The sequence below is a fragment of the Thunnus albacares genome, chromosome 5 (assembly GCF_914725855.1).
Source record: "Thunnus albacares chromosome 5, fThuAlb1.1, whole genome shotgun sequence".
Taxonomy (NCBI): Eukaryota; Metazoa; Chordata; class Actinopteri; order Scombriformes; family Scombridae; genus Thunnus; species Thunnus albacares.
The window spans coordinates 21,654,157-21,797,946 of record NC_058110.1 but is presented as its reverse complement, the minus strand read 5'-3'; the positions used below and the strand labels follow the sequence as shown (position 1 = coordinate 21,797,946).

Below are 143,790 nucleotides of genomic sequence, written 5' to 3'. Positions count from 1 at the left end.
CCTCTTGGGTTATATGACAACGAGTTTGCTTGGATGCTTTAACAGAGATGTGGCCTTTGAGACAAGCAAAAAGTAAGAGAAAAGAAAGCCAAAACATTATTAAGCCACATCCGCTGGTGTTTTTCTCTCTTACAGATGTGACAAGTTTGATTGGGAGTTTGCCTGGTAGCGATAATGATCAGAGGTATTATATGTGGTGGTAATGGGCCCAAAGGTGCTGACCTCCTACCCACACAGCCCCGGAGTCTTCCAGAGGCCCTATTAGTGGGTGACTGGGACTTTGTTTTGATGGCTAACCTCATGGTCCACTGGACTTACATGATAAGTGGGTGCAGCTGTGTTAGTTAGCCAGGAGGACTTTAGCCACAAATTTAATTGTGATAGTAAATGCCTCTCGCCTTGTGTCTGTTAATTAGCCGGCCTTCTGAGCAGCAGTAGACCTCTGTGAATTATTTTATCACAATGATTTTCATGGTATCATTGTGACAGTGGAGATTTCATCTACAGTCTTTGTGAATGACTCATAACAATCCCTCTTCATCTGTGTGTGTGTGTGTTTGTGTGTGGGTGTGGTCGCTGGTGTATGTGCATGTACATTAAGTGACAAGAGAGACAGATACAGATGACCAGATTGTCTTTGATGACTATTTCTCGACCAAAAAAAGGAAACAAATAAAAAATAGTGTATTTACTCTGATAAATAAATATTTCGAATGCAAATCATTCATAAAGAAATAATTACTGTACTTCTGAGGTGATTTCAAGATACCATGTTGAAGGATTGGTGCAACATTTTGGGAAGTACGCATATTCGCTTTCTTGATGATATTTTGGTGAGAAGAGAAATGCCACTCTCATGTTTGCTAAATATTAAGCTTGGGCCATCAGCTGGTTAGCTTAGCTTAGCACAAACACTGGAAACAAGGGGAAACAGTTAGCCTGGTTTTGCCCAAAGACTAAAAAAATCTGTCTACCAGCACCTTTAAAGTGCACAAATTAAAATGTTCTAACTTGTGTCTTCAAAGTTTCATAGAGGGTTGTATGCCGGAGAATATTTTGCAGTTATTTCCTGAAGTCTTTTCATCACCGTGAGGTTGCCAGGCAACCAGCAAAGCCTCCAGTACGCTCACTGAGAGTAGTATGAATATTTTCATCTAGGACACGGTGTAACTCTCAGCAAGAAAGCTGAGTGACAACTAATAACTACTCATTATTGTAATTACTTTAGGTAAGAGTTCCTATTTTTTTGCATCCTCAAGTAAAGTGGTGAACTATATTGTGTAGTTACACGTTTCTCTACGTCATGATAACATTGCCATTACTTAAGTGTTCCCTCAAGTAAAGTGAAGCATCATCCTACCAAACTAACAAGTATCTGAGTTGTTCCTTCACAACAAACCAGAGACCGAATTCTCCAAAAGATAAAAACCTCCACTGTGATAAACATCAGGACATTTCCTTCGTACAATGTGTGCAGCTGAACTGTTTTGATCTATGGTTGCCATTTATATTCAACAATGTTCTTATGTTGAATTGATTTATGTTCCCATGGTAAGTATTGCCCAGCAATATAAGCATTTTGTAAAGTACAGACTGTGGTTCTAAATATATTGTAGCTCTGCACCCTTGTTGCCACACGAAAGAGAGCTGCATTTCCAACCACAAACAACTACAAACCTTTTCTCTCCTCTTCTGTCAGCGGAGACTTTTCTGAACAAGTGCCAAATGTCAGTGTGTTTAAATGGAGCAATTCGGACAGATTAAAACAATCTTCATATTAATGAAGACGTTAACACTGAGACACTGCACTTACTGCAGATGGACATCATAACCACATCATCCCTCTCACTTTGGCAGGCAAGCCTCCTAGTTTGTTATTCACTTCAATTTATGTTCTGGCAGCTGGTCACGTACCACCACAGTGAGTGAGTGTGTGAAGTATTTGCATTTCACAAGCCTTATTTCAAACTATTTTATTTTTCCAATGTGCTCATTGTATTATTGCAACACAAATGAGCTCATTCCCATTTTTTCAGATGAACTTTACACTTAGAGAAATGTTGTTGTCGTTGAAACCGCATGAGTGGATTATGCTCATGCTTTTTGAATTAACTGCAGTGCTTTATGTGTTGCAAATAACATATTTTCTTCATCTTACACAGCTCATTACCATATGGAGCTGCTAGCGAGGACTGCGGTGGAGGGCAGGCCTACTTATTTCAGATAAGTGCCCCTGCAGTCTTTACCAGAGTTTGAAAAGCACACACCAAAGGTACACACATACACATACACATGCAAACACACACATTTTGAGCAAGAATTTGCTTAGCTTGACTGCTTTCCGCTGCGCAATTCATCATGCACATCAATCTCTCTCACTCATTAGGTGGAAATTAACTCTGTTACAAATTACTGCACATAGCTATCGCATAAGGTGGAACAATAAATCACTACCTTTATGTATAAAAGCCATCCACTTGAAGTGACATTTATGGTCTCATACACTACATCACCTCCTTTAGCTTGAGGCTGTACACAATTAAGAGACCCAAGTTAAATCACTTCCCATTTTGACCGTGTGTGTGCAGTCTAACAGTAATCTCCTGGGTTTATCTGTTCAGTGAGCTCAGTGCTTCAGCCGTCCCAGTATCCCTCCTGTCTCTCAGCCTCAGTCTGTCTGTCTGGACTCCCAGTGGGTCCAGTGGTCCCACAGGAGCACTGTGGGAACTATGGGTCACAAAAGCTGCCTTTTCCCCAGGGCAGCTCCACTGTCGGCACATCGGGTGCCTTTTGGAGCCATCCCAGCTGATCTCTTGCATATAGAAGGAGAGTCAGTGTGAGTAAAATGCATTTATTCATACAAAGCTATCTACTGTGTTTCATGGCTTGTTTTGGATGCACTATGAAGACGAGGGGAGTCACAGTCAAGTCAGGTTGCCTGTCCCCATGTGACATCTCCTGCCGAAGAATCGTGGCTCAAAGTGAAAGAGAGTAACAGGGTGCACACTGTGTTTACAGAGTTTGGAGGGAGGAATGATTGTGTATTGTAGAATTTAATGGGTGCCCGACAGTGTCAAGCGAAAGTGAGTCCTGTCGACACAGGGCACAGCACAATACAGTCAGAGCAGACTGAGACTTCTTATGGTTGCTCAGGGATTGAATAAAGCCCAGTTCATTTGCTACATATCACGTTTTGTTACATGGTTTTCGACAATTCCTCATATTTCATCCGCTGAGCTGGCAATGGACGTTTTATATCCTTCCTATTTCCTCCACCTTTCAGCTCGCTTTAAGCCCCTCCATGTCACGATGGTGTTTTTCCCCTTTTGGAATTTCTCCCTTCTTGGTTTCAAGCTGAAAATCAAATCTATAAATCAAAGGCAATGGGAGAAAGACACGGGGACTGAAGGGCATTTAAATCCTTTCAGAGTTCCCAAAGCTTCAGAGAGCGAAATAAACAGGAAATTAAAATGGAACTGGAAATGGTAGCAATCCTTCTTTTCAGGGGATTGAAACCAGGTGCATTTCTAAATGCTTCCTCCTGCTTTATATTCTATTCTGTTGGGAATTGATCCTCTTCTCCCTTATTAATTTCCTTGAAAAAGGAAAGGAATTATAGTCTTTGAGAAATACTAGAAATGCCAAAAATTCATAACCGATTCTTCTTGTCAAATTGTTTTTGTGATATTTTGTATCCTGAGACACCAATAGAAGTTGAAATACTTAATATGCATAAAACCCTCCAGTGCCAGGGTACACTGTATTCCTGTAAGTGTCTCAGTCTCTGTCGACAGGTTGAACAACTGTGTATGTTTACCTGCCTGTGTGTTTTCCTAAAATATTGCCGTTGAACAAAGTTGTTGGCTGACCTTCAGGCTGAACTTGATTTGCATGAAAGCATATGATTAGACAAGGTGCCGCCACCACTAAGAAAACAAATTTGCACACACTTAAGAAGCACTGACCACATCCATAAGTGAGTGAGAGACCACAATTTATCACTGACAGCCCAAGCCTGCGGTAACAAGAGTCTACACATCAACACTAGCAGCCCTTTGGAGGATTGTTTTGAGTTAAATTATGGCTGCAATTAACAGGTATTTTCATTAGTGATTAATCTGTTGATTATTTGCTTGATTAATCTATTAGTTGTTTGGTCTACAATATGTCAGAAAATGGTGAGAAATGTCAATGACCATTTCCCAAAGCCCAAAATGCAACCTCAAATGTCTTGTTTTGTCCTGACCAACAGTCCACAACCGAAATATATTCAATTGAGTTACTATCACAGAGGACTAAAGAAGAGAAGCTGGTACCATAGAATTAGGGTATTTTTCTTAAAAATGACAAAAAAGACAAACAATTAGTTGATTGCTAAATGCTAACATCAGTGTACTAACAATCTTAAAGTTCAGCATGTTTGCATGCTAACTCATACAAAGTACAGCTGGGGATGAAGGGAATGTCATTCGTTTTGCAGGTATTTGATAAACCAAAGTATTGGAAATAATGAAAAGTCAGGGGATCACCAGAGTCATTTGGATACTTCCTCTGGGCACAGTGGAGATCTGGACTAACATTTCATTGCAATCCATCCAATAGTTGTTGAGACATCTTGCTAAAAAACCTAAATGTCAACCTCATGGTGCCACTAGAGGAAAAGTCAAGGGGTCACCAAAATAAGTAGTCTTCCACCTCTGGGGTAGGTGGCTGTCTGTATGAAATTTAATGGCAATCCATCCAATAGTTGTTGAGATATATTACAGTGTAGACCAAAGCGGTGGACTGACTGACCGACCAACACTGCCATCCATACAGCCACTAAAAGAGGAACATCCCTTCAAGCACATAAACAGTGAAGAAATATGGAGCCCAATCAAAGAGAAGAAAACCGTGAGAGTAGTTGCCTTTAAACTTTGTACTTCTATCCTAGGATCTGGATCCTATAAGTCTTCGTAGACACCTCAGAAAAAAAGGCAAATTACATTTTTCCTCTCAGAATGGCCTTAAAACAGAAAACACAGAGACATTTAGTAGAAAGCTGCCAAGAGAAGCAGGGGCTATCACAGGCAAACATTATGAGTCATGCAGCCTCTTTGCAGAATTTTAATTAAAGCTAAGCCTAATGCCCACACATGCATCACACCCTCTATGATCACCAAAGTAATACTATTGATTAACATCCTATAGATCTTTTCACATAATGTCAAAACTGGTGTTGATATTGAACATTAATTTCAGGCAACATTTCTTAATCAAAGCGGGGCCAAGGGCTCAGTGCTGTACAAACACAAATAGATTTACTGTGAGTGGTGCATAGATCAATATTTTTTTCTTTCATTGTCTTGAGATGATGTGTGAATGAGAAATCTGAAACCCAAACATAATCACATCAAAATGACTTTTGTATGAAAAATGATATGTCTGCTTCTTTTCTTCAAAGGAGTCCTACACAATAAATTGTGCACCATCAAACTGAAGTTATAAATCATAGCACTCTAAAGCAAAGGCAGGAATGAGAGGCATGCTTTCCTTTTAAGTGGAGGCTTACAATTGAACCTCAGGCACTAGAGTCCATAAATCGCAGCATCAATTATTAACCCAAATCTTTTTTAATGTGCCAAAAGAAACCCCAACGGACAAGCTAATGCAACTAGCAGGAAACGAGGAGAACAGATAAAATGACCAGTGTGGCCAGAGTCGGCCCCTTTTTATGTCAGTGCTCTAGAGTACAGGAAAGCATCAAACAGGAGCCCATCCTGTCAGACTTTAGGGACCATCTGGAGCCATATTAGCAGCTAAATAATAGAGAATTCCATTCATTTGAGAGTGGAAATATGCTAGTAGATTGAGCCTTGAGGACATAATTGATGAATGCCTTAGAGACATGGCAGTGCACAAGGGAGAGACTGGGTCCAGTAAAGCAACAACATCTCCTGTTCACTGCCAGGATGCTTTTAGAAAGCATGTGTGTCAAAGTTCACAAGGTGATATAAGTGATTTAAAAGTGCACTGAAAGCAAACAGCAAACCATTAGGAGACGGCCTCAGCAATCACGCCGTACGTAGAAGTAGCTGCAGGGATGTGGGTATATCATGATCACAGGCTGAGACCAAAAGCAAACAGAAATTCATTCCCTTCAGGGTCAGTAATTTTCTGCACAGTTCATTTGGCAGTAAATGTTTTTCAGCATTTTTTTAACCAGTTTGAGAAGTACACATACGTATTAGAGTGAATGCAAACATCTTAAGGACACTCTTGGCATGAAGGCAGTTGGTGAGGAGAATCCAGGTAAACACCATTATCTCTTATCGATTTCTCCTATAAAATCCAATCACAAACAGGGGAGACATAGATAAAAAGAAACAGGTTAGTGAGGGATGTTTAAGCTCTGAAAAGAACTAATTGTACAAGCTCAACACTGTAAGATATTTTTCTCCCTTTTAACTTCAGGGAAAATATATAAATCAAGTTGAGGCACTGATGACATTTTCCTTGCTTCCATGATTTATTATTTAATTATGCATCATGTTTTCTGTGGAAAAAAAAAAGCATGCTGATACAGGAGCAAGTCCTAATTTTGAAAAGCGGGTGCTTGCCAGCATACAGCAGTAACCCAATTGCCTCTACTCTCTGTACATGATGCAAAACCTGTAACTGTTTTTGATTTTCACACATTAAAACACTGCTTGGAGCAAAATACACCGTTGCAACATATATCATTAGTCAGTCGGTCATGGTTGTTCTTACTTATTTAAGCAATCGGCTTTATTTCCACCCAGTGATCACTGGGGAGGCTCTTCCCAGTGCTCAGATCTCTTCCTTCATCTGACAGAGGAGAGGAGGGTAGTGTGAGAGATGAACACTGAAGCTGTCTTATTAGTGCTTAACTCTCCTGCTTAGGCTTCCAGATTGACAGAAAAAAAAGAAAAAGTGCTCATGCAGGCTGCGCCATAAACAGTGGCAGTGATAAATATCTCCTGTCACTTTCAACATGACTCACTTGTCTGAGTCTCAGCTTTACTGCACACAAAGGAGGCTGGAGCAGAGCAACCATACACTGCTGCAAAATCTTTATCAGATTACAGATAATAGATGCACTCTATAAAATAGCTTATATTACCAGAGAGTGAGTTGAAGCGGAACACGGTTCAGGATCAAATAGTGAATAATGAGCATAATTTTATAAAAGCATACACAAGCACTGAAACAGGTAAAAGGCCATACAAGCCCTCATTACTCATAGAATGGATGGCCCATTCATGTTGTTTTATGTAGGCTTCAGTTGCTTACCCCTGTCCTTGTCTTGAAAGTGGTCACCACGGATCTAAGTGTGAGTCAGATTTTAAAAAGTTTGTCTTGACCTTGGTTTTCAGAGGAGGAGGTGGAGGGTGATTAGTAGAGGATAAAAGTATTAGAGTATGGGGCCTGAAATTAATCGACAGAAACCCATATTCACACAGACATTGTATTTTCTGTGAGGCAACTGCCACAGCTTTCAAAACCACTGAGCCAAGATAAGATCAATTGAAATTTTGCAGGCTATTAGGTTAATAGTCTAAAAGGATCATTTTTGTTTGATAAGCATTCATAGCAGTCAACATAATTGGTTTATAATTTCAAAAAGGTGCTTTTAAATATGTGCATCTGTGACTTTAAATGAGGTTTCCACCTGTTGCTGGTGATATCTGTTTCAGTTTTAAATGTACATTTGTCCTGAGCATGCCCATGAAGCTTTCCTCCCACAGTCTAAACACATGCAAATCAGGGGGATTAATGATTCTAAATTACCCATAGGTGTTAGTGCGACTTATTATGTGTATCTGTGATCATTGATAAACTAGCAGTCTGTCCAGGTTGTTTTCCTGCCTTTATCCCAGGGTATGTTTTGAAAGACTCTTCAGGCTCCTGAATAAAAATGAGAAGTTGAAGACAATAAATGATTTTTTGCCATTAGCTTACTATTAATGCAAATAAATTACTGCCAGGCTAAGATCAGTACAATAAGTACAAAGTCTTTGAGCATTTGTATTACATTAGATTCATTTGGCAGATAGTTTTGTCCTAAGCGACTTAAAAGATGTACACTCAAACTCAAGGAACAAGAGCTAGATATTATTGGAATGATCCTGCACTTTTAAAAAAATTTGGACAAACTGAACTACTAGTGATAAATACTGGTACTTTCTAATAAGGCATAATTTATGAGGGGGTGACGAGTTAAGACTAATGGCTTTATTAATAATGTATTAACCCGTTTAATCCCAAATTTTTCCTTGCAATTTGAGTACACATATTTTACTCCTTAGACCTAACTAGCGCACAACCTTTATTCCCTTTTTGATTTTATAAAAGTGAACCATGCTTTTCTTTGAATCCATCTGTTGGATAAGTCATAGCTTATAAAATATCAGAACATTACATAACAGATAGAGTCACTGAATTGTCAATAGGTTGACATTTAACTATGTCTTCCTTTTAAAATAAAAAGTGCCGAGTCATTTACAAAAACATCAACTGGGAGAAGTAACTGAGTTAGATTGACATAACTGTGACTAACATCATTGCCAGAAGCTGAGTCAGCTATATCATCCAGCAAGTTTGGGCAAAAAAACATTACAAAACACATTTTCATTTCAAAATGATACAGCGTCAGAGCAGGCAGACTTAAACTGTGCCTTAAAATATAGTGCAAAACGTACTAGGGCAATGTACTTATTTCACAGTCTCATAAAACAGTTTCAACAAATTTGAGTAAACAGCTTATCGGTTAGACTTCACTCTCCATGAAAACGCTTGCAGCAGTCAATGTGGAGAGGTGCATCACACATCTCACATGCATAAACAGTGTGCTTCTTACCCCATCTGCATCTGCGGAAACGGTTCCCTGGGTTCACAGGCCAGTGAGATTTTTCATCACCTTTTGCAGAATCCTGAGTGACAGTTGAAGATCTTCTGCCATGGCCGAAAGGTAGTTTTCCATATCTTTTAAGGAGACCCAGGGATACAGATTGCTGAAAGGCCAGGAGGTCATATTCACTGCCAACACCATCTTGACACCTGAAGATCATGCAGATCCACACCCCCCATTTTTTAGTTGTATGGGAGGATACATATGGGCTTTGGAATTTTGTCATGACCTTTTTCTCTTTGTTCCACCTGTTTACAGGCACGTCAGAATACTTCTCAGCAGCATTAGTTGCCATGGTTACAATACTGTTATCCTTCCACCATACCAGTACCGTTTCCCCCGTAGGACTTCAGAGCTTCCGCAAGGCGTTTTTTTTTTAAATTCTTCACATCTGTGAAAGGGAAGTCATGCAGGAGTCACTGTCTCAGAGTGCCATGACATTCATAACCTTGTTTTGTCATTCCATCAAGGAGGCTAAGTGAGGTGAAAAGGTTGTCATATACAAAGTTACACCCTGGGGGAACTACCGCTTGTTCGGCTAGAACAACAGGACTCCATACGATACATGTACCTTGTAGGTGATGCAATCCAACCCAAACTGTGTGCCCCTGATGAATTGCTTGCAACCATGCCTGCCATAACAGGACTCATTCAGTGCACTGAAGATGGACCATACTTTGGAGAAAGGGTCATTTGTGGCCTTTTAGTTATCCACCAGATGGATTGAGGCCATTATCTCATCAAAGGGATTCCTTCTTATTGCATTTGGGATGGCTTCATTGTAGACATCAGAGTCATATTACCAAAACATGTGCCGCCGCAGCACAGAACCGTATCCAGATGTGAGAAGAACCCCATAGAAAGTCAGCAACTCATCCATGTTCAGATCAAGTATCTTCCCTTTGGTTTGCATTGAATAGGTGTTTGACATCTCAACAGTGAACACCCTCAGAGTAGGAGGGTACATCAACAGGAACAAATGAACTGGATGAGGTTTAGTTTGCTTTATGAACTCTGCCGCAGTTGGGCCATAGCTCACGAAATCTGGAATCTTGGACATGGCTGGTTGTTTTGATCTTTTAAAACCCTGTCCCTATTTTGCATATTTTGAAGAGATGTTTTCTGTTTTTTGTGGTATCGTGGGATCTTGTTTTTCCTCAGGGCATCTCCTTTTTTTGGCTGAGAGACTCGCCAAGATATGGCATTGGTGGTGAGTTTGCTTCAACACCAACTGCTGCAAGAGTGGGAGGTGTGTGTGTGTTTGGGAGGGGGGGGGGCACACCAATTGGTTCTCATGAACATCTGCCTCATCCTCTAGATAGTTCACCTGTGCATCACCATTCAACCTGGCAAATGGCCCGTTTCACCCTGGTGCTCCCTATCCAAGCCATCACTATCACAGTCACTTTCAATTGCCTCTTTTTCAAGAGTCGTAATGACGTTGATGCTGCACACAGCACTTGGGAGGTAACATACGTCTAGGAGGTCCAACACATCTGATAGTTTTAAACTATGTACAAAAAACAAATGATAACTAGGATTAGCAGCCAAAACCTGTTATCAATTGAAACATTGCATTATATTGTCAGTCACAATTGTGACTGTTAACAAATTTACACCTCTTATGAGCAAAATATATATGAAGGAGTATAATTCTCAAAATATATCAGTAGTAGATCCTTTAAAGATTGTATGTACAAAATATGATAGTCCCGTTAATCTGTTAATCCATGTGTTAATTAAGGTGTTTTACTTCTTCCAGAGGTGCAAACAGGAAGTAAACTAATCTGGTCATGTGACCTGATCAAAACAATCTACTTTTTTATTTTAAAGGTGAATTTCTTTCTCAAAGCCAACAACGCTTTTAGAGCTACCAGAAAAAAAAAAAAAAAAAAAAAAACACGGTCATAATTGTGACTGATGGGATTAAAAAAGCCTTATAGATTAGTAATAAGACATTTGTAAAAACACCTTTTAGGTTACTAGGCTGTAAAGAAAAAAAAACCTTTGCCTACTCACTTTTTAATTTTTTAAAAATCAAGGACCCTTTCAATGGACCATTCGACCACTTACCTTCTAGAAAAGAGCCGCATGGTTCAAGATCCAGTTATTATATACCAATTTACTAACATTTACAACTTCAGATGTGATAGCTAATAGTAGTGGACATTTATAAATGCAGACATCAGATGACTAATAAAGAGAGAAACACATGACCAAGTACAATGTTAGTGACTCATTCCCTTTCCCAGAAGCCATCACGCCTGCAGAAATATGGATTCATACAAGAAAAGATGATTAGAGATAAAAACAAAACAAAAACAAAACTGCCGAGAGTCCAGTCATGAATATTTTTCTTGGAAACTCGGCTGTATTGAGGATTAGATGGTGCTCTTTGGCAATGTAGGAAATAATCACTGTAACTCAATGAAATCTTGTTTACTCAGAGCTATGAGCATGATTAATTTAAATTTAGTTTCAAAGAAGATGAAGTATGTCTTCTTTTCCACGGGATATGCCTGCTAAAGTTTACCTCCGAGTAATTTAGATTGACTACCTCTCATAAATGCCAGACACACTGGGATTAAAGTGGGATTGGCAGCCCTTTAGAATTCTTCCATTTTTATTTCTCCGTACGGCGACAACATGCAGAGCACATATGCTGCCAAACAGCCTTTGCAACAACAAAAAAATCCAAAGAATCCACCACATCTGCATTCTTCAAACACTTCCTCTGTTTGAATGCATCAAGCAGCAGTAGAAGCAGCATAATAGTCCTATAATCTAACAGCTTTAAAAAGCTAATGTGAGCACGCTCTCCCGAATGCAATAAGTCACTTTGTTTGTTGAAAACTCGCCAAGTGGCAAAAAAGCAGCTGCTATCTCTGCAGTCTCAAGGGGCTAGTTAATTTTAGAAAGATAATCTCCTACAATATGCTGAGGGATTAAGACGTTAAAAGTCCCCGCATGGGAAGACGATAAGGCTGTATAGTCATGGATTGCAAGACGAATCCAGTGCATTTCAGGAATAGAGATCCGTGTTACTTATCATGCTAATCAGCATGCAGATCAGGAAAAACAAACATCAGTTGTTCAATGACATGTCTAAGCAATTTGCCACTACCCCTCTTTCTGTGAGCCACAAATGATGATCGTGATGACAGCAGTTCATCTTTGGCTATTAGCATTGTCTCCCAGGGCTGTATTGCAGTACTCTCTCAAGAGATTACCTGCAGGAGAGGAATGCCACACTGAAGCAGGGGTAGTACTGTCTATTGCTTAATCAATGTCATTTGCATATGAAGGATAAAACTAATCCTCATCAGAGGGAGGTTCTCCACCTGAGGCCCTTTCTTGTCCTTTCCAAGCAATCCTTCTCTTATTAAATGATCCCTTGACGATTTTCACCTTGCCAGAAAGAACAAAGCATGCTATCATACTGTGTGCAGAGGGAGGGAAATCTTGTGGGATGTTTTCATTCCCTGTGAAAGTGTGATGTGATGCAGAGAATAAAGACCTGGTCTAGGCTGAGCATAATGTTGGAGAGTGTGCAGAGCAGGCCCGTTATAATGCTGTTTGGGTCTGGAAGTCAACCAAAAAGCAAGTTCCAGGTGAATAACAATGTGTGGATTTGGAGGAATCAGGTTCAAAGTCCGCAGGAGCACAGTGAGCTTGGCCTGGCCACCCGCTTGCTTCTTGGGCTGCGGCCAAGGTTTTCAAACACCCAGCCAGGAGAAACAGCCGGGGTTCCCCTACTGTTTCTCAGCTACGCTTGAACGCAACACATAACATAAGGCAGAAAAATACAACTAATGTACCTCAAGCAAACCTGAGGATGGTGAAGCCATTTCTCCGTCAGAGGGATTTGTGTCACATTAGAGCTGAGCAGAAAAGAACTGGGTTTCAAAAGATCCCTTAAGGCCCTGTATTGTGGAGACAACCTCTTCCCTCTCACAGGCTCCTTTCTGTATAAGATAAGTAAATTTACACTGGCAGACAAACGTGACATTTTCCTGGTGCCGGAGCAGCTTAAGAAGAGGCTTCATAGGTGGGCAAGGCTGATAAGACGACAGCTGGGATTGGGGGTACTGGAAACCCAGCGTGAAAAGAAGATGACAGAAATCAGCAAGAGTGGGATTTCTACCTCCCTTTCCTTTTCAAATATATATGATGCAAAGATCCACCAACAGTGTGGGTTCAAGTTGTGGTGACCCGCCTGTACTAGACTAGTGCTCCTCTTCATGCTTATTCTTTTATGGGAATGTCTACCCCAGGGTGTTGTTTGGCTGCCTTTCCTGGCCGAGGCTCATAGGAGTCTCACCCTGTTTATAGGCTATCAAATGGATTACAGACTCATTATCAACAGTGCTGTGTGGCCAGAGCCCTGTCGTTTACCCCACATTTCTACTGTGTCAGCCACAACACCAAATTCCACGGCAGGAGAGTGTGTGTTTGTGTGTGTATGCGAGTGTGTGCAAAACACAGTGTAGAGAGAAAGTGGCTGCACTAAAAGCATGGCTGATCCGGTTTTACACGGTGTCTCATTTCTGAAGTTGGAGCGAAGTGATTGGTCATTGAGTTTACCAACAGACTTAAACTTCATGACCAAGGCAGGGAATTACCCTCAAATACATAGCAGCAATATATTCAGCAGTAAACAGAAATAAAAAGCTATTACTACTATATTTTTCTGCTCTATTTTTCTCTTTACTGCCCTGACTGCAGTATTGCACTAAACCATAGTGTCCATGGCGGCTGCAGAGTGCCACGGTGTGGCATATCAGTGTGATGTAATGTGATGTGAAGCTCTCTGAAGGTCTGGGCTCAGCGACGCCATACATGAGACAGTTTAACATCACTAGCCATTATGAATTTACCTGCGAAAGGTGACAGGAGAAGAAACTTGTGTTATTCTGCTTGGAAATGACAGCATTGGCCAGAGTCTCTCTAAATCAGATTGATGATCCATTTTCCTTGCCCTGGGGGGCCACAGTAATGTAAGGGCCTGGGATTCACCGAGGCTGCAGAGACAGATGGGACCTTGTCTGTTTTGACCTTGCTGAGCTAATATTTCTCCCAGGCCTTGTCTGTTGCCTCATCATTAAAGGTGCCATGGCTATTAACATTGGGGGAATACTTCAAAGACACTGTTTACTTGGACAGGACACAATCCGGACGAAGAAAAATCACAGCACTAGAGTAACAAGGCAAAGAGAGATTATTTGGTAAATGGTGAGACTGTCATGTGTGTGCAGTGTGTTTTAGAGACGCCTGTACAATTTTTGAAAGTCATGCAGTACTATGCACATGCAAAATAATGTACAATGTATAATGTACCAAACAAACTGCTTGCTGAAAAAAACAAAGCTAGGTTTAATTTTTATTTCCAGTGACACCATGTAGAACTCATACATGTTATAATTAATAGTAGAGCTGAAATACAAATTAATACTTGATCAAATTAAACTATTCTGATAATTGATTAATGGTCTGATAACAACAAGCAATATGAATATGTTATCATGGTAATTAAAATGAACATTTTTCACAATTTTTTGAGGACAAAAATGTTATCTGCAGATTAATTGAAAATGAAAATAATTGTTAGCTGCAGCCACAATTGATAGGTTTCGAATGATCGTCATGGCATTATTTTTTGTTTGCAGAAAAAATAAGTTCTCTGTCATAGTGTCTTTTTTGATATCGCCACTGAAAGGCGCCAGAGTCAGAAATTTCTAAGTGACAATTGTTTTTAACCTTTCTATCAAAAGGCACTCCATGAGAGAAACAAATGTTTTTGTGCTTTTAATTATTTCCATTTCAGTTTTGGTAGTTGAGTTCCTCTTTGGTTTACAAGTAATTAAAGACTGGATATTTGATGTTTTGCCTCCCATTAAGCTTTACACCCATTGACACTCAGCCCTCTCATGGCTGCATGTTAGTTGTTCAACATGGCAGTTTATTTGATGTCATTTTCTTTATTGTGAAATCATTCTTTTGCTGCTTTGTGGGATTTTAAGCCTAAGAATAAATCTAGTGACATAAGGAATGGATAGCGATGCCAGAGTCAGAGCAGGAAATATGGTCTAGGAAGCAATCCAGCGGGTCACTGTTACTCACCACCAGCCAGTAAGAGAGAGATAAGGAAATAATCAAAACAGAGAGACGAAGGCCAACTTCAACCAGACTGCACTGACAGATGGGTTCCCACTTTTCTTCTTTGGTACCTATCTTCTCTTATTTTATACAAACCAAGCAATGCTCTCTCTGTTGGTATGTTTTGACTTATGGAGAATATTTAGTCTTGTATATCCTCCCTGCTACTTTAGCGCTTAGTATACAATGAAGAAAAAGAAAACCCCGCAAGCCCAAACTCCTTTATCTCCCCTTCCTTATCTCTCATTAGCTGTGGTCTGTGATGAGTGTTGGGGCTTTGCAGGGGGGAAATAATCTATTGAAATATGGTTTCATTTTGGATAGACTTTATCAGCAAAGCTATTTAAATTTTGATAATGAAGAACACTGTAAATCCCCCAAGTGCCCTTGTACTGCAGCATCCACACAGCATAACAGTACACAGCGGGTGGTAATCATTGTGTGATCACTCAAACCACAGTGCACATTCAAGCCCCCGATCCTCCAGCCGCTCCCCAGGCAGCCCAGCCCCTGTTATTTGCTGGGCTTATGATTTGTTCTGGGATCTAAGCAATAAGTAAAGCCTCCTCGTGGCCTTGTCACCAGATTGGATTGCAAAAACATGTTGCACCTGGTGCAGCTTGAGCGGGAAGTGGAAGCAGCAACACTGTCTGCATTCACTATCTGATGGCTCCAACCTTATTGAAAATCTGATAATGATATTTGGTGAGCTTAATGGTTGCCCTCTGCAGACTCTCTTTTTCATCTTCTGCCTCACTTTCACAGCGTGCAGCTGACAGAGAGGCATGATGTACGGCTGCTTTGTTCAGATTTATAACTCGAGGCACCACACAATTTTCCTTTGCATTTAGTTTTCAAATAGAATTAGTGTCTCCATAGTGTCTACGTTAGTGAATAATCAATGAGAATCACTGTAGGTGATCAACATGAGCCTGTACACTTGTTGTGTTTATTTTATGGCTGCATGGTCTTCAGATTCAGCTGGGGGTGTAGGGTTCAGTGTCTTGCTCAAGGACACTTTAGTAGAAATGATGCAGCTATGACTGAGGCTTGAACCTGAACGTTATCATTAAAGGAAAGTCTTCTTCCTCATTACACTCCCCTGATCCTTTATAGTAAATGTAGGATACAAAAACATGTTTTATGCTCAGAGAATCTCTCTGACATGAAGGTGTAATGACCCAATTTGTCCAAAGGGAACATTAAAATTTCATCTAATGTGTTCTAATGGAGTCATACAGTCTTCACTGAAAGACAGTATACTACATCTAAAGCGACATCTACCTGCTATTGTGGATTACTTTAACAGAAGACATTTTATTAGGAGTTCCTCCAGAAGCAAGAACAATACATCACTTCCTCTGAAATACCTAGAGGCTTTCAAGCCACATTGGCATTTTCATTGTAACACATTTGCAATAATTAACAGAGCTAACTTTTTATTGTGATTAATAATGGAGTAGAAGATAGCATTATTGAGCCACACATTAAATTGCATTCATTAAATTGACTTTGCTGAATGCACCAACTCAGACTACTAAGCAGGATCGTGGAAAGGTCAATGTGATCGTTATATAATTTAGCTGGAGAGCAATTATGAAATGCTTTAATAAGAGTGATTTCTAATGAGCAGCTCGAGAGTGACACCTTCTCTCTCTGAGTTAATCGATCTAATTGTCAAAATGTGAAGATCCATTTCAGAGCTTTTAATGCAATCCAACCTGTTTTTGGTTCCAAAAATTTTAGGCTGCTGAAGGCTTAAAGTAAAACTGTCAGACTAGAGTCACATAAGGCGCTCTTCTTTTAGACATCCATTCATTTCCATGTGTGGAGTACAAAGTAAAATTGAGGAATATATTTTGAAAGATTTGGCACCTCATTGGTTTCTCTACACATTCAGTCCAAATACACTATTCTCCCTCCTGCGCAAGAAAATGCCTTTGAAGCAGGGGGCAAAGTTGGGAATGGTTCCAGAAGACCAACTCTCCATTTTGCTAGCTTCAGCACTCAATAGCTCCATGATTAAAGCCAGTCTATTTTATTGATTGAAAAGGAAGGAGAGAAAACCCAGCACCTTGCTCTTCAGTCTCCGCTTCTCCATCTGTAAAAGTGGTGGAAAAGCCTCCCTTGACCATGTCCAGGCAATTTGGGAGGAGCGGGCCTCTCCTGTTGCACTCAGTGACTCTGGCCATGCTCTGTTACCTCATCTCATCAGCTGGGAAAGTATTTGTGCTTGTAGCTTCAGAGAAGGCGGCCACGAGTTAAATTGAGTTACCTGTTCAGAGATGGTTTCATTTTCCACGGATGGCCCCGGAGATCCTTGATGGAACTGCTAACTGCTCATCACCCTTCATGTCCCCCAGTGTCTGTCTGAGCAGAGAGCAGCCGACACAACAGCGGCGGCGTGGCTCAGGTGGCGCAGACAGCTGGCTGCAGGATCCATCACACTATCTCAACTGTGGAGTGCGGTCAGATAAACCTGCTCAGTATTTGGCATGGCTGTTTCTATCTTTCACTTATGTGAAACACAAGATTCTTGCTTTTTTCCCCCCTTTTTTTTTTACACGTATAGATCATAAACTATTCACTGTTTTTCTCAACTTCACTCTTCAGAACAGCACCACAGAGATAAAAGCCAATTATCTGCATTCATGCCCATGCTCAAGGACACTTACACACATGCAATAAGACATTGTAGGTGATATATGGGCAATATATTCCCTGAGTAATAAGATAATGATTAATCGTAAGGATGTGATTCATATAAAATACCTATATTATGTACGTTAATCCTTATTGATTAGGACATAATGGATTTTCTAAGATATGTCAATCTACCATAAGTGATATGGCAGGGGAAGAGGCTAGATTGTTGGATCATGTCCTGTCTGTCTCTGTTGATAACCACAGGGTGGGAGATGAAAGACGGAGAGGAGTGGTGTAAAGAAAGGATGCAGGGAGATAAGAGTTGAGAGGATAAACGAGAGGAGAGGAGTAGAGGATGAGAGGACCAAGAAGGAGAGGAAAGGAGCAAGAGGAAGGTTTAGTGGATGAGCCAAGGGGAGGGAGAGAGAAGATATGAGAGAAGAGGAGAGAAACAAGAGATGACAAAAATGGGAAAAGGAAGAGGAAGGAGATGAGAGGATAACAGATAAAAGAGTAGAGGAAGAGCAGACAGCCTGCCACCCCACAGTCACATCACACAATTTACTATGTTCTGGCCCATAATGTTTTATAGCACAATCACTGATAGCACAGTAGTCAGTAGTGATCTCATTTCACAACCCATATCCTTCAGTAATGTGAACACAAAGGGAGAAGCAGAGCCATTAGCAGCGTCCAGTGCTCATCTACTGCTACTCATGCATAATTGGCTTCCATGGAAGGAAGCAAGAAAGGGTAAACAACAGCAAGCAATCATATTAACTCCTGTGAGTCCTAATTGAAATCCGTTAACAATCAGCGCAGATGATAGAGGCTGAGGAAACGTGGGGCTGTTCATACCCTGAGCCTTCTTTCCTGCACGCTGCTCTCCGTGTATTGACATGCATGAAGACGTGGGCTTGCATTATAATCAAGAGTTATGCTTGATTTCTGTGCTCATGGGTAGGGTAAGAAAAGCAGCCAAACATCTGCACATGTGAGCATATGGGTGAGATTTTACCTCAGTCAGAGGTTTTCTTTCAAATAAAATCAGTTCTGGTTTCTGCCCACCTTCAAGATTGTAAATTAGGCGTATTTGAAATGGAAAAACTGTCCAGAACTGTCAATGTTATCACAAACGCAATCAAAGAACTTATCTTAAAGTAATAGTTGAACATTTTAGGAAATATTCTTATTCGCGTACTGGCTGAGATTAGATGAGAAAATTGATACCACTCTTATATCTGTCCCTTAAATAAGAACGTACAGCCAGCAGCAGTTTAGCTTAGCTTAGCTTAAAGACTGGAAATGGGGAAACAGCTAGCCTGGCTCTGTGTAAAGGTTAAAAAAATCTGCTTACTAGCTCTAAAGCTCACTAATTAATACATTATGTCACCTTTGTTTGTTTGGTTAAAAAAGATCAAGTGCAAAATTATCACTTGTGGTGAGATCACTGCTTCTGGCCAAGAAACAATTCAACACACAGTTCCCCGGCAATAACACAACTTGTCATTTTTACATTTTGGTTTTTGTACAGATCAAACAAATGAGACACAAATTTAAATTTGTAAGCTTTAGTGGTACTTACCTTAAGCAAGAGTCAGGCTAACTGTTTTTTCCTTTATCCTTAGACAAGCTAATCGGCTCCTGGCTGTAACTTCATATTTACGTACAGACATGAGAGTGGCATCAACCTCCTCATCCAACTCTTGGCAAGAAAGTAAATAAGCCTATTTTCCAAAATGTCAAACTATTCCATCAAGAGTGTGTAGTGAGAAGAGGGTTCACTTCTGTCTATGTAATGATTAAAGTACTGTGTCTCTACTGTTTTTTTTAATTCAATTTATCTACTTGTTGTAGTACTGTGTTTGTCTTTTGTTTATTTGCATGCTAATTATTTTTATTCCTTTGTGTGGCACAGTGATAGTGATAATGGGGAAGTAGTGCATTGGATGCTTCACCATTTTAGTTGAGTATTAAACCACTAGATGGTGTGCTTGTCTCTTCACTCTTTACATCCACCAGATGGGTTGAGTAGAGAAAAGCTCTAGCTGAAGAGGATAGAGTCATATTGTCTTTGAGCATATTGTGTGTGTCACTCGCATAATGCAACATATAAAACCGCTATCTCACCAGGTTTTGGGGTTTTGGGTAAGACATTCTCAAATAATGCACAGTGATCACTATGAATAAAGAGCGTATGGAGCAGCTGAGCTGCTCCTTGTGACAAGCAAACAATCTTTCAATGTCTGAAACTTCTTTTCAACAGAGAGCTCATCCAGACTGCAGATTCACCCAGGGAGAGAAAAGAAATAAAACTCAATCCTCTGAATCTTTATCTAGGCACTGAGTCATTCATATCTGAAAGTCTGGCTGCCAGCCATGCTAACAAAAAGCTGTTGAAATGCAGAATAAATACTGAACAAGGGTGCGTATGTTCAGATTCAAAGGTTCATAAATGGCAGACAGAGGCTATAGAAACCCTTCAGCTGCAGGGTTTACTTTGTTGCTCTGAGTAATGTTGGATGTTTAGCGTGGCAGTCAGGGCAACTCGCATGCCTCATCTTGCCCTGTCACTTTGTCAAATATCTATTCAATAATTAAGATAGAGATTGTCATTTTTTTCTCTCTGTCTTCAATTTCAATTTATCTTCCAAATCAAATTACCAAGCTATTATGGATATTGTCAACACAATTTCAACACTTCTTCATGAGTCTAAAATGATTTTTTAGGTATAGAGGAGGAATAATAATAGATGAAGTCTTTAATACATTTATGCATTCCTACTGTCCAGTGCTTTAATGTTCAACTAAAATATTCTTCTTGCATCTGAGAATAATAAAGCTTTATATTATCGACTCTTAGTGAGCTTCACTGCTTCTCAAGGGCAAGATAAGAGCAGACATTTCCCTGTGCTGCTGTGTGTTTCTTTTTTCCTTTTTTTTTTCTCCGCGTCTGCAGCAGATGGTAAAGAGAAAATCACTTTCTGCTGGGGGCAGGATGCATCAGGGTCAGGGTTTAAGCTTTGAGGTCCACTCTGAACCTGACTGATTTGACAGGACTGTTTTGCATACACTGAGTCTAATCAAATATATGCAGAAGAAGAGGGCAGGATTTGCAAAGCAGCTTGATACAAAGATACTGATTAGTTTAGGGATTTTGCAGAACAGCAGGTTGAAGCAACATGGTCCAGTCAGACAACAGTCATACAGGAACGTGGAAAAACAACGAAAGACTCACAAAAAGATTAGCAGACCACATTGAGGGGAGCAAGGGAGGCTGAGATTGAGAGGGTGTTAATATTGAGATTCCAGACTACAGACTATTACTGAATAATTAGAGGCAATCAGCAGAATAAAGCAAAAATAATCATCTTACAATTTAAGTGAATAGGTTTGTGCAGAAACTCGACTATTGCCTTGTGTTGTTTACCTGTTCATGCTTTGATTGAATTGATCTCCAAGGACAATGACAAATGATTGCACTCGAAAATGACGGAGTCAATACTGAAAATAATGAGGCACTGAAATGTTCAAGTTGTGTCAACAGCAGCAAAACAATATGTGCCTGAGAAAGGGAACATGTTCCCAACTCAATTAAGACTGTAGCTAAAAACAAATGCAGCCGCTGACATTATACCGACATGATGATACACCTTATTTAAAAGCCTCACATGCTCATATTCTTCTGGGGGCATCAAACTTTGAATCTTCCCCAGTTTATGCAGATACTGGGGAACATACTGGTTTATAGGTCTTATGTGATCTATTTACAATTATGGACTTAGAAATACACCACATTACATGGTTGCAGCAGTCCATTTAACAAATGGGAATGTTACATAATACCTTAAAACAATCAATGAAACATGAATATTTAAAAAGCTGTATGGATAAAGGTTCTCTGTACAGTAGGACAAAGTTCAATTTACAGGGAAACAGACAAATTACTTCGAGGCCATTTCAGTCATGATATAAAAACCCACACAAACATAACACCTACAAGGAGGGCCTGTTTAGAATCCCTTTTGAACATATCTCAAATGTACACGTGTGGGCGTATATATTTCTTACATGCTCTAGCCAAGCTGATGACTAGCCTTGGGACAAGATTGTGTGAAATGCCACAATGCCAAAGATGATAGCTTGTTCATTTCAACAATAAATACATCCAAATGAACACTGAAGAAAGGATATTCTAAACTGATCTCAGACTTATAACACCATCACTTCACATTCCCCTTAAGTTCCTTGAATCCACCTTCCTGTGGACTCCGCATCTGCTCTCCATCAGCCCACCTTTTAAGAAGTGTACCCCATTCTGTGAGCCTGAATCCACGGGGAACTGGCTATGTGCCTCTGCAGAGTGAGTGAGTGGGAGTCAGTCAAAGCCCCAAGCACTTATAGGGAGGGGGTGGAGGGATGGGGGTAGCAATGAGGAGGTGGCTGCTGGGAGGCAAAGCTAATTCACTGTGACAGAAATCAGAGCTGTCAGGACCACCATGACCAAGCATCATGGACAGCATATATCCAGTCAAACCCACAGCTGAGGGGAAGGAGGGATGTCGGGGGCTCAGAAAGAAAGGAAGGGATGTACTGCATAAGACACTTAGAGAGAAAGGGAAAGAGCAAGTGTGTGTGTGTGTGTTTGTGTGTGTGTGTGTGTGTGTGTGTGTGTGTGTGTGTGTGTGTGTGTGTAGTCCAGGTATTCCTCATGTTGTGGGGACGCAAATCTGTTTACACAGTCATGTTATGGGGACTCACCTCCTTTAAAGGGACAAAAAGCAAGTCCCCTTAGTGTAAATCACTAATTTTAGGGTGAAATTGGTCATTTTTTACAATTATGTTGAGGTTAGGGTAAGGGTTAGGGTTAGGCAAGTAGTAGTTGTGGTTAAAGTTAGGATAAGTCTCCAGGAAATGAATGTAAGTCAATGTAATGTCCTCTGAAGTAATGGAAACATGACTGTGTGTGTGTGTGAGTGTGTATGGGTGCGTGTGCGTGTGTGTGCAGGGCAGGTGGCAGGTAAAATCTAGCCACTCAAAACCACTAAAATAGAAACGACAAGGTACGTAGGTAAGAAGAGACCTTCAGAGTCAGAAAGACTTTCAACACAGCAGCTGACAAAATACACAGAGAGATCAAGAGGGATGGACAGGATTTGCAAAATTCGAGAACTCACAGAAACAGGTGTATTTACAACGATAAGTAAACCAACATCCAGACAGAGTCACAAAAAAAGAAAAAAAAGTCTACCAGGCATAGCTAAATTTCAGTCCTCTGGGATTATTCGCAAAAGGTTACCGGATAACACATGTAATATTCATGAGGAAATCTCCAAGGGTCTGCTAATCTGTTAGTACGCAAAATGCTGAAAGTTTAATGAAATGGAATATTAATAGAATATTGTGAGAAAACTGATATTGTTGAGATAGAGAGAGGAAGAAAGAGAGATAGTGAGAGGGAAGGGCAGCCACCAGCATCAATACTTAATGATGAGAGAGGGAGACACAAGGCTGGTCTCTAAATGACACAGAGGAGGAGGAGGAGGGGATTGTTGGAGATTAAGAGAGCTCTGTGCTGTTTGTTATACACTGCAAAGCACTGCAGGATGTTTGTAGAGAGGCAGTCTCATTTGGGACGAAGAGAGAGCCAGTGGGGGGACCTTTAACTTGGCTGAGGAGAAAGGCGAGAACAGTGCATTGTTCCTCAAGCGCATTGGGACGAGGATCTGAGAGGCAGATAGGGATTAGAGAGCAATGTTTTGGGTATTCATTGATTGGATACAACTTCGAAAGAGAGAAAAAGCAAAGTAAAGTTGGAGTCTCATGTCGCTAAGCAGTTTACTTTGGATTTGTGGTTCGAGAGTGGTTTTTAATTTTTTCGGAGGGGGGGAATGGGATTAACTGAGTGAGCAAAAATTGCTCACTTGTCTGGAAGTGGTATGAACTTTTCCCCTTTGTTGCCTTCAAATTCATACAGCAGCAGGAAAACTGTTTGAACTGATCTTCGATAATGTTTGACTTTAAGTCATCTGATACCAACTGAGAAGAAACTTCTTTTTAAGGTAAAGTATTGCTCTCTGTGCATATGACTTTTAGATTGTTGCATCACCCTAGATTATCACAATGTGTTTAAAAATTCTCTACTGAGTGGACGATGATTACTTCTTAGAAATGTTCCAAGATAGTCTGAGGAGTCTTTGTAATACAAAAGCTGAATTATAAGGTTTTTCTAGGGCAAAATAAATTTGTAGCTACTCCATTTGAACCATTTTTTATCTTCTACCATTGATACTAAGGGCTACTGTATGATATTAACCTTGTAGTAGTCAAATTATACTTTTGAACAGCAAAGCAGCAGATGGGTCAGAAAAGAATAGCTTTTTTTAATGTATCGTGCTGTTTCTCATTTGACTTTCTCTATCCAGGGAGTGCCGGAGGGATTAGAAACCTTGAAGGATCCGACTTCCAGAAACATGACTAGTGGATTGTATCCAGGCCCTCTCCTGGCGCTGCTCTGTCTCCTCCACAGCTCTGAGGAGTCCTGCCCGTCCATGTGCCTCTGTACATCTGACACAGTGAGCTGTAGCTCCAGTGGTCTGTCCAAGATACCTCTATCACTGCCCTCCTTCTCTGCCACCCTCGACCTCAGTCACAACCATCTGTCCTGGCTGGGTCCCGGCAGCTTCAACACGATGCCCAGACTGGAAAACCTCCAGATGTCCCACAATCAGCTCAACGCCTTGGGCCAGGGGGTGTTTCACAATGCCTCGGGGCTCAGGTACCTTGACCTGTCTTCCAACAAGCTGCAAGTGGTGGAGCAGCACTATTTCCACGGGCTGTGGAGGCTGGAGGAACTCCTCCTTTTCAACAATAAGATCACACAGGTGGAGGCCGGAACGCTGGGCGGTCTGAGCAGCTTAAAAAAGGCATATTTCAGCCTCAACCAGATCACACACTTCCCGTTCTTCTCCATCCAAGACCACAGTCATCCTTTTCTGACCATGCTGGACCTCTCATCCAACCGTATGAGTCGTTTGCCCTGGGAGGATGTGAAAGCCTTGCCTGGGTTGGTGCAGCGGGGGCTTTATCTCCATAACAACTCTCTGATCTGCGACTGCTCCATGTACAGTGTATTCTGGCACTGGGATCTAAGGGGTTATGACTCACTGAAGGATTTCACGGATGAGCACACTTGCAGCCTCTATGGGGACCCACGAGCCTCAATCCGGTTCCTGCGACACACCCGCTTTTTCCAAAACTGCACTGTGGAGAAAGCCGTCTCGCTGCCCGTGACCGTGCTCCTCTCCAGGGTGTTAGTTTCAGAGGGAGAGACAGTGCGTCTAGACTGCCAAACATCCCTGAGCAGCACAGACCTCTCATTTACATGGCTCTCCCCTAGCAAGGGATACATCACACAGGCCAGCATAAATGACACTCTAATTAGTCTGTTTCCTAATGGTACCTTGGAGATCCAAGAAGTTAAGGTCAATGACTCAGGTCTGTACGTGTGCACAGCTGTGGATTTTAAACAGGGGTTGAATGCAACCAGAGAAGTGAACGTGACAGTCCTGCAGCCTGTAGCAGAGTCTTTCAACACGGGCTACACAACATTGCTCGGATGTGTGGTGACCATGGTCCTCATCCTCATGTACCTCTACCTGACTCCATGTCGCTGCAGCTGCTGTAAACAGCCCAAACCTCCAGTCATCCCCATTGCAACTTATGACCCCAACACCCTATCCTCTGTTTTTTCCCCCTCCTTAAGAGACCATCCCAAAATCCAAACTAATAGGCATGTAGCATTCATGGAGCCGATGGTAGGTGAAGTAGGAACAGAATGGACACCTGAGAGTTGATGCTAAACAGAGATTTTTCTTTTTCCTTTTTTTGGGGGGGGCACAAACAGGAGACCGCTGGACTAACCAAAAACTGCTTTCTCAGGAATTAGCAGTGAGATGCCATGAAGGAAAAAAAGAACATCATTTCTCTTTCCTGACTGCCGGCTGCAGTTAAAAGGCCTCGTGAACTAAAAAAGCAATATCTTCTGCTCCAGTTCTGCTCTTCTCTGTCATCTGACCCAATAGTCCAAATGAAAGTTTCAACTTTGGTTTATTACCCTTGGTGTACTGACATTGCTAAATCACAGTAGGGCCATTATCAGCCCTAAAAATCAGCTAATAACGTCTGTGTGTACTCAGGTAGAGCACTAGGGGTGAAAATGTCTCGCAGGATCAAAGAATGAATCTGGCTCACTTTTCACAGAAAGTGTTTAACAAGGATTAAAAACCCTGGAAAAACCCTGAGTTTATGACTGTAATGGAGTGCAGGAAGTAAGTCAGCCTTGGTATCTTGGTTGAGTTGAGGTGCTCCATAATTAGTGTGGTAAAAATAGGTACTAGCTGAAGGTAATTTCAAGTATACAGACTATATCTCTTAATATGTAACTTGTTCATGAGGAACCTAAAACTCTATCCAGCCCCTGAAAACTTCTGTTCCCCATGTTCCTAATAAATGATGCAGCCCCTCTAGATCAGTTGCCTTCCCTGCTGATAGAACTGTAAACAAATCCATTGCTATATTAAAAAAAGATGAATTAAGGTACAGTGAGAAAAGCAATGAATGTTTATGTGGAGAAGCCATCGCTTTCAGCAAGCATTTAAAAATCTTATCTCACAGAGAACAGTGGTGCATGCTGCAGTGATCTATCATACATATACATATCTCATATAAACCTGTTGCATTAATCTGGCTGCAGAAAACAATGACTCTCCATCTGTGCTCTGGTTATCAGGCAAATAGTGAAGTACAGAAATCAGGAGTGTCAGCAAACCAAAAACAAACAGCAATTGGACTGTTCTTCAAAGAAAGCACCTCTTTGATCAAACACAGCAGAGCACTTTGAACGCTGCTGAAGAAACACAACCCCAAAATTTGAAGTGAAGTGACAAATACTTCAAGCAGCTCAGATGCAAAACCCCGAGGGGGGCATTACTTTGTGTAGCTTTGTGTTTTTTTTTAATTCAGTGGAACACGCTTCAAATGACAGAATTACACACTGCAACAACAGAGATGAATGATGTTGTAGAAGGACGTGAATGCACTGCTGTGAAAGAAAATAAGTGTGTGATGAGAACATTAAGTCGATGACATGAAAGACCAAAGAGAGCACATGGGTGGTTTGGGAGGAAAGGAACAAACAGCAGTGTCAAAAGAAACAAATCAGTTTCTTTAAGTCCGAGCATCCACAATATTTTTAGATTGTAGTTTAATCTTAAAGCAAATACTGGGTGGAACGAAGGATTGCATCGAGATTGAATAGGATTAGATGTAATCCTTCATATAATGTGAAAGAGAAGTTGTCAGTAACCGCATATCTCACAAAGGAGAGCATGTCTTTAGGGGAGGGGAGTTTGATTATTTCCAAATCCTTAATTAAAACTTGACTCCTCGCAAGTCTGAGGAGACTAATATTGTTGTGAATGTGGATCCACAGATAGAAAAGGTGGAAATCTGAAATCAAATGGGCAACCGTGCAGGAAACTGGGACAGAACGCTGAGTTTCATCACTGTTAATACACTCAGGGATTAAGCAAAAATCCGTAAGACTAAAAGAGCACTGTATTGTAATGCATTACTCCATTTAATCACACTACAATGGACTAGTTATATTTAGGTAGGCTTAAATTTAAAATGTTTTCATGATGGTAAGAAACATTTAAATTCCTGAGCATTATGTAACAAGCGGCTATGTGCCCGTGTGATGTAACAGCTCGTATCCGAGTCTGTCATGACCCGTTGTTTTTCAGAGAAGTACGAGAGACATTACATGGTGTGATGAGTTAGGGTTAGGTTTTAGGAGATTACCACAAGGATAAAAACCAGGTGCTTTGTCAATTTCAGTAGTTTTAAATCCCTCTAATCTGGTCCTGCTCTCTGACACAGCATACACACAGCTGAGTTGGGATTTATTGTTTCTGATATTATTAGCAGACGGGTTAAACATAGGCCTAGAGGACATGATGTGAGCATTTCATGGCTTTATCACAGAGAGTCCGTAGCTGACTGGTTATGTAAGCGAGCTGCTGATTTAGGAATCAACCTCAGTGTAGGCAACGTGTCAGTGTTAGGATGAGTCTATCCCGCTATTTATTTTAACCTCGTGACAGCAAGTACTTAACTGACAATGAAAGGCCTCATTTAAAAAAAAATAGAGATATGAAAAGCACATCACCATAAACAATAATTTAAATTGTTATTGTGCTCAGTTGATACGATAAGAGCTACAGACAGATTTAGTTTTCTGAAATCAGGATAATATACCCTTTCATTTTTAATATACTGTTTCATTTAACATTTACAAATTAATACATAGTCCTGATGATAAAAACTGATTTTATCAATAAGCGTTTTTCTATCAGCAATGAGATCCTACATGAACATGAAATTTTCTGCCAAAGTTAGAACAGTTTTGATTATTTTGCATGAGAATTTTTTTGCATTTGTGTTTTTGTCTGTGCTCTTCTCACTGGTTTTAGGTTTTATTAGCTTATTGCAGATATACTGGTATCTATGTATATGACGGCTAATAAGTAACACAATAATGTAAAATATTTCAGCTGTAAAATGTCTCGCTAAATATGTAATCTTGGTCACAGTTCTTAAAAAAAATCTAGGTGATCAAGATTTTTTGTTAGTGTTATGTGTTTATATAAACAAAAATTACCTAATTATCACCCAGTATACAATTATCTGATTTTCTTAACTCCCATATATCTCTATCAGTATCAGCCTTTAAAAATCCACTATCAGTATCGATTGTTACCTTATGTCCCCATGAAGCAAATAAGCAGTACTCAATTAGTTTAGACTATGGAATTTCTAAAAATAATAGTGAAAAAATGGCATTCATAATTTCTCGGAGGCCACTATGATGTCTTCAAATTGCTTGTTTCATCTGACTAACAGTCCAAAATGTTTTCAATTTACTGTGTGGGGGGAAAAAAACAGCAAATCTTCACATTTAATAAATTGGAACCAAATATTTGACCTTTTTTGCTTGAAAAATGACAAATGATTAATAGATTATCAAACTAGTTAGTATTTACTATCATTAGATTCTTTATTATTAATCATGAATGTTCAAGGTTATAGAGAAATACCTATAATCTGAAACCAAGTTTTCAAGGGCTTTAAGATTACAGTAGAATTTCTAATCAACACTGAAAGGTATAAGTCTGTATGGCTCAGTCTGTCTGCTCTCTATAAATTATCCTGAACAGCTCTAACAAATGACCCAGATGTAAAGGAAAGATGCTTGAAAAGATGCCCTCCTCCAAAGCAAAACACTCCATCAGGCTTCAATTAAAGCATGCACTTCCCTTTCCAGATTAATTGTTTTCTCTAGTTCGCCTAGGCTCCAAGGGATTTGAAATCATCTTATTCAAGAATCTAATTACTTTGGAAGGGGAGTTTTTTTCTGAATAGTACAAGTTGAATTGCCTTCACTCGTGGAGCGCTGTATTGACTGTCTACGGGGGCTATTACTGAACCGTCAAAACAGTCATCAGGCAGAAGTGGAGGCATCCAGCTGTGGCAGATACATGCGCATCTCTTAGACACTGCGACACCCACATACACAGGCGCAGCGGAGGCCAAATATCAACAAGCCAAATACAACTCTTATTTCATTCTAATTGGACACTTTACTTGGAGTATGCGCTCAAGAAACACACACAGCATTCGTTCCAACTGGCTGTACTGTACATCTTTTTTAGGAGGTAGGTGGTTGTTTCCCAAAAAAGACTAAAATAAATGTGGACTGCTGCATTTTAGACAACAGACTGTTTATCATACCTCTGCACTGAATATGAGTGTTTGCCCTGTTCTGGGTTTAAACATCAGCTCTGTGTTTGCAAAGCAGTAAAAAGCAGCTGGATGTCCAACATGTCACACAGGATTCTGGTCTCAGTCAGAGCACTGCAGGGATATTGAATGCCTCATTAATCAAATATATGGATCTATCACATTTCACTGCAAACAGGCAAATTGTACACTGTGGTCTAAACCATTCAGCCGGTTGGCTCACAGTCTCTTTGGTTTCATTCTGTGCTTCAGTGACTAGAATGTAGTTGGATATTATAAGATTTGACAAGCACAATGACTCAAAGTATTTTAGGTTTTATATTGTTGCTCATAACCGTTTTTCTACAACATCCTCTTGTCTTTTTATCTTCCTCAGTGTTCACTTTGTGTCGTTTCTTCCACTGGCTTTATTGTATCATGTGATAATAGTGTTTCCCTTGTTATTTTCTGTCACACTTGTCCACTAAAAGACAATAGTGAACTTTGATGAAATATAGATTTATTATTTCCATTAAAAAAAGACCTTTGCTGTCACAAACGGTATGGGTTCCCAATCTACAATGTCTTACAGTGTCTGCAATACTCAGTAGTGTACTTTATGGTACTACTTTTATGAAGTTACTTGTATTTCTAATATTCATAGTGATAAAGGTGGCTGACTACGTCTCATAAAACATTATTGGACTTGGTTCTTTTCCTGTAGGAATACCCGCACTTTCACTGTTTGTGTGTCTAAACACACCACAAAGTTTTGCCCCTATAGGGTCTTTAAGCGAGCTATCTTTAAGCTAGATTACATTTTACTGGTTTGGCCCCATTCAGAGGCAATTTTGCTCATTGGCTGCAAACTAAAAATAAGAAAAACAACAGTGGAAACTGAAGGGTTTCCATAATCTGAGGTGCTGAGGCTCGAAACAAGAGAAGTGGTACTCAATTACACTCATTCAAGAGCAAAGCTACGTTTCATTCTGGCCGAAAGCCCTAATTCCTGCATAGACACCTCTGCAGGTAACACCCATTTGACCAACTCTAGATATGTCCACAAAGGGAATATGTTTTTTTTACTTTTACTTCCTGTATGCCTTAACCCAATGAATTTGAATAGATTTTTTAGAGAAGGGAAACAAATGTGAAAGAGGCTGCTCATAATCAGTGAAGGATGAAATTCTCAGATCATTTACTTAAATAAAGGTATCAATAGAACAAAGTAGTAGTAGTAGAGTGCTGGTTCTGCAGAAAAATAACCCCTATGAATGATGTATTAATTATGACATTATTAGATTGTTAATACAGATGCATGAATGAATAAGCAGCATTTTGCTGTTGTAGCTGGCTGAGGAGTGTCCAGTTTTAACTATTTTATACAGTTCAGTACTTTAGTCTGGGGTGTGGTGAGATGATTAATTGGGCAGAAAGAAGTAAAAACTGTGAAGTACTTGAAAATTTTACCTTTTGAGGCTGTAAACAGTTATTTAAATGAAACCATCGAAGACATTTAGAAAGGGAAATGTCTCTTTGATGGAAATAATAACTCATAGATGGAGCTGCGATAATTAGTTTTTCAACAGACAATTAACCAGAAACTATATTTATATTTTATTTACTTGTTGCAGCTTCTCAGATGTGAGGATTTAAAGCTTCTGTGTGTCATACATGGTAGTAAAATGAATATGTTTGTATTTTGGACAGTAGATGAGACAAAACAAGACATCTGAGAAATTATAACAAGCATTTTTCTTTATTTTCTGACATTTCAAAGACAGACTGATTTATTGAGAAAATAATAAGCAGACTAATCAATCATGAAAATTATTGTTATTTGCAGTCCTAGTCATAGACATCTAAAACATGACAAAGGGCCCCAACCAGACACTGTTCTTTAAGTAGTGTATTTTATAAGCTTATCATATAATTTTTTCATGTAAAATATACCACTGTCAAATAAATATATCGGAGTAAAAATACAATATGAAATGTAGTGGAGTTGAAGTATAAAGCAGCATTAAATGGTAATGCTAACATTAAGTATGTTATAAATCAAGAACTTCAACATTGTACCTGAGTACAATACTATAGTAAATGTACTAAATGTACTCCATTTTATCACCCTACCATGGTTCCCCTCAGCTCTACAAAGCTTCTTTCAAGTAATTGTTTTGGTTTTATGGCTTGAAACTTTACCATTTGGTTTACTCCTACTGTTCTTATCAACCTCAATTCCAGTTTTCAGGTAAAATATCAGTTAATTCAGGTTTAATTCAAGCTATGACTTTAAGCAACAAATTATACAGTATATTCATTTTCTTGATGGAAAGGCCCTAGATGTTTATTCCTTGATTGCATTTTTACACAATATAGAAATAAAATACACTATATGCACTGATACATATGATAATTAGACTACTTCCTTATCATTATAGACATTATTGTCCCCATATGTTATGTATATTCAGTTAATTAGTATTTTTGGATATTTTTCAAGGTATTTGTTATTTTGATATTTTGAGTTCTGTCAGTTATATACAGTAATTAAATAAATTGTACTTTCCCCTCCATTATTAACATCTCTGAGGTGCCCTAAACTCCTCCAGTAACCAAGTTAAGGTGTAAATGTAACTGTGGGGTTTGCAATTAGGATGTGACTTAAAAAAAAAAAAAAAACAACATTCTTGCTCAGTAAGTCTCTCCTGGATAAATAAGGGCTTGTGTGATGGGTCTTGGCTGCAAAATGATTTAATTGGAGTGGGGGGATACTTCCAAACTTACCATGGTGTGTTTATTATTGCACAACTGGAATATGGGGCTCTGGGGATGAAGTGTAAACCTATTTTCCACATTAAAAGGAAACAGCGCCCTCTGGTGTTTTTCTTCACCAGATACTCCACTGAGTTGATGAAACAACATAGTAAACCCACACAGCGAGGACATCAACCCTCCTAATGATCGCTTCACTGGTGAGGGTTAAAAGGCCACAGACACTGCATGGAGTCTCAAAGGATTTCAAGTGCTGCTTTTCCTCCAAACTGCTTTCTACACTGCTGGAGAGTATAGATTTAACTGATCACTGTCATGCTCAGAAAACCAAGGGTGTCATAATAGGGGGGGAGTGGGACTGTCTACCCAGGGCCCCCTATGGAGGGAGGGCCCTTGAAAAGCCTGGAGTGAAAAGTTTGCAATTTTTTATTTCTAAGTAATTAGTGTCATAACTAACTTGAAACTGGCTGAACAAATCAGTCTAGAGACTGAACTTTGTATCAAAAAAAATTATATATATATAGTAGAGGCTCTCTGAGGGCCCTCTCACTCTTTACAAAAGGCACAAAGTGGTTTAGTCCACTCCTGCTCCTCTATAAATCATGGATGTATTATAAGGGCACTTATAATACATGCATGCTATAAAAGCAGCTAATCTTGCTGATACTGGAGCACCGAACTGCATTGTGATTGTCATGTCTTTCCGCAAGACATGACAAGTGTACCAAAAAAGAAAAGTAAGAAAGGAAAGAGAAAGAAGGTAAACCGAGGGAAAACAACTGCTGACTAACACAGTTTAAGAATGATTTAAGCTAATATCAGCAGCTGTTTAGATTGAAGGCAGTCAGCCATGATTCTAGCTTGGAGCATATTTGCATTGTATAACATAAATTAATCTGTATCATAAATTAATCAGCAGCATCATAGCTTCAATTTCATATGACATTAGCATTTATCAACATAACCTAGCAGAGCTTAACATCATAAAACAGTTTCGGAAACAGCCACCGAGAGTGGAGCAGCAGCAGCAGGTCCCTCATCTGTTACCGAGGACGTGAGACAAGGTGAGCTCATCAAGTGGCTACTAAAAGTTATTACAAGCAATCATTTGACATTGAGAAGACAGTTCAGCTTTGGAACGATATTAAGCCCCTTTCCTAGTAAGCTAGCACGACATGTGACATGAGCCTGCAACGGTCTTCAAAAGACAGTAATGTTAATTCCAGATGATGCACCATCATTCTCAGAGCATTGAAAGTAGGCCAAGCAAACCAAGAACTGAGGAGGAGACTAATTCCAATTTTAAGATAATGGTGATTAATCAGACAGAGTCGAATTAAAACATAACCTATGGTTCTATTTTTCACTTTTAGATGGTTAAATTATGGTAGAAATAGCCCTATCAGTATGCTACAGTTATTAAAACTAAAGTTTTAATAATTTTTCTTACAGGCCTACATGCTTTGAACCACTACACTGTGGGCTTGGATTCTAAAATAGATTAAATGTACGGATATTGTACAGACTGCAGTGTACGGGCTAGCATTTATTGGAAAGCTGATTCTTTTTGTTTCTGCAAATAAAACATGACTGGGGAATAAACTCCAACATCATGTGTGTCAGCATCAGTACCCAGTGGTCCTTGAGGGGGCTCCAGGGGGTCCCCAGCAGAGAGGGGAATAATTCATTTTCACTATAATTTGTAACCCAAAAGAAAAGTAACACAATGACAGAATGTATGACTGTTTTGGTCACAGGTTTGATACACTTTCTGTAATAAAACATCTAATGGCAAAAATCTAGGGGTCCTTGACATAAATAAGTTTGAGAACCACTGCCCTAAGATACATCAAAGTTTGAAGTGAGACTAACTTTACATTTTTTCAATCACTGATATTATCCTAAGCATACCTGACTAGTTATTTTTTTCTCAGCTTTCCAAGGTTTTAATTATTATGCCTTTAGGCCTACATGCCTTTGAACCACTATGCTGTGGACTTGGGTACCATGATAGATTAAATGAATGAATTAATACTGAAATTATACATACTGCAATGTATAGGCTGACTGATTAAACTGATAAACTGATTTTTTTTTTTTTTTGTCCTCTTGTTTCTGCGAATAAAACAACTCTAGTGAAGTCTTGTTCAGTTGTATTTTATTATGCAGTATACTAAGCATTTGCTTAATGGAGGGGTTAGAAAAGTAAGTTGGTATTTATTTGCTTTGTCTTATACCTTGGTAATAATAAATACTTAAATAAACATGAAGAAAATGATTACAGCTTGGTACAAAAAACGATTTTGGTCTCTATAGGTGATTTCCCGTTCATGACAACTGTACAGGGTAGAATTTTATATAACTCACCTGTGTACATTTTTATTAAGGTTCAAAGTTTGCATAATTAAGGGTGTGACCACTTTGATTGACAGGTGGGTGCTGTCACAGGCAGGTCGCTACTACTAACCAACGTTGGTTAGTCAACATAACCATGGCATAACCCAGATTCAGAGTATAGGTGTAGCTGTAGCTATCACTATTTCAGTGTGTTTTTGGCTCAATTATTTGTAAAACATTGTCAAAAGATGCAGAGAGACATGGATCAATAGAGGAAGGGGGCCCACAGAGACCACTTATGTATAGAGGCCAGAATTTTGTCCTACATCCCAGCTGAAAACCATCTTTTCTGCAGTATTAAAAGGCTTGTTTTTATTTAAAAGGAAGATAGTTTTTACATTAAGCACCAACTACACCTGGACATTCTCATTGAAATATGACCTTTCATACTTATACAGGGATATTTTGCCAATCATGTTTAAATCCATTTTTACCAAAAACTTATTGCACATTTTTGCACTATTTTGGTCGACAGCTACTTGAAGTTTTAAAAAAATTATCCATCTTCATATCACACACATACAAATTGTAGATACCTGAAAAAAATGTGGTGTTTGAGTGAAAAGGACAGTAAGACAATTGTGATTTATATTTTTAATGGTTTGCTTGACACTGTCATCAAACCCATCACACAAACAAGATTTGAAATGTTTTATTTTAATAGAATTTAGGACAACCAAATATGTAAAATAAAAAAGAAAACCAACAGCAAAAGTGAAATTTCATTCACTCGTTTTTTTTTTTTTGTTGTTTTTTTTCCTTAAAAAAATATCAGCCTTTCCCCTTGTTCACAAACAGGTTTCAAAACCGGGACAAACAGAAATTACATGATAAATTCCGAGAAGCTGGAAGGCCATTTACATTTGTTGGCAAATATAAATATAGTGGTTTGAACAGGGTCTCAAACAGCTCACATGGAAAGAGTGTACATACAGTTTACACGACAGTAGGACACTCGGCACTGCCTGTATCAATTTTTATTAATGTAGAAAATCAGGATCTTTATTTACTGATTTAAATCAATGTGTTTATGACATGGAAATATATACATTCAGCCAGCTCTAATAGTCTCTGGAGTATGGCGTTCGTGTTGCCCCTTCGATCAAGTTTGATTGTCTATTCAGGGGCATAATTGTGAGTGTATGTGTAGTCCGAGTAGTAATCCTGTGACCCACCCCTGCCTGCTGGGTAACCCCAAGAGCAGGGTCCACCTCCAGTCCTGTCCCCCCGTTCATGTCCTCGTCCTGGCCGAGGCCAAAGTCCTACTGGTGGGACTCCTCTCCCTCGGTAACTCCCTGAAGAACCAGGACCCATAGCACCCCGCATAGGCCCATGATCCATCTGTCCAGGTATGCCACCTATACTGCCATAACCCATACCACACATTGGATGTGGAGGCAGCTTAGGTCTGACTACCGAGCCCCCCCTGGTGGCCACTGTGGGAATACCCACAGAAGCTCCGAGGTTGTCAGCGCAGTTCACCTGAGTCCTGCCCCCCTGACTACCAGGGGTACTGCCTCTTAGGGTTTCCCCACTCTTAGGGAGCCCACTGGGGTCTAATGAGCCAGAGGGGACCATGCCCTGGCTGTTGGCAGTCTTACAAGTGCTGGTCCCTGTTGACCCCCACACACCCTCCCCAGGTCCACTGAGTGTTCTATCAGTATGTTGCGTGGGGGTCCCGCTAGCATTTTTAGGAATGCCAGCCATGTAACCTGGCTGGACTGTGTCACTGTGGTCTGTGTAGGGGAGGGGGGTGGTGAGTGGAGACGTCCCAGCAGCCCCAGCTCCTCCAGTATCTGAACCGTATGTGTGACCCAGCATCATGAGGTGAGGTGGAGGGGGAGGTTTGACCTCCAAAGGGAGGGAAGCCAAGTTGGCTAGAGGTCCTGCTGTGGCCTTGAGAGGGGGCGTAGGGACTGTGGCAGAAGCTGTGGCTGTGGGGCGATACTCCTGCTCCTGAGTGCTGCTGCAGGGCGAGGCGGGATAGGCCGGGGAGGCCGCATAGCTAGAAGAACCGGTGTAGGATGACCACGAGGCTGAAGGACACAGGAAGCTCTGGTGGGGATTCACAGGAAAACCTCCTGGTGACAAGCTGCCAATGTCTGAAGGGCCCATCCCTATCTGGTTGGAGGCTTTGAACTGAGAGATGGCCGTTTTAAGAGCACTGTAGTCAGACAGCGTTGGAGTTCTCTCAGGGGTGGCCTGCTGGTCTGGGAGCGGAGGACGAAACTCCTCCATCTCCGGCGGGGGCGGCTGTGGAGGCTTTTCCTTCTCAACATCCGGATTCTGTTCTGAGGTATCTGATATGGTGGGTGGCTCACCATCATCAGAGTCTAATGACATGTCCTCCTCTCCCACACACTCATCATTCACTACTGGGAGAGCAGGAGAGGGCACAGAGAGAGAAATGGAAAAGTAGAGAGGAAGATATTATCAACAAATGTGTTACACATGCATTCACAAAATCAAATGTGTGGAAAGCGACTCTGCTGAGTAGTACAGCCATCTTTAACTGGCAAGATAACAGCATAGAGCTCAAGAAGGCAATTTAGCAAAGCAATTTTACTGCAGCAAAATGAAATGAAATCCCCGGCGTGTCTGGATGTTAAGTGCTGCTGATGACACTACCCACCAGTAGAGGGCGGCGTTGGAAGCTCATTTTGATTGATGGAGCCAATCAGGCTGTGAAAACCGCTCATAATGTCATCAATGCTCGCTATCACTATTCCATTTCTGGAGTATTGTAGGAACATCTCAAACGGCCTCTCTGTAAAAAACAAACACCATAAAACATTCAGTTAAACTTCTTAAATAAGTCAAGTACAAGGATATTATTTATCTAAATAGAAGTCATTAACTGACAAAAATGTCATGTTAGTTAACAGCGATGAGGATGAAGATACCTGTGAGGAAGATAAGGTGCCGCTGCTGCGTGTGCTGAGCTTGGAGCTTGATCAGGCAGTCCAGATCTGGAGCCTGACGTGACTGGGTGTCACACTCGTGATAAGGGAGGAACTCCACGAGGTGCTTCTTCTGATAGGCTGTGAGAAGGTTTAGCAGGCCCATGGCGTTGGTGTTTAACCTGTGACAAAACAGCAATAATTAACCCATACAACCATACTACCCCTGAAATATCATTGCTACCATTCTGGGTACTGAGATACTGACCTCCCCAGTTCTTTAAGCTTCTTCTGGGACTTGCAGTGCACCTTCCACTGCCAGGGGTGTTCAGGGGTGCTCTGCTCCTCCAAGAACTTCAGCAACCCCTGCAAACGATCTGAAGAAAACAAGCGGTACAAGCTCTCATCAGCATCGTCAGACTGATATTTCTGAAACTCACATAGCTACCACAAAGAACAGAGAAACTTACCCTGTGTGATAAGGTCAGGGTTAAGGACAAACTCATCAGACACCATGAAGCCTCCGGACACAAACAGCTCATTATAAGTGTGGTTCTTGACATCGTCCAGAGTGTCGACTCCAGCGAAGCTCACTGAAGGCAGTTTCTTCAAAGACACCAGTGCCGGGATCTGGTGAGGAGATTTTTACAAATAGAGTTCTTCAATCACTTTTTGTTTTAAAACTCAGATCACATCAGAAAAAAAGAACCCTGTCTGTAAAAATAATTCAAATCATTCAACTTCAATACTCTGCAGCAGATGTAAAAATTCCATGCGGATGCCATTATTCATTGCCAGAATCAGTTGGTTCTGAATCATCTGAACTACATATTGGAAGGTGAGACAGTGACAGTGATAAGGAGGAGACAGGTGGTGATTGTACCTTGTGCACGTGCGCAGCGATGTCCTCGTTCTGAATGATGATGAGGAGCTTATCTAAACTCCCACTGTTTTCTAGAAATGTCTGTGGGCTGCACTCACTGTTGCCAAGACTCTTCAAGTACTCCTTTGTGACAGACGGGAGAGACATAATTGTAAGAGATAGATAGATGAATGTGTGCTTCTCTCTTACACACTCACACAAGTACTGACTGACACAAAGAGCCGAGCACTGACACATGGAACACATAGTGAAAAAACAGGAGATAGTGTAGCCTGTCACATTCCCACCGTCGATGTCTGTTTTCATTTGTGTTTGTCTCTGCATATATATTTTCCTACTGCAGAAAGTTTCTTTTGGCTCCAATAAAAAGGTGACCCAGAACAAGCATGACTATGTAATATGGGCAGTAACATTAACACTTTGTAGAAGTACTGAAACAAAATTGATTAAATAATCTAGTAATTTTGACAATCAAGTAAATTTGTCATTTAGAGCTGCAACAATTAGTCGATTAGTCAATCTACAGATAACAAAAAAAATCAGCAACTATTTTGATAATCTTTTGTTCGCCATTATTTAAGCAAAAATGCTGAACATATGCTGGTTCCAGCTCCTTAAATGCAAAGATTTGCTGCTTTTTTGCATTTTTATAAACATGAAAACTTTTGGGTTTTGAACTGTTGGTCGGACAAAACAAGATATGGTGAAGTCAATTTAGGCTGTGTAAAATTACAATTATTTTTCACTTTTTGACACGTTATAGGCTGAACACTTAATCGAAACAATATGCAGATTAATTGGTAATGAAAATAATCATTAGTTGCAGCCTTTATGTCGTTTATCAATTTTAAATACAGTGGAAGAGCCGATTCCAGATTCCTGAATGTAATGTGAAGATAATATTGTAAATAAATATCTTTGGGTTTTGGGCAGTTGACTGGGTAAAGCAAACAATGTGAATAGGTAATGTTAGCTTCTGAAAACTTGTGAGACACATTTTCTGACATTTTATAGACTGAACGATTCATTTAAAAAACAAAAAAAAGTCTGCAGAAGCTTAAATTTCATGACCACGCTGCAACTTCGTATTGTACCTTAATCTCTTTGCAGACAGTGCTCTCCTCCCCCTCGTCCGCAGAGTAGATGTAGAACTTCACCGTATTCTTTGTGACGTCCTTAAAGATCTCCACAAGGCTGCTGAAAACCTCAGGCTTCAGCTGACCAATGAGGCTGCCAGCCAGCAATCCAGTCCCAGTGCCAGAAGCAGTGCCTGGGTTTTGGGAGTTGTTCTCTGGAGAGTCTGCTGTGACTTGAGAGGGAGAATACATCTCTCCCCCCAACTCTGCTGACGCGGCTTCTGTTTTAGTCTTAGTGGATGCCGCTTCTTTGACAGTGCCTAGTTTGCCACTCTGAGAGGAGTTGCTGCTCTTTGACAGGGAGGGCTCGACTTTAGTTTTTGGATTCTGGATGGGGGTGGGGGATGGTGTTGTAAGATTAGATGTTGTCACTGGGGGAGGTGGAGAAGTGACCTTGGAGGGAGCAGGTGGGGCTGGGATCAACTTGTCCATCTTCTCACACAGTGCTTTAACATCCGCTTGAACGGGGACAGGGGACACGTAGGGTACAACAAAGTCTGAGAAGCAACTGTTGGGCAGCCAGCAGTGGCGGGGGGGCAACCGCGGGGGTAGCTGCGAGGTATAGCAGATGCGGTTTGTCTGCATGATGTTTTTAATGTCAGATGTGAGGCTGTGAATTTCCTGGTTGAGTATGGTGTCCAGGCTGATGGAGGGCCTGAAAGGAACCTCCTCCACCACTGGTAACGTAGGTGGTGCAGTCGCCTTTTTAACTTCCACGATTGTAGGCGTCTTCGGCTCTGGGTGGCTGTCTGCCGCTGTCACAGCCTCTGGCTCTGGCTCAGGCTGGGGCTTCTGCTCAGGAAGAGGCTGTGCTTTGTCTGGAGGAAAGCAGACAGGAAACTTGTCACAGTGATGCCTTGTGAACTAGATCTAAATATGCCTATAAAAGGGAGAGGCATGCGTGTACTAACTGCTTTGAGTTACCTTCATTGGTGGGGATAACCCAGGTCGGGTTGTCTGAGGTGTGAGCTTGGTCTGGTGGGGATCCTGCGCTGAATGGACTTCCAGGGCTACAGTCCATGTCCTCCTAAACAGAGCATCAGTAGTTATTTTTAGGTCTATGAACTCAGTTAATGCATGGTAAATTATTCCACAATAAACCTAAAATCAGCTGTTCTCACCTCCATGTAGTTTGTTTGTGATGCTGGCTCATTTTGTTTCCTAAGATCTGGGTCAGAGAAAGCAGGTTCCCCTGCCCCTGGACCCGTTGAGGGTTCACCGTGGTTTGACTGCGCAGGCATTGAACCCTGAGCTACGGCTTTGTTTAGAGTGGCCAACAGGATCTTGAGAAGGCGCTGGGTCTCGTTGACTGCTGAGGAATGGGTGTTGCCACAGGCCCTCAGGTCAGTGTCATAGATGCCCATGCTTTCCATCACTGCTGTCAGATTGTCGCTCTGTCCGCCCTCATCTCCAATCTCATCTGCTTGTGCTCCTAGTGGGATACACACAATTAGAGGCAAATGCTAAACTGGGTATATTAGTCTTCTAGAATAGCTTGAGCTCTCAAACAGCTAAAGCTAGGTTTCATGAGTACAATACAGGAAATATTGAGGATGTGTATTATTGCAAAAATTTTAAACTTTTACAAGTTAAAATATTATTTAAACCAACGTAATGCTGTCACCATAACAAAAAAAATTCAGTGCTGTTTTCTGTTTCTCGATATAAGAAAGCATTGTTGTAATGAAAAGGTTTTCATGTTATAATGAGAGAGTTTACTTGTTATAACAAGATTCTTCTTTACTTTAACGAGGAAAACTCAAAACAGACAAAATGCTTATTCACATTAAAACAAGTACATTTTCTTTTTATGTGAGATTTAATGTCAGTATAACGAGAAAGGTGTTGTATAAGGTGACTGTATCTGTATCTCATAAAAATAGCCATGTTGCTGCTGCTGAAATTAATGCACTGGGACGTTTGAATGACCTGATGAAGTCTTATTTCCTTTTAGAGCAAACACATAATGAAATTCTCCTCTAACTAAGCAGCCTAGATGGAGTTGTTATCAGCATGCAGACTCTTGGAAGGATATTGTGCACTCTGCGTCTCTATCTGAGAAAGAACCAAAGTGACAACCTAGATGGGTTTCTGAAAGCCAATGGGATGTTTGTCACTATAAAAGCACCTACTATTCCCAGTTTACCTTAAAATTATTAAGAGACGAGAAAGGTATTTATAACAAGAACATTTTCTCGCTAAAAGATATTTTCTTACTATAACGATAAAATGTGAGGAATATTTTTTACTATGGGTGGCAGTTATTTAAGTTATAGATTCAAACAACATTAACTGCAGAGGCAGGGTTTTTTCTGGTTACAGTACACACAGGAATATGAACAGCTACCTGGAGCAGTAAAAAAAAAAAGGCATGCATCTTGATATAAATATGTATGCAATGTAAACAATCAGATTAATTTTATTTTGGTGTACAGTGAGACACCAGCTGCTTGTTAATAAAGTGCCCAATAGGCAGAAATGTTTTTATTCGCAAAGCAGTTACTGAGAACTAATCAGACTGCGTTGTGAAACTAATATAATAATCATTATTTCAGAAGAATTAACTTTGAAGGTAGGTGGTGGAAATCCGTCCTCAAAAAACTTAAATTTTATTACATGATTTAAATCAATTTACACACACAGCTGCAGCTCTCCTCACCTCTACTGGGCTCCCCGTTGCTCAGCAGATCTGTGCGTTGGTGTTTGTTCACGCCTCCCCTCTCATCTCCCTCAAATTTCCTCTTCAGACTGTTGGAGTCCCACGCCCCGTCCTCGCCCCTTTCCTTCCCAGGATCCTTCACTAGTGCTTTTTTATGGAGTTGAATCAGCTTGAGCAACTGTTTCATCTTGTCTTTATCGTACTCATTCTGGGAAAGCCGCAACCTCTGGGGCTGAGGCTGGGGCTCAATGTGTGGTTTGTGCTGTATCTGGGCCCCGTTTGAATGGGCCAACCCCGGCCTCCGTCTGCTGCTGTCTGAAGGCGGCTTCTCCTGGGCTGGCCTTTCTGAAGGTGGCCTCTCCTGGGGTAGCCTTTCTTGGGGTTTCTCTGACCTGTCTGAGCCCCTGTCTGAGCCGCCCCAGTCAGAAACAGGGCTGTATTCCACTGGGGCCGGGGCAGGCGTGGGGATGGGAACGGGGATGGGTACTGGGTTCCGTATTCTTTCAATGATGTCCTTCGCCTTGTTCAAAGGTAAAATATAGTTGGCAGGGTTGTGAACATAAGAACGTAGCACAGCATCCATGTTAAATTTGGGTCTGGGCACTGGGAGCGGGTTGGTCCGATCGTCCACATTATATTTGTAGTCAGGCAGGATGAATGGTCGAACCGTTCCTGAATCCATGCGAGTTAAGTAATCGGTGGCCTGTCGCTCCACCCCAGAGCTCAAGTCCTTGCCTGGGTTGGGGCGCAACTTGAAAAGGGCGTAGTGCAGAGCAGGGATGAAGGGCTCCATGGAAGACAGGGTAGCAGGCTGTGGCTCCGCCGTCAACGGCTCAGGCTCGAATAGTCTGGATGCTGAGATGGAGGACACAAATGTCAGTGTTACAGCGTTACATGAATGCACATCTGCTCTAGGAAAGTTTTCAGAGACAGGTGCCTAATAAAAGCCACATATTTTACTCAACTCTATTACGCTGTTGCTGCTTATTCATCAAATATGGCCTTTTTTTTTTAAAGAGCAGGGGCTATTTTTTCAGTAGGTAGAAGTGGGGAAGATCTTTGTTACATGTAAACATTTGCTTACTAATTAAATGGTCTAGTTGTCAGACAAGGTATGGATGGATTGTGAGTAATACTTACAATACTTGACAACCACCCTTGACTCCTGAAAGATGAATAATGCTTGCAGGTTCTTCTCAGTCCGCCCCCGCCGCTCTATAAAACAAACAGAAACTTTTTTTAGAGGCTGAATCTTCACCGGAGGCAACAAGTAGGTGTTCAACTGACACAAGAGGGAAATATGAGAAGAAAGTAAAAGAACAAGCTTTTTGGCACCTTTGGACTCAACCATCTGAGCCGAGGACAGCAGGAAGAGAAAACCCCTGTCAAACAAGGACTTGACCAGCACCTAAATAAGCAGAGCAGACACTGCAGTCAGAAACACCAGGATGCATCTCCATCAGACCATGTGAGCAATCGTGTTACACATGTGTGTTGCTGGACACTTTTTCACCTCTCCCTTGTATACACCTGTACAACAGCAGTTATTACTGACAAGTTTATTGTATTTGACTATAGTTACTGAGGAAAACCCCAAAAGCATGACACATTTTCTCTTCACCATTTTCTTGTTAAAGAGGCATACAAACAGTTAATGCCACAAAATTACACAAGCTGATGATGCATAAATGAATATTGTGTAAGAAAAGCTATTTTTATTCTTGTCCTTCTCTATGTGCTTTCTCAGATTTTGAACAAAGAAGGATCCGAAGGAAAAGCTGTTCGAATGATTCTGGACATCCTGAATCTTTCAATTAAATTCAGCGATCATTTTGTTGACAAACTATGATTCAGTGCAATGATTCTGTGCCTTTTGGGGAATTTCGTGTATGAGAACCTCTTGCATGATTCCTGGTGGGTAAAAGCTACAGGGTGACTCACCATCCTGTCCCTCTCCAGTTTGTTGATCAGTGCTGCCAAGCTGCCGCTGGTCGGTTTGCCTTTTCCATCCACCACCTCAAACAGGCTGCAGGACATCCCACACTTCATTACTGCGGACGAAGAGAAGCAAGTTGGAATACAAAGCAGGCAAATAACTTATCTAGGTCGCCATTTATTTTTCTGTATGCTCAGTTTTATCTGAAATAATGCAAAACTTCTGTTTATAACTGAGACAGTTGTGCAGCATATGCATTCATAATAGTTTTAGAAACTGAACTTGCCCAGGGCATTTTTTTTTTTTGTTTTACCAGTCCATTATAAGATATTCAAATGTGTGGTGCTGACTGACCTTCCCGTGATGCGCTGTAGGTGTCCCAACAAAAGAGCACAGAGGGAATCTTTCGCTTCACCTGGTCGAGCTGCATACCCCGATCCACCTCCAGCTTCTCAGGCCTGTTTCATCAGAAAGCAAATCATGACCAATTCCAGAAAAAAACGAACCATGATGTCTGCATATTGCCAAATGAAATCTAACTTCCTCCTGATAGCTACAAGTTATATGCAATGTTATAGTTCAGCTCATAAAATTCTCATAGTAGCAAAACACTTTTAATGATTAACAGAGGAAATTCCAGTAGCACTGAAGATGTGTTCCTAGAGATAAAAAGAAGAACGTGCAAGACTAAAGGTTTACTCACAGTTTGAAAGGTAGATATGGGCGCGAGGAGGATCGTAAACTGATTGGGAATAACTCCTGGCCCTTGTTCACCAGTGGACCACTCCACACGGTGTAGCAGCTTTTCCCTGCAATGGCATCAACAGCAGCACAGGTCAAAGGTCAGACATGATACAGCCAGAGAGAAGAGCTCATAACTTTTTTTCTCCTTTAGAAATTTTAGCTCTGATTGTTTTATATAATTTGGGTCATTTTATGGTGTGTAACTGATGACTAAGAGTGAGAATGCCAATCAAAATGCTGAAGTTAGATAGTAGGAAGTTAGTTAAAGACGTAATACTGTGATACTGACTAACAAAGTGACTCTGTTGCAGACTGGCCGCAGAGTGCTTTCCGCTCCTGGTGTGAAGTGGCCTTTACAAAAATCCCCATTTACACAGACATGACACTAATTCAAGACAACAGATAGAGCCTTAGTTGTTCCATTATATATTCATCAAAAGTAATCAGCGAAGATTAAAAAAATGTTTTTACCTCTACTTCCTTCAGGGGAAATAGTGTTAAACCTGTTAAGGAGAGAAACAAACAAACAAACAAACAAAAAGCGGGGGAGATGTTAAATGTTTCATGCAAACTTCCTCAACTGCCTGAAAATACTTGCTAAGTTTCACCATTTCCTGCAGGAATACGTACCTGTGTGCAGTCATTGGAGTCGCTGCAGCCTCCTTGCCTTTGTACTGAAAGGAAACCACAGCGTAGGGGCACACATGCCTGGGCCGTGCCTTGATCTCATCGAATGCAAACTCGAAAAAATATTGCTGAAAGATGAAAAGAAAGTCAAATTAAAACACAGACATACTCACCAAGATATTAAAGAACTTAAAGCATTACTTTGCTAAAATAAACACGATATAAGTGAATGAAAAAAAACAAACATGTTTACCTGCGTGAGCTCAAAAGCCCTGTAAGACAGCAAAGACGTAACCCTATTGGCACTTTTCGACAAATGACAGTCAAACTTGGGTGTAGGTTCTATAGCGTTCTTAGGCGTGTTCTCATGGATGTGCTTTATTCGGCCCTGAGAGACAAAATACATTAGTTGGCTTGAAGTCCCACAAGAATTAGAAATCTGTCAACATTACAAAATGAAACAGAATGGTAGGCATACCCTCATAACTTTAAAAACGATCATGTCTCCAAATGAGCCCACTTCAAATGGATTGATTTGTAACAAATCGGAATATTTCGAGAGATAAACACCTACAATGACAAAAGAACTAAATTAGTAAAAAGAGCATCATAATCAAAATGCATTTGAGTATCATATTCACACGCTAGAAATCTAACAATGAGAATAATGTAATTACTTGTTCACAACAATCCAGACAAAGCTTTCATTCCTTGAGTGGGTACTCAGTCGTGAATCAACATTTAACTGACATATTGTTCTGTATCTGAGCCAAGCTTTTAATAAGCCACATATTAGTCGTCCTCAGTTGTAACTTTTCTAACCAAACATCCTTAGATGCCGATCAATAACAAAGATGTTAAGTTCCAAAATGAAATCAATTTAAAAAAGGAAACTAGTTTGGCTGACAACCCTCAAAACTATCATAAGCAGTCATCCAAAAACTACAATTTCATCTACTTATATACAGCGACATGCAAAAGACCAACTTACCCACTGATGGATTTCCTAGTGTAGTTATCCTGGAGTGCCCGACCGACAAACCCTTCTCACAGATCCACTGAAGCTAGACATACAAGAGAACATATAAAGCTCTGAATCACATAAAAAAATCATTCCTTATAACTTCTCCATTATCTTTTATATGGTTTTATATAGATGAGTGAGGCTTTGCAGGCAGGCCAACCTTGGATTTGTCGGGATAAAGGAAGCAGTACGACTCAGTCAGTTCTTGTTCGGTCCGCCCCTCCTGCTTCATCTCTCTCCGCTTCTCGATGAACTGGCACACAAAGGGAGTGGAAAGTAAATGAGATACAGCAGTCTGAACCTCATAAACTCTTAGCACTTTAATAATACATGGCTCTGGTAGAATGTGTAACTTGGAAGATCGCATGCTGAAAACATTTATTGCAGCTTTGTCACATGAGCTACAAGAACATTTTTGGAATTACAGCACTGCAGAGTCAAGAGAAGACTTCTTTAAAACGAATGATTTTGTTGCAACCAACAAGCAGGTGTCATTATCAAAAAGGGAGAAATGCCCATGTTAACATTGTGGGGTACAGGAAGACAGTGACCAACCTCTTTCTCCAGCAGCTCATTGTGAATGAGCCTGGCCTTGCAGTAGGAGAAGGTTCCTCGTGATGATGAGTCTAAGTAAAATGAGGAGACAATCTTCACAAGGTCCTCAAACTCCCGGCTGTCAGGGGGCAGAAACTGGTACAAGCCTGCACACACAAGGGTGAATCAGTGCATTAGCATATCGCATCAGCAGAATAGACCTGTGTGCATGTGCAGAGGAGGATCAGAGCAAAAAGTAGCATTTCAAACCAAAACTTTAAGTTGACCTGCAGGATACAGCCACATCAAACTGGTTGTCTGGCATGACGATGTCAAGTCTAAAATACATGGCTCTTTCTGACACATAACAAGGATACACATGCACACACTGTGTCTGGACTTTAGCTCAATATGTAAGTCACATATTCTCAAATAAAAAGACATGAGGTGCAAGAGGAAATGATGCAAGTGAATGCTTGCAGGCTGGTATTCTCTGTGTGTTTAGTTAAGCTCAGTCGGATTGCAATGAACCAGCAGCATCCTATGCTGAACTGCTAAAGCCAGCTCATCACAACAGGTTACTGAAATGTGCACTGGGAAAGAAAGACTCACTATGATTGGGGAAAACACTGAACAACAACAGTAACTAGGAATCCTTTACATCAACAAACCACTGTGCAGGTGCCTCATCTGTCTGTATTGACATAAGGTTTATCCTGTCAATCCAAACACAGGCAAAGAAGTGAAACGACCACTAGCTGACTACAGACTACCTAAACGGAGCACTATCAGCTAACAAATAGTAAACATCTCTGATGTGAGGCAGCACGATGAAGACTGGAGATAGTCCAATGGAGTGTACACACATACACAGCCAAGTTTGTCTCACAGCTCTTATGTTTCCAACTTGGCCAATAAAGCATTTTACACATCACATATGCAACCTGCTAGGGGAAAAGTTGACCCCAAACACTGCAAGCAGGGCTGCTGCCTATGAGAGGCTGAATATGATAAGTCCTGCCACTTCTGCTCAGCTTTGCATACATGCAAATACCTGATGCAAGCTTTGTAACAAACACTGTCTATCTGCCAACCTTTTCTGAAGTATGATGGGGCCGGTGTAGGGCTGCATAGTGGAATGCTCTGAGGAGTATTGGGGGTGAGGTGTAAAACTGATGCTTTGAAATACTGCAAGACCTCAAGTGGGGACACGTGCACTTATAACTATTCAGACTTCATTTAAAGAGTCATGGCACTGTGGAAACACTTGAGATAGATGGCTTGGGGTGTATGTATCCATGCCCTTCACTGAGGTCAATGACACCCACATGTTGTCAGGTGATGGCTGCAACACTATCATGACACCAGCAGCGTTACAGTCAATCAGACTTATGGTCTGTGGTCATAGTGAAAAGGTGAAGAAACCAAACAAGGTGGGCTTTCAAATGAGCAGTCCTCAAGTGCCGCTTTCACAGCAACGTAGCTGCCTTGCTGCTCACTGGTAACTTGGATACCTGAGCCCGACTACCACAGCTATGTCTGTTAAAACAGCTCACACTGCACCTATCTAGCAGGAGTTAAAACGGCTCACACTACACCTATCTGTCAGGAGAATGACAGAGATATACTTTAAACCTAAAACGACGTGGGAACATTTTGACAAACTCGTTATACCAACAGCTAGCGCGAGGCCAGTCAGCTAACTAGCAGGCTAGCAACATGCAGCACCAGAATTATGAAAGACAGGACAGGCTCTGTTCAAAATAGCAGCGATATGGCACCACCTCTCCGCTCTCTAGTCTTCCTCGGGATTTGGAAATTTCTCCGTGGCAGCTCCTCCGTCGGTTTCTGGCCTGGCAAGGGAGAGCTGCTAAAGCTCCGGGCGTCCGCCTGCACGCTCCTCTGCCGCTCAGGGGCTTTTTGTTCGGGCATTACACTGTCTCCACATCCAGGCTGATCGCCATTTTGGTTGGCTGTGGCCGAGGTGGCGGCTGACTTCTTGTGGGGTTCGCCTCCCTCCGGTTGCAGATCGCCCGTGTCGGTACATTCTGAGTCCTTTTTCCCCACCGCGTTGGGGTTCAGGGCCATTTTCGGCACCGTGCACGTATTACGGGCAATGGAGCTGTAATGATTACGGCGCCGCTTCACACACACACACACACACACTCTCTCCTCCTCACCCAGCCTCCGCCATTGTGAAAATGACGTACACGTTCTTCTCCACCACTGCAAAACGCTACCGTCACTGTGTTTACATACGAGAGAATCCGCGCAACCCAGCGGCAGAAAGGTGTACTGCAATGTGTGAGTGATCACGGAGGTGACAGAGTAAATATTGCTTACTGTCATCTTCAAACAAATAGTTACTGAACTGAAAAGACAAAGGACGATGGACATCACGCAAAAGAGACTCAGACCATGGCACTTTCTAACATTGTTATTTATGCTCTGTATTTTTGTTCTCACTATTATTTAATTATGTATGATTACTGATTATGTATTATTATATTGATTAACATTGATTGATTGTATTATTACTTATTGTTAATTATGTATTTTATTGAAACTGTTCTCTTTACTACTACTATTTATGTATATATGATTTTTTCCTGTGCAAAAACTCAATAAAGTATATTTAAAAAGTAAATAGTGCATAGAATACAATCAATATGTAGGATGCAGCCAAATTGAGCAATGAAGCCCTGACTGAACATGACCACTCTACATTTCAACTTTTATTTTCCTTATACCTTTTAAATGCTATATTATTATTAGTATTATTAGTATTATTATTTTGAATGCTGTTTTCCCCACACAGTTTCACCTCACACACTGTTGACTAGTAGATGGCTACTGATATACACACTTAAAACCATGTAGGTTGATTAAAGGTCCAGTGAGCAGAATTTAGTGGCATCCATAGATGTATATAGACAACTAGATACAGGAACAGCGCCAGTCTTTGAAGCAAATTTGACATAGTGGCCAAACTGTGTAATTACAACGTCACGTGATGCACACTGACTCAAAAAGACTTTTTCCCATAGACCTACATCTGTAAATCAGCAGATAATTTTTTTTTTAGCCTTACAACCCCCATGAAATGAGTCATTTCACTATCAGAATTTGATCCATTCGAAAATGACCAAATTCTGAAAATCTAGAAGAGCTGCACGATTGATTTGTTTTGTCCCTATTCAAGTTAGCTGGAGAGCTAAACCAGAAGTTACCCATTCCAGCCAGTAGAGGTCTCTAGTGAGCATGCTCAATGGGTGCGTGTGGCCCATTGAGCATGCGCAGTATGTTTTCACCCAGGTAATTTCTTTACCGCGGGAAGTGGCTTTTTTTGCTTCATGCGCCACTGAGCAACTTTCATAAGAATGAACAGAGTCCCACCTCTGACACTGTATCCAATTCTCTTTATACATCCATGATGGCATATAGCAGAATAGATTTGGCAGATATGGAATATAATATTCATAAGTATGTTTTCATTAGTGTATAATCACCTGAAAATAAGAATTGTTATACTTTCGTCACAGTAGAATGAGGTCTCTATATGTATATAGGGCAAGGAAACTTGACATAGGGAGTGGGTCCCCCTCCAGAGAGGCTGCCATGTTGCACCGCCACGTTTCTACAGTAGCCCAGAGCACACAAACCAAACACTAGCTCTAGAGAGGGCCTTTCACTTTTTTGAGTTTCACAGCCACCACAGAGGCAGGAATTCTTCTAAACTAAAGTTTATTTTTGGCTGGACCGCAATAGCGGAGCCAGCCCTGTCTGTCCGGCTGTCTGTCAGTGATGTACTCACACAGTGTGATGAAGTTACATCATTGGTCAGCCGGCCAAGTGTTGGAGTTTCCCCATTGGCCATTGCTCTTTCAAAATGAATTGTCTTGAACAATTTTCTATTACGTCCCCACCTCCACTGACTGCAGCACATTCCGCACTGATACCAAGTATGAGTCGTACTCAACTTCTGACTCAGAGAGAGTTTCCGGGAGCTTTGTCCTTTGTACTTTGGCTCAGATTATACATGGATTTCTTACATCTGCACGGATTTATACCAGGATATTCAGTGAGGAATTGAACAATTTGACACAGAAAGCACACACCATACACAGCACCTGTCTGCACCGCAGCCTTGTGAAGCCTATCCCAGCCATGGCTTAAAGAGCTTCTTTGGTTTCCTCCATGGGCACAGCAGATGCAATTGAGATATAAGCAAATGTGGTGACCAAGGCACTTTTGTATTGTTAAGTCTCAGCGGCTCACTAAGCACTTATACACAACTAAACTGCCTATTTAGTTTTTTTTTTCTTTCTCACAAATTGCTTAATTCAACACTCCACTTAATACAGCCCCTGCTTAACCCCAGCTACTTGGACATTGTAAATGCAAACATGCATAAATACCAAATGTTTAATACAGCTCCCAGGAATAGAGCAAGATGGGAGTCAACAGAAAACCAACACCTCACACCTGTTGTAGAAGAGAATGTCAAAACCCCTGACAACTCTCTCTCAACCAACCAACCCATCCTAAAGGAATTCCAAAGACTCAAGCCACAAGCCCAATTTCAAAAACTGGTCCATGTGAGAAATGGCAGCATTCTCATCTTCCCCAAGGATATTTCCTCCCTGAACTCTTTACTCTCACCATGGCCTGAGAAATCACTTAATGGAGTGCAGTTCTCCTGCAGATTAGCACACAAACACAACTCTATGCCCCCATCTGAAACCCCTACAAAACTGCTGGTCATCAAAAGCATTCACACAAATATCACAGCGCAAAAACAACGCATCAACAGCTAATCCTCCCAGCAGTCAACCACATTCTCAACCCAACAACAACCTCTCAACCCAGACCAAGCTGCTGGCCTTCTCCATGAAGGCTTCCACATGGACCTTTTCCAGTACAGAGTGGGGAAAGCACGGCCCCCTCCCATTATCAAACAATCATATATCCATTTACTGCACAGACTAAGTCGTATGCCTGAGATGCAGAGAAAATCACCACCACAAAACCTGCACAAAGGAAAAGAGAGAAGCGAAGTGTGCCAACTCTGCAGGTGAATACTGCCTCCAAGACCTGTCCAGCATATCTTCCATACATGACCCCAAAAAGCCACCACCTGCCAGACTCTCAGCCGGAAAGCCCTCCATCACCCTCCATTCATGACAAGAAAACAAAAGTACTCAAAAGCATTAGGAAACACACACACTTCATTATAAGAACCCCACCCCCACCCCACGTCATCATTCTCACGAAAAGCAATATTTTTTTTTTCTTTCTCACACCCTCTGCAATGGCTCTCACCATCTACACATAATAAGGGGATAATAAGGGGAGGCAAAGGGGAATTAATTCAACTGCTCAACGAGAAGAACATTTCTGTGGCTTGCATAAATCAAACACTGTTATCAAACAAAACATGAATTCAGATCCCTGGCTACAACATCATAAGAAAAGAACAGCAGACAGGAGATGGAGGAGGAGTAGCAATCCTGATAAGAAATTGATTTCAGTCTCTCATCAGAGGAACTGAAAGGAAATGAATATATTGCAACCTAAATGAAAATACACTCATATCACCCTATCCGAGTCACCAGCGTCTACTGTCCCCTGGAACAAAATCCTCAGCGGCCCTGTTTAAAGCTATTTCCAACCCCAGTCATTCCCTCATGATGGGAGATCTTAATGCAAAGCATGTAGACTTCCACTGTAAAAAAAAAAAAAAAACAAAGTGGCATAGCACTCAAACAGATTCTAAATAACACAAATCTGTCAATCATAAACACAAACAAAACCCACCCCCCAAACAGACAACACAGACATTCCGGACTTGATTCTGTTGCACCCCTGATCTGGCTTCAAAACTTCATAAGTTCTTCACCACAAACCATCTCTGCAGTGACCACTTACCTGTTCTCACCACATTCTCCTTTCATCCCCAAGTGACCCCAAGGAAGTATAACTACAAAACAGCAGAATGGGAAATATACAAATCAAACAAAGAAGAAAAACTAAAGAACACCACTCTGATTACTACCCCCGAAGGTCTAGACCAACAAGCAACATTACCCCCTCACCTCCTCCAACTCATAAGACATAAAAGGAAGCTGCAAAATGAATTCATAAGGTTCAGATCACCCCACACCAAAACGGAAATAAACAGACTGCAAAGCACTATTAAAATACGATATACCCTTCACCAACAGAAAACCTGGAACACATTCTACAGAAAAACTCAACCTAACAAAGCCAGTCACCATTCAAGAAATACAACTGCACCTGAAAAAAATGAAAAACAAAGCACCAGGAGAAGACAATGTTGACACTATACTGATAAAACAAGCCCCAGCCTATTACCTTCAGCACCTTGGACAGTTCTTCTGCACCTGCCTCATGGCTGGTCATTTCCCCTCAACCATGGAAGATTGCAGTTGTTACTGTGATCCACAAATCAGGAAAAGACTCGGACAATGCCACAAGCTACCATCCCATTAGCTCTCTCAGTCACATAGGAAAACTGTTTGAAAAAGTACTCACCTCACGCTTCACCAACCACATAGAATCAATGGGCGCCCTAGGAATTCACCAAGCCAGTTTCAGGAAAGGGAGAGCCACCACAGGCAACATCCCTTGATTATCAAAAGACATTCATTGAAACTTAAACAAAAAAGAAATAACCTTGGCAATATTCTTTGACATTGAAAAGCTTTCCACAAAGTATGGCACAGTGGACTCAAATACAGATTACTGGACACCAATCTCAAACTCCCAAACCCACCCAATCCATCATCTCAAGTTTTCTCAACAACCGCCAAATCAAAGTTAAAGTTGGCTCCACCATCTCAACACCTTTCACTCCCCAAGCAGGAGTTCCTCAGGGTGCAGTTTTGAGCCCCCTTCTCTTTCTTTTATACATTTCTGACCCCCAGCCACTACAGGCAAAGTCTCGGAGTTCACAGACGACCTCTGCTACTGGTCTAGCTCCAAATGTCCAGAACTAGCAGCTAAAAAACTTCACAAATGCATAAATGAAACAGAAAACTGGTCAAATATGTGGACAATCTTCACTAAAAACCCACACCTGCAGCCCAACAACAGTGTCAACTTGACACTATAAAATAAGAAAACCAGTATCAGCAAAGAAGCGATGTTCCTCGGTGTAACATCCCAAAACAACACAACTTGGACAAAACACATCAATAACCTGGAACAAAAGGCAAACAATCAACTCAGTCATCTCAAAGCCCTCTGTGAAAAGCATGGTGCATCACCCTCTACAATCAATGTCTACCTGTCATATATCCGACCACTCTTTGAATACTCTGTCCCCACCTGGATCACTATTTCTCACAACAAGCTGCAACGCCTGCAAACAATGCAGAACAAAACACTGAAAGTGACACACAGACTCCCATTCTACATCAGTAATCATAACATACGCACCATAACATGTATCTACACTGGAAGACAAAGACATCAAGCAATAGCACTGAAATACTTGAGGACAGCAACAAACAATCTTACCCTCCAGAAAACTATAATGGAAGCAAAACTAACAGTTGACACCCCCCTGTCATTCATTCTACAGCTGTCAAAAAAAACCCAGCCACCCAACCCCCCATAACTGAGTAACCAAACCTATATACACACCTACATGCACACACATAAATCAATGTAAGAGACACACACCAAACACAAGGTTTCTCCTTTTTCAACCTCAAGAGTCTCCGGCTCCTTCGGTCTCTACTGCCGCCAAGCAAGACAAAATAAGACATAAGACCACCTACAATGGAAAGAAAAGGGCATAAGCCCTGAGCTATCCCTCCAGGCTCATGATCTTATCGTTGTAGTTCATTCCAGATTTATCGCGTTCTGCAGCCGAGCAAGCAGATGCCCTATCTCAGTCTGCACCTGGACTCCCACGCCATGATTGCACGACTGTCGGAGGAGTGTGCTGACCCGGCGCGTGAGGTCCGCGGCCTCGGTGCCGGCGGGGAGCGTCACGTCACTCCTCGGGATGATGTCGGCAGCTCACCCGGTGATGCGCCTGGGGCTGCTGCACGTGAGAAACCATCACCGTTGGTTCGCGCGGCTTCGGCTGCATCCGGGCCGGGACAAACAGTGCGAACCCGCAGAGTAGGAGAGAAAACAGCTCTCCATGCGCCGGGAGGCACGAGGGGAGAGCGCACAGTTAAAGCACCCCAAATAACTATCACTCTGACAAAACACTCAATACAGAGTGAGTGTTAGAAAAACGGGAGACATCCGCAGATAAAACAAATGAAAGAGCAGGGAGAGTTAACAGATAATTAGAATAGTTATAATTAGAAGTACGTTCTTTTTCAAATCAAACATCCCAAGATATGAGTGGAAAGTATTGTTCTTGCAACTGCATTTATAATCGTTAATAGCTTAACCATGTCATGTGATATTCTACTTCAGTACACTTCAACAATAAATATTACTGGGACCACTACAGAAAATTGCAGACCAACATTTAATATCCGGGAATTCACACATTGGCCACAATTTCACACATTGACCACACACGGTCCAGTCTTGTTTCTGCATTGCTTCTTTAGGACTCATTTATCCAGAGGAGTCACAACTGTATAACAAAGAGTACATTTACAGAGGGTATTTATATGTTACTGTATTAAGTAGGAAACATGCACACTGCACTTTACATACATACACTCATGGTTTACACTCTTGTTTTTTATACTCTTATTATTATTTCTATTACTATCACTACTTTAAATATTTCATTTTATTCCTTACTACATTGTTGAGGAGCTGAAACCTAAGATTTTTACTCTGTTATGCTTGTGTAATGAGATTTAACACTAAAGAACTTGAACTTGAACTAGCTATTAAAAAACTTAAAAGTACAGAGTTTTTGTACAAATAATATTGCAAGGAATAAAACACATAAAATATGTTGGAACACAACAAGATTTCCAAAACACACAGTAACAGATACAAGATACTTATTGTCTTTGTGCCTCTATCACAGTGCTATCTGTGACAACTATAAATGTGTTTTTACTGTGGGTTAACCATGCTGCCCCTGCTGTAAACATCAAACTCCTTGTAGCGTATGTAATCTTTCAGCCTTGGAGGAAGAGGAAGGAAGTTGATGAAAACTGGGGCTCTCAAGCGCAGGCGTCTGAAATGCTCCCTTATCCGCAACCGACACAGGTGTTTCAGGCTGCGTGCATTTCCTGAAAAAAAGTCAGTAAAGTCAATAAATAAAACATAAAGTCATTGATACACTTTTTCCAACAGGTCAAAAAATAACAAATGAGGGATCACAGCAGTTCTTACTTTGAATGTGACAGATCTCTGGCCACTGTTTCTGCTCCTTCAATGTGTCCTTGAGTTTGGTGCAGAAGGTGACATGGTCGGTGTAGTCCAGCATGATGCGCACCACCTGACCAGATAAGTGCATAAGCCAGGACACTGTTATCACCTCGCAGAACTAGAAACAAACAAAAAAGACATAATGTAGGACTCAAAGAGAAACCTTGAAAGGAAGTGTTATTCCACTGGTTCCACTATTTATACCCTTTTCTCTCAGACACGCTTCATCTCACCACCATGTCTTTGATGACCGAGGTCGTCCAAGGAGCGTAGTCATGGGAACTATCACCATAGGGACAGTCAAAGCAACGCTTAACATCATAACCGTGGTTCAGAATCATTCTTAACATGACTTCGTCTTTCAAGGCATACTGCAGTGCTGAGGGAAAGTGAGTGGTGTTGACACGGGAGTAGTAGTTTACATTTGCCCCAAACTTCAGCAACGTGTTGATCAGCTCATAGTTGCCCTGTCTGAGAGCCACCTGCAAACAGTTGATAGGATCCTGGTTCACCATTGCTCCTGCCTCTAACAGCAAGCGGGTGCACTGAAGATCATTGTTGGACACAGCAAAATAGAGGGCAGATCTGCGCTCATCATCATAGCTGCGGCGCACTCTTGGGTGCAGCATGAAGTTTGGATCATAGCCAGTGTTGAGCAGCAACTCGACACAGCGAACATGCCCCCCGGCAGCTGCAGAATGGAGAGGACTCATCCCACTTTCCTTTACAGCGTCTAGCTCAGTCACTGGGATGAGGTGCTCCAGTGCCCTGTCAGAGAGGAGTCCTTATTTAACAATATAGCAGTGGTTCAAACTCTGTTTGAGAAGTGTGAAAGCTAGATGTTGTAACATAGACATTACTCACAGTATGTGACCATGGTATGCTGCACGGTGAATTGGCAGGTGTCCACTGTAAAGAGGTCGGTTGGGATCTGCTCCATGGTCCAGCAGCAAGGAGATTATGTCAGGGTTTCCTGATGCTGCAGCATCGAACAAGATAGTGCCTGACTCTGATTCATACCACACGTGGGCTCCTACAAAAATACAGATACGATAAGAAAATGTATTTTTGGCAAACAGTATGGATGGATTAATCTGTCCCAGAGCCAAGACATTTATCAACTCAGTCTTGTATGAATTCTTTTTTCCAACTGTTCTGAAAAGCCAAAATGCAAATCGATTTTTTTAATTCACTGCTATACCATGAAGTCAGATCAACTGAGTGAGTGAAGCCATATGGAACCTAGATACTTTTGAAATCTGTGCACTCAAATCACCTTAGCTCACATACCTTTCTGTAACAGGACCTCCACCACATTTAGATGTCCATTCTGTGCAGCCAGAGCCAGTGGAGTTTTCATTTTGATGTCACATGCATTTGGGTTAGCACCAGACTCTAGGAGCAGATGGACGAAGTTCTCCAAGCCTAAAAATGCGGACTCGTGTAGAGCTGTCCTGTTTAGTGGTCCTGTTTGATCTACTTTAGCATTGTGGCGAAGCAATAGTGTTGCCAAGTCATACTGGTCATTCAGAATAGCTACAGAGTAGGAGAAAGAAAAAAATATTTTAAAATTTGCAAATATCTTTAGATTTTTGTTAAGAGGGGTGCATCTTGCATTCAGATGAACTTAGTGTCCAATACCTGCCACTAATGGAGAATCCTGGTCATCGTTCTGGAGATCCGGGCTACAACCATTCTGTAACAGGAATGTGGCGTTCTCTCTGAGTCCATGAACCACAGCTAGAAACAGTGGCGTCTCACCCTGAAGAGTACGACACTGGGCTGCCCCAGGAGATGATCCTGGAACCCAAATACCAAACAACCGATCAACATACCAGAATTTTTTCCTTTTTTAATCTGTATGGCCAAACATTACAGTCATACTTTTAATATCCTTACTACCTGAGAATATAAACTCCAGTATCTTTTTGCTCTCCTGGACTGCGGCCTCATGCAGGGGGATCCATCCTCGCTCATCAACTCTGGACAGAGTCTCTGGTTGCTCTGCCAGTCTGTTCAATGCATCCTGATCACCTGCATATGAAGTATATATCAGAACCTCTGGAAAGATTAATGAAAATTTGCTTCAGCTTCAACAGCTCAAAGAATATCATCATCTTACCCTCCTTGATTGCTTTGAAAATCTCATCAGGGTCATCGCTGACTTTCAGGTCACTAGTGAAAGAAATTGCACAGAAAAGCGATTCAAACAATAAACAAAGATACACAACCTACAGAGAAAAGTATTTTACTTCAACATGGACAGACATTAACCTTGGATTCAATCCTTTGAGCTTTCTGTATTGAATCAGACTTTGTTCAATTATATATTGGGTTGCCTCATCTTCATCCCAGTCATCCTCCGATTGATAAAAGACATCTTCTGTTTCCCTGTTCATCTGTTAGTCCAGAAAGAGTCAATGCTCGAGGTGTTGCTCTGGGGAGACACAGCCATAAGGCAAACAAGACCATTAAATCTGGTACCTGAGACCTCGCACGCCACTCGCTTGCACCCAACAGGGAAAAGTGAACGACAGCAGAGTGCAGCTAAGCAGGGAATAGCTGCAGTCTTATTCTTGTTGTTGAGTTTATTGACACTAAAATACATGTTAAATAATGAATATAAGGATTCTAATGAGCAGATCTAATTTGACCTAGTTTTTGGTCCACTATCTCTTAACTTTACAGGCCCCATGAGATCAGATTTCCCGCAGAGAATTGGTAGTATTTCTCTCTCAGTGTAGCCAAAAAAAAAGCATGGAGAGTCCTACTACAAGGACAAGTGCTGGTATCATTTGCCAGTATTGCTCAAACACTAACTGAAGGTAGCAAAGGAAATGTCACAAAGAAAACAAGACATGTTTACAGCATTACAAGTGCTCTTAAATGATCTGGAACATGAACATTTAACAGCAACAAATAATAAAGTTCAACAGGTTAATTTATACAACAGCAATGGCCTAATCAGTTAGGGTTTTCTCTACATGCATTACTAATTATTGTCTGGTGTTTACCGTCAGTCAAATGGCTGTGCTCCTCTCGTGGCTTTTACAACAGTCGAGCCAATGGACTCCTCAGTAACCACACACATACTACAGCTATTTATAACTCTCCTAACCATAAATATCAGATCACGGGGCCATCCCAGCCTGCACCTAGCTTTGACCTACTGAGCTCTGCAACAACTGACCCCATTCAGCTCAGATGTACATTCAGACATGACACAGACAAGAACATATTAAAAAAAAAACTTTTCCAGTTACAAAATAGGTGAAATATAAGTCTTTAAGATTTGATTTCAAACAACAAATTTAATTTTAGCCTTTCATCAATTTGTTTGGTCGAACACTGCATAATACCATATAAAGAAATAACAATGCAGCAGATGCAGAATACACATCAATATATTATGAGATTTTCACAAGTGTATAGACAACATTAGCTCACAGTGAGGCAACAACAGCCATGCAGCTGACAAACGGAGGCAAGTGGGCAATGAGAAAATAAACAAAGGCACCAACAGACAGGAAAGGAAAAGAATGCACCAAATATTTACACTGATGTGCAGCAGTCTACACAAGCAAGATCATCAAGATTTCCTAGCAGCACTAGTTTGTTGGCATCAGTAATAACTGGGTTCTTCTAGTTCTTGTTACGATGTGCTCATGTGTTTTTGATTTTAGAAAGGTTTTTTTCACATTTGGCTTATTGCTGCATTACTGTTAAAAAGACTCTAATTGTGTTCCAAAAGCAACGTTGCCTGGAAAGGACACAAGAACTTGTGCAAAAACTCAAAAGGCATACATGCAGTGCTGCTTTTATTGCTTGAGTGTAAGGGAAGTGTGTAAGTGTAAGGCAGTGTTATCCTTTTGAATGAGTAATTGAAGAACAATTACTGTACACTAGGCCGATTATTATGTACTGTAGGACTACATGGGTGATAAACATGTGAGTTGTGTGTAGAGACAATATAAGAGTCTGCATGCAAAATGTTTCTACAGTTTGTTAAATTTGTTAAAACCAGTGCAGTTTTTATTTTAATTTTTCTTGTTTTTGTTCTGGAATCGAAATAATCAGAAACAGCTGTTCACATTCATGCTCTATGTACAGTTTTGAAACACATATTCCCTTGTTGGTCACAAGCAGATGTGATTATGTTTAATTTTGCATTGTTAAGGAACAGATAATCAGAAAAGAACATCAAAGTGTTTTATGTGTCACAGTAAAATGCTTGAGTCTTCAACAGTGTGCTGTCTGATCTCAGTCATCAAGCTGGCAGAGCATGGCTACGCCACGCTTGATCCAGTGTTGAGGGCGCCTGCCAGTGGGCAACATCATGGAAATGACAAAATTGGTGGAGTGGCCTGTAGTAGAGAGGGTGCCCTTCCTCTCAGTGGTCTTGTAGAGAGGGCAAATATAGAGTTTCTGAGGCTGATCGATGCTCTTCTTTTGAGCTGTATGGCAAAGAAGCAGGAGAATAAACAAAGAAAATAGGTATGAGTTAAGAAAATGGAGACATAATAATAAGAGAATAACAGCATCATGTTTATAATCATGGGGATGCAAAAAACACCTGATAATATGAATGGCAGTTAGTTTGTCTTGTGTATCTACAGAGAAATGGTTACTGTGGTGGCTGTTATGCAAAATAAGGTAATACTTACTGGGTTTTATCCAGATGATGGGCACCAAGTCAAAAAGGACTTTGGGGTTCTGCTCAGCCAGAACTCCACTGATGACAGAGAGACAAGCTATAGTTAAGTTTTATCAAGTCTCCCTGCACTTCACTATTATATTGACATAAACATTATTCAAAAATAACTCTCATATGAACCTCTACCTTCCTTTGTCCCATCGAGCTCCATCAAGAAACAATCCACTAATGTAAACGCCATCTTCAGGCGCTGTGTCTGACTCATCAATAGGAAGAACCTGTGAGATAAAATCATGAAAAAAAAATCACAGATAAGTGATCAGAAGTTCTTTCAGGTGGAGAAAGAGGGATTACAAAGTGTCTCTTGACCTCAAAATCAAAGCCTAGCAGATCAATGGGGACATGATATTTCCTGGCGTAGTTCTGCATAGCCCCAGTTAGGAAGGCCTGGGTGAAGAAGAAGCCAGGCAGCCAGAACACATTGGGCTTACTGGTGTCATACCAATCCTACAAGCAAAAGCAAAATATAAGTGGAGTAAAAAACCCAACAAAGCTCCTACATACAGTAATTAAATTTAAGCATACAAGACATTTCTTTTACATTAACAAGTCTCACTTGCAAAAACTTGAGCCTTGAGAGAAAGTCAGTAATGTAGCTGCCCAAGGGCTTGAGGCTGGGGTAAGAGCGCTTGGCCCATTTCTCTGGGACCTTGCCCACTATCAAACTGCCTGCAACTGCCTCCAGCTCTGCATCCATCACCACTAAACCCTTGATGGCCTTCAGCAGGTTCTGTAGACTCAAACGGATCGTACTACACAGCCTAAGAGAAAGGAAAAACAGCAGTACAGTCATATAGGATAGGTTATGATGTGTTGCACTTTTTCAAGTTCTGCACTGAGCTGTTTGTCCATACGTGTTGTAGCGCTCCATCTCTTGGACGAGCACAGTGTTCATGCTCTCCTCGTAGAGCACCGGGAACTTCGAGAGAGCTGCTTCTGTGTCAAAATTAGATGGAAGCTGGGGGGAAAGTGCATACAGGTTACAATCAAGGTAAACGAAACATCAACACAAATTTCCTCTTTTCGGGAGAGATACACTTTTACTGATGCTATATTTGCATCAGTAATGAAACTCAATCTTTTAAAAATGGGTTCTAAAATCTAATAACACAACTAATGCTAATACTACTACTGCTAATAATACTAATCTAATACTTTATAATACTACAGCTTAAAATTATGTTTTACCTCAGAGCTATAATAACACGTTCTTTATATATTTTACAAGATAAACAAAAGCATTTCTGTTTCAGTCTTAAAAATTGCTAAATGATGAGGAGGTTTGATCAATTTCTACCTTAGTAAGGATGTCATTCGCTATGTCATACAGGGTATTGTCACTCCCGGAGCTAGCTCCTCCCTTAGCTCCTCCTCCCTGGGTAAGTAGCAGTGAATCAAACATCAGCTTGGTCTGCTGCAGATCCTTAGAAATGTCTACATTTTCATGCATCCCAAACACCTCCGGGTGCTGGCTGAATGGAAGTTCCTAGAATATGATAAAAGGTGGGAGTCATTATATAGAAAAAAGAAACAAATACATATTAATCTTCTTGATATGTGTTATCTCAAGTGGCTTTACCTTGATAAATTCAATGTAGTCCTCATAGATAGATTTAGGTGGGGCAAAGTATTCGCCGCTAGGTGAGAAAGGGTAGCGAGGTTTCTCGATGACGTCCTTGTTATAGAAGTCAGCTAAGATGGTCATCAGGAGCCGCCTATCCCAGTCATCTGTCACACGACCACCATAGTTGCACTCCCCGGTCAGATACGTTATGGCCTCAAAGGGAACGTCATCATATTCATTCACAAACAGCTAAAGAGGAAAAGAAATTAAATTAAATGCATTTTAGATTCTTGGTGATGGTAGGAGCTTGGCTGCTGAAACCCTGAATGAATACCTGTAGCTGTCTGATGCTTATACGTAGGTCAGACTCATTGAAGCCATAGGGAATATTCCAGCCCAGTGGACCAAACTTCTTCCTCTCCTGAACAAGAGCATGGAAGAAGCACAGTCCGTACAGGAGTTTCTCCCAAATCTAGTGGAGAAATCCAAGAGTCAGAATTAGCTAGAGAGAATTTGTGACATTTGATACATCATTTAAATAGATAAATGCAAATTCCTGCGACATACAAAATGTAAGTTTCTCCCCAACTCACCAGCTCCTTATCGGGGCAGTTATTGAAGAAGTTTGGGTCAGAAACAGGATCTGACAAGTAAGACTGTAGTAGGTTGAGTCGAAGTCCTGTGGGAGGCTCGTTTGTCATTTTCACCCCATTCTGCAGGATGGTCACTGGAAACTGATATCAGAAAGGAAGTAGTTTGAGCTTTCATCTAATGATAGTCTTATCATTAGATGAAAGCTCAATCTTGGTGCTTAAAGTTGTTAATTTATGCACATGTTCAGAATCAAATGCACTATGCTTTACCTTGGATGAGGGGTAGCTTGTGAGCCAAAGGCGGAAGTCTGGGTGGCATGTTGCAGGACTTAAGTCCTCACAGATTTTCTCTAGGGTGGACATCCAGGAAACAGCCAAGTGACAGTTCTGCAAACACACCCATGTCCCATCTTGCATGGCTGTGGATATCATTTTGGCAGCAATGGGACCTTGGCCCTGCCCCAGAGAGATGGACTGGAACTTTGTACCACTCATGTTCTTGTCACTGGCAAATTTCAGTAAGCCTGTGGAGAGATATTGTTATTTCTAATGATTTTCAGGGTTAGCATTACATGGAACTTTGACATTGAATCATTGGTACTGAAGAACTTACTAGCCATCGGATCTGCTCCTGGAGACAGAACAAACACCAGGGGGGTGGTGGAGTTGGAGTCCAGGTAGCTCTTACTCAGGTCAAAGGGAGGGGGCTGTACAAATTTCTTCCCCAGTTTGCCAGTTACATATTTAGTCACAGCTGGCACCATCTTATCAGGCCTGAGAGCACGGACAACGATCATCTTCTGCAGTTCATTGAGCTGTTCGCACCATGGTGCAGGCAGAGGAATGTTGCACGGCTCTTTGCTGTCATAAATAGGCTTGAAGTCTCCTGGGCTCTTGATGAAAGCTTCTCTGTGGAATAAATAATACTTTGATGAACTCAATTGACCAACATTAAATTATAATGATCGAGTGAATAATGCTCGTTACTTTAATCCCTGTAAGCCAGGCAGTTCACTGGCTCGACAGATCTCATCCCAGCTCTTGTCCTGCAGCCAGCTGGGGTCGGGGTTAGCGATGGTGTTCTGCAGGCCCACTCCTCCAGTCATCAAGAACATGAAGTCAGAGTATTCAATCTCCTCTTTTGCCCTGAATGGTATATCAATAGAAAATATCACAATACCAAATTCATCCATCATATTTTCATATGAGAACTTGGTTAAAAGGTTAAATCTGATTTTACTAGCTTAAGTCAGTCAATCAAAATCCCCAAGCTGCTTTAACACTTACAGGAGTAGATTGCAGCAGAGGAGGAAGGAGAAGAGGAGTTTGTCCTTCTCAAACAGAGAGCGACATACGTTGCAGTACAGGTTAAAGGTGAAGTGATCAATCAGGTATCGAAGCCTCCTCTCCAGGATCTTGGACTTGTTACTGAATAAAAGACAAAACATAGGAAGTTTCAGATAAACAGTTAGGAAGCCCTGGGTGAAGAAGTTAGTTTCACTCAGGATTTCAAAGTCTAGCTGAATTTTGAGTAAAGGCTGAGTAAAGGGTCCACCCTCCACTCACCACTAGATAGTTCCACATTAGTCAAATATGCACTTGTGATGTTATAGTACAAAAAATGCATATTCTCTGTGTGTGCAGGGCACATCTCTGGCTCCACATGACAAAAAAGGTTACATTTGATCTCCTCCACTAGAAGCTGCTGTATAGGAATAAGTTGGTTCTCACTCCACTGTTAATCATGTGCATGTATGCTGTGTAGCTTGCTGAATGTGCTTGATTTTTCAGAAAATAACTTAAGTTAAATTAGGGATTATTTGGAAAAAATTACACCAATTTAAGCTTGTGTACCATACAACCCTGGTGTAAGATGAACAATGGCACACATCTCTTCTAGATCTGACAGCAATTCTGAAAATAATTGAGCCTGACACGAAAAAAAAACAAATAAGCAAAGTGAGTTGCTGTCTGTCTATATTTGTTATACTAATATGTCTGCAGGGTTCTGTCAGTGAAGATATTTTACGTAATCCTCCTCTTTGAAAAAATGTGTGATCCCCGTGTGATCGGGCACAGTCATAAAATCCAGGCAGTTTGCATTTGTCTCAATGCATTACCTCCTCTGGGACATTGCAGATTAAACTTCATGTGCGTCACTCACCTGTCGTGGATAGAGTTTATGTAGAGGTTGACAAACCAGCTGAGGGAGTACTGGTACATAGGGTCTATGTTAGTCAGGTCGGCAATACTAAAGAACAGGATGGAGGAGTGCTTGGCAATGGCTCTGTAACCCTCTCTAGACTCTGCTATTTTGATCTCTGTCTTCTCTGCAATCTGGAAATATGGAAACAGTTGAACGTTAGATGATCAAATATCAGACTCATTCACAATCCAAATTTCATTTTTAGTGTTTATTGCACACCTGTTGTTTCTTAGTAATCTCATTGGACATGATCTTTGCAGAGTCTAGAATCTGAATGGCACTCTCATCCTCCAGGATATTTCCCTCAGATGACTGGAGTGTCTCCAAGATCTTGTCCTCAATTTCCTTTAGCTGCCTCTTGTTTGCAGCTGACTGCAAAATTAGTGCATTTCTCTCCTCTTCCAGCTCTGGCCTGTAGAGCAGATGAAGCAGAAACAATGCTCTACCAAAATGACAAGTAGTATTTCAGTGAGATACCAACATGACGATTATATGAGCTCTACCTCTCCTTGGCAACCACAATTCCGAGCAGCTGGTCCTCTAAGCCCTCTGGGGTAATCATAAAATTGAGCAGGGACACTTTGGTGGCCAGTTCCGGTAGATAATGTGGGTTCCTCAGCTTAGTGGTGATGTAGAAACGAAAATCACAGGAGTACTCAATCACACTCTCCCCCAGCCTGATGCAATCCACACCACCTAGGTGAAACAAAAGTTCAGAATTCTGAATTTTCACAAGTTTTGAATTCAAATCTCAGATGGTCCTTTGGCAGCCATCTCACATTCCCAGCACCTTGTTTGAAGGTTTGTTTGAGCAGCAGTGGTTCCAGGGAGGGGTCCAGCTCCTCACCCACATTTTCCAGCAGCAACGGTGTTCCAAACTGAATACAGTTTTCCAACGTTCTCATGTAGTCCCCATCTGTCAGCTTGATTACACTCAAGTTGTTGTCTTTCTCTGAATTCTTCACCCATTTGTTGGCCTGGCCCTGAGGGTCAATCATCAAGGGCCTACAAAAACACAAGAACACATGAGATTCATTTTAGACTGAACTGTGCAACTTTGCTGCCAGTTTTATTCAAATTTAACCAAAACATGAATATTTCTGAGAAATGTGTTACTAATAAGACATTTAACTTTAAACCAATATATTTAAGCAATACAGACTCACCATCTACGTGAATTACTGACAATGACACCATTGTCGATAGAGAAAGAGTCACTGGGAAGGCCTGCGATGTTCCAGGCCCTAATCTTAATGGGATCTCCCAGGGTCTTACTGAGAGAGAAGTCATCTGATGATGGAATGTTCTTTGACTAGAGATATTGGAGTAGATGAAAAGAAAGATAAGAAGCAATTAAATATGTCTGAATTCAAAGAGAGTGACCATAAAATTTTAAATAAAGAACCAAAGGACTGTTACTTGGCAGAGTTTAGTCCATAACTTGGTGCAGTCCTGTCTGAAGCCAGCAGTGAAGGCACCCAGGTAGGCGATGACACCAGCGGAGATAAGAACATCTCCAGTTAGGTTGTCATACGTGTTCTGCAGATCATCTGCTGCCTTTGACCATCTAAGGACAGATACTTTTTCAGTTAGTGGTACATTGCAATTCTTTTAATTGCAGAAAATCATGAACCACATAATATTTATCACCTGGTCTTCTCTCCACCCAGACCACCAATGAGTTTCTCAGCCCTCTCCAACTTCCTGGCACACAGATCCACCTGGAACTCCAGCTGGGCTTTCTCCTCTGTCTTCTCCTCAAAGGTTTTTTGAAGGGCAGCTAAACGATCCTCGACCTCCTTTAGCTCACCTCTCTTCTGGTCCAGCAGGGCCATGGTAGCAGCCAGGGACTCCTGGGCCTCTGCAAGATTGGCCTTCTTAGGAGCCACAACCTAAAAGCACAGAGTGGTTGAGAACAAAGAAGTGGATGCCAGCATGCATATATCAACAGGGCAAGTCAAGAGATAAAAAGTCTACGCAAAGCTAGATACACTGCACCTTTGCCACCCTGTCATACACCTCCATCGCTTTGATCCACTTGCACAGGCCCTCTGCTGCAGAGGAGGCCTTGGCCACTATGCTGGGGTCAAAGTCAGGATTATTCATGTATTCACCACGGATTTTTTGCATCACAGGGACCTGCAATTAAAAGACAGAGGAGTTAGTGGGAGCAAAGTGGAAGTGTTTTTAAAATAATACATAAAAAAAATTGTTTTCCTGACACTCACAGGAATATTGTCCTTGTCATATTCTTTAAGATCTCGTAAGAAGTTCATATCACCCAGTAGCTTCTTGCTTGGACCCCAGTAGTCAAAAACCTACACGATAAAGAAAATTATTCATCAGGATATTACTATAATTTGTAATGTTAAAATATTTTAGTATGATAAGCTTTGGCAGTGTTATATTTTTCCACAGTCCAACCTTTTTCCCAGTCCCAGCAGGGTCGGCTATCTTATCTGGCTTTATGTCCTTCATCACACACACAGCTGCCATCACCAGCTTCACCCCTGAAGGGGGATTTTTCATCGACTTCACAATTGTGACATCAGAGGGCTGCAACGAAACAGACAGCTCAACTTACTCAACTGTCAAAACTGCAAACTGATCTGTGTGGCAAAACATGGTACAATGGAGCGGTGCAGTTTAAAGGGTGCTCACCTTCAAAGTGTTCAAGGCTGAGAGAGCAGCCTCCAGGGCAGGGATGGCCTCAGCCAAATCACTCTCACACTCATTCTTCAGAGCCTGAGCCTCATTAGCTTTTATAGTTGCTGCCTCCTCATCAACACGCACAACTTTACTTTTGGCCTCCACCTCCACAGACTCCACTTCTATCACCTGAAAGTCATTACATTAAATAATATATATTTAATGTATGTATTTATATTCTAGGTTGATGTTAAGGCTGAATGAAGATGTGAAATTTATTCACCTTCATCATTTTGGTGTTATCTATCTTTGCTTGTTCCAGTTTGGGCTGTAAGTCTACTAGTTCCTTTTTCATCTCACCAACCTACGAGGGAGATTGTTGCAATAAGTTATGCAAAGGTATACTGATCATTTAATAAAAAACTAGTGAAATACAAAACAACTCAGGTAAAAAAAAAAGGTATTGCATATACCTGAGATTCAGCGAAGGCTAGTTTATCCAGACCATTGGTATACCTCTGTTTTGCCTTCATGACAGTGTCTCTTTTCTGAGTGAGGAGCAGACGAAACGCTGCAATCAGCTCCAGATAGGATGTGGGTGTCACATAATTATGTCGACCTAGCTCAGAGAGGAATCTGCAAAGACAACAACAGTGTAATTAAGGGATTATAAATTCACTGTACCTTTGAATATAGAAGTTATAAATAATCACATCATACTTCTGTGAGAGCTGTTTGGCAGAGGTATGGAATGTTTTGCAGATGGGTATGACCTCCTGCCTCTCATTTTCACTCATCTCCAACGTCTCCAGGAAGGAGTTGGCTACCCGCTCAAGAGCCTCCTCTGGCCATGGCTGTCAGGGCAGAGAGATGAAAAGGATAGTGAGGATAGGGACAAAGACAAGAGCCTGCAAAGAGAGACTGGTGACACTGTTAAGAATAGTGTCTATTAGCTAATCTACAGTATCAGTCGACAGTTTGGACACACTTTCCTATTCCCTTAAATGAGAAAGTGTGTCAAAATTTTTGACTGGTACTGTATGTGTCATATCTTCTCCCTTTTATTTCTTTTGATGTTATCTCTCGCCCAGACAGCACAGATGACTAACTGTTACTGACAGGCATGCAGATACATACATGCACAGACAGAATTTAGTATTTTCCTTGTCTGGCATATGTGGTATATTTGACTTTAGATAAAAAACAAACTACAAGTGCTCATGCCAGTCTTAATGCCTGTTTAGTACCTGGAACCAGTCAATGGTACAGCAGTTGATAAGAGATGGAAACTGGCGCAGGCGATTTCGAAAGGCGTCTCCAATGGGACTGAAGGCCACAACAATGTGCAAGTTCTCCCTACAGCGAGCCACAAAGAAGGCAAACAGAGTCAAAGGGCTCAACTCCAAATTCTTATTACCAGCCTGGGCGACAGGACGTACTGCCTGCAGAAAGAGAGATGAAGTAAGAGTAATATTAAGTATAAATGGATATGGCCTTTTATATAAGGTATACATTGCTCTATAAGGGTATACATGTAGTTTGTAATAACCTACCTCCATGATCTCTTGTTTTTCATCTATGGCAAACAGATTGGGCACTTCCCCTGTGTTTAGTACACTGTCCACGTCTTCTAAAAAAGCCTCGTCTTTGATCTGAGCGTCTGTTAGCAAGAACACTGTCTTCTGACCTTTCACCCCGGCATTTTTCAACAGCATCTGTAGTATAAGGAGAAGCATGAAGACAAGGTATTGTGACCATGTTAAAATTTGTCACAACAGTTTAAAAATCAAAAGGATTACAGACAGAGAGCAAAATGGTGTGAGAAAAAATACATGTAATGCTTCAGAATTACAAGAAGTCTGTTCTAAACCGTAAAGCTGACCTTAAGGTCATCTCTCCACTCAATCATGCCGTAGCTCTTAGAAATCTCAGGCTGGAACATGGTCATGTGAGCCATGGATGTGGCCAGACGAGTGATGGACTGGCGTCCGCTGCCTCCCACTCCCACTAGCAGGGCATTGCCTCCTGGCTGCTTCAACACACGGCTGATACGGGACAGGTGCTCCAGGACATACCTACATAATGCATAAATTTTCTTATCAGGTGATCAAGTTTCCATGCAAAGACTGAATTGAACATAAAAAGCACATTTCATTAACTTACCACATGAAAGTTAAAGTCATTTAGTTGTACATTAAGTCTAAAATCTTATTTTTCTTATGACAACAAAAAGTCTACTAATTAATAAAGTGCAATAACTCCACATTTTATGCATGTAGTTGAATTGCCTTTATAATATAAAAGTCATTTACCGGAAGATGACGAGATTCATGCGATTCTTGTGCATCTGGTTATATTCATCAAGACACAACTCCACCACCTGAGCAAAGCTTTCCATTGAGGGCACCTCAGCATACAAGCGCTCATCATCCTCCAGGTCAGGATTCATGTAGTCACCAAACAGTAGATTCCGCATGTCTTCTTCAACCAGCTGAGAAAGGACGAACAAAACAAATAAATATAGAACATATATATATATATATATATAAATATAGATTTTCCTTGATAATTTTATATGTATTTTGTATCAGCGAGGTGTAAAAACTTCAACTGTTTGGAAGTTTCATATGCTAACAGAAAATGAATCAAAAAAAAAAAAAATCAAATCTTAAAAGGGAAGACAGGCCAAAACAGCTTTTCCTGCATTCTCAAACACATGACACCACAGCAAATATAACTGAATCTCTGCTTACTTTACTGCCTTTTATCAGGTGATCAAACACCTGGTCGAAGGACTCTTTGAAATGATCTTTGAGGATGCGGTTCATCAGCTGGAAGATCCATGCTCGATCTTTGTCGTCCACCAGACGGTCATAGTAGACGCGGAAGACCTCATGGACAAACAAGCGTATCATAGTGCGTTTGTTCTCCAGAGACTGCTTCTTCAGCAGCAGGCAGCCTTGGATTACACGTGAGAAGTCCCGCAGGTTGAAGGTGTAGTGAGATTTGGCTGGAGTAGGAAGCAAGTTATCCATTGCTTTCTTATACACCTACAAATTAAAAGCATAAGATCAGAAAGCAATGGAGAAGACAACACATGATTGATAAAAAGCATTTGACACACCAAAGAATGTATTTATTCTGATTATATTCTGACATCACTGTGGGTCTTTAGGGGACTCACTTCCATTGTAGCTGTCACTATTTGGTTGCCAATAGTGAAATATTCTGGTGGGAATTCATTGTTTTTGAGATAGAAGGCCACCACACTGGAGAAGATGCGAACCATGGTGTCATCACTGAAGGCATTGATACTAAAAATGTTGAAGTGCCGCAGGAAGCGAGAAGTCACAGCGTTTCTCCCACCACCAGGGGGACCCATAGCTGAAATGAGCTGGAGGTCGACCAGGGTGATCTTGGATGTATCCTTCAGATCGTACCTGCCAGAGCATAACAGATAAGGTCTGATTGTTTAATGGACAATGCTTAAGTCTCTTTAATGCAGTAAATTCACTGCTCTTCCTTTATTATATCTCTCTTGTTTTGTTTTGTTTTGTTTTGGCATCTATAGTGGATGGTTCATACCAGTTTCCATGGTCTATATACTGCCGCAGAAGCTCCACAGGAGGCTGTGCTCCAAACTGTTCCAGTGCAGGCATGTTCATATCATCTACAAAGATGACACACTTCTTTCCCACAGGCGGCCCAAACACTCCCTTCCTTCTCTTATCTAACCTGGACATGATGATATTCTGGAAGATGCAAAAAATACAGAATAAAGAAAGGAAAATGAATTTCATTATCTTTTCTTGTTTGTTTAGATCATCACATCACATAATGTTTTACTAGTAATACAAAAATTCCTGCAAGGACACTCTTTAATCCATGATTCCTATATGCTGACCTGGGTTTGGTTGGCACTAGTGCGGGCTGAAAAATTGATGAAGAAGGGTAGATAGCGGTCTTTGTCCAGATTGTTCATCAACTTCTCCTTCACATACACTGACTTCCCAGTGCCAGTAGGACCAACAAATAGTAGAGGCCTGAACAGAGAAACAGAAAAATCAATGTCTAGCAAAAAATTGAATTTGTTAAAATACATTAGAAATTTATTTACAATAATTTATGGCAATCAGCACTTTTGATATTTGTGTTTATCAATGCCACTGTGACCCCTTAGAATACTAACACTCCATAGTTGATGCAGAGGTCCATGAGGTAGGTGTAGCGAACAGTGTCTATGGTGGGAACAATGATGTCTTGCACTTTGGTGTTCTTGTCCCCCAGGTTGACATTTTTGATGCCATCATTCCAGTGAACCCATCTGCCTTTTCCTTTAAACTGTACAAGAGATTACAGTGTGATTTACTAATTTAAACACAAGAGAAATACCTCTTAGTGACATAATCGCACAGTACCTCATAGAAATAGTCATACACCAGCCCTTTCTCATCCATTGGACACTCCCATTTCCCCACAGTGTCAGGGATCGGATATTCTTCTGTCTTTCCTGACACAGTCACTCTGAAGAAGTCACTAAACTTCTCTCTGCTGTCTGCATCACAGCTGCCACCCACAGACCACACCAGGGAGAAGGCAAAGGCTGCCTGCAATCATAAAGAAAGAGAAGGGGTGGTATCATACAAAAAAAATTGAATATTATATTATTCAAAAGTATATAATGATTAAGTCTTTTTACCATGATCCACGTGCGAATATTTTTATTCCCAGACTCCATCTTAACAGGTTCAGTGAGCAGCATCTCAAACAATCGACATAAGGACATCACTGTATTACTGTTGCTAGTGGAAACAACTTCCTGTAAACAAAACCATAACCCAGCATTACAAAAACTCTATACTTAACATGTAAATGAGTGTAAACTTCTACCTCTACATTTTCTACAGATATTTGTGTCTGGATTGTTCTGGGGCCTTACCCCAGAACACTTACTCTGCAGTTTTTACGTAGCATCCTGAGGGCAGGCGGCAGCAGCCAGTGGAAGAGGTCCAGCAGCAGTGAGTGGTTGTCCGGGCTTTGCAGAGCATCAGCAAGATTATTCATCCAGGAGATCACTAAGGGCTCCCAGCCCAACTGAGACGGTTCCATGTAGATCATACCACATCGACTGACTGTTGCAGGCTGCATTGGGAGAAAATAACCAAACACAATGTTTTTACAACGTCCAATTACATCCCGTCAGTCAAGCCTGGCATGTGTTGTTAATTCTCATTGGCTAGTTGAATGTTTATCAACATCTATTCGACCACATTGGTGATTTATTAAAATTTGCAATTGTTAAATTTAAAGACGGGATAATCAAATAAATCATTTATTTCACTCCAAAAACCTAACTTACTGAGGCCTGTGATAGATCCATTGCTTCAAAAATCAGACTCATCTGATTGGACATCTGGATAATCTCACCACTCATCAGGCACAACTGTACAGAAAGAGCAAAGCAATAAAGATCTTACTCAAGTATGTGAGCACCAATTAAATATTGCAATGAAATATCAATTGCTTTTATTGTGTATTACGTACCTTTTTGTTGTCATCCAGCACAGTGTTCATGCTCTCAATCCACAGTGTATCTATGGGACCATCAAACACCACCCATTTACGGTCCGGTGTCTCAGCTGATGCAAACTCACGAAATGTGTTGGCCACAATCCCATCTGTCCACTAATAATGAGGAAAACATGAGAAGAACGTGAAAGGAGAAAGAAATTGCCACCTGTTGTCCCAGGTCTAACAGAGGATCTGTGCTACAGTACTCATACATAAGGATCCAAAGCACAGGCCTACCTCATGGGAAACTAAATCAAACTGTCCAAAGAGCTGCCCCATGGTGATGGACTTTGGGTTCAGTGTCCTGAAGATGACCTTCTCCACCTCACTGTACCCTCTCTCATTCATGACAGTCAGAGTGTCAGCTAGAACGTGAAGCACTTTGGTTTTCCCTGCAAAAGGCTCTCCCACCATCATGAACCTGATATAAAAAAAAGAGTATCTTGATCCACTTCAAGCCAAGTCCCAATAATGTGATATACTGTATAACTGAATAAAAGGCATGTAAGATTTCAAAATATGGTAACATGGAAATTGAAATATAAAATACCCATGTCTGACTATCATCATCTCATATGTCTGGATCATCTTCTGTAAGAAGACCTGTGTTGGTTGTACATTGTGATTTTTACAGCACTCTGTAGCAGCGTCCAAGAACAGCTGCCAAAGATATGAAAAAAACACAGATTGTAATATACAGAACAATATTAAAATATGCAGGCATTGTTAGATTAAGGACAAAAGAATAAGTAATGGAATCAGCATATCTGACCTGATAGTCAGCTTCAGGAAGGGAGATGCCTGGGAACAAATCACTGGTGATTCCATTGAACAGCGGAATATCATGGGAGAGAAACTTGGGCTCATTCACATCCTTTATGGACCTCAGGAGCTCGATGTTACAACATGTGGAAAAAGTGGTAACAGACAAATACTGCAAATCAACTGACAAACCAGAGAAGTTCACAATTAAGACATACTCTTTAGACTAATGTTGAGCAAATGCATTAATTTCAGCACAAATACCAATATGTCCTCATTCTCATCAGGATACTTGAGCTTGAGGTTTCCTGCAGCCACAAGTACAGCTTTGACAGCCCTCATGCCGTAATCATAATGGGACTGGGAGGAGAGCTGCTCTGAACAGAGTCTGTAGGTCATCACAATCTTTACTGACAGTGGTTTGGCATTGAGGAATCCATATGAATACAGAGAGATCTCTGCTATCAGTGCATAGTTGGGGACCATCATGGCCACTGTTCGGAATAACACCTGAGGAACAGAGAAAAACAAGAAAATTAAATGAATGTGTTACAGCCAATGCTTCCCTCTATTCCCTCTATTATGTTACATTATATACAGTGTATAATTTGATGTTGGAATGCCAATTGGAATGATTAATGTCATCATTAATATCACATTAAGATGTTTACAGTTGCATTGTGTAATAATATTAATCTACAGCCAATATTTTTCATAACTGACAATCTCAACCCACAATGTCAGATAATATACAGTATGTGTTCACTGGTAAAAGACCTTAAGGTTATCAGGGAGTTCTGAGCGTCCTGCATAGCCTGGGTTCATTGTGATGGACACAAAACAGTTGGGGTTGAGTTTGAGCATGGTCCCTTCGAAGTCAAAGTACTCCAGATTCAATTCAATGGCCCTCTGGATGCAGAGAACCTGCTGGGCCACTACAGACAGCACTTCCAGCTCAATTCGGTTGAACTCATCAAAGCATGCCCACGCACCAGATGAAGCCAGACCTTTGAAAAACTGAGAGATTGCACCAGAATATATGTCAATATTTGTGCATTTATTACTACAGCATTAGAATTAATGATATAAATGTGACATTTCATGCTGGTGTTACTTTGCCCATGGCGAGGTAATCCAGTCCGTCAGAACAGTTGAAGACCACGCACTGCACAGCTAGAGCTTTGGCTAGATCTTTGGTGGTTTCGGTCTTTCCTGTTCCAGCTGGACCCTCAGGTGCACCACCCAAATGCAGGTAGAAAGCCCCGATCTATAACAAAGAGAATATCTGATCAATCAGCAGTATTCCAATAAAAAAGTAACATGTTTAGAGGTTTTTTGTCAGTTTTTTACCAGGGTTCTGTAGCATCTGTCAGTCAGTGGGGTGATGACCAGACGTGGCGAGTTCCCCAAGTACTCATAGGCGTACTTAACATCACAGTTAATTATGCGAACACGAACGTTGTCATTGCTCCAGTAGTAACGAAGCTGGGCTAGCCATTGGAAGTCTGTTTCATTTGATACTCCTGTTATAAATGGAGACATATTATTTTATTTTTGACATTTTTAACTTTTTTGGGGGTGCTGTTTCTGAAGCAAAGCTATGACGTACCTTTCTCAATTAGCTCCATGACCACATCCCTGGCATGGACATCAATTGTGACGAGCGCTCCCAAAGTGGTCCGTGTTTGTTTGGGCAGTTTCCCCCTCACCAGCTCCACAATGTCATTCAGCTGTTTCTGGAGCTGCTGATAGTAGTTCTTTAAACCCTACAGAGAACAAAAGCACAATTACTATTTTCAAAACATTACCAAAAAGAAGAATCGAACATAAAACAGCACAAGAAAAACATAACGAGAAAATACAAAAGTCACAAAAACAAAAGACAAAACAGAAAAAAAAAAAAAAGAGATACAAAAAACAGAAAACCAACAGAAGACAACACAAAAGCACATTACTATTTTCATTTTTCCCAAGGTGATTTTGTTAAGGTGTCATGTCCATCAAAAGAAGAAATTAGGTCAGTCAATCAGGAGAAAGACACATCACTGCACTGTGCATCTATACTATAAAAATCCATCACTGTGTACAGCACATGTCAAAATCTTTATTAGGTCATAAAATAGTTAAAAACCTACATCCGCTCCTGATCTGATGGCTTCATGCACCTCCAAGGTCCAGAAAATCTGAGAGGTGCAGAGCACCACCTGCCCAGGCCACTCCTTGACCCACTGGCTCCGCAGGGTCTCAGCATAGGCCTGTCAGTACAACCACACTCAACCACCGACTCACATTTATATTCACACATAAGGGGAACCTCAAATTGTTCAGATGCAGTGTATGATCCATGAGAACAGTGAACTCACCACCCTGGAACGGGCTACTACATCTCTGACACTGCGGAGCATCACATCCTCCACCTGCACCAGCCACTTCTCCACAGCTCCTTTGGCTTCAGATGTGGAGATGTGCTGGATTAGCTGAACACGCTCCCCTTCACTACTGTACATGGCCTGAGCAAGAACAGTATGCAGTTTAGTAAAAGCCATAAACCATTCTGTCATGTAACAATAACAATACATGTAACTGAGTTACCTGGATATCCAGATTGGGTAGGAAGTCTAGTTTGGAAATACCCTCAAAGCACTTCTTCAGATGGGGCTGTACTCGCAGTGGATCCTTGGTCTCAGACAGAATCTCCAACATTTCATCATTGGACAAAAAGAAGAACCTGGCGGCAACAAGCGGCAGCACAGCAGGTATCAAAATATATGATATTAACAAAGAACTGGATACAAGAAACACTGCTAAATTGTTTTGTTTACCTTGGAAAAAAGAGACGCTTCTTTTCCAGATAGGCATTCAGTCCTTTCATGATGCTATCAAGGAGTATGTTGGAATCTTTCAGTTTCTCTAGCAAACCAGGCAGTGAGGTTGCTGGCAAAATCTACAGTTACAGATCCATCAGTTAACTCAAACAGTCTATCTTTTAGAATTTCTTATTTCAGAATAATTTGCAAACACATTTTCACCAGTGGACCAGAAGCCATGTGGTCACCATAAACCTTTGCTGACAACTACCTTAGGGTCCTTGACGCAGTGCCTCATGACCTCTTTCCAGTTTTTGTCTACAGTTTGGAAGAGTCGTCCCTCCTCTGGAATCTGCTGCATGATGTCTTGAGAAGAGAAGATAGGCTCCAGGTAAAGCCACTGGGCCTGCACCTTCAACCACTCATCTATTGTTTCCTGGATACGAAGCAGACGCTCCTCCCATAGCTGAGATCAAAGAACAAACTGTTAAATTTCTGCAGGACTTGCTATAAGTATTGTGCATTTAATAAGTATCATTTGGTAAATAAACTCTCCAAAACTTGAAACTAACTCTGATCTCATTTTCAAAGGGTTTGATGAATGGCGAGCCCCTCATAGTCTGAGTCTTCACAATTTGGTCATCTAGCATTGTCTGAATCTCATCCAAAGCAGTCAGGATGGACACTCCAGTCTCCCTGTAAGGTTGATGGTGGAAATAAACACTGTCCCAAATATTCACCATGGTTTGCATAGCCTTCTCCAGGGAAAACTCCTGTAAAGACACACAGTGGGGATATGTAGCATTCAACAAGTAGACTTAGTATTTAAGTTTTTCTTAAATGCTGTAAAGACAAACACAACATATTAAGACTTCTCACTTTACTAGCAGCAGCGCTGATAGACTCAAACTCTTCCAGGTAAGGAGCCAGGTTTTGTTTGAGAACTTTGCGTAGTGTAGTACCAGAGTCAGGAGTGAGATCATATCCCACTATCTCTGACATCTGGTTCCAGTGGCGAGCTCTGATACCTGGATTACACAAGATGGACACTACAGGGATATGGTCCTGTTGACACAAGCACATTCCACATAATGTTTTAGCATCAGCAACAACAAGACTATGATTCTTCATTCTTGAGCCCATTTTAAAATAATATTTACATACAATACCTTGAACTCTTTGATCTGCTCCATTACAGTGGAGCACAAAAGTACTGTGGGACTCCCCCTCTTGCTTGGATCATCCTCACCAGGTCGTTGCCTAGTCTTGCCAGCAATCTTTTCCATCTCTTGCTCAGCCTTGTTCTGTTTCTGTTGGAAAAGCTTCAGCATCTTAAAGATCTCCCTAAAGAACTCATCCACTTTTACCTCCATGCTCTCGCCATTTAGGTCCTGGAAGGAACCATCCATCCATCTATACACATAGAAGATAAAAGGTCATCAGGGCAAATTTTGTAATTAAAACACAACACTCATCAAAGTGAAGTCAGACCTGTTCTCTGTACGCTGCCAATTCAATACAAGTCCAAACAGCTTCTGGTACGGCTCAATGCTCTCTTTGATGACCTCAACTTCTGGGTAAAATGTTGGGTCCCAATTGTAAAAGGCCTCTTCTTTGTTTATGTAGTCGATTGTCTCCTCAGCCTCTTGGAGAAGTTTCTGAACTGTTCTGACATCCGCCACATACTGCCCAAAAAGTGACAACAAGACAGTTATATCTCCTGAATAGTGCTCTTGTTCTGATCCAAAAAACAAAGCTTTCCATCTCCATTGAAGTGGCAAAATTTAAAATCTCCTAACTGCAACGTGGACTATATTTACTGAATGTTTCTCTTGTCTCTTTGTCTAAATTTTAAACTTGTTATGCCAATGATCCAAATCAGTGGCTATTTAACAGAAAATTAGATAATGCAGTCTTTTTATTGAAGTATAATAAACATGTCAGATTGAATTACATGGAAATCATGCTCTGGAGAGCTAAAATATTTCCATTTGATGTAATAGCCTCACTAGAAAACCACAAAGTAAAACTAAACCAAACTAAAATTACACTTTATGATGCTCTTGTACAATTCAGATTTTTACTTACATTGAACTGGCACTGCCAAGCATTTTAAAAGCATATTTTAATATGACTATATGGCCCTAATACTTTATAAGTTATTTAAGTCAAAGCTATTTTTGACATTTTGGGAAATATGCTTATTTATTTTCTTGCCGAGAGTTAGATGAGACGATTAATATCATTTTCAAATTTATTCGTTCAATATGAAGCTAGAGCCAGCAGCCAGTTAGCTTAGCTTAGCATAAAGACTGGAACCAGAGGTAAACAGCTAGCCTGGCTCTGTCTGAAGTGAACAAAATCCACCTACAAGTACCTCTAAATCGCACTAATTAACTAACTAATTTAATCCGTACAAAAATCACATTTAAAATTAACAATTTGTGGTTTTATGATGGGTTATATGAGATGATACGATCTTCTCATCTAACTCCAGACAAAAGAGTGTATTTCCCAAAATGTTGAACTGTTCCTTTATGGTAATCTGAAAGCACAAATGACACTGTACCTGCTGCATCATATCCATCTCAGAGCAATGTGGGAACTCCTCTATCCTGCGTCCCAACTTTTCAAGTTGTACCATCAATCTTTCTCTTTTAGCAAGGAGGTCCTGCTCTCCTTTCTTCTTGGCACTCTGCATCACCTGGAAAATGACATAACTATCCAGAATCAGGTCATCCTTAAAAACACAACCATGATATACAGTTGTAGGAAGACACTGGAGCATTACCTCATCATTGAGTTCAAAAACATCAAGAATTTTCTGTGGCCAGAGAAAGACAGTCGAATTAAGCTCTAGATCCTCTGGCTCAATAATGTGGACATCCAGGAGGTAGATCAGTCTGCAATACGCTTCCTGTCAGAACACAATATGGTTGTAAATTATGTTAAATTTTAAGATAACTGAAATCAATATAAATGCCTTTGTGTAAGGTACAACAGGTAAACCATTAATCGGGTCAGTCACCTTTATTTTTTCATTAAGTTGTGCAGTACCCTTTGTCTTAATGAAAGTTATGTAATCTCTCATCTGGGTCATGTCCTCTGTATTCTCTGGTACTTGCAGAGCTTTCTCTCTGATGGTTTCAAATTCAGAGCAGATCCTTTGAACAGAGACAAAAAGGGTTACACATACATAAAAATGTGAGCCTTTTAAATAGGGAGGGACACTTGTTAAAAAGAAAGTATTAACTCACTGTAGATTTTGCGCACGGTGGCTGGTTATCAGTTTCTTCAGAAGTATTTCAGCATAGTTTTTGGCTTTGTTAGCCAGCCCCTGTTTCAGCTCTTCACAGTCCAGATGGACCATTGTGAAGTGAGCTTTTGCTGGGAGGCTGATAATCTTCTTTGACAGAGCACGAAACTCCTCCACTTGCTTTAAAAAGCAGCCAGATTACACATTGACAGTCATGTGAAACACTGATAACAAGGAAAGAATAGGTCTATAACATATGCAGCATAAATTAAACTTTTTTGATTTGTCACCTCAGTATATTCATCAAAAGAGTGCTCTTCTTCCATGAACTTCTCCAATCGAGCTTGTGCAGTTCCATTGACTAACCAGTCGTAGTTGTCAACTACAATATAAAGCAGAAAAGTCAGCAATAATATAAATTAAAATCATTGGGTTGGTGATAGGAAATGAGTGGATTATGCAACATCACCATAACTCTGGAAATGTTTGTCAGGTTCCTCTAGATTCTTGTGCACAGCGGTCTTTACAGTGATCTGAGCCCAAGCAAGGATGTGATCAGCCACCTTGGCATCCACAAACGAAGATGTGGCCTGTGTCAACCATGACTGGACTGTCTGTACTTTCTGTGGATCAATACCATAGATATTAATACTAGCTCAAAATACATTTACATGAAAAATGTGTGAGAGCCAAAAAATTCTGCACATTGTCAATCACTTGTACTCACATTTACAATGTTTCGGTCTTCAGACCTTCATCAGGAAAAAATGATATTTGTGCAAATTTCAAAGTTTATAATTGTGCCTGATGATGGTCTGAAGTGTTGTAGATAAAGTGAGCACAAGTGATCAACAGTGTGCATATCAGACTTTCTGGTGTGGAAGAACTTTGTAGTAATTGTTACATGAAAAATGTGACATAAAGTTGCCATTTTCTGTGAAATGGCTATTATACATAACCTCACCTGCAGTGCATTTGTGATGGCATTAAGAATTTCAAAAACAGCTGCCTCCAGATCTTGTAAGGTGGGGTAAATTTCCATCTTTTCATCATCAAATGTTAAGGCCATACGAAAGAGGGGCAAGCGGTGGTGATTGCTTGGCTCAAAAAGACTGACAAACTCCTCTATGCTTGTCTGAAGCAGGGACTTCAACTATTTATTTAGAAAAGAAAAAAATGTCCATGAGTCTACATTGGTAATGAAGGAACATGCAAACAATGTTAAAGTATATAAAAAACATTCTATAATGAATTAAGTACCTAAAAATTGTCAATTACAATGTGGAAATGTATCACATATTTTTATATATCAATCAAATAACTCTAAATTCTTCATTCTGACTCTTGTCAAGTCAAAATCAAGTCAAAATAATCCCACCTGATTGGAGATGAGGGTGGACGCACAGTCATAGAAGGAGTCCAATTTCTCCTCTTTAACTCCCTTCAGTGTTTCTTTACTTGTTAGTAAGTGTATGACTTTGGGAAGCCAGGTATTCATGATGCGCTCTTCTGTCCTCTTACACTCCACCGCCATTTTGTTCTGTAGGCTCTTACAGTCCATGGGTCCTGAAGCCCTGAACCAACAGGAACCAAAATAAATCAAAAGGCAACCTCAGCAAATCCACACATGAAATATCTTCACTGCAGGTACAGTATATGCTCATTTTAGCAGTGCTGTGATGCATTCATGGTGTCTTACCTGCATGCTGAAAGATTTACCAGGACCAGTGGAGAAAATGTCATGTAGCCAATATCCAAGACAGTCTGCATTACCGGATGAAGAATATGCAGATTTGTTTTTATCATCTTCCGGCTTCTGATAAAGGTATCATGCCAAGGTTGGGAGAAATCAAGAACTCTACAAAAGACAGGAAATGTTTTTTACAAAAGGGCATGAAAAACTAGACTAACAACTACTTGGTTATTGTGTGTTAATCATTTATGTACATTAGACACTCACTTTGGTTGAGTCGCTGTCTGTTTTTCTGAGGTAGTTCCTTCATTTTGTGGATTCCTTAGTACTGTGTCCACTGATGAGTAGATATGGCATAATGAGACATGGTTCATCTGTAGTCTACATCTACTCTGCAAGCATAGACATGTACACAAATAATTGGTAATACCTGTGTGCTTGACAATCACACTGCGGAAGTTTTCACTGACTTCCATGCAGAGCTCCTGCAGTAGTTTATTTGTCTCAGGGCTCTCTTTAAGTTTAGCCGGGACTCGGGTAACTATGGAGTCCAACCACTGCTGCTGGATTGGAGTGAATGGTCGGCTCTCTACACACTGCTTCAAGAACATGTAGTTCATCTGCAAAGGTGGCCAAAATAAAATATGACAGGTTTTACACACAGATAAATATGGTTTAGTCTCTTAATAAGTCAAATTTATTACTAAAAAGTAAACTTACACTTCGCCTCCGCTCCGCACTAAGCATCTGTAAAGCAGAAACATACATTATATTGTGCACTATTTCTATATTAATATTTAAAATGTGTGTATGGATAGATAGATAGATAGATAGATAGATAGATAGATAGATAGATAGATAGATAGATAGATTGATTGATTGATTGATGTCTTACAGAAGATGGTAACTGTGGCTCTGGTGACTCGCAGTGCACAGCTCTCCTCTCTTTGCTTTGTCTGTAGGCCTCCATTGCTCTCGACACCCTGTAATAGTTCAGTCAACACATTGCAGGAAACCAAATGACCTACAAAATGATTAACTGCCTAACTTAGTTAAAGGTCCCCTCCAGACACGTTTTAAGATAAATACTCTACTTTGAATAATAATTTGTGTTTGATGTTTGAAAAAATGTATAATTACCTCATTAAATTACTTAAAATGACTACTCCTTCTACCTCATTAAAAAATATATATGAATATGCAAATATTTTTCATTTGAAAAGTTTAACTGCAGGACACAAGATGTTTCCTACTTCCCTGTAAAGTAAATTTTCAGTGTGCACTGTTTTAAGTTGAATATTGGACAAAGATTGGCTTCCAAACTATTTCTGATGTCACAAATCATGCTTGTAGGCCCACCCCTTAAAATTGGATTTTCAATTAGCACAGAGAAACTTCTCACTATCAGTACATGAATATGAAAACAGCCTTCCAGTGTCAAACTCTGCACATACATCATTCTGCACAGTGAAGCTCAAACATTGAACTGTAGGAACAAGAGGAGGGGGGGGGGGGGACTTTCAGTTAGACCATTCTCAGATAGAGGTAGCTATCATTGAAGTACTGACAAAAGAGCTGTCATAGCTGAGCTGAAAACATACAATATTCTGTGGAGTTGCTCTTGCTGCACTTTACTCCTCCTGTGCCTCAGCAGCTTCTTGTGAACCGTTAACGTTATCGTGTGCTCCTTTGCTGCTGCGGCCTGTCCAACCTCTCCCTGCTGCTGCGCGCCTTCAATCGGGGGCAGGGCTGGATACTTTGACATGCCCTTCACCGTAGAGGCTTTGAAAACGTCGGGAGAGGTCGCCATCTCTGGCAACAAGCCGCTGAAAAGAAAAACAAAAACAGTTACAGCTGTTGTAATTTAACACTAGGCTAGCTTCCAGTTGTTAAGCTTGCTACATTTTTCAAGCGGACTGACGTTAATGTCACTGTAATAATTATCTCAAAAGATGATTGCAATAAATACGAATTGGATAGCTGTCGTTTACCTGTTCGTTCATATAATATCCTCCGGTTTCGTTAGTTTTCTAACAGCTAACGTCAATTTACTCAGTTTCACCTCTTAAGGGACTTCGGAGACAAGTAAAGTTAAAAGCGTCGTTTCCATAGAAACAGTAAACAGGGACGCTATGGGGAGGGAGGCGGGGCTTGTCATTTTTACTTTTCCTAGGATGGCGAAGTCAAAACACGCCCTACTCTGCCTCTGATTGGCCAGCACTCGTTACCTTCGTTGGTTGGATTGGTTAGATTTAAGCATGAGGAGTGAGATTGGTCAGAGTTAGGGTAAGAATATCAGGGTAAGCCAATCAGATGCGGGGAAGGGCGGGTCATGACTTCTCCGTCCTGGAAAAAAAAATCGCCTCCTGTATCTGCAAGATGATGAAAGCTGGTTTACTGTCTGAAATATAAAAACTTGAAAAGACTTAAAATAGACAATAAATACAGTTACTATAATTTGTATGTATTATTTTGTGAATTTCATGTCCATTCCATGTCTCATAATATACATAAAAATATTATAGGTTACCACTAGATACTAAAATCTACATTATGTGTTATGTGTGGTATGCCTTTTGCATTAATTTAGAGAATTCAATTTTGATATTTATAGTTTTTAGCAAACTGGAAAAGATGTGCAAGACATCTAGCCAAGGGGTACCAACACTCTTTTTCTTACAATAGAAACAAACTGCTTGGAGCAGATCAAAACTCAAAAATTCAAAAATCACTATTCAAAAATGTTGTTGCATTCTTCACATTCAATAACTAAAATAATTGAAATCATTGTGGATGTTATGTTCTCTTGTTTTAGCTAATTTAGTACCATAATATAGTATGTTTGTGAATGTTTTTTCTCCATAAACAAACGGAGTAAAACCTAAAGAATGCACTCTCTCTCTGCTCTCTGAAAGCTTCATTAATCACCCATTTATTAATGACTGATGGGGTGTTTAAGAATACAAAAATAGATTTGAGAGGTTACTGTGAAGGGTCAGAATATGAGCAGTGTGTAAGAGTTAAAAAAGCTGTGTGGAGTATTTTGAATGTGTAGGTAAGGTAAATTTACTGTAGGGGACAGCAGCACCACGTAACGTGTAGTTGGCGGTACCGGAAATAAGGAAACGAAAGGAGAAGAAGAAGAAGAAGACGAAGAAGAAGAGCCTCCCCCGTCGCTAGCTAGCTAGCTACTGCTGGGAAGTAGCGACAACATTTTCAGGTATTGTGAATAAAGTAACCATTATATTTACATAAGACTGTAGATGTATATTGATGTAAGACAATCAAATAAAAAAGCTCTCGTTCCGGATGTCTGTGTGCGATATAAATGCGCCAAAAGGGGGAAGTTGTCTTTGTTTTGGTCCGTGTTGACGAAAGTCAGGCTTTAATGTTGTGTTTTCATGAAAGGCCCAAACTGTTGTGACTCTGGATTTCCGGTGCCTTCTTGCTGTCAAACTGAAGAGCTAATTACCAAAACAGTTATAACGTTATATTATTATTCACCGTACCACGAGTTCAATATTGTCCGTGTCTGAGATGTTATTCTGTCATCACACAACACTCACAACATAAACATTCCCTTTATCTTCAGGATATCATCATAATGAGTTATGCAGAGAAGCCGGACGACATAACGAGGGAAGAGTGGATGGATAAACTCAACAATGTCCACATTCAGAGAGCTGATATGAACAGGCTCATCATGAACTACTTGGTAACAGGTAAAGTGTTTTTTTGGTGTTCAAAGTTTGTTTTCAGTTCTCTATAAAGATCAACTGTGTGTGCAGGGTTTTCACCACGGTTTCTGCTCAACAGAGGGCTTCAAGGAAGCAGCAGAGAAGTTCAGGATGGAGTCTGGTATAGAGCCTAGTGTGGACTTGGATTCCCTTGATGAAAGGATTAAGATCAGAGAGATGATCCTGAAGGGACAGATCCAGGATGCTATTGCACTGATCAACAGTCTGCATCCAGAACTGCTGGATACCAACCGTTACCTCTACTTTCACCTACAGGTAAAATAAAATACAGTGCTTATCATTTGCCACTTATAGTTTTTCTAGTGTGTACCATGTGCATTTGTACTGCATGTCTAACAACATTCTGTTGTTTTCACTCCCCGTTGCACCCGTGGCATTTGTGTTTGCAGCAGCAGCATCTGATTGAGCTGATTCGTTTGAGGGAGACCGAAGCTGCCCTTGAATTTGCCCAGTCACAGTTGGCAGAGCAGGGGGAGGAGAGCCGAGAATGTCTGACCGAGATGGAGAGGACACTGGCCCTGCTGGCATTTGATAACCCCGAGGAGTCACCTTTTGGAGATCTGCTCAATATGATGCAGAGACAAAAGGTAGGGTCAAACTATAAAAGTAAAGCTTGTACCTGGAGGTGATCATCCTACACTAAACTATAAAAGTAGTTTTTGGCAGCATGAGTACACTGTTAGTGCTGCAGTTTTTCACCCACATTGTGGCAACTGATTTTCACTTTTTAATAGTCAAATTAATTACACATGAATTCCCTGATTTGTTTGGGGGTGGGAGCTTCATGTCATTACTGAAGGTATAGAAAATTAATTGGTGAGATTAACTATCTATGATCCACTGTTCCATAGTCAAAGTATACAAAGCAATAACATTACAACTATTTCTTTGTCTTTCAGATATGGAGTGAAGTGAACCAGTCTGTGCTAGACTATGAAAACAGGGAGTCAACACCCAAGCTGGCCAAGCTCCTGAAGCTACTGCTGTGGGCCCAAAACGAACTCGACCAAAAGAAAGTGAAGTATCCCAAAATGACAGACCTCAGCAAGGGAACAATTGAAGACCCAAAATAAGGACCCTAAGTGAAAACATACCAGAGCATTACAAAATGGACACATTTCCTTTATCTATTTATACCCCAAGAAACTGACTCATATATAGTACAACCTTTTCTTTTTTGTAAGGGTTGCTTTTTGATACTTTAATAACTTAGAATGTGCAAACTGGATTGATGGCATTTCAAAATGACCACTCACACGCAATTAACATGCAGACCATTATTTTACTTGGTATTATAATTTACATATTTGTTTATGTAAAATTAGTATAGATTTTTTTTTTCCTTTTGCATATTTCAGTTACACTAGTTTTTCTGTCTGTTGGCAGGGAAAGTTGGCAGAGGAGGGTGTGAATAAAGCCTAAATTAGGCTGTCACTTTCTGTGTGTGACCACTTAGAAGGGGCTAAGTTTGATGTTCAGGGAAAATGATTGGCTCAGTGTGCACTGCCTCATACAAACATATACTTTTCCTTACAAAAAACATACACATTTCATGTAGTAGTCTTTCAGTTAGTAGTCTATGTGATGGCAATAGCCAGAACAAGATACTTGGGATGTTTAAGACTACTGTGACTGTAAATTCAACTTTAGATTCTTACTGCATTATGGCTTGAAACATTACAAAAAGATGCTTACAGTGAGATTAACAACGACAAGATACATACATACAAGCTATACATGATGGTAGTAATTAACAAGTGGGACAAGGCAAGATTCCTGGGAAGCTAAAAACTTTGCAGCAGACTGTGACTGTGCAAGCTTAAAGGCAGCCTCAGTTTCATACTGTTATAAAATATCAAAAGATATTAAAAGATGTGAATGGATAAATCTATGTCCACAGACATGGAGATACTTTTACGGATGGATTATTTATGGAATGAGTAGCTCTTTTGCGAAATTTGATGTGCTTTTTTTGCTGGAATATTATTTTGCAATAAAAGTGAATTTTAAAACTGGGCAAGTAATAAAGGACATTTAAGCTTGAAGTGTTTTCAATTCTGGATATTCCAAAGTGATACTGTACAGCAGCAGAGGTGGAAAGTAATTGGTTACATTTACTTGAATACCGTACTTAAGTACAGATGTATGGTACTTGTACTTAAGTGTTTCTATTTTGTGGTATTTAATACTTCTACTTCACTACATTTGAGAGAGAAATATTGTACTTTTGACTCCATGACATCTGTCTGACAGCTAGTTACTACAGCTTATTTTAATTTTAATATTTACAATTTACGATACAATATAATTAACTTATATGAAGCATTGTTATAGATTAAACTGACCAATTACCTCTGTGGCTCAAATTAGCTCTACAACAACCAGATACAAGATTACATGCTAATGCATCAGTAACAGTAATCCAATGACATATACATAATACACACTATGACAGAAGCCATTCTATTTAATGAGCAGTGGTGGAGGAAGTATTTAGATCCTTCACTTAATTTAAAGTAGTAATGCTGCAATATAAAAATATTTAATTACAAGTAGAAGTCCTGCATTGATAATGTCACTTAAGTATAAGTACATATAAGTTTTATTAGCTAAATGTACTTTAAGTGTCAAAAGTAAAAGTACTCATAAGGCAGATAATGTCCCCTGTAAATTATTGGATTAATATTACTGATACAAGTAGTTGGTCAAAGTTGGTTAATGTGGAGCTAATTTTAACAATTTTATATATTGTTTGGTAGTTTAATGTATAACTGCAGAATATTTCATAAGATCATGACATGTTTCATGTGTAATATTTAGATCTGTTAACTAAAGGTGTTAAATATAGTAAAGTATAGTATTTACTCTGAATTATAATGTCAGAATCAGAATCATCTTTACTGGTCAAGTATATTTATGCATGCAAAGAATTTGACTGAGTTTAGTGGCTCTCAGTGTATTCACACACAACACAACAATCTTCAGAAAGATATACAAGGAATGACTATATGCAGGTGAAACTGTTTCTGTGAACGATACAAATAGTTAAAAGAAGTGAAGAGTGCACAGAGTGCTGAGATAAATATTGAATGGTAAAAAAAAAGTGACATGTTACTTTATATACATATAATAGGCAGTTATGTACAGTATACAGCCTGTTCAAATATACAGTAATGAATGACATGTATTGCACATTTTGTATTTTAGACTAAAATAAGTATATATAAGTCGCAGGTGCAGTGGGTACTATAGTAATGTAGCCTACTTAAGCAGTACTTGAGTAAATGTACTTATTACATTGCATCACTATTTATTTCTCTTTGGCATCAAAAAGTACATTTTGCTCATAATATGTACTTTTACTTGAATAAAATTTTGAATGACTTTTGTGATGGAGTTTTTTTTTAAAATTTAGATTGTGGTATTTTAACTTTAGTAAAGGATGTTATTCTTCATTATTCTATTTTATTTTGTTATTTGTTACATATCTGTATATGTAGCTATATTTTTTAACAGCAACATCAAGTCTGTTTATGTACATTTTTTGTTTTTATTTCACACTTGCTTCGGCAATGTAAACCAGTGGTTCTCAAACTTTTTCACGTCAAGAACCCCTAAACTGACATAAATTATACCACAGATCCCCATTTGATAAGATGTCCCAGGGGTCCCCCATCTGATAAGATTTCTGAGTACTTCTTCCATCAGCAGCTGCTAAAAGTTGTGCTGAATGCAGACTCTTACATAACGACTGCCTGCTAACTCATGTATCCAGGGGCAGAGGGACCACTCAAAACAACCTTGCAGGCACTGCGCATATCTCTGCCCCGCAGCCTGACAGCCACAGCAGCTTCTCAGCACTGACACCATCGCGTCTTCATCAGGAGGCAAGGACAGGTCAGGGAGGAGAGTACATCCTGGTGCTCTAATGATGCTCCCACAGTTACATTTCTAAATTGCACCGTCATGACTGAAGAGGGACCGGAGCCAGAGGCGCCTCTCGGGTGGTTTGGATGATGCTGTAATGGATGAATCAGCTGACTAGACAGTTGAAGCCGGTTTAGAAACATACTAAATCACTTCCTGATTAACCCTACCGATCACAAGAAGAACTGCGTGGCTGTGCGGGAGCAGGAGGAGGAGGCTGGGGAGAAAAACTGACACGTGGATTACTCCTCCTCGGGCACCAGGAAAAACAAGACTCCCTCCTCCAGCTCAGTTCCGTCACCATCGCTTGTTAGTCCAGGATATGGATTTAAATCTCGAGATATAACACTTTATGAAAAGGTTTGTTTGTTTGTTTGTTTGTTTTGCCAGCCCCCCTTCAGCGTTTACTTTTCTGTCTGATCGACCAGGAAAGAGATCGAAAGTAACATAGCAGAAGCGGTTGAAAGGAGGCTGCTGTTACCTCGCGTTGAATGGCAGTTATTCAAAAATATGGCAAGAACTATAGTCCAGATTTGGCCTGTCACAAGGAAAACCATCCGTCTGACAAGATCGGAGTACCTGGATGTCATAAGAAGTGGCCTGAACACAACACCAACTGGTCGAGGTAACATTTCACACCCTGATAGAAACAGTACATTCAACAGTGCTAATTGATTTTCGTGTTTACTCATATTTCAGCAACTACCATCAATTATCCCCCAAAGCTCCCAAAGATAACCTATCTATATCTATGCTTTTTACTAACTCATGTCTTAAAAGCTGAAAGGCCCTGCATCAGGACTTTAAGCATATATGAGCCTTTTTGTTATTAAAGTGCTTCTATGTGGCAGTTAGTGAAATGACACGTGTCATCTATTCGTTTGATGGCTCCATAACGTTTCTTTTTTATGTAGTTAGTTTTATTTCCACATATGTCAACTGGTTTGTAAAGAAGGAAGTAAGTTGTACTTCCTTAAAGAAACATGATTAAAAGATAAATAAATTATATAGTTGTGACAGTATACTCTTAAGGTAATTTCCTTTCTTTGGGGCGGGTTTTCTCTAAACCAGTGGTTGTCAAGGTGAGGTCCCGGGACCCCGGGGGTCCTTGAGGGGGTCCCTAGCAAAAACAGGGAATCATTTATTTTCACTCTAAGTAACACAATGACACAGTGTATGACTATTTTGGTTATGGGTTTCATACACTTTCTGTAATAAACATTTAAAAGCAAAAATCTTATCAGATGGGGAACCATGGGACAAAATCTTATCAAATGGGGGTCTAATTTGTGGCAGTTTAGGGGTCCTTGACGTGAAAAAGTTTGAGAACCACTGCTCTGAACCATAACAATGTAATAACTCTCATCTTCACTTTAATGAAGCCATTTTAGCCCCTGCTCAATCTAGTTAAGAGTGCAACCAAAGTCAGGGCTGTAATTCCCTCCCCCCAGTTTGATGACTCTTTGTAAGTCCAAAGTTTGCACCCAAATGTTGTCTACGTGTAACTTCAATCCATTCTGCTTCCCTCCTGTGCAGACCAGTGGCGAGGGTATGGACGGTGGTGCTACTGCTTGGGACATGCCTCCTATACTGTGCCCGAGTGGCAATGCCCATTTGTGCCGTCAGTATGTCAGAGCAGTTCAGCTGGAGCAAGAGGGAGTCCGGCATGGTTCTGGGCAGCTTCTTCTGGGGCTACTGCTTCACCCAGGTGTTTGGAGGCTACGTCAGTGACCGGTGGGCAGCCCTTTGAGCTTAAACAGTAGTCATGCCGTGAGATAACAGTGGTGTGAGGATACAGAATTCAGCTGTGTCTACAGTACTGTGTTATCAGTAATGTGACGCTAGTCTTCGACTAACACCGGTTTTCCTTTCACGGCCTTTCAACTGTCATTTGCCAGTACATTACTGCCACTGATGCGAATAGCCAAGCTTTGTTTGCTCAGTCTGGACAGATAATGCAGCTGATAAAACTAGATGTCCTCTTTGTACTATCATGTTGTTAACTCTTGAAAGCTCATAATGTCATAAACTGATAGGCTGCTTATGTGTTTGAAGAGTTTTATTCAATCCACAATGTTCACCTCAAAGTTAATTGTCCAGAATTATTCCTCAAAATGCTCATTTTGTCTGTAGATATATTGAAATCATATAACTTTAACTTCCATAGTGTCTAACTTTAGTGATACTTTTACTAGATTTATTTTTCTAGCAGAATTGCACATCTCATTTTCAGGAGTTCACAAGTCATCCAAGAGATCACAACCTAAGTAATAAGCAGCTCTCTGATCAGTCAGAAGTTAAAGCCAGTACAATCTGTATTCTGTGTCCACAGGGTGGGTGGGGAGAAGGTCCTCCTGCTGTCTGCAGCAGCCTGGGGGTCGATGACAGCCTTCACCCCCATCTTGGCTCATTTCTGCTCCCAGCCAATCCTCTCCATGACTCTGGCCCGCTTCCTCATGGGTCTGTTGCAAGGTGAGATGAGTGGCTTTTTAAAAAGTGTGCAAGATGAATTTCAACTTGAGAATAAGTCACAGAGGTCAAACATAATTCTCTTAAAACTTTTTTTCTCTTACCAGACATTGAGAAAACTAGTCTTAACTTTTTTCAAGGACATCATTGTTCAACATATTTAAAATGTCTGCTACTTAGTGTCTGGCTATGATTTGATAACAAAATCACACTTGTCACTATTAATGCATAAAATGATGCGATCCCTAAACATACAGTATCTCAGATCTATTTGCTCCATACAAACCACCCTGCACCCTTTGCTTAAAGGGAGCAGAACAGAACATCTTGTTATACTACGTATTCACACAAAAGAATTTGGATGCAGTGTCATTTCACATACCGCTTTGTGTCCTATGCACCAGCTTGCTGTCCGTGTCAGGGCATTAGATACAGACAACATAAAAGCACACACATATTAAAGTCTGAGTCAATTGTGCTGTTTGTCTTTTCTGTTATGATTAAAATTTGTCACTTTGGATTGCATTCTCATCTAAAACCAGTGAAAAGCCCTTTAAGAATTAAAACTGATCTGATTTGAAGGTATTCCACTGCCAAGATAACAATGTAGCATTGAAACCACTGTCACATTACATTTTCATATTTTAAGTTTGATCACAGCAGGAGATTCCACATCTTTGTTACTTCAATCTGAACCCTGCAGCTGTGTCTGCTTTGGTAAAAGTACAGATTCTATGTAGTACCACAGGCCTCTTTTACAAGACAAGCATTTGTATTTTCATTTGTATTTCATCTAAAAGAGGAAATGGATGACTTATTGAGTATAACTATATAACTATATATATATATAAAACTATAACTATATGACATATGAATAACAGCATCATTTATTTGTCATTTGGTTATTTGGCTTGAGAACAAGAATTAATATTCTTCACAGGCAGGGTGATTTAGGACTGTCATAAAATGACTTTTGGCTGCATGCTCATGTTCCAAAACACAGGTGCTCCTGTTTCTGGATTTTAAATCATTCAGCTGCTGCCAAATTATTTGCCACGTTATTCACATTGCTAAAAAAAATCTCACTGTTTCCCGTCAACTTTTGTATATGTTTGTTTTGTGCAATGAAGTAGTGAAGTGTATAGATTGCTTGCCTCTTTTAATTCTTTTTGGCATTTTCTTTCTAAACACTGATCAATTGTATTTCTCTGTCTTGATTTTAGGAGTTCATTACCCTTCCTTGGCGAGTCTGTGCTCTCAAAAGGTGGTGGAGAGTGAGAGAGGCTTCCTCATGAGCACCGTGGGTAGTGGCTCCTACCTGGGGTGAGTCAAGTCTTACGCAATAAATGGGGAATGCTGGGAACGTGTCGGGTGTTTTCTCTGTACTTTCTTATAATGTTGAAATATCTGACTTGTCATGTCTTGTTGTGACTTTTTTTTACAGCACCCTGGTGATCGGAGGGGCTGGCTCCCTCATGCTGGACCTGTACGGTTGGGAGAGTGTTTTCTATGTGTCTGGTCTGCTCTCAGTCCTGTGGGCCTACTGCATGTGGAAATATCTACTCAAAGGAGAAGGCAAGTGAATCTTTAACTGTAGTGTCGCTGCATGCTCCTATCTTGTGGCTGCTTATTTGTATAGCTGGAGTCAGTGTCCTCTTGTATACCCATGTGTCTGTGTTCATTTGTGTTTGCAGGGCCTATCATCACCCTAGAGTCCCTAGGAAGTGGTGGGCCCCAGTCCAAACTGACCAAAAGACATTGGTTACGGCTCTTCAAACAACCTGCAGTCTGGTGAGACAAAGATAAAGGGAGTGTGCGTGTGTGTGGGTGTGAGAGTATGGGCAAATTGGTGTGTCTGTGCATGCATTTTGTATTTGTGTGGCTCATTCGCCCATGTTCTGTCGTCATATTCAAATGTAGGAGCAGCTATAATTATGGTTAGACTATAATCCCAATTCTGTCATTTTATGTATTTTGCAACAATGGAAGATGAGCTGGGTGATGATCTGAAAATGAGAAATTCAGAAGAAGAGTTTAACTGAAAGATTTTAGAAATGTATTAAACATATCTCAAACTTGACAGATCTTAACTTATTTAGGAGATCTCTGTAATACAACCCCTTTCTGTAGCCTCTAATGTTATATGTACCAGATTTAAGAATAGCAGGTCTCTGGTTGCCTCAGCTGTCTGTTAATGTCTCCGATATTGAGTTCTTCCATGTCCCTCCAGTCGCTCCCTGTGGCCTAGATATTTATATACTGTACGGCAACTGATACGCTCCATTTACAGTGACAGGGAGAACCTCTGTGCTTTTATTTGATGTATGTGATCTACCTTGAAGGTAACAGATTAGAAGATAGTTTGGTGGCTGTGGGCTTAAAATATACACAAACTCACGAAGCTTTCAACCACACGCTACTCGCCTTAACACTGATATGATTTAGAGAGGAAAATAACAGTCATCACACAGGTAGGAAGGAGGTGAACTTTTACTCCTGTCAAATTAACAGACATAGCTCAAAGAAATGGGACATTGTCTTTCTCAACAACAGTGAGCAACCTTTTGTATTCCTACACAGTATGTGTAAATATACTTATAATGTATTTATGCTGTCTATTTGTCTCTCTCTTTTAATTCCCCAACAAGTGCTGTGATCGTTACACACCTTTGCACAGCAAGCACCTTCTTCACTCTGTTGTCGTGGCTGCCAACATTCTTTAAAGACACTTTCCCTGACGCCAAGGTAACCACACCACCTTTTTATCGTCCTATTGATCACACATTTGACCTCTGGATCACAGGAAAAAGGGTTAAAAGCAAGAATGACTGGCCTTCACCAAGACTAAGAGTCTAACATCAGCATGCTAATGTGCTCATAGCAACAATGCTAACATGCTGATATTTAGCAGGTATAATGTTTTATCATATTCACCATCTAAGTTCAGTGTGTTTGCATTCTAACATTTGCTAATTGACACTAAACACAAAGTACAGCTAAGGCCAGTGGGAATGTAGTTTGTTTTTCAGGTATTTGGTCACAAACATGGGCGTAGATTTGTGTATGGACGGTAGGGACATGTCCCTACTAATATCAAGGTGTTGCTGGATTGTCCCTACCAAAAGTAAAAATCAGAGAAAAAATCATGATACAGGTCCGGTTTCAGGCAAGTCAGCAAATGCATATTCAGTAAAGTAAACATTTTGCAGAGTCAGGCTCTTTATGTGTGTATGTGTGTGCGCACATGTGCCTATGAAAGAGAAGAATGACAGAGAGCAAGTGCACATACACAATTATTTTGGCCGTCTGACAAAAAATGTCCTTACCGAAGCTAAAACCAAACCTACGCCCTTGGTCACAAACCAAAGTACTGGACAAATTGAAATTGCTAGAGAAAAACCAAAGTCAGTAGGATTCATCCGTTGGAGTGTCTGTACAAATTTCCATGGCAATCCATCCACTAGTTGTTGAGATAGACTGTATATTTCAGTCTGGACCAAAGCGATGGACCGACTGACATTGTCATAAACAACAGCTGAACACCAACTTTCTATAAACGAACTATGAAACACTTGATGTTCCCTGCTGTTCCTGGTTAAGTTCATTCACTGAAAATACGTTTCCCTCCAGGGTTGGGTGTTCAATGTCATTCCCTGGTTGGTGGCCATTCCCTCATCCCTCTTCAGTGGCTGCCTATCTGACCACCTCATCAGTCAAGGTAGAGCAAACAAACCTCTCTTCACAACTTCCTAAGGGCACCTCAAGAGCACATTTCCAAATGTACTCTAAATGCAGTTTGTTTTTGAAAAAGCAGCAGTGTAATTGCCCGTCCTACTTTGTCTCTTCACCCCACCAGGCTTTGATACAGCCTCAGTGAGGAAGTTGATGCAGGTATACTACTCAGTCCACAATTTCCACAATGGTCCTCTTTCATTTTCTTTCATGAACTTGTACATAATACCTTCTGTAACATTTTGATTTATGCGTTTTTGTGTGCATTCATCCCTCTCTTAGTTTTTTTCAATGGGTGTTTCCAGTGTGTTTACCCTTCTTCTATGTGGCAACACCACCTTTCCCTGGGCTGTAGCATTTGTGTCTGCCACCATGGGCCTCACCACCTTCAGTCACAGGTACTGGCACCCAAAATCTCCTCACACTCTATCTCTGGCCTTGAAACAACACCTTTTTTTGAGATTTGAATGTGGTATTCTGTGAGGTTCAGTTTGTCAGTTTTGTGTTCATATTGCTGTTTTGTTTTGTATTCTCCCTTTTGCTGATACCATTCAAAACTACTCTGTTTGAGCCTGTTTTCGACTGACTCATATTATGCTGTTTTGCCCACTGAGCTTTTCGAGAGCATCTTGGCAGTGTCCCAACTTATATTAGGCCTGCTGCCAGAAAATTTAGTCAGCTGTTTGACACTCCCTTTATTCGTTCTGGAAAAGGACATGTCTGCTAAAAACAAGTAATAAATATGTACTTTAACTCTCAAAAAAGGCAAAATAATCTCCTAAAACAGATGAGCACTGTAGTTTTTAGCAAACACTACTCAAACAAGAGTAAATAGTACATTTGTTGGGTACATTTTCAACAGCAGATTAATACACATTTGGTGCTGTAGTGAGTATTTATGGCAGCAGGAACATGTATGTGGGATTGACTCAAAATATACTACAGTGGCCCTGTTCGTGCTAATGAAGGAACGTATCACCCAGTGCAACAGTGTGGCTCATTTATGTGTATTTGATAGTTTTTGGACAACAATGGAGCTTAATGACAGAGGCAAATGCTTTGGCTTTATGAACAATAATTGTCAGCAGGATCAATTCATTTTTGGTTTTGGACTTTACATGGGATTTGTTGATGATAAAAAATAAATATACCAGAAGTATTCTTTAACCTGTGAGTATGTTTGCTTTACTTAATGCCTAAACAAATGATTGCATACAAAAGACAGGTGGTTAAACATTGTAGGGTGAGCCGTTACTGAGGCAGAACCAAACGATGTGGTAATGTGACCACAAGTATGAGGAAGCCTCAACTCTGCAGTGTGATAAGCTAACGCCCTGTTTCATACTGTATGACCTTATAATGTGTTTTTCTGATAAGTTATTTGTGAATTTATATTTATATTTTGTTCCTCTAATAATTAATAATAAATAGATTTGTCTAATTATTAGTCCTTGGGAATGCATATAGAGTCAGTTTTGCATCTTATAAGATGAAATAGCTAATGACACGTATTTCTTTTACAGTGGTGTATCTGTGAATGTTCAAGATCTTGCTCCATCCTGTGCTGGAGCTTTATTTGGTAAGTTTAAAGAATATTACCAAAATTTCTGACAACTTTTTAATACAAAACCCTTTTCTCACTGTCATAACAGATGATTATTTAATCCACAGATGGAATTTTAATAAAGTCTTACATTTTACATGTTTGTGTCCACATTTCTTTTACAGGTGTTATGAATACATGTGGTGCTTTCTCAGGTGAGTTCCTGTGATTTCAGCAGACAGCAACACTAAAAAACAAAACTCTGTGATGAATCTTTCACCAGCAGTTGCTATTTTTTTTCTCTATTAAGTGAAATAATTAATCCACTTCTCTAAATTCAGACTTTGAGCTGATGTGTCTGCTGTCAGTCATGTTTCATGGCTCCGAGGTGCCATGCATATTTCATCAAGGAAGCATAATGGAGTTTGTGTCAGATGAATAAAACAGGGAATAGAGGATGACAGACACTCGGTGGTCCAGTGAGGGAGGTCGAATGGACTGTGACATTTTCTCTGTGGAAAACTGAACTGAACTATCACATTGAAGATACTGTGTCCTTTGTTTATACCTTTTAGATAATATACTATTTATGTTGACATGGTGTGTGTATGTGTGTTCCTGTGCAGGGGTCCTAATGGTGTATTTCTCGGGGTATCTCATCGAGACCACAGGCTCATGGGCGTCTGTGTTTGCCCTCATCACCACAGTCAATCTGCTGGGTCTCTGCACCTTCCTGGCCTTTGCTGAGGCCCGACGGGTCGACATTGACTCTAGTAAGATCCGCCATCACAACATCCACATCTAAATCATTAGTCAACAGAGGGACCAGAGTGCTATTACCCAATGGACGTGCGACCTTGGGCGACCAGCAGCTACGACATTATCAACATTGGAGAACTAGCTGATGGATATCAAGTGATCAAATGATAAAACCTGCATACATACAAGATCTGAGAAACTTTGATTGGCGCCGTGTCTGGTTGAGGAAATACTGCAACAGTAACTGTAAAGCACACAGCAGAGTCTACACAATGTTACTGAAAAATCTTGTGGAACTAAAGCCTTGAATCCTAAAAGAACACAGCTGTGTTAGAGGATGCTCTGTCAGTTCAGGGAGGATGTGGACCGGTAAAGATTTCAGGAACTACCTCCAGGTCCCAGCTTGTGCAGTACATGATGTTTAAACAGTTCCTGAGTTCCTGTTATGCTTGTTATTTGTTACAGAATGTGTTACTAAGGACTAGCAAAGTCACAGAGATTGTTATCCGAAAGCGGCAGCTCACTGTTTTGGTGTGTTTTTGTGTGTGTAAGAGGAGCTGTGAGGGTGATGGATGTGTCTCAGGAGCTCCCTGACAGCTGTGACAGACCAAGGTGGTGTGTTCTTACCCTGCGGGGATGGGGGAGGCGATGGGGGCACTTGTAGGTGACGCAGGGAGAGGCCAGCCTCTCTTACTTATGTCTTTTATTAGTACGCCCCATTCACCCATCACTGAGAGAACTGTCTGAGTGACACCTCATTACCCAGCCACTAATTACTTGGCAGGCGCTCTAATGTCCTGTACAATTTACCTTCAGTAGTCTCCGTCTCCATGGTTACAAGCTCATCTTATCATTACAGTTCAGAGGGGGCGGGAGGGGTCATGGAAAGCTTTATGTAACAAAGCTTTGACTGAATGCGTTCTCCCTGTTTGTCGTCTTGAAGAATATGTTTCAAGTGAGAAGACCAAAGGTTATAACATATTTTTACTTTCCTTTTTTGTGATTGCATGTAATAGAAATACCTCAATTATTTTGAGTACTTATATATTTATATGGTTTAATTTTTTTTGTCAATTTTAAAAGTTTTTTTTTTTTTAGAGAAAATAAATATATTAAGTTGACAGAAAAATAAATATATTAGGTAAGATGAAACAAAATCATAGCAGGTTATCAAAAATGTGATGCAGTATGAAAAACCTAGTCTAGTTTACTCATTTTACTCAACTTGTCCATATTATTATCTTGGTGACTTAACATTATTATTGAATAGGTGCCAGACAGGGAGTGATGTCAATAGTTGAGAAGGAGATGGTTAGCCAGGAGAGAGCTCATTCACTTGATGGTGTCTGAGAAAGTATCTCTTTACTCTGAGTCATCAAGGAAATTTTAAATACCATGTTTTCCTTTGCTGCATACTTAACATGTTACACACATGACATGATGAATGTTGCAGGACAGGTAAGAGGGTTAAAAATAACCTCGGGTTCAGCTCAGTTGAGGAAGTGGAGACCATTTGGTGTAATGTTATTACTACAAATGTAGCAGCATAAAGCTAAGAGCAGAGTGCCGGCCGAATGTTGAAATGATTGTTTGTAGCATTTAGCTTTGGCGTTCACAGCACAGTTTTACTGTTTCCATTTTACATTTAGATGCTTACTTTACATCTGTTTTTTAAATCTATGCATTTTATTATTTTTGTACCTGATTGAAGAAATGAGAGAACTGCTAGACGCGCATAGCATGGTCACACAGTGTCATTTATTTATCATTGCGTGTGTCAGTTCTTCTTGTGATTCACATACAAAGGCACATAGGTATGTTTCCTTAGACATTGACTGTAGACACTTTGAAGTGTATCCATTTTGTCTGTGCAGACTTGATTTCTGAAATGCCCAATACATTCCTTACATTGTCATGGTCAGTTACAAAAATGTGAAAATAAGAGGTTAATCAAAACTTTGAGTCAAGATATTTTTTCTGTACATCAAACATATTTAGATTATCTGTGTCTATGTGTTGCAAAGACACATAAATCTATAATATATAGAATACTTTATTTTGATATTTTATCTGAAATCTGACACCAATTGTCACTTTAAATCTGTACATACACTATGTTTTTAAGTGATCATACACAAATTATATGCCCTTTGACCTTTTGGATACACAAATTAAGTCTATTTACTGTACAGAAGAGCAATGTACAACCTTTAACATTATGTTCAACACTTTTCGTCAAACCAATTCCCCACATTCCTCAGATGTTTGAGCTGCCTTAGCAGATGTGCATTATTTACCGCTGCCTTCATTGCTTGTTCCTTTTTTTTTATCTGTTCTTGTGTGTTGACATCCTGCAAAATGTAAAACATTTCCATGATAAATAGCTGGAGTTCTGATCGCCAACATATCTCACTGTAGGTTCCTGGAAGCCTTCTGACAAAGAGTTTTTGATAATATGTAAGATATCTATTATAAAACTATAACTGCAGAAAAAGCAGTATTCTAATGCTTTTAAGATATGTTGTATTTAAAAATGTACATTAACTTTGAATAAAAATATATTTTGTCAACATTGGTGAGCTGTTTCAGTATGATGCACTATCTATGCTTGCATCTGCATGTATTTTCTCTGTAGAGCCACAGAGAGGCAGCACAGTGTTAATAATGAGGAGAGCACATGGGGCCAACTAGCCTTCAGAGTCAAGTACTTTACAAACATGTTCTGTGATGTAGAATCTCTTTATTCTCTTATGAAATAATTACTAATCTGACTTCAAATTACATCAAATATTACTCATGATTACATGAAAGAGCATTTTCACACACCTATGGACTACATACAGGTCATACAAGGTTTTCCACTCTGAAACTGAGAACCTTTTGCCTGTTCATCTGGAGCCAGTTCTGCCTTTGGATCAGCTGCTGAACAGGTTCTGTCCCATTCACACTGGCGACTCACTACAGGCCCAGATCCCGAGTCCGGGCCAGCAGGACGTATGTGGTGGCACCATATGGCAGGATGCTGTGTGCCATGTTGGCTAGCTGGCACTGCCCACGTGTGAATGGCCAGACGCTAGTCAACCCAACCCACTCCATCTCATGGGACCGAAAGGCTCAGGTTGCCATGGAGATGGGGGGCTTGTGGCTGCCGCGTGGCAATGAAAAGAAAGGGAGGGGTCACAAGTGACTAAAAGTAACAAGTCAGATAGAAGTCAGTGGTGGAGTGATTTTGGCTTTTGATGTACAGTACGTAGAAAAACAGCCATGGTGTTAAAGAGGTGGCCAGTCACTTATTGGAGTGCTCTCACTGACAGAAAATGGTGTTGTAAAAGCAGACATAATCATGATGAGTGGCCCACTATTTAATTAGCAGAGATGAAACACTGTAAGGGTAGTGTAGAGGAGAGGGGAGATAAACCCTCCCCCAACTTGTCGGCTGGTTAGAGTAACCCAGTAAAGGCAGGCCTCATCAGAGAGCCACAGATACATGTAAATGAAATAGCCCCATTAATTAGTAATTAACATCAAGTTAATGACATTTCACTGTGTCGCCATCTCATCCTATGTCCTTCCTCTGTGGTGGAGGGGCTGTCTCTCCGGTCCCTGATCTGAATGCTAATTAGTGCAAAGCTAAACTGCCATTATAGGGCTACCTAATAATATAGAGGCCCAGTTTAAGAGTGGTCATTGTGTGGGGAGGATTAATCACTTTGTAGTAATAGATCAGGAGGCTTTATAAGTCTGCCACTCCTTAGAGGGCTGTGATATTGAGGGCCATTTGACAGGTTTTATGTGCTAATTGCGCTGCGCCTGTTAACTTAATGTTTGGTTATCCCTTGTGACTTAGAACTACTTTTAACAATTCTCCTACACATTTTTCTAAATGTATCCAAGCACTATTTCTGTTAAGTGAACATGAAATAGTTTGGTGTGTTAAATCTCATTATTTCACTGTCCTGCTTGGTTTGATTGAGTTTGAGGGCCCAGCAGTGGATACACTCTCATTTGTTTTGGGTCCCCTCCTGAGCCTAAATCAGCTCTGTGACAGAGGTAATTTTACATGATTTGACTGCAGTCAGGCACAGCATCTCTGTGAAGCTAGATGAAACATGAAGTTAACACTCTGTACACAGCGGTGTTCCTGGAATGGACAAGAATGTCAGCCACAAAATGAAGGAAATACAGTATATTCACACATTGATAAAGCCTGCACGTCCTGCAATGCTAAGAGATGAATCTCCACTGTGATTTCTTTTTCTTTCCTAGCTATCAACATCTCTCTCTGGATCTTCTCTGTTGCCTGTTTTCTTTTTTCTTTTCAAACTCTATTCTGATACATAATTGACCCTTTAAAGGGACCCCCTGATGCCCAAGCACATCCACCATTAGCACACCAGCACACACACACACACACAAACACACAACCAAATATGTTGATTTCTGTCAATTAAACCCCATCAGCTGTTTGCCTCCTGCTAGACATATGGCCTGAGTTAAATCTAAAGAGCAAATGGAGCCGCCATTGAGAGGGGCATCGTTTTAATGGAACCCTGAGGGACAAGACCCACACCTGCGCAATAATAACATTAAACCATGCTCAACCCACTGGCCAGATGAGGACAACATTGGTTTGTGTGTGTACGTGTGTGTGTGTGTGTGTACATACACATGGCATTTGTTCTTTATTAATTCAGCCCACCAGGAACAGGAATATTTGCCTTAACAGCACAAAGTAATATCCAACACTGACAGTTTTTTGTGACTAACATTGTAGTCACGCCTGCTCCTGTAGGCTCTACAGGTATATTTGTTTGAATATTTATTTACAGTGTTCTGTTTTCAGAGCCATAACAGTAGAGGTGCAGCTCAGGCTGTCTTCAGCCTCTCATATTTATTATATAAGCTAGAAAAACACAAATGCACTTCATCATTGCAGACCAACTCTCCCCTGCAGTCAGAATGAGAGTACAGAGAGTTTTTTCCCTCGTTTTGCCAAATGAATGGTTTTGCAGTTCAGAGGTCCCTAGTCAGACACGGAGACAAATGAAAAAATGTTTAGAAATATAATTTTAGAAAACAATATGGTGCTATGCCTTTGGCAGGGAGCATCAGATGGATAGTTTTATAACAGGAAGAGACAAATGAAATTCTCTCATAACTGTGTAAATATTTACACAGTTGCGAAAGGCCCCCCAATAATTTAATGTTTTTTGGTTAAATGTGAACACTTTTACATTGCCTTTTATCATAGAGAGTGACTTTATTCCACCTAAATATTTTAGTAAACCATTTAAAATGCATACAATCCCTTGCTGTTTTAAATCCATTGTTGTTGATTATTTATTAATAAAAACACTTGATGTAATGAGGCTAAATCAGGTAAAGAATCCGTTTGGGAATCATACAAAGACATTTTCACTTGCTATATATGGCAAGTGTGCAGATTTCTCCTAATTTATGCATATGGGAAATATAAAATGATCTTCCTGTGCAAACAGAACAAGTATACTGCATGTTAACCACTACGGTAAGAGGGAGAATGTTTTTTTACAGAGGAGAAAACCTAAAATGATGAAACAATTTAAAATAACTGCGTATTGCTCATTATGTTAGCCGATGGTTCCTAATAATCAGCAGCATTCTGTTTGTGCATGCATGTGAGGAGGTTAAATACCCCACCCCCCGTCGCCCCCCTTCAACCAACCCCCCCACCCCAGTACCCCTCCACTCATCTGTTCCAGCTCTCCCCAGCTTCACACCGCTCACATCTCCAACACCACCAGATCTCCCCTTTTTTCCTGCTTGCTCTTTACTAAAGTTTGGCTGTCAATCAGCAGTGGCCTCAGGCAACAGGCACTGATGAAAAGACCCCTGAGACAAGGAGACCCAAATTAGATTTCAATAAGGATGTTGAATATTCATATCGGGGAAACATCTAAAGGTAAATGCTTTTTGATCTCAGCGCACAAATATCACTTGTGTGCATTCCCAGGTCCTGGCGCTCTGGTTCTACAGTGTTTTCTCCCCCAGCCTGGTCCGGCCCCGGCCCCGGCCTCGGCTCTGTCTTGCTCCTCGGGGGATGCGGTTGAATAATGATGATGGAGCTACAAAGGAGAAAAAGAGCTATAATGAATGTTTATACTAAAGGGACCCAATAGAAAGGGCATCCGTACTAAGTATTCAGTAATTAGTATTTAGCAGAAGTTGATCGCTGAGTGCACACATTCAAACGCACGCACACGCAGACACACACACACACACACACGTCCAGTGCAGAATCACTGAAGCATAATCATTTGCTGTGTAAACTTTAGAGAGGGAACCTCCCTTGACAGCAGCAGTCAAAACACAGTTTCATTCCTCCTGTCAACATGTTTACTTCATTTCTATAATTGAATCCACTTTGGTGGGGTCTTTCTCCCCCAAAATGTCAGAACAGAATTCACAATGTGGCTGTTTGTTTTTCTTAACATACCTGATTTACTCACTACAGAATCATAATTGTCAACTTGAATATTGCATATTGTGAACAATTATGTATCCTAACCCCAGTGTTCATTTTTGTCTTACCTTTATGTGCGTTTTGTATGTAAACTGCACTTATTATGAGATATCTAAAAAAGGCCAACAATCCCTGAATAGCCTGAAGAAATTGCCATCACTTCCATCTTCATGGAGATGGAAATGGTTGGAGATGGTGGAGGAAGTGGGTTGGAGGGGGCTGGGTGGGGAGGGGGACTGCCTGAGGCTCTTCTCCCCACAGAGAGTCCACTCAGCTCGGGAACACACTATGAAGTGAGTCCCGAAATGAGACCAAAGGATGGGAGCACCATCTCTTCTTGACGAAGGATGGGACCATCCAGCTAATAGTCCACGTCAAGTTCCATCATCAATAATGTGTCAGGAGCGGCCATGATAGTCCCGATCGAGCAACTGTGGCTCATGATGCGGTGAGACAAGCCAACTCGCAAGAAAGCCATTCTCATCTTACATTATACTTTTCTCTTGTTATTTCTCTCTTCACTCTGTGTTCCTCTCAACCTCCCCCCACCCCTTCCTTACAACATGATGGTCAATCCATTGCCAGGCAATCTGGTCTGTGATGTTGTTCACACCTCTATGGAGCCAAAACGAAAAAAAAGAAAATCTTTGACAAGATATAATGACTTGCCCAGGTGGTGTGTTTCACTGGTCTCTTGGTCTTATGGGTGAGGGCAACCAACCAAGGTGTGTCTCTCTGTGTGTGTGTGTGTGTGTGTGTGTGTGTGTGTGTGTGTGTGTGTGTGTGTAAGAGTGAGTGTGTACGTCATCCTACAGTATATGATGGTGTGTTTACCCCGGGCCCTGTGCTGTGGTGCTGTGATGCTGAGTGTCACCCAGCTCCGGCCTGAGCCCTGCAGCCAGAGAAACCAGCTGTGAAACTGACAGGTTTGTCTTCTGCACTCACCTACACTTCTTTCTTCCCCTGCACACATACACACACACACACGCACACACTGATACATACACATGCAAACACGTACACATAATAAGGCACACATACAGACACACACACTTTCATGGCCTGAGGTTTAAGTACACATGCACACACAAGACCGCCCCCCACCCCTCCCCTCCACATCCACACATATCCACAGACCATCACACAAGCTGCAGGCAGTCTCTCTCATGCCAGCTACAAACACAGTGCAAAAGGAATATGCTTACAGAGCTCCGATATATAGTGGCTACTCATAACCTGAACACATTTTTACAATTTGAGCAAACAATGAGCAAACAAGGACGTTTAAAATAAAAGTATGAATCAGTATTCATTATTCAGTCACTAGACCATGCCGTCCTTTTTATCTACATTGTTTTATTAAGCTGTAAATAGCAAAATGCAGGTATTCATTATCTTCCAAGACCTCAGTTACAAGACAAATTAGATGTCAATACCTCTTACTGAAGAAAACAAAAGGCAATTAAATTATGATCAAAGCAGTTTAAGGTGGTATATGTGAAAATATAGTTCAATATCTATTTATGTAAGTAAGTTTCTAACCTGTTTTATCGACAAAAAAATTAACAGTGTGAGAAAAAAACAGATAGTGTTGTAACATCTTTACATACATGTTGATTTTTTTAATGTCTTTTGATTATGTGCAATTGTTGTAAATTAATTGTTCATATCAAATCTAGTTCAAATAAACCGGAAAGCATTTAAAACACAAAAGAGACAGGTAATAATTGTATCTCTTTGTGTGATATATACTATATACAGGTTTTAGTAACCTTTCCGATTAGAAACCATTTGTCTTTTACACACTTTATTTTCCCTGACAGCCTTCATTCCCTAAGAGTTCGGGTAACATTTAATTTGAAATTAATCTGCATAAGCGTTGACAAGGATTTGCATGATCGAATATGACTTCATTCTCCCACGTGAATCCATGAATCTTGCAGTGTGCACATGTAGTTTTGCATGGAGGTATGTAGCACATACATGTACATGAGTATTCTGTATCATGTAGGTCAATGAGGACATGCAACATTGCCACAAGCATCTGAACTTGTGGTCCATCCAGGAAAAGCCGATGAGTTACCCTCAGGAGATGCTGCCTTACATGGCACCTTCCCCCACACCTAACGCACACCTAACGTGCACACAAACCCTCACACACACACAAACACACACACACACACACATACTTTGACACACAGTAGTGAATGATGCCATGTGTATCCAGGTGTCTGGCTGTGCTGTAGCACCCTTCAGATGTCACAACGACAGAAATCAGTGTTCTGACCAGAACGTCTGCAGGCAGCATGCATGCGTTACCGTGCCACATTTGTATACGTGAATGCGTGTGTGTTAGTGCATCTGTGCACGCACAGGTTTGTGTGTGTGCGTGTACTTCTATGTGTACTTGTGGTTTGCTTATTCCTAGAGGGTGGGGGTGAGAAAAACAAGTGAGAAAACAGCAAAACAAGTTAAGAGACAATGAAGAAAGCAACACTGGCACCTGTTTCCCCTGGTGTGGAGGGCGAAGAATCCACCTCAGAAAACTACATTGCTCCTGGTCCTTCGATGTACTCTGCCACTAATAATGCCACTGATAATTTTATCTCTAGATATTTCAGTCCAACAGCATGCACTGTATCACCTTTATCTCTCCTTCTAACCCTCCATAAACATGCGCCCTTCCTCACACACATGCACACGTTTTTTGGTTCAGTTATGTGGCCAGATGTCCAAGTTGACATAGCGCTTAAGGCGTTTGACTGGATGAAACAGTGCATTGGCTGCGGGTAAAGAGGGATTAAAACAGGGCCTGAGGCACTTGTGTTATATTGAAAACATCCTGGGCTGCTTTGTATGGAGATTTGCATACATTGGGGTCTGTGCAGTGATGGCCCATCTGCTGAAGTGCATTGTCCCCAAACAACAAAGTGTGTTTAAATATTTCACATCTCCATCTATTGGGACAGAGGTACACAGAAATGAGTGGAGACTGAATGAGAGAAATAGAGGGAGATGGAGGGGTGGGGGTGAAAAAAGAAAAAAGACAAAAAAAAAAAGGAACGAGTAGATTGGCACAGCTTTGAATTTGAACTGCTCCCAAATGTGCCTCAGTCAGAGCCACAGTAAATAACACTATTGCCGGCCAGGATCCTGGAAAATGAGGAGAATCTAAATATAATATGTTGTAAATCTGAATTCTGGTGGAAAACATAGTTGTCTGAATACAGAAATGAAGACGCGAAGTGAATGTTTTGTCTGTGTTTGTCATGTAGAACAAAGATTATGCTCAAAATATTCTGCTAAATATAAAACAGGTTTTAATAGCACCCATACAATTTTACAAACTTCGCTTTTGAGTTTTGAAACTTTGAAAAGATTCTAGTCTGTATCATATTAACCAAATAGACATTTTAACCTAATATAAATAGATTTATTTTATCATGCATGCAGTGTCAAATTAACTATGGAAGACACTGACGATGTTGGTAGAATAAAACTGGCAAAGATCCACAGTAGACTGGTCCAGTATTAAGTTATCATCCCTCTGGCCCAAACCCTCTTTATTGTATTAATGCCATAACTCTGGGTTTCTGTGACATTTAATGGCACTGTAAAATTAGATAATTACTGTAATATATCTGTGTACTCATGCCCGTTTCTGAGGTCAGAAACATAAAAATTAATAAGGAACAAGTGGGAGAAAGGGGACAGAGGAGAGATTAAATGAGAGAGTGAGTGTGTGTGAGTGTGCAAAAGAGTTTGAAGTGACAAAGATAGCAAAAGTAAGTTTTATTAATGCAAAGAGAACACAGTCAGAAGTTACTTTGTCATCCAATGTTTATGCATCCTCTCTCAATACCCCTGCATTTTTTATTTTCATTCTCCTCTCCCCGTGTGTCTTTCATTTCTACCAAAACACACATCAAATGAAAAACATGCTCAGGGCAGTGGATGGTGGATGGAACAGTAAGGTGATTTAACGACGGGATGGTTTGTGTGTAGGCTGGACAGCCTGGTGCAGCCTCCGTCTTCACAACCTGCACACACAAACCCATGCGCACATTTACACATACACACACACAAACACACAGACAGACACAGACACACACACACTGACACCAAATATCTGAAAAAACAGCCAAGATGGACGTGAGGAACATGTTGCCTGCACGGGGGAGGATTTTGGAAAGAAGAGCGTGGTCAATCTGTTTGTTTCTCTGCCACATCCAAGAAGAGTGATAATTTCATTTTCTTTCATTATTTTCTCTCTTTTATTATACTCCTAATGTCAGATTTTGAAAGCTGCTGAGGTTTATGTTCATGAAAAGAGCACATCAGATGATGGTTTTTATTTATTTTTGCAACAAAATGTCATTCATTCCGTCTTTCTTGTTCCCACGAAGTGAGACATCAAGACAGCAATACAGACAGACCTACTAGTGCTACCTGAAGCTTGCATTTCCCTCTGTCTAATCATGTCTCATAAGCCAGTTCATTTATGCAAACTCTTTAGTTGTAGAAGGTCACGGTTGGAGAGTCTGTGAAAAAGTATAACAGACACACACTAACCCCCATTTAATCAGGATTACAGAGAACAACCAAGCATTCACAGAGCATGACAGCAGTGGGGAAATATGGGACACACACATACATACACACACACACAGACGCACAAACACACACACACACGCACACACACAAACACACGCATACTTACAGGCATGCACACAAACAGAGTGCAAACACAAATCCAGCACAATCAATCTAATGGTGCGCATTAGTTAACTGCCAAATGTTGGGCTTTTTATGGCAGGATCACCCGTCCCTTGAAAAGATAAATACGGTGCACAGATCCCAGTAATTACAGCAATCCCCTTACAGCACACAGAGACCGTCCTCACTCACCAGCCTCTCTGGAGGACTGTCGCCCTGTAGATTAAGTCATTTAGGACAGTTTTAGGGCACTGGGGTGACTGACAGAAGAGGAGCTGGATGGAGAGGAGACAAAGGGAGGGAGAGGGGTGGTGTTAATGTGTTTTGTCTTTACAGTATTTTGAGGGAGGGGGTTGCAAAAAAATGTAGGCTCATCACGCAAAATTAATAGATACGGATGCGGTCAAATGCATGTCGATACACCTGGGATAAAAGTAGTCCAAAGGCAAACTGGAGGCAATACTGCAAACTGGTGAAAACGTCTCTGTGGTGAGCAGTAAACTTCCTGTAAACTAATCATAATTTTCCAACTAATGAATGAATGAAAAGGAACTTGTCATCAGCCAACACATAAATTAATGTTCAGTGAAGGTCTTTTATTTATTTATTTATTTACAGATTTAAACTTAGTTTATTGATCTTATATTGTTATTTCACCAAATAAAGCAAACATTTAAGGCTACTACTCTGTCTTATGATAAAAAGGGAACAATATGATTATGTACATTGGATGGACACAAAAATATGAATATATGCAAAAATATGAACGAATATATGCAAAAATATGAATATGTGCACAATATAATACAACATAATACAATAAATTTAGCTACTTATAAATCGCACAACAACAAATACATCCATCTCCTTAAAGCAGCCAAGAAAAAGTTCTTCAGCGACCAGTTTACAAAATCTGAAAGCAATATCAAGGCTACATGGAAAACTATTAATCCGCTACTTCAAAGACAAAAGGCCTCCCCACAGTTTCCTTCAGCGTTCACAGATGGAAGTTCTACTTTCAGTGATCCCACGGCTTGTAGTTTCAATGATTTCTTTTCAAGTGCTGATGTATTTCTTGCAAAAAAGATAGTTGATACAAAAATTAATTAATTAGATTATATAAAGGGTTCCTCTCCATCTTTTAGTAATTTTGATCTGCCTGACTTTAAGGAGGTGAATGATAATATATCACAATTTGAAAAATCAGCTCCAGGTCATGATGGAATTTGCACCTCCCTAGTCAAAAAAGTCATGACCCCTATGATTGAGCATTTATCAATCATTATGGCATTATCCATCATAACCTTCTGACCTAAATGGCTGAAGTTATTCCACTATTTAAAACTTTACAAACTATCGTCAATTTCAATATTGCCATGTTTTTCAAAGATTTTGGAAAAATGAATGTATAAAAGAATCCTGGAATGCTTGAACTCATACAATATTCTGTATAATCATCAGTATGGTTTCCAAAAAAATCATTCAACTTATACGGCACTTTTAGAACATACTAATAGGTAGATTTATACAGATTTAGATAATAATGAGTATGCAATAGGTATAATTTTAGAATTTTTGAAAGCATTTGATATTGTTAACCATGCTATCTTGCTTTCAAAAATGTATAGATGTAAAATAATGGCTCAGTAATTATGACCTTAATAGAAAACAATATGTTTTTTTTAATGGTAAAAAGTCAAAAATAAATATAATGCAATATGGTGTACCACAAGAATCCATATTAGGACCTTTATTTCTTATGTATATAAATGATCTTGCTGCAGTAACTAACACGAAATTGCCATTGCTTTTTGCAGATGACACCAACTTTTTTTGCCTCAGATAAAGATTTAACAACTCTCATTAGAGAGCTGAATCATTTGTTTCAAACAAATACATTGTCATTAAATGTCAAAAAGTCTAATTTCATACTATGTACAGGAAATAAGAAACGTGACAGTGAACAAATTAAACTTCATATGTCATATATTATACTTCTATTATAATTATATACTATACTACTATTATATACTATTATATACTATTATATTTCATATATTAAGTTTCATCAACATGTTTTTAGGTATATATATATATATATATATATATATATATATATATATATATATATATATATATATATATATATATACACACACACACACATACACACATATATACATATATACATATATATATTATAAATAAGAGGTACACAATACATGTTTCTTAACATCATATTATGATTTAATTTGTCCATATACTACATACTGTAATATTGTATGGGCAAGTAGGCTACTTTTCCAACTTATCTGTACAAAATATTGCTGCTGCAGAAACAGCTTATTAGATTAGCAACTTTTTCCAAAGCTGTACCAAGTGCACCTCTTTTGTTAAATTGCAGTTGCTGACTATTTTTGACATTAACATTATTGAAATCTGTACATTTGTCTTTAAAGTGAGATATAATAATTTACCTTACAGTTTCGGATATTTTGTCAATCGTTCACGATTTCATAATTATCCAACTAGTCAGGGTAAGAATTTCCATCTTCCTTTGTATAAAACATCACATGGTCAGTTTTCTATCAAATATCATGAAGTTATCTTGTGGAATGAAAATGTACGTTTAAAGGATTTCTTTGTCTATATATAAAAAGAGACTTCAAAATGCCCTGCTGTCAAAAACATTTGATTTGGAACAATAATGATCACACTTAGTAACTGTTGTTCACACTTACACTTCTCCTACAACTATTTTATAGTGCAATTTTTGAAAACTAATGTTTAAAATGTATTGATGATTCTGTTTTTATTTTACTTTTTTGCTCAAAAAAAAAGACAGTAGTTAATTAAAAGCCGATATAGCCGGGGACATGATCGACACAAACAAATAAAGGCTGGCTCCAAAAACAGGAAAAAAGGGTGGATAAACTGCTGTTACATAATGTGCACACCAGTTAAGCATAATATAGCTACACGTCCACCACTTCAATTTAACAAATTCAATATAACCATACTATTTTCAACACTTTGTTGTTCTGGATTACTCATCTTAAGTATTATTGTCCTATTTCAGTCACTGTGCGTTATGTTTCTCATGATCCTCGGCTTCCGGATGTGCTGTCACTTTGACAAACTTGCCAAACTCTTTTTATAATTCTTGATATTTTAAAAATTTCCTTGCTGAATATTGGAGATGAACATTGACTTTTAAGTCATTTTAGCTGATCTACAGTTCAGCATTACTTTTGGACTTGCTGGGCCTAAATTCAGACAGCCTCCATGTGGACAACATAACACAGCTAGTGGAGCTAATGGCTAACGGAGCTAATGGCTAATAGAGCTAAGAGCTAACCTCCACTTTAGAAAAGCCTCCCCTAAAACTACATTGTATGGTGAAGGAAAATGTCAAAAGTCCCATAATGTACAATAATTTGATCATTTTGTGACACTTTGTATTAGTAGTTGTAATTAGTCTAGGCTATTTTTTATTTCTCATTTTTAAAAAAAACGTGTCTAGATTTGTAGACATGTTAAAAAATTGTTTGTCTCAATAAATACGTGTTCTCTGAAAATTACACATTTACACCTATGTGTTCTCTTGGTTATGACTCGCGTGTGATAATTTTCCTCAAAATATGATAATTTTAAGCCTCTGGTATGATATTTCAATTAATTTATTTCCCATCTGGCAATGCTGTCCACAACACAGTAGAGAGTGAACAGAAGCAGATCAGAAAAACAAGGAGGCTTCATACTTAAATATGAGCTACTATACTTTAAACAGAGGGAATTAGAAATAAAGGCCTGTCTCTAATATAAGCCTGCTTCCAATAAAGGCCTGGTCCCTCTTCAGTTGAGGTAAATAAAGTGCCCACTATTTTGGTATTTATGGTTTTCATATAAGCCATTACAGGTACATCCTCACACATACTTTTACATTTCCTACAAGCGTTTTATGTGTGTGAAACAAATAAAAAATAAAAAATAAAAATAAAAAATAGCTGTGCAATGAATTCTACTATTTTTAAGCTTATGTGTTTTCTGTGATTGTCAGTGAGGTGTTGCTGGTCTTCATGCTATAAAACACAATGCAATGGTACAGTGTTTCAGTCATCAAGGCCAAAATATGGGATGTTACAAACACCTTACAAGATGATGCAATTCAATGCTTCAATACAATACATGCTACATAATATTTGAAATTTAAATCAACACCTCACTGACAGTCTCAACAAAACGTGTAACATTTTGAGCTTTGGATTGTGTTGCATAAATTCAAGCTGTACATTTTTTGAGCTGTGTCCACTCCTTGTATGCTGTGCAATCACAATGTTATCACATAAGAGCTGTAATATGTTGATACATTTCCTTTTACCACAGAAAGTTTAGACTCCTCAGGATGCCTCGACTGTGTCTGTGCATGTAGATCTGTGCAAGTGTGTGTGTGTGTATGTGTGTGTGTGTTTCAAGGGCAGCAACGGGTGCAGTTTAGCAAAGGGAACTGAGTAAAGCCTTCAGGCCGCAGGGCGATTGATGTCTAGCGGGTGCCTGAGGAACACTAACTCACACTGCTCTCTGACTGCATCTAAAACTCTCATTAGTTTAAGTGTGGGAGAGTTCTCTGCCTCTGCACCCTTCAGACCACACAAAGAGGCAGAGGGCCAAAACCTCCTCAGATGGCTTTCACTACAGGGGAGACATGCAAGGAGGAGAAAGTGCATGTCTGCAAGCACACACACATTCACACAGGAGCACATTTCTACACACACATTAGTCTCTCTGCCTTTTCTCTTCCTTTATTTTTCTTGAAGCATGCATGTACATAACCATGAGCACGCAGCTTAACAGCAGGGTCTAATGAGGTCTGAAATATGAGCGGTAAACATTTGTATGGACAGATGTGGATTAATGTTCATCTTTTCTTCAAGCTAGAGATTAAACCTGATTTACTGCCTAACCGGTTTTCATTTTTTTCCTGCTTGATTACAGAGAGATAGAAATGAAGAGAGGAGGTAAATGAGACACAGAAGGAAAGAGAAACAAAGGAGGAAAACTGAGTGGTTGTGTCTCTTACTTATGGGGAAGTTGCCAGAGGGAGCCAGACAGTGAAAGTGGAAGGAACAAAGAAAAAAATAGCGGGATTGGATGGAAGAAGAGGCAGAGGGAGTCGTCAGATGCTCCTCATTCCTGTTGTGGGTTGCCGAAGTGAAGGAGGAGAAATTTGAGTCACAGGGACGGAATCAGAAATGTCAACAGATTGAGTCAGAGCAGAGCTGGGACCGTCTGGAAGGAGAGAGTATCAACACTGGCTGAGGGGCACGCAAGATTTCGGGACTGTCACTGGGCTAATGGCAAAATTATTGGACATTATGTGTGTGCGTGTGTGTGTGGATGTGTGTGTGTTGCATGGGGGCGGATGTGGGATTGGCTTAGTCTGCTGTCTATAATGAATGGTTAATGTTAGTCGGGGAAAAAATGAATACGGTCACCATCTGCTCGATCTAAGTCTGCGTTCTGTGCATGTGTGTTCTGCGTGTGTGTGCACATTTGTGTGTATGAGAATCATGAATACATGCACACACACACACACACACACACACACACACACACACACACAATGTGCTCTTGGAGAGGGATTTGGAAATATGGAATGGAAGAAAAGGGGAGGGAGGAAAATAGAGAAGCGGAGGCATCAGAAGACAGATAAGCAACAAAAACCTGCACAAAACTGAGAGAAGAAGGCACAAGTCATGAATTCTGTCAGGTTTCTCATGCACATGTAGCCCATGGCTGCACACACACACACACACACACACACACACACACACACACACACCAAAATATTCACAACAACAAAATAATACAATAAAGGAATAGAGCATTTTTTATTACCAGTGCTGTAAAAGAAGTTGACAATTAAACTATACATAGCTTTTTAAGATCATGCTACACATGCTTGGATTTATGTTAGCAACACACTGCAGACACACAGCAGTGGAAGAAATATTCAAATCTTTTACTTGAGTGAAAGTAGCAATATCACAGTGAAAAAAATGCTCAAGTGAAAATGCATTAAAAACTGCACTTAAGTGGAAGTACAGCAGTACAGTATTATCAGTAAAATGCACTCACTGTAAGTATTAAAGTACTCTATATGCATAATGGTCCCTTTCAGAGGGCAAATTTTTAAATGTATATTTTAATATTGTATTATTGATGCATTAATGTCTAAGGAGCATTTTAAACCTGTAGCGGTTGCAGTAGAGCCAATTATAACAACAAATAAAATAGCTGTCAAATGAATATAGTGCAGAAAAGTTATGGATTTTAATTCGATATGTAGTGAGGTAGAAGTATGAAGTAGCATATAATGAGAATAAACTGTGAGTATGACAGAGCTTTTGTTCACATTTTGTTCACGTTTTTAGTTTTTGTAGCTCAAAATGTTCATCATATATGCCAAAGCCTTAAGTCGAGTTTCACACTCTGCATAATTGTCTGGAGTTCAGTGTGAAATAATAAAAAATTAGTGTTGAGTTATGTAAGATCCAGTTAATAGTTTTGACTGGATAGGCAGGCAAAAATTTAAAGACATTGTAGTTAGTAGTTTAAATGTTATGACTAAGAATTTAGGACCTCTGCACTGCTATCTATTACTAGATGACCATTTGAATACACAGTAACAGTATTTAAAGCTTTAGGGGGATTACAAGTGTTGAGGACACCGGAACAGTATCATCCCGGCTGTGTTCACACACTCTCTTGCGCCCACTCACACACCAACACAGAACAAATGCATGTCTGTTAGGTTTGTTTTGTTTTTTTCTGTGTGTGTGTGTGTGTGTGTCTGTGAGCACATCACATTTGTCTCCAAAGTTTAAAACACAGAAACCCTCACTTTTTATATATCATCATGCTCTTGGGTAACATTTACAGGGAGGAACTGCAGCACAGATAAAACATTTGTGATACATCTCAGAACACTGGGTTGATAAGTAAATACAGCCTACATCAATAATCCTCATGTCACTATGCACTCTGTATTATGCAGAGTTGCATACACACACACACACACACACGCACACACACACACATAAACACACACTGCCAGGTTGTGATTAAATTCTCTGCGGCCTATGATCCGCCTCTAAATCTTTGCAATTTTCATTTTATGCAGCTTTAATATGGATCATAGTTGCTCTCAGAGTGCCCCATCTCCTAATCTGGAGCAATCTGAGTTGAGCCTGGCTGGGCCAACAGCTGACGCTAAGCCAACCAGTCACACTCAACCAGCCAGCAAGTCAGCCATGAAGTCTCTATGCAGTCGTTAGGCCCAAAATGCCACAGGATAGGAGAGGTTTGAGATATTTTTTGAGTCATTTTTTAGCAGATATGCAGCAACTTCACACTGTAGTAATGATCAATTTTGCCTAGAAACAACTCAACAAAGATGTGAGGTTGTTTAGGTGTCAATGAAGGGAACACAAATCATCTACTATGTTGACAATTTTGCAAAATAATATATTTCATAGTGAGACATTAGTGAATACTATAAATATCAAAGTATAAAGATGCCCCTCTAGTTGTGGCTGCTGATAATATATGTCATCTTGATATTATTATGATCTGATGGGCCTGGATTTCGCTGAGGTTGAAGGAGGTGGAGGGAGGGACTGAAGGCTAATGTTTGGTGAGGTCATGGAGCTGCGGTGTGTTTGGTTGGAGTATCGTGTCTGCATCGGAAGAAATCTCTGTTAGACACACACACGCACATGCAGTAGATTTGTACATGATATTCAGTACTGTACATGCAAGCACACACAGTAAATACACACACACACACACACACACACACACACACACACACACACACACAAGATGACCCTGTTTTTCAGAGCGTTGGAGGGGACATAAGAGGATTAAGTAATTAAGGGTACACTGTTAAAAAATGTATATTAATATTGTAATGCTTACATCCAGGAAATCCAAACCCGCCGTAAAAACTCTCTTGAAATCATGTAACTGTTCGTGTCAAGATTTAAAATAAATATGCATGATATTTCTAGTAAGATGAAGTAGGAATTTGCATGTTGGTGTGTTGTTTCTCTCAATCTAGATTAAGCTGTCATGTCAAAATACCACGCAGAAGCCAGCTGAAGAGCAGGCCCCCCACTGGGACTCCTGTAAATAATACTGCTGCTGATGGAGGAAAGCCCACAAACTGAGCAAAGCTAACTCTCTCCCTCCCTCTCTGTCTGTCTCTCTCTCTCTCTTTCACACACACACATAGCACATACACACTGCCTTACATTACAAGTTTGCTCAATTCATCAGTTGCTGTAATACTGAAGTTACAGTAGGTGAGTGATGATTATTTTTAGGGGGGGGGGGGGGACATATGATTATTGTTACTGATATTAATGAGGAGCAAAGAGTGAAAATGCAAGAGGGAGAGTGAACATCAGGGGAAAAGGGGGCTCACCTCATCACCTCAGCCTGGTTAATCCCCCCAGTGGCAGACGGCAAGACCAGTCAGATATCAGAAACCCCTTATGGACATATTTAGAGCTCTGCTTTTACACTTTTCACGCTTTTAAAATGGTGGTAGGTACAGTATGATGAACGACTAAAGCAAAAAAGTACCTTAAAAAACCTTCTTGTCCTTGTGATTTGTCAGTAACTGTTTGCATTGATTTTATCTTTTGTGCATTGTTCATCCTCATGACATTTGCTTATCCATAATCTGTGTATTATCTGTCTAGGGATGTTCCTCTAACTAATCCAGTCTCACATTAAAATGTTTAGGGTCCCTCCCTGCCAACACCACCCACCCAGACATCCAACCCTCCAAATCCCTACACTTTCTCTTCAACCTGTGCATCTGTGTTCGCAAAACCTTCAAACCTTTTGTGTGTTCCTGTCACATAATCTTCTTAGATCCCAACTCCAATTAGACACATTCAAGTGCACTATCCTAAAAAAATATATATTACATTTCTCATTCCTCAAGAACAATAAGGAAAATGTCACAAATATGTTCCATCGTACACTATGGCCTTTCATACTTTGCAGCCAGCAGTACCAGCAGAATGGTTTTAGCACCAACAAACTTGTCCCTCTCTGTGCTTCAATATTAAGCCCTCTATTTGGCTGTCAGGAAGTGGACAAGTGCAGGTTCACCTCAGCGAACATGATTAAATCACACAATAACCTCCTTCCCCTTATCCAATCCTCTTAAGCAGACTGTATTACATATCTGCCAAACAAAGAAAACTCAATCAGAACAATCAACCAAGCCAGGCCAAGCCTGCCGCACCAGCTTGTCTGATCCCATTGCCGTGATTAAAATGAAAATGGAGCCGGGACATTACCAGAAATCCCATGTTCACCTTATAAGGAAGATCAGAAGTCTGTGTGTGTGTGTGTGTGTGTGTGTGTGTGTGTGTGTGCAAAGGGAGATAATATAAATGTGTCCTATGTAATTCCCTGGCTTGGATCACAAAACACTGTTTTTATTGTTTGCAATATTAATAGAGGAAAGATTACGATCGATGGGATTGGATTAGTCATATTTAGCATTTTCATTCTCAGAAAGTAATAAATTAATTTGTTTGTGAGCAGAGTTTTGAGGAAAACATGTTTGTGCACGACAACACAGAAGCACCTGTACGATGACATTTGAAACTCAAAACAGCACCACAAATGTGCTGCTACATTTTAGATTCTGCCTGTCACAAAAAACAACATATCTGGCAATAAATGACCATACCTGTTGTAAAACATGAAATACAAATCATGTATTACTATACAGCATTTTTAGATTTGAGTTGTTTCAGGTAGATACTTATTTCCATGAATTTTACAGAATATTTAACAGTGTGAAAATCAACTTGCAGACACTTAAAACTTGAGATTGATTGAGACAATCCACCACATTTTGTCACCTTTATTTTTAGCTACTAACCAGACAAAAACATAACTTTGCCAGGAAATATAAATCAAAAGCACATCGTGTTAATATGTGATGCAAATAGAGGTTCAAAATGGAATTCATTGTCTCTCTATACACAAGACTCAGAAGAACAGATACAGTAATAACTGAAACAAGTATATGAATGTAAATGAATGCCAGTTCATCTTCATGCTGTGCTGAATTTTTTTTTGAAACTATCAGGCTACTAACAGCATTTGCCGTGTTTGAATTACATGGGCAGTATTGCAGTGTATGTATGATTTGTAGTTTACAGCACAAAACATGCAAAACCATGTAACATGCAAAATCACTATTATGGTCCTTTGATGAATTATGCATGTCTGTGTGTATATCTATTTGTGTGTGTGTGTGTGTGTGTGGGGACTGTCCCTTTCCAGAAAAGCGTGTGTGTGTGTGTATGTGTGTGTTACAGTCTCCTGAGCGGGCTTACAGTAAGAGGCCCGCTTCACATTACTGTTGCTCCAATTCACTTCCTGGGATAATCCTTAACACAACAGAGGGAACTGCAGGTGACCTGGACCAACAGAGATACAGTATGGGGCTCCATTACCAAACACACACACACTCATACTCACACACACACACATAACCATCCATTCATAAATAATATCAATATGACCCTCCCTTCACCCTTCACTCTTTCCCTCCTGCTTCATCTCCACTCCTGTGTTGTATTTTCCTCTCTTTCCCTCCCCTCCACAACTCTTAGCGAAACATATTGTGGCCCCGCTGCCAGAGATGACAGAGTGTCATTCATCCAAGGCTCCAAAGTCATCTCCCCCATTAACAGCAATGTCTAATTAAACCTGTAAATGACAAACACGTAGACACAAACACAGGCTGTGCTCTAATGGCCGGAGCAGGAGACTGATGGGCAGCTGTCTCTTGTCCATCCTCTGTGCAGATCAACCTTGAGACAGCAGACCTGGGGGACATTAGCAGAGCATTGATAATGACTGATTTATATACACTAGCCTGGCAGTTAGATAAGGTAATTGAATTCATTAATTGAGAACAATATTGTCTTTTTTTTCATTGCATTGTGGTATGTCTCACATATGATTTAATCCCTTTACAGATATTTCGCAATAGCAAAACAAAAACAGCAGGGGATACCTCGCAAATAAACAAGAGGTGTTTTTCTGTTGTTTGACTTGTGACCAAAACAATTGGAGAACAATAACTGTCTCCAGGGATCATATCCAACGTTATTATCCTCTTATTTGCATTCTATGAAAAAGGAATAACAAGGTAGTGGTGCTGTGGCTTATCTAGAGCTCCTGTACTAACCACTGTGGTATTAGCATTAGCAGCCTAAAGCTAACTCCTTCATGTAGCCCATAATGAAGACAGAGGGTGACAAAAAATCAAAAGCCTTGAAAGTCGCTCTTGCTTCCTGAGAGAGAAAAAGAGTGGTGGCTTCGTTGCATAACATTTTCACTGAAACTCCATCTCTCAGTGTCTGTTTTTTTCTGTCTCTCTCTTTCAATCACTAAAATTGTCCACTCTTCTACCACGGTGTCCTGAAGAAACCTCAGGATAAAGAAAAAGCTGAAATCCATTTCTATATTAGTACGAAAATGTTAGAATATTTCAGAGGAATTATCCCTTCCACAAAACAGAATAAAACCCCTCTTATTCCCACTAATCCTTCAAAGGCTGTGATATTACCTGATAGGATGTTGTACAGTGTGAATACTATCAACAAGACATGCCGAAAATAATGTAAGCAGGTCCCAATTGTAGAGATTAGAGTGAGCATGTCTCTATCCCAATTTATCTCTTCCCCGAAATGTAACGCCTCTTTTTTCTCTGTATTTCACCCTCTCCTCCTGTCTTATTTTCCGTCCTCTGATTCCACAGTGAATTATCAACCAACTGGAAGCTACACTTGTTTCTTTTCTTTTGTCCCACAGCTCAGGAAACAAAAGCTGTTTACAAGTTGTACAGGAAAGGGGTTAATGAGGAAAAAGAGGTGAATGATGAGAGTAATGGAATAGTTTGAGGAAAAATGTACTTATAGATGGGATTTTTACCCACATGAGATGATGACAAAACAAAGTGGCCTGAAGCCACCGTGAAGCCCTAAAATAAGCATTTTCCAAGCCTGGAGACACTGTGTCCTCTTTCATAGCTCCAAAAACATACATAACATTGTTTTATCACCTTGATACTTAATGAATTTTCCCATTTTTATTAGAATTGCTCATAAAGTTTGATTTTGAACTGAAGACATGTTTCAGAAATATGCTGAAAAGAATTATGCATTACTTCTGTTTCTGTTCTGTTCCCAAATCTCAAATTAGTGCATTTGGATTTCTGTTATTGGAGTTTTATATCAGTTAATGGGTAACTCTGGGGCATAATTGACTCCACACATACGCAATTAACGTCACTATGTAGGATAACACACTGTACATTTCAGTCTGTGAATGACTTTCTGGCCAACAAAAGGAATGTACAGTACTAGTCAAAAGTTAGGGTTAGGGAATTAGGGAATGGGAAGATGTGTCCAATCTTTTGACTACTGTACTGTACTGTATATTTCTTCATGCAAAGCTCATATAATTTATAAAACCTGAAATATTTCCTTATTTGGTGTAATCATAAAGCTCTATCCTCATTTCTGTATTTTATCACCTTCATCAGATGTGCAAGCTCAGTTTGTGGCAAAGGGAAGCAGAAGCACTTCAGTAGATTTCTCTATGTGGGGTTTTAATAAAGTCAGAGGAAAACAAAAACATATATATACAAAGTAAAAAGAAATGGTTAATTCTGTGATGATTATTATTGTCATTTTTACACATAAAGCAGCACAATAAGGAAGACCAATGTCAACAAAACACAGTTATCTTGTTTCTTTATATCATTTATATCTTATTCATGAGCAATTGTTATGTTTTTTGTTTTCTTGTTGACAGACAAGTAAAATTTCTCCTCAGTAGATGATAAATCCTCATTCTGGCCTTGTTTGCCTTCAACTCACATATTAAGTTCATCTTTGAGCTATTATCCGAGCACTTTATTATAACCAAAACAGATTTTTTTACAAGGGGAAGTCAATGGATGGGAAATAATCACCTTCAGGGTGGCTGAGAACTTGATGGACTCATGTACACTAAACCTGTGCAACAAAGGAGCCTCATGTCATAGAGCAAAGTGCTCAGACTGTTTGTGTGTGTGGTAATTGGTCCTAGAGAGAGGAAAATCCCGGAGACTGAGCCGCAGGACACTCAAAGCCCCTCAAGTCCAGCTCTTTTCTGCTCTCTACATATTGAACAGTGGAGTCAGGGGGCTAAGAAGATTATCACAATGGGATGAAGAGGCCGTAAGAGCCTTTGTAACCTCAGTGTTGTGGGAGGGTTAACAGTGAAAGTTGCTGCAACGATCTGAAGCCCTTAAACTGCTTGACCTTAAAAGCTCTGTTTATGAAAGAAAAAGCTGTGAAATGAGAGGGGAATAAAAAATAGCAAACACAATACATGAAATAGAAAAACAAAGGGGTTGCAAAGAGAATGCAAAACAATGTCAGGTAGAGAAAAGGTGCCATCAAGATTGCCTGCAGCAAAAGTGTCATTGTCTAATTTTCACCTAAAATGGAAAAATCCTTGGTGCACCTTCTCCATTCAGCACAGGATTATTTTGTGTGTATGTGTGAGTGTGTGTGTGTGTGTGTGGTGAGAGCGACTGAAGCATTGAAATGACATGAAGAGTTATTTGGGCTGTAATGAAGCTGCTTAATGAAATCAGTGCCCTTGAAAGTTCTTCATCAATTTTAGCTCCCTTACTCACTTGCTCGCACTCCACCATTCCAGCCTGTCAGCTAATCCACGTGCACGGCACAATATTAATTAAACACAGCATTTCCTGAAGTACTTAAGTGAAGCGCTATCATTGATAATGAGCAGGTTTAAAGGAGTCACATCCCTCCAAAATTACTTTTTAAACCGGCCTTATTAAGCAGAAAATGAGGCCCAAATCAGCCTACAAGCTCCTCATTAAAAGCCACTGATCCTTGGCCACGCGCATGTTCCAATGGTTTTAATTAGGCTAGCGCAAGATAGTCGGCGACAGGAAGTGCCATTAATCTTGTCTTTTCATTCAGAGAGGGGGTACAGCATGTTGCAGCCCGGCGCTCCAGCCTGGGCCCAGTGGAGCCTCAAATGCCACAACAGGATGAGAATTATAAAGTCAAGTGACACACTTTCAATTGTTCTTCATTTGTGTAGATGCAGACTGAAATATACAGTGTTACACTTCCCTTCTGTTACAACCTCTAGTATCACTTTGTAATTACAAGCCAGTCTTGCTATTCAAGTGCATCATTAGCTACAAACACACACACACACACACACACACACAAACATACACAAACACACACAGGATGAAATGTGTCTTCATTTTCTGTGTGTGTGTGTGTGTGTGTGTGTATGTGTGTTTATGAGTTGCTCTCGCTGTACAGAATGGTCCCGGCCCTGCCTGTCACACCGTCTCCGCATGGAGGATTATGGATGGCCAATTACATCGCTTTTGTCATTAATTAATGAGGATAACGAGCTCCCCCTGCTCCCCACAAAATCACGGTGCTCCTCAGCTGGTACTGAACAGGGAGAGGGGTGCTGGGCCATGTGTGTGTGTGTGTGTGTGTGTGTGTGTGTGTGTGTGTGTGTGTGTGTGTGTGTGTGTGTGTGTGAGAGAGAGAGAGACAATGAGGGAGAAAAAGATACAGAGTCGTCTATGTGAGTGAAGGAGGTTATAGTGTGCACAGAGATGATAGTTGACCTCAGGGCTTTGCATGTAGGTTTGTCCGGCAAGTTGAGGTGTGTTTGCATGTGTGTGTGTGTGTGTGTGTGTGTGTGTGTGTGTGTGTGTGTGTGTGTGTGTGTGTGTGTGACTGTTTGCTCACCACCAGTCCTGTATCTGTGGGGCCATTACAGAGATTAGGCATTGCTACAGTAACGGATGCCCCCGTTTGTCAGCTCATATCCTCTGTCAAGACAACAAGCTGAAAGAGAAGGAGTGATGAGCACAGTGATAGAAAAATGGGGGGAGGGACTGTTGAAGGAGGAGAAACATGAGGATGAAAAGGGGAGGAACTAGAGGCTTTAACAAAGTGGTGGAGAAGTCTTGCAACAAAACTGTGCACTTGAGAACAGAGACGTCATGAGATCTATGTCCACGCAAGCCTTATTTGCTCACAAAAGAGAACCTACGAGAGAGAAGCCACCGCAGTGCTGAGCAGGACATCATATTCAACAACGGCTTAGACTGTTGTCATCTAGTGCTGCGTATCCCTCCTCCACCTCCGCTCCCTCCCACCAGGCCCAATTTGGCCCCTGCTACACTGTCTGGGTCTACCATGCGTGGTGTCAGGTGCCTTGTGGCGATAGGCAAAACGCTTTGCCTGCCTGCCATGTTTCGAGGGTTTGCGGCCATATGAGCACAAAACACAGGCACACATACAACGCACAAACACACAGACACATACAAACAGACATCCCCTCTCCACCCCCCTTAGACATCTGATTAACGAATGGAAGGCCCTGGCCCATCCCGCTGCACTCGCAGCAACGTCGCCCCGAATCACATGGCTCCTCGGAACCAACTGACTCACCAGCTCATCGCTTCCGACAAGGCGGGGCTGGGAGGGACGATGGAGTGTGATGTCATAGAAGAGCAGAGAAGTTGGGGGGTCCATGGGTGATGGGTGGAGGATGGAGGGCGTCCTTACAGCACCCTGCCGGCACAAAAACACTAAGGCACCAGCACCTCTTCCTCCGTGTCCTACACTCTCTTTCCACCACCCCACACACACTTATGAACCTCCACACACACAAACACACACACACACACATGTCTAGCTCTATTGTTTATCTCACCTCATCTACCCTTCCCCCCTCACGAACCTGCCCAAAAACAACCAAGTCTTCTGTGTCACTTGGCATCTAAAGCCACAACTATGCTTCTATGAGCAAATTTTATTAAAAAAAAACCCACTACACTACAATCTAATGTTTTATAAACCCCCTCGGTCTTTCACAGTAAGCATAATCAGAGCTGAAGCATGTTCATTTTCCTTCAAGGCCCCTGTTGTAAGTACAGTATGTGTGCATAGGGCTGTGTGTGTGAGACAGAGTGCTACAATGTGCATCAGACACATGAGCTTGCACATGGAGAGAACTTAATTAGAGAAAACAGCGCTGTCAGAAGCATTAGGCAGAGGTACGCACTTAAGGGCATATGGTTTCAGTACTATACCATCGGGTTGGAGAAAAGCACACAAACATACCTCAAAGCTCCGAGCCATGCTAATGAAATCACTCCCTTTCTATCCCGCTGAGAGCAAACACAAATGTTTACAGACATCACACAGTCTGTCCGTACTCCTGCACCACACTGGGCTGTCGTGAGAGTGTTGGTGCGCTGACTGTAGTGCTGTGTGTTTGTCTGCATAAAGACATTGTCAACAATAGGAAATAAGTAAGACTAGGTTGTAAATTATCAATCTGTGATGGTTCCTTGCAATGTCACCACAGCTGATTTATTTTATCCTATCCTATTTTGCAAGTATTCAAGCTCTAAATTAATATTATCTTGAAAGTGTTTGCAGAACATGGATCATTTAGTAATCTGTAAAACCTTTCATGGAACAAATGACAGCAACAATGTGATTATAAGATGAGTTTATAATCTAAGTGGAAATTACTATGTGTTCATTTTAAATACTGTACACCACTTGGTTTGAAAATTGTTTTTTTGGTGTGGAGTGGATAGTGATGATGCAGGTCAAAATGTGTATTTATTTTTATATTCTGCTAAAACACATCAATTAGAAGCCACTGGGATATTTTTGTTGGATATTTTAAGTGGGCATAATTGCCTTTCTCTGAAAATCGTACCCTGGTTTTAGTTTTTAATCATCATTTTCAAGAATTTTCAAATAATTACAGTCCTTTCGAGTTTTTCCTGAAAGGCTCAGTTAGTGTGTGCTTTGTTTATTATCTTGACACACGTGGCTGACTTTCTGCAGAGGCATGCCCAGGGCATATTCAAGCATTGATCTGTTTGCTGTGTGGCATCCAAAAAACAAATGTGTTTGTATAAGTCTAATTGTTTTGCTAAAAAATCATCCTCTTATATGTGTGTTTTAGCCCTTATTTTACTGTATGCTGTATTTTTGCTTGGTATAAACAATGAATTGAGTTTCTGATCAGTTTCACTTATAAAAACATAAAGTTGTACAAGAATAAAAATGCTACCAGTGACATAAATTGTGTATCCATTAAGATTCAAATTAAAACAATTAAAATAATAATATAATTTCTCATGTACTGCTCTCTACCATGAAATCGAATAAGCACTCAACACACACAGTAACATAAATACACAATAATAAAAAGTGTTGTCTCACTGCCTCACCACGTCTTTATCAATATTGTTTTCTGCAGGCCTTCGTCTAGGAAAAGACAAAATATACAAGGAAAATGTAGCTTACACATGCAGAAACTACAAAATGATCCTCATTACAGGGAAAGATTAAGATAATTGGTGCTTCTATGTACACTCCATCAATTACTGGTAGGCTAAAGGGCCAGAAAATACTACCATGTGACCAGCAAAAACACAAATCTGTCAGCCTACATGCCAAGTGACACACTGCCACCATGCACACTGATAGCCATTAAGATAATAAGGGGAAACAATAAAACATATATTTCAGCAGCTCGACGTTAGAGGCCTATAAGTGGGGGAAGTGACCACCCAGCCGTCCGTGCAAAAAGGCAACCATCTCATTTATGGCAATTAGGCTGTACGGAGACTGATGGAACGCATGGAGCCGGGTCCTCACATCATTGGCAGCATTTGTCACATTTCATCCCCGCTGCCCTGACTGTCTCGTGGGGCCTCAGACAAGACATGTGTCATCAGAGGGCCAATTTAAGATGCCATGGGTGGCCTGTTGTTGTGACATGCAGCTAAATTGTAAGAGAGAGACTGGGGTGGCTCACTTAGTCACTCTCTGACTAGCATAAATAGACTGGCCTGATTTAAATGTCTGCTCGAATGTATGTTAAACTATGGCTTAGTTTGTGTAGAACAAACACAGACGTCAAATGAATTTAGTTGATGTGTAGATATAAGAGGAGTAAAAGTAACAGTTTGTTTTGGTTTAGGAAAGTTTCAAAATGAATACGGCAGATGGCTGCATGTTAATCACAAAATCACTCAACTTTGTGGACTGTCAGTTGTGAAAAAAGATTATTTACTGGCCTGTTAGAAAAAACAATGTGATAATAATTCAATACTACTATATGGATTATACTGGAAAATAATTGTCACATCTCCGGTGTTAATATACAAGCTACAAATACACTAAACATCTATTATTGTCATAAAGTTATAGGTGTTTTTATTTACACACAAAATATCTAAACAATATAATGATTATCTGAAAAAAGAGCCACAAAAGAGCAGCAACTTCAATGTTGCAGCCAAGTCAAATTCTGACCAAGAAAGTGTTAGTTTCCAGGTAAAGGTGACTGCTGTCAGACAGATAAAGACAATCAGAGACAAAGGAAACACACACTTGTTTTCAGCGATATAAATATCACAACACCATTAATTTTCTGATGCTTCTCTAAATTCATCCACTCCATCAACCTGCAAAAGAAAACTGGCCCTGTAACGTTCACTGAATTAAGTCAAGCAGGGAGACAGGAGTTGAAATCGTGTTAATAGCTGTCCAGGGTATAAGAGCCCGCCATGGAAGCCTGCAATCACCCAAATACCCAGAGACAGGTCCTGGGTGCCCCGGGCGGCTCTTGCACCCTTCCCCTCAGCACCACCGACCCCACTGCGTGCCAAACGGGCCCCACCAGCCCCACTGAGCTCATTTAGACCTATCTCTTCATGTCAGAGGCTTCTCATGCAAGAAAAGAAAGTTGCCAACTCATTTTTGGGAGGGCCACTCACAGGATGAGAGCTGGAAATCATTTTAGCAGCGTGAGATTTGTGTGATTCACAGATTTGTTAGGATTTGTCCATGAAGGGCTACGTTCTATTTCACTTATCATCTTCACATTTATTTTAAAAATCACATCTTTTGAGTTTTGTGTTAAAAGTAGATTCCTTTTCAGTCACATATAATGTCCACAACATGACAAGCAAAAAGAAATATGTTTGAAATAATAATTTTAGATAATGAACCTTATATAGGCCTATATATGCAATTATAGATGCTATTTTCAGAAGTGACTTATTTGTTTTTAAATGTGTGCTTAGTGTAAAAATGTAAAGCTGATAAATGGCCATTGAAAGGAAGCAAACCGAGTCCAAGCATAGATATGTGTTTTAATTATAAAGACATATAAACAATATATGAAATCCATGTTGCAACACAACCAAAACGCTTCTTCAGTGTATAGGCTGTAGTTATATAACCATGAGTATAGCCGGGTTTGGAGTTAAGTAATTTTCCACAGTTGTACAATACAATCATGTGAGATGTGCAATAACTTAAAAAAAAACAAAAAACAAACTCGTCAATACATCGTTTCAGAAAATATATCAGCCAACATCACATCATTTGATTTTTTTCCCCCCACATAGCATCAGTACAGAAAAAGGGAAGTCCTTTCATAATTGTTGTGTTAAATCTAAAAGTCGAGATTGGGTCGCATTTCTTGGCATTTACTTATGCGTGTTGTCGTTGTTGAATGTTGCATAGATTACAAATGAGAGTTTATAACAAAACGTTTCTAGAAATTTACCAAAACTCATAATTTGGACATGGCCTGTAGTCTCTGTTAAACGAGAAAGTGACAGGTGTGACTTCATCCTATAAGAAGGCCTAAACAGTTTATTTCCTATGTAGCGTCTGTTCAATCTGGATGAAACATTGCAGTATTATTACTTAACCATATTTTAAGATTATGCATTAGACTAAAACTGTTTTTTTTTCTCCACAGAATGATTTAAAAATAACTAAAGTGGGAGGGAGACCGACGTGGGTGCAGTATAGGTAAAAGTTCAGGAAAGAGAATTAAACCAAATCAAGGCTTGTCGTTACAGTGTTTGAAGAGACTCGACGGTGTCCCGGAATAAGTAGTGCACTTTTCAGCACAGGTGGCGAGTGCAGAGCCCGAGAACGGGTAGACGGCAGCCTGTCCAAAGGGCGCCAGAGCGGTGGGGATTGGTGAAGTTATGGTCTGTCCCTGGTTCAGATACGCCACCAACCGCCTCATCTCCTCCAGAGCCTGAGCCTGCATGAGGATATAGTTCTTGGCCAGGAGGAGAGTGGCTATTTTGGAGAGTTTTCTCACCGAGGGGCTGTGGGCGTAGGGGATAACGGCGCGCAGGCCGTCCAGTGCGTCGTTCAGGTCGTGCATCCTCCTCCTCTCCCGGGCGTTGATGCTGAGCCGCAGGGACCGCTGCTCCTTGGACTTCTTAGCGAGGGGCCCCCCGGGCTTGTCGTCCCCAAACGACGAGCCCCTCTTCCGGGAGTCCAGCGAGTCGAAGCCATCCTCGTCGTCGCTCGTGTGCTCCCCGCCACTCTCGTTGGACTTCGCGGTCTGCCCGGAGAGGAAGTCGGTGGCCGGTGTGAGCTGGAACCGGCCGGGACTTCCAGCACCATGGCCAGCGCCAAACCCGAAGGCTGACTGTCCGTAGCGCTGCGTCAGGTCGAGGAGCGCGTCGTTGCTGATGGACTTGAGCAGATTCTCTTCGCTGACATTCATGTTTTCTCTTCCAGAGCAGATTCTGACCAGGAAAAGTCTACTCTTCCGTTTTTTTCCCTCTATCCTATCTTTTTGTTTTGAAGACTGCAGGCTGTACTCACTAGTTCTCTCCAAGAGTTGCTGTTTTCTAGGAGTTCCCTCTCTTCCCTCACTCCTTTCCTCTGTCAGTGCTGTGACTCTTCAAGAAGGAGGCTGTGAATCTGAAGCTGAGCCTCTACATGCATTCACCTCCTCTGTACACTGCGCTCCCCCCTTGTTGCGCGCATAGCCCACGTTCAACAACACTTCTCTAATTGTGCTCGGTGAGACCGGAGCGCTCGTGTCCCCCCTGGTACAGTCGGTTTCCTCTCGCGCGTCTCCTTGCCCTCCCTTGCCTTGGGCAGATTGTGACTCGCGCTCTGCCCTGCTCGCAAGTTAGTAGGAGCACGAGGCCCGCCGGGATTATCTGCCCGTCCAATCAGGGGGGCGTTTTAATTAACTCGGGAAGAGCGCAGGTCTGCTCCCAATTTCAATCATAACGTGATAATAACAACGCAAACTGACACGCAGCCAAGCTGTGTCTGTACTGCATTATCTACCATATTATACTTGTTTGACTAAACATGGAGGTCTTGTGATACATTTAAATAAACTTGAATAAACTAAAATATTTTTATTTATTACATCATTGTGGGTATTCTGCTATAGCTTTAAAATCCAATCCACAAACAAACATGAGCACAATGCAAACTTTAATTTAGCAATAACAGACAGATAGGTGGATAAAAAAGTACTCACCAGTCTAGATCAGAGACACGTGGGGTGCAGAAGGGCACTGACAGGACATAAGGACTGTTGTGAGGTTTTTGAACATGTGATCTCCCGATTCTGCTCTTTCTTATCCCGACTTTTTGGTCTGGATTTGTGCATTTTAACAACAGTGACAGACAAGACATGATGACACCCTGGTTGTTATAAGACTATAGTTTCAGTTGTGCTGCCTTCTGTGGACAGAAAGCTTATAAAGGAAACGCTCCTGACCGCCATTCACCTTGCACGCTAGCAGAGTCAGCATTAGCACCAAATGCTCAGGGACAGATTACACTCCATCACCAATGCAGGTAATGTAGCACTTTATACTGGCCAGTCAGTGATTAGTGAAAGACAAATAGCTTAATTCAGTTTTGTCCCCTTCAGTAATTTTATGACAATATTAAAGGCCTACATATAGGTTTTTGCACCAAAAAACTCCAAGTACTTATTGGGACGCTGCAACAAAATATAGTGATGCCATGGGATATAAAAACTCTTATAAATTAAAACAATGTCACTGTGAACTCACTGCTGAATAAACCCCTAGGCTGTATCAACATCAGAGGGTAGAGAATCAGTAAACACTAACACTATCACAAACATCTTAACAAGTCTTCTTTCTATGTAAAATGTCCCCTGAGACTAAGAAACAGGTGTCTGACTGACTGGCACCAAGTATGAAACTTAAAGTGAAGGTGAGGCTGCCACTCTGTGTCCAGTATGGCACATTACACTGTATCATACACAATTATAATCTACAGCTCCGTTTTATGGCTTCTTGTAAGCTCACATCTCCTCACATTTGTATTCAATATTCTTGGGGAACTTTTGTTTAGGTGATGGTGCCACCTTGTGGACAAAGAAGCTAAAAAAAAAAGTTAGAATCCAGAAAATGCTACTTTGGGTGAGATACATTTTGTTGAGAATGTCAGAGATTTTGATTCCACTTGAAAGTCATGTTTTAGGCCGTCTGTAGTGTTGAGTATGTAGTGCTATAGCCCCCCTCAACTCAAAAATAAATGTTTTTTCTTATTGTTACTTAGAGGTTTGACCTTCGCTGTGCAGAAACAGAGTTTGACTTAGAAATTATGTTTACATTAATCAGCTAAAGGGGAAAAGTTTCTCTGTGCTCACCTCAAATCTCAGTTTAAGACGTGTGTCTGCAAGCATGATTTGTGACATCACAACTAGTTTGGAGCCAATCATGGTCCAGTATGCAACTTACACAGGTATGATGTGGAACCCTGAATCTTTCAGCATCCATACACTGAAAATGGACTTAAAGGAGACATCCTGTGTCCAGCAGTGTAAACATTTGAAATTAACAATATTTGCATATTCATAGATTCTGGGCTTTTCATCAAGGGTGAAGTGTTAGATGTGCTTTTTAGAATTATTGTTATTATTAAGTTATTTTGTGTCAAATCCATATCAGAAACATATTATTATTCAAAGCAGAGTATTTTTAAATGTCTTAAATTATGTCTATTGGGATTCTTTTAATAAATGTCTCAATAAGTGTCTTTCATTCAATGTAGATGAGATTACCATGAAAACAAATAAAATGGTTGTCAGACTTCTATTAAAACTGAAACACACCACTGATTAGCATTTAACTTATAATGACTTAATTGTTTAGCTGTCGTTGTAATTGCCTGAATTGCACTAAACTGAATGTGATGAATGTGATAATATTCATGAATGTAATTCACTACATACAGTCTGCATATCCCTTTGGCTCATTATATGACATCCTGACCTGAACAGTCTGTTGAGCTCTAAATCTGATTAACAGAGTAATGGTGGTCAAACAGTCATGCTTGATTTAATTGGTTTTAATGCATTTCAGTGCATTTAATACAGTATTTCTCTGTGGTCGTGTGTGCTCATCATCGCTGAAAATAGTCTAGAAGTGAAGCAGACAGCAGAAAAACACCAAGCAAGAACATAAACATTGTTGGATCGAATACTCAAGAAAAAGCACATATGAAAGCATTCACACAGGAGGAATCAATAAAAAACAGAGTGAAAAAAAGTTAGTAGACAACAAAGGTGTAAATTCATCGAAACAACTCATCAAAACAACTACCATGACGTGAAAACACACTCAAACAAAACTAGTACCAGAAATAAAACACCTACAACATGACAAAAAAAAAGTGTTTTCTTGAAATTGAAATTTATTTTGGTCTGTCAGTAACAATGAAAACACAACAAAAAAAACGCATAGGCCTTTCCATGGTAGATATTTTGACTTGTCAGTCAATTTGTTCCAAAAGAGTAATTGATTGCATAGCAGTGTAGCACAAGATACAAACACAATGTACACGAACAAAACATATAAATAAAAACATCAAATAAACATAAAATAATTATATTATATCATATTATTCCCAACAAAAACAGTACAACACAGCATAAATATTTTTAGACTTAACAGATGTAGACTGGCTCTATTATGTTGTGTATTGTATTGTCTTACAATACACAACATCAAACAAAATTTTCTAATATCCCTTCCATATTTATATAGACTTTCCTTTCTGATCACATTTTTTATGTTTGTGATTCAGACCTTTGAGGAGAGATTTGAAACATTCAGTCACAAAATGCTGTTGCACTGCTCTCTGTGGATTAAAATCTCCAGCTGATGAAAAACACAAGGTATGTCATCAGTTATGTCTGTGAATATGGCCAAAAATACAACATCTTTCAAAGTTTACATTCATAAAAAGCACAGCAGCAGTTGGAGCATGTGTTGATTTACTTGTTAAAGGACAGGTTCACAACTTTATGTGTCTTAAAACAACAGTCAGGTGCACAAATTAACATTGAAACAGGTTTTCCTCGCTGTAATCATTCCTCCTGTTCATACTGACCATTAGAAAAGCACCTCCAAATGTGCTTTCAGTGTAAGTGATGGGGGCCTAAATCCACAGTGTGTCCAGTCATTTTGTACAAATGCATTTAAAAGTTTATCTGAAGATTATATGAGGTTTCAGCAGTCTGAGTTAGTCAAATAAAGTGGATATCTTCCACAGTTACAGTCTTATTAGTAAAAAAATGTCCCTCTTTGTGTTCCAACAGACAGTGTTTTCCTGTTCAGCTGCAGTGGGAGGATGATAACAGTAAGAGAGAATTTGGCTCTGAAGATATTGACTTGATTTGACTAATTTGGATGACTAAAGCTACATATTCGCTTCAAATAAACTTTTAAATACATTTTTGCACAGAAGGAGGGCTGTGGATTTTGTCCCTGTTTACTTACCATACATTGAAAGTGCATAATGAAGAGATCTCTTACTGGCCAGTGTTAACAGGAGGAATGTTTACAGCAAGAAAAACATTTGTTAGTGTTCACACAGGAACCTGACTGTTGTTTTAGAACAGACTTGAAAAATTGTGAACCTATCCTTTAAGACTCAAAGGTGCATGTACAAGACTTTGGCCAGCAGATGGCAGAAAAGCCCATGAGTTGATAAAATACTTAGAACGCATGATGGACAATAGACTACAATCATATCAGTCCATAAAACACATTTAGAATGTAATTTTTGGTGATTTACTTATTTATGTTCACAGTCTTGTGTATAATATTCATGTTAATAAAAAAGCAATTCATGAAGGAGATGCAAAAGAAAAGCTTCGGTGTCTACACTGCCTGAGAGCCTGTTTAAAAGAAAACACAGGATGATTTAACATTTAAACTATTAAACTATTGAGTATGAAAACTATCCAGTGTGAGCAATGATGGTACAATTTTACCTCTCAGTCCATTAAGATCACCTCCCCTAGTGTTCAACTGACAGCACTGCACAGAGTCGACACCTTTTTCCAGCAGGACCAAGCACTAAAAGCTTCTGATTCACAGAGAATAGAAGAAACGCAAAAAAAAAAAAAAAAAAAGTGTCAACACACCAACTAATAATACATGATGCTTTTAAAGCCTGTGCTGCAGCTCTGTGTCGCCATGGCAACTGCAGGCTCAGCTGCCATACAATGGTGGCATACCACATTTTGGCTGTGACTGTGTGTGTGTGTGTGTGTGTGTGTGTGTGTGTGTGTGTATGTGTGCGGAGAGTACAGGCTTACATTGCAGTGACAGTGGAGCACCACCACGGGGCAGAAAAGTCTTTTCTATTGCTCTGAATCTGGTGTCATATTTGACAGGAACAATGCATGTGTGCCTGTACACAAACGTGTGTGTAAACCCATGCATGCATGTAGACACGTAGTCGCAAGCATCCATACTTCATATGTGCTGCGTCCTGCTGTGTCACCCTTACACTTATTTCATTTTGCTGTTAGTGTGGTCCTGTGATTGCAGTGGAATGAGGGCATTTTGTGGGAACAGTAGACACATTTTAACCAGTATTGACATTCAAAGTTACACCAGGTCTTGATTATTTCTAATATGTTGTATATTGGGACCCAGCAGGCTCCACATATGAGAGTTTTCTCTTCTGGCTGTTTCTCATATCCTAAATTTCAGCTGCACTCTCTCTGTCTAAGTCTGATTCTCTCTCTCTCACACACACATACACACACACACACACACACACACATGCATGCGCACACATCAAAGTGCCGCTCTGAGTAAAGATGGAACAGGCTCCTTTGATCTCTCCCTGTCGCCTCTGATTAATGTGTGGATTTACAGTGCAGACCTACAGGGACCTGGCAGCCATGACACCCTTCTGCTGCACTGGAATCTAGTTGTCCTCGCAACCAATCAGAACCCTTAATTTTATACATTGCTCCAATCATGATGCTTCCATATAGGCAACTACAAAAGAACGGCACAAACCCAAGATTCACACTCAACCTTAGACAACCAACCCAAAGTCTCTAAAATCCCTCCACTGTCACAAATCACAGCATACTCTGTACCTGCCCAATCAGAGAGATTTCACAAAGTCCTCTTTGCAAAGCGTTTCACCCCCAATCCAAACACAGTTACATGAGATAGCTGTTGATCGGTGTGGTAAATGTTTAAAACAGCCAGTCTTGGCAGTCAGTTGCACTAGTGGGTACAGTGTTGGTGTTTGGTGGGAGGTTTGCTGACGATGTCGGAGCAAATGTTGGAAAAATGTAGCATCAAGCATCAAAGGAAGTGTTTGCCTGGCACACATTGTACTTTGCGCATTGCACATTGCACCCACGTTTCATCATAAGCCAAAATAAGTAAGCAAAGTACCCAGTCTTTACTCTGTCTTTGCTCTTTTTTACCCCAATCCCCTCTCCTCCATGTCTCCCCTCACTTCTTATCTCTCTCCCTCCATGTTGTCTCCCTACACTGCAGTGCAATGCAGATTTTTCACAGGGTGGAGGTATGGTAGAGATAGGCGGGGTCCCATGAATAATTGTTGAAGATATTTTTACTCTGACCCACTTTGGAGTCCCTCTCGCCCCCCTTAAAGGTGCCGCAGCCCTACTCTGTCTTAAGTCAACATAGGATGTGAAAATGAGTGCCAAAAGTGTATGAACCAATTCACGGGTAAGTTGTGTGGTCTCAGCTGTCAAATTAATCTCTTCAGCCATCTAAGAAGGATTTAAGACTTGTTGATAACTCGTATTATCACTGAGCAAGCACAGACTCTACTTATCCGTATTCTCACAATAAATATCCACTCATCAGCTTTGTTGAAATTTTGGACTTGACATAAGAGATTTTCTGAAAAACAAAGTGTGGCCCTATTTCATACTCTATTCCATACATAATTCATTGTGGAAAGTAGAGAGGTTTGGGAATACGTACAAATAAATCTTTAAGTCCTCAAACAGAATTGACTATACTGAATATTGAGTTTTTTGTTGTGGACCTCCCCTCGTTGGTGGCTGGTAATACTAGTAAAGGCATAGTTACCTCCTGGTTAAAAGTTTACCTTAAAGGGGACATAACATTTGATTTCTGTCATGATGTTGAATGTCTGTTAAACATGGTCAGAGTTCCACAACATGAGGTTAAAGTATGTAAAAATGCTCCCTGAAAGTCAAAAGTCCAGGTTTCAGCCTTCTCTGAACACTCTGCTTCCCCATCCAACTGACGTCAGATTGGTTGCACATGCCCACAAATGGCCTCTTTCCCAGTAAATCACATTTCAGGCACTGCTAGCTTGTGATTTTCACTATTCATACACGCATTTATATTCAGGAACATTTCCGTCTTGCGCCTTTTCACACATGTGATGGTAATGCCAGAATAGATGGGGCAAGGGACAGTCCGGTAATTGGCGGCAATGCAACACTTATGGATGCCAACCGCTCAACAGAAGACAAATAAGGAGATGGGACAAGGGGGGGATGTCCGTGTACACACTGGAAGACATCTCATTATTTTCAGGAACATGGCGGGTGAGGAGCACTTTGTTTTTTTCCCACCTGCATTCCGTGAATACCTACCCTACTCTGTCTCTAATTGGCTAGTACTCTTTGCCATCGTTGGATAGGCTGGTTAGGTTTAGGCATGAGGAGATGAGATGAGATGGTTAGGGTTAGGGTAAACATATCAGAGTCAGAGCCAATCAGAGGCAAAGTAGGGGCGGGTCTTTGCAGAATGCAGGTGGGAAAAAAATAATGTGCAAGGAGCTCCAATGTTTTTGTAATGTGTTTAATATTAAACAAATTTGCAAGACACCAACAGAAGCATTGGCAAGGCAACCGTAAACAAGTCGCAGATTCAAATATGTCATCAGCGGAGTCTTGTGATTGGGTTGTTTCACGGTTAGTTTGCGTTGTCATCGCACATTTTTTTGATCAGATTTGGGCTCGAACATGTATGGATGTATTTGAGAAGTTGACATCTTGAGTAAAGAACATGAAAAAAGAAGTGAAATCCTGCTATTTTTGTTTACTATGTTTACATATAACCAAGTGGGCTCATCAGGAGGCTGAACTGAGGGGCTCCATGAAGAGCCAGTATAAGATAAAAAAAAAGAGTTTTTTGAACTGTAAATCATCCCCATAGGACTCTGAACTGAACTCAAACAAATCTTTCCTACTGAGACTTTTTCAAGTTTGCAATGTACCAGGTACTGGTACATACTGCTGCCAAGAAATAGCTCAGCTTTTAGTACCGAACTAACTTCCAGCAATCAAATGGGAATCATTCCAACCTTAAACAGTGTTACAAAATCACTTGAACACAGTGTGACAAAGTTTAACTTGTGGCTTTACCGTAGCTGTATGCGCTTGCTGCGTAGGTCATTCGTCACTACGAACCCGTATACTCAACTTGACCTGATTTGACTTGACTGCTGGTGATACAGCTCTCATACATACTCGCTTTTGCAGGCTCGCAGGCTACTTTTATTGTCTGTAAGTGTTAATTTTTTCAACAGATTGCTTTAAATACTTCATTTCCACATCATTTCTTATTTCTGCAACTGTCATGATACAGAACACATACATGTTAGTAGATTTTGTGTATTTACTGTAAACTAATAGTTATCAGCTGAACAGGTTAATGTAGCATAAATTACTTAACTTCAACTCAATACTGGTGCATCCTTTTAGCACGCCCTGCACTTTTGTTGTATGGACGGTGAACAGCGCCTAATACTTAAAAACCTGAACAACTCAGAAGTTTGATATATTTGGAAGTCCGGACCCATATATACTAAGGCAACATGACACTCAAACTTTCTGGCACCCAACAGTTTGAACCAGCAGCAGAAATCTTAGAACTGCAAGACTGAATGATGCAGCAGTGTGAACAGTGATATGATCGCTGAGGAATATACTGAAGTGCACTTGAACAGTGATATGAAAAATGAACTAACTAAACTATTCAAATCAAAAAAGTGATTCATAATTTTCACCTCCATACTGAAGTTGCTGAACTTCCTCCAGAGCTGAAAACAGAAGTTGTGACAGCCTTTGGATTCAAAACTCTCAGACTTTGAGGTAAACTGCATTGTGAAGGCCTACAGAATGTGAAAAAACCCAAAAAACATTGTATCTACTGTGCATCAATATTTATAAGGCTTCTCAAAACACATGCAGGCAAGTAACCTATCTGGTTATAGTCGTTAGCGTTAGCAATGAGCTAACGTCATCACTTTCCCCACTCTAGGCTAATGTTCGATTTGTTGCACATAGATTTGCTAACGTAGGTAATTTAAAATCCCATAAATACACTATGTTTCAAGGATCTTCTTCTGAGATTCTACGGAGTTTGATGTTTTGAGATAGTTTTGCTTGCTGTTGACTGGCAGGCTTCTTTTATTTCAGTTTATTATAACTTTGTAATAAAAGCTAAGCTACTTAAAAAAATAGGAGGGAGTAGTTAGGGTAAACATATTTTTTTGCACATATTTAGATGAGAAGGTCAGTACCACTCTCATGTTAGTACATTAACTATGGAGCTAGTACAATTTGAATTGCAATTGAAAGTGAATATGTGTCATTTTTGGAGCCCAGCATCCAGTCCTTGTATTACATCCATGCTCCCCCTGCTTTCATTCTTTATGCTAAGCTACACTGATTGATTCCCAGCTCTAGCTCCATTGTTAATGTATAGACATGAGATAGATGCTGAACCTGCCATCTAACTCTCGGCAAAAAAGTGAATTAACATTTTCCAAATATTATAATGTTATGTGTTGTGTGCCACCATTACTGCAGTCAAACTGAATGTCTTTAAAGGACCAGTGTGTAGGATTTCGTGAAGTGAATACCTCTCCCCTCACCCTCCCCTTCCAAGCATGTAGGATAATCTATGGTGGTCACGAAAGTCGTGAAAAATGCCAAAGACCCTCTCTAGAGCCAGTGTTTGGTTTGTCTGTTATGGGCTACTGTAGAAACATGTAGGTGCAACATGACGGTCTCCATGGAAGAGGACGTGCTCCCTATGTAGATATGAAGGGCTCATTCTAAGCCAATGAAAACACAACAAATCTTCTTAGTTTCATGGGATTATACACTAATTAAAACATGCTTATGAATATAATATTCCATTTCTGCCAAGTCCTTCCTGCTAGATGCTACTAAACTGACTGACTAAACTGTAGAGGCTTTTTAATATCAAAACTCTGTGTGAATTTGGTTGTGACTACAGACTTTGGGAAAAAAAACAAAACATTTATTTACCATTCATGTCCAATCCACAGTGTGGCTCTGAAAGTGCTGTGGAACTAAACCCAGCAATTACTTGCTAGCTTATGATTATAAATAAACAAAGTTTTTTTTTGGTTTGATTGCACTGTTGTCAAATGAACCCTATCATTTGCTAAAAATATGAAACACGTGATACTGTAAAAGTGGAATGTCACCAGGAAACATAAGAGAGTACCAGTGAATTAAGTTAAAGTGAAATAATGTCACAGAAAAAAACACCTGGCTGTCTGATAAAAAGTTAACTTTTAAAAAAATACATAAGCTGTATTTGGCATTTGATGACTATATTTGAACATGGAACAAGTTCTATATGATTTCCTGGACATATATCTTGATAAATTATTACAAAGTTAAATCCTTAATATATATCATGGTGCTTTACATATGTTTATGAGTGAGGTGCCACCAAACAGCAACTATCACACCTTGAGTCTGACGCTAATGCAGAAGTACGTCAAAGTGTAATGCTAGATGGCCGCTAGATGCTGGCTCCAATAGACTCCCATTCAAATAGCATCAACTTCTCCCTAGAAATACTATGTCATTTATTTTTTTCAATGAGTCATTATGGTCTCAATGACTAAATTCAGGGCCTCTAATAGGCTGCTGGTCATTTTGGAAATTATTGCTCTGTTAATAAGATTTGAAGACTTACAGTGGCTTTGATGTCTGCTAAGTGGGCGTTGATTGACATCTGTGATCGACAGTTCGATCACCTGCTGCTCTCCCTGACTATTGTCACAATATTTGGGATGTGATTTCAACACATGCCCTGTTGAAAGCAAAAATACAGAAAAAAATACACCACTCACCCGGTATCAGACTTTACTGAGGTGCTGGAGCTAAAAATTCCTTGAAGAAGGTCTCTGACTGAAAGCTCACTAATTAAAAAGATACTTGCACAGATTGGAGTGCGTGGATGCTTTTTTCATTCAGTTTGATACATGCCCTGTTTGCAAAATTTAGGCATAGGAAATGATATCTCTAGAAATAGCCACATGGTTATGAATGACCCATTATGGCAGATTCAGATTTGACATGGACTCTAACTAAGACTTTACACTTGACTTGAACTTGTATTTTGTGATTTATGAAGCATCACTGGGTGAAAGAGGCTCTGAGGTGATATATGCTCTTTTAACAGCGCTCCGTTTCAACACAAACACAGTTGTTCATAAATGGTTTATTTATAATGCAACAGTGCTGAACTCAGGCAGTCAGCCCCATCTTTGTGAAGGCTTTGAAAAACACAAAATAAGCCATGAGACATCAGATTTGAACAAACATTTCTGAAAAACTATTTTATTGCCAGTCAGATTTCAAGTCTTTGAATTTTGAATGTTAGTGAGCTGATTTCGGCACAGAACTCATTTTCCTCCCACAGCATCTTTATCATCTTCTGTTTCTTCTTCTTCTCCTACAATCTTATTCTTCGTCTCTGTAATGATTTTATGACATTTGTTTTCTGTCAAGGCTTTGGAAGAAGATAACTATACACAAAAACTCAAAAGAAAGGATATGCTATGAATGCAAAACTGACCTGATGTGTGCTCTTGTGCAAATTTAGAGAGATCTGACAGGTCCTCGCCAGTTTCCACCTCACTGCTTCTGTTATCTCGCCTTGCTTATCCCTTTTATCCCCAGCTCTGCTATATTTCTCTCTCTTTGTCTCTCTGCGCAATAGTTTCTCTTTCTGCCTCCATCTCTCATTCATGCCCCCCTCCACTCCCACACTCTTCCCCATATTTCACAATGTGAAAAGTCACCCAGAGTTTTCCTTCTAGGGTTTTTTTGCGGACAGGAAGTCCATATTTAATGAAGTGACTCTCTTGTTAAAATGCTTTTAAGTGCTCCTGTGCAGGGCTTCGGGCTGGAGGGGAGGGGAGGAGGCGGGGGCTGAGGCTTTTATTTATTCATTGGGCGGTTCAGTGCCTCTTCCCTGCTCCGGCTCTGTGAAGAAGGGAGAGGATTAGAGGAATGAATCCCCCCCCCCCCTCCCTGACACACACACACACACACACACACACACACATACACACCCTTCCTCCCTCTCCCTCGCTGGCCGTGTTCCCTCCCTCGGGGGACACCCCTGCGTCAGTCCACATTAACATCCATCAGAGCATGGTGCTCTAGAGGGGGACGAGCCTCTGTCCCACTGAGTCGCAACATACATGCATGAATACATGTACAGTAAGCGCAGGCAAACCCACATACACACTAAATACAGCGTGCAAGCCAAGTGCACACGCAGGAACACGCATTGTGTAGCAGCAGCTACGAACCAACACTCCTCATAGTTATGAGTCACAGACTTAAAGCGTCTCTGTCAGCTGTTTCCGCCTTGAGCTACACCAAAATTGAGTTTTGTTTATATACTACATTCAAATTGGACTTGTTTCCAGAGAGCCCTCCAATGTTTGAGTTACACAAGTGCAGCTGTCCCCTACTTGATCAGTAGGCGTATATGAACAAGTTTGAACAAGCATTTGAAGACTGCCGCAAAACAGACGGAGGAGAAAGGAGACGGAGATGAAGAGAAAGTTTCTCTGAGTGAAGGCTGAGATGGTGCGTTGTGCTGATTCCTCTCCTCTTTGTGTGAAGTTTTGGGCTGTCTGCTCCCTCTCGTTATCTCTCCTCGCTCGCAGAATGGGAGGGGAGCTGAGACTCGGGCTGGATGAGAGAGGCATATCATTAACCAAGAGTGTTTCTACAACAAAGCGCAGACTCCATCAAATCCCACTCATTCCCACACACTGGTGTCACACTCATCATTCTCCTGCACTGAACTGCTGTGTGAAAAGATGCCCTCATTTGTCGAAGGCACACATCATTTTTCTTGTCAGAAGGCCTAATAGAAATTCCTTTAATATTTTCCTCGCTCAAATCTTTGAGAATTTTGAGATACTAATGCTCATATCTAAAATTGGATTATATTTGTTAGGGCTTGACTGATGTGTGTGTGTGTGTGTGTGTGTGTGTGTGTGTGTCTGTGCGTGGGTGTGTTGTGTGCATGTGAAAGCGCTTTTACATGGATTCTCATTTGAGGGTTTCGCTGTAGCCATGCAGAGGGATGCAGATTCACCACGCTGACCTAGATTCCAAAATAAGGCGCATGAAATGGTAGATGTTGCCCATGTCAGCACACACACACACACTCACACATTACAGACAAAAAAATTAAAACATATTACCTTGTGTCTCACCCTAATGTGTGTTACAAGATCTCTCTTTTCCATTCATCACTACTTACTTCGGAAGATCCAGCTACTGATTCAATCCATTCACACCAAATCTTACACACATCTGTAATTCCTCCCTCTTTTCTCAGTTCAGAGCTTTCCCCTCCTTCTCTCTCATCTTGGAATCTAACATCA

The 143,790-nt window shown here is 40.4% G+C and overlaps 7 protein-coding genes and 1 long non-coding RNA gene across 12 annotated transcripts in view; 3 read left to right on the top strand and 5 right to left on the bottom strand.

Moving 5' to 3' along the window:
* The first annotated feature begins 23,275 nt into the window (after nt 1–23,275).
* Nucleotides 23,276–30,144, top strand: LOC122981884 (amphoterin-induced protein 3). The gene is made up of 2 exons (XM_044350680.1): nt 23,276–23,775; nt 24,139–30,144. Exon 2 carries the CDS (start codon nt 24,187–24,189, stop codon nt 25,567–25,569), a length of 1,383 nt encoding a protein of 460 aa, XP_044206615.1. The 5' UTR covers nt 23,276–23,775; nt 24,139–24,186; the 3' UTR covers nt 25,570–30,144.
* A 5,161-nt stretch (nt 30,145–35,305) lies between these two features.
* On the bottom strand, nt 35,306–54,996 carry tasorb (transcription activation suppressor b). Of its 3 annotated transcripts, none has more exons than XM_044351274.1 (23): nt 54,975–54,996; nt 47,191–47,336; nt 46,796–46,888; nt 46,603–46,675; nt 46,090–46,181; nt 45,865–45,999; nt 45,615–45,739; nt 45,456–45,487; nt 44,944–45,049; nt 44,595–44,698; nt 44,246–44,355; nt 43,640–43,712; nt 43,445–43,519; nt 42,305–43,159; nt 40,767–41,077; nt 40,570–40,672; nt 39,604–40,463; nt 38,510–38,632; nt 38,097–38,256; nt 37,895–38,003; nt 37,630–37,808; nt 37,359–37,493; nt 35,306–37,101 (listed from the first exon to the last, which is right to left on the bottom strand). In XM_044351274.1, exons 1-23 carry the CDS (start codon nt 54,991–54,993, stop codon nt 35,843–35,845), a joined length of 5,277 nt encoding a protein of 1,758 aa, XP_044207209.1. In that variant the 5' UTR covers nt 54,994–54,996; the 3' UTR covers nt 35,306–35,842. The 3 variants fall into 3 exon arrangements, with proteins under 3 accessions (XP_044207209.1, XP_044207206.1, XP_044207208.1); XM_044351271.1 differs by lacking the exon at nt 54,975–54,996 and adding an exon at nt 48,954–49,401; XM_044351273.1 differs by lacking the exon at nt 54,975–54,996 and adding an exon at nt 48,954–49,400 and having other exon boundaries at nt 35,306–37,098.
* Nucleotides 54,997–55,665: 669 nt separating this feature from the next.
* Nucleotides 55,666–60,590, bottom strand: asb14b (ankyrin repeat and SOCS box containing 14b). 2 transcript variants are annotated; one of them, XM_044351517.1, is made up of 10 exons: nt 59,565–60,590; nt 58,825–58,987; nt 58,673–58,725; nt 58,453–58,584; nt 58,192–58,350; nt 57,841–58,086; nt 57,415–57,583; nt 56,784–57,318; nt 56,515–56,668; nt 55,666–56,411 (listed from the first exon to the last, which is right to left on the bottom strand). In XM_044351517.1, the coding sequence occupies exons 2-10, from the start codon at nt 58,947–58,949 to the stop codon at nt 56,233–56,235; spliced, it is 1,752 nt and encodes a 583-aa protein (XP_044207452.1). In that variant the 5' UTR covers nt 58,950–58,987; nt 59,565–60,590; the 3' UTR covers nt 55,666–56,232. The 2 variants fall into 2 exon arrangements, with proteins under 2 accessions (XP_044207452.1, XP_044207453.1); XM_044351518.1 differs by lacking the exon at nt 55,666–56,411 and having other exon boundaries at nt 56,511–56,668; nt 56,755–57,318.
* Nucleotides 60,591–60,674: 84 nt separating this feature from the next.
* dnah12 (dynein, axonemal, heavy chain 12) lies at nt 60,675–84,473 on the bottom strand. Its single transcript, XM_044351515.1, has 74 exons — nt 84,357–84,473; nt 83,967–84,191; nt 83,261–83,348; nt 83,086–83,112; nt 82,796–82,985; nt 82,633–82,702; nt 82,372–82,530; nt 82,051–82,246; nt 81,637–81,825; nt 81,142–81,295; nt 80,963–81,054; nt 80,674–80,852; nt 80,445–80,580; nt 80,208–80,333; nt 79,986–80,120; nt 78,908–79,101; nt 78,586–78,829; nt 78,296–78,481; nt 77,989–78,189; nt 77,688–77,882; nt 77,432–77,553; nt 77,202–77,337; nt 76,973–77,119; nt 76,745–76,864; nt 76,219–76,375; nt 75,960–76,132; nt 75,724–75,876; nt 75,387–75,626; nt 74,874–75,119; nt 74,620–74,739; nt 74,398–74,507; nt 74,085–74,268; nt 73,821–73,961; nt 73,636–73,719; nt 73,230–73,418; nt 72,976–73,095; nt 72,695–72,883; nt 72,466–72,617; nt 72,181–72,319; nt 71,862–72,028; nt 71,461–71,716; nt 71,030–71,326; nt 70,589–70,767; nt 70,159–70,351; nt 69,830–69,991; nt 69,524–69,718; nt 68,997–69,130; nt 68,750–68,912; nt 68,560–68,640; nt 68,289–68,465; nt 68,052–68,183; nt 67,856–67,945; nt 67,626–67,766; nt 67,278–67,519; nt 67,047–67,194; nt 66,794–66,939; nt 66,418–66,632; nt 66,131–66,323; nt 65,847–66,039; nt 65,586–65,758; nt 64,709–64,849; nt 64,409–64,567; nt 64,035–64,330; nt 63,692–63,945; nt 63,422–63,562; nt 63,163–63,300; nt 62,844–63,077; nt 62,562–62,750; nt 62,119–62,222; nt 61,821–62,025; nt 61,574–61,711; nt 61,391–61,482; nt 61,215–61,282; nt 60,675–61,004 (listed from the first exon to the last, which is right to left on the bottom strand). The coding sequence occupies exons 2-74, from the start codon at nt 84,173–84,175 to the stop codon at nt 60,811–60,813; spliced, it is 11,922 nt and encodes a 3,973-aa protein (XP_044207450.1). The 5' UTR covers nt 84,176–84,191; nt 84,357–84,473; the 3' UTR covers nt 60,675–60,810.
* Nucleotides 84,474–85,477: 1,004 nt separating this feature from the next.
* Nucleotides 85,478–88,168, top strand: LOC122982987 (glucose-induced degradation protein 8-B homolog). The gene is made up of 5 exons (XM_044352644.1): nt 85,478–85,585; nt 85,958–86,087; nt 86,182–86,378; nt 86,513–86,710; nt 87,023–88,168. The coding sequence occupies exons 2-5, from the start codon at nt 85,970–85,972 to the stop codon at nt 87,194–87,196; spliced, it is 687 nt and encodes a 228-aa protein (XP_044208579.1). The 5' UTR covers nt 85,478–85,585; nt 85,958–85,969; the 3' UTR covers nt 87,197–88,168.
* Nucleotides 88,169–89,691: 1,523 nt separating this feature from the next.
* Nucleotides 89,692–101,119, top strand: slc17a9b (solute carrier family 17 member 9b). 2 transcript variants are annotated; one of them, XM_044352747.1, is made up of 14 exons: nt 89,692–90,359; nt 90,479–90,675; nt 91,587–91,784; nt 92,383–92,522; nt 93,743–93,842; nt 93,964–94,094; nt 94,214–94,310; nt 95,168–95,264; nt 96,150–96,237; nt 96,376–96,410; nt 96,534–96,649; nt 97,775–97,830; nt 97,980–98,009; nt 98,421–101,119. In XM_044352747.1, exons 2-14 carry the CDS (start codon nt 90,542–90,544, stop codon nt 98,597–98,599), a joined length of 1,401 nt encoding a protein of 466 aa, XP_044208682.1. In that variant the 5' UTR covers nt 89,692–90,359; nt 90,479–90,541; the 3' UTR covers nt 98,600–101,119. The 2 variants fall into 2 exon arrangements, with proteins under 2 accessions (XP_044208682.1, XP_044208681.1); XM_044352746.1 differs by having other exon boundaries at nt 89,692–90,675.
* A 27,983-nt stretch (nt 101,120–129,102) lies between these two features.
* On the bottom strand, nt 129,103–130,992 carry bhlhe23 (basic helix-loop-helix family, member e23). Its single transcript, XM_044352039.1, has one exon. The coding sequence runs from the start codon at nt 130,505–130,507 to the stop codon at nt 129,824–129,826; it is 684 nt and encodes a 227-aa protein (XP_044207974.1). The 5' UTR covers nt 130,508–130,992; the 3' UTR covers nt 129,103–129,823.
* An 11,474-nt stretch (nt 130,993–142,466) lies between these two features.
* Nucleotides 142,467–143,790, bottom strand: part of LOC122982159 — a 39,329-nt gene continuing 38,005 nt past the window's right edge. The window contains exon 4 of the long non-coding RNA XR_006403407.1: nt 142,467–143,086. This is a non-coding gene — a long non-coding RNA (uncharacterized LOC122982159). The remainder of the gene's footprint in view (nt 143,087–143,790) is intronic.

Excerpts from the sequence above, each read along its gene's own strand:
- LOC122981884 (XM_044350680.1), top strand. The coding sequence starts at position 24,187 with ATGACTAGTGGATTGTATCCAGGCCCTCTCCTGGCGCTGCTCTGTCTC.
- tasorb (XM_044351271.1), bottom strand. The coding sequence starts at position 49,257 with ATGGCCCTGAACCCCAACGCGGTGGGGAAAAAGGACTCAGAATGTACC. Across the intron at positions 45,050-45,455 it reads TTCCCCTGAAGGAAGTAGAG|GGAAAAGCTGCTACACCGTG; the intron begins GTAAAAACATTT and ends ATGCCATTGCAG. Across the intron at positions 40,464-40,569 it reads GGTTATCCCCACCAATGAAG|ACAAAGCACAGCCTCTTCCT; the intron begins GTAACTCAAAGC and ends GCTTTCCTCCAG.
- asb14b (XM_044351517.1), bottom strand. The coding sequence starts at position 58,949 with ATGAACAGGGAAACAGAAGATGTCTTTTATCAATCGGAGGATGACTGG. Across the intron at positions 58,351-58,452 it reads ACTGGAGTTTATATTCTCAG|GATCATCTCCTGGGGCAGCC; the intron begins GTAGTAAGGATA and ends TTTGGGTTCCAG. Across the intron at positions 56,412-56,514 it reads AGAGATCTGTCACATTCAAA|GAAATGCACGCAGCCTGAAA; the intron begins GTAAGAACTGCT and ends ACTTTTTTTCAG.
- dnah12 (XM_044351515.1), bottom strand. The coding sequence starts at position 84,175 with ATGGCGACCTCTCCCGACGTTTTCAAAGCCTCTACGGTGAAGGGCATG. Across the intron at positions 78,482-78,585 it reads AGCAGATCAAAGAGTTCAAG|GACCATATCCCTGTAGTGTC; the intron begins GTATTGTATGTA and ends TTGTGTCAACAG. Across the intron at positions 62,223-62,561 it reads CGAATGACATCCTTACTAAG|CTTCCATCTAATTTTGACAC; the intron begins GTAGAAATTGAT and ends CTTTCCCCCCAG.
- LOC122982987 (XM_044352644.1), top strand. The coding sequence starts at position 85,970 with ATGAGTTATGCAGAGAAGCCGGACGACATAACGAGGGAAGAGTGGATG. Across the intron at positions 86,088-86,181 it reads CATGAACTACTTGGTAACAG|AGGGCTTCAAGGAAGCAGCA; the intron begins GTAAAGTGTTTT and ends TCTGCTCAACAG. Across the intron at positions 86,711-87,022 it reads ATATGATGCAGAGACAAAAG|ATATGGAGTGAAGTGAACCA; the intron begins GTAGGGTCAAAC and ends TTTGTCTTTCAG.
- slc17a9b (XM_044352747.1), top strand. The coding sequence starts at position 90,542 with ATGGCAGTTATTCAAAAATATGGCAAGAACTATAGTCCAGATTTGGCC. Across the intron at positions 96,238-96,375 it reads TGACCACCTCATCAGTCAAG|GCTTTGATACAGCCTCAGTG; the intron begins GTAGAGCAAACA and ends TCACCCCACCAG. Across the intron at positions 98,010-98,420 it reads TACATGTGGTGCTTTCTCAG|GGGTCCTAATGGTGTATTTC; the intron begins GTGAGTTCCTGT and ends GTTCCTGTGCAG.
- bhlhe23 (XM_044352039.1), bottom strand. The coding sequence starts at position 130,507 with ATGAATGTCAGCGAAGAGAATCTGCTCAAGTCCATCAGCAACGACGCG.